Source organism: Mustela nigripes, chromosome 1, assembly GCF_022355385.1.
Source record: "Mustela nigripes isolate SB6536 chromosome 1, MUSNIG.SB6536, whole genome shotgun sequence".
Classification (NCBI taxonomy): domain Eukaryota; kingdom Metazoa; phylum Chordata; class Mammalia; order Carnivora; family Mustelidae; genus Mustela; species Mustela nigripes.
Window position 1 is genome coordinate 86,907,521 of NC_081557.1, and position 142,902 is coordinate 87,050,422.

The 142,902-nt window shown below is 46.0% G+C and overlaps 2 protein-coding genes, 2 long non-coding RNA genes and 1 other non-coding gene across 5 annotated transcripts; 4 read left to right on the forward strand and 1 right to left on the reverse strand.

The window, feature by feature from the left end:
- Positions 1-4,934: 4,934 nt before the first annotated feature.
- On the forward strand, positions 4,935-103,872 carry CLMP (CXADR like membrane protein). Its single transcript, XM_059414952.1, has 7 exons — positions 4,935-5,024; positions 78,514-78,671; positions 96,834-97,035; positions 97,652-97,819; positions 98,326-98,448; positions 99,449-99,590; positions 100,634-103,872. The coding sequence occupies exons 1-7, from the start codon at positions 4,994-4,996 to the stop codon at positions 100,896-100,898; spliced, it is 1,089 nt and encodes a 362-aa protein (XP_059270935.1). The 5' UTR covers positions 4,935-4,993; the 3' UTR covers positions 100,899-103,872.
- Positions 87,536-89,560, forward strand: LOC132026746 (uncharacterized). The gene is made up of 3 exons (XR_009406983.1): positions 87,536-87,635; positions 87,980-88,060; positions 89,119-89,560. It is a non-coding gene; the product is annotated as an uncharacterized LOC132026746 (long non-coding RNA).
- Positions 97,044-97,645, reverse strand: LOC132026742 (uncharacterized). Its single transcript, XR_009406982.1, has 3 exons — positions 97,535-97,645; positions 97,247-97,345; positions 97,044-97,137 (listed from the first exon to the last, which is right to left on the reverse strand). It is a non-coding gene; the product is annotated as an uncharacterized LOC132026742 (long non-coding RNA).
- A 2,782-nt stretch (positions 103,873-106,654) lies between the features above and the next one.
- On the forward strand, positions 106,655-111,182 carry HSPA8 (heat shock protein family A (Hsp70) member 8). Its single transcript, XM_059414982.1, has 9 exons — positions 106,655-106,764; positions 107,510-107,719; positions 108,006-108,211; positions 108,403-108,555; positions 108,653-109,208; positions 109,420-109,622; positions 109,847-110,045; positions 110,220-110,452; positions 110,759-111,182. Exons 2-9 carry the CDS (start codon positions 107,515-107,517, stop codon positions 110,942-110,944), a joined length of 1,941 nt encoding a protein of 646 aa, XP_059270965.1. The 5' UTR covers positions 106,655-106,764; positions 107,510-107,514; the 3' UTR covers positions 110,945-111,182.
- LOC132009137 (small nucleolar RNA SNORD14) lies at positions 109,267-109,355 on the forward strand. The gene has a single exon (XR_009401801.1). It is a non-coding gene; the product is annotated as a small nucleolar RNA SNORD14 (small nucleolar RNA).
- Positions 111,183-142,902: the final 31,720 nt, after the last annotated feature.

The following is a 142,902-nucleotide window of genomic DNA, read 5'->3' on the forward strand; positions in this document are numbered from 1 at the left end:
AGGGGCTCCATCCCAGGACCCAGAGATCACGATTGGAACCAAAGGCAACCACTTAACCGACTGAGCCGCCCAGGTGGCCTCCTGAATTGATTAAGAGAAAAAATAGAAAAAACAAATGGATGAGTGGATAGGTAGATAGAGAAACGATGGTCTCCCACTCCTTAAAGTTACCAGGTCTCAAATGTATCTTTCCCTTCCTGACAAGTTAACTTAGTTAACTTACCTAGTTTGTTAGTAGTGCCATCAAAAGATAGTGAAGGGAGTACCTGGGTGGCTCAGAGAGTTCAGTGTCTGCCTTGGGGGCAGGTCATGATCTCAGGGTCCCGGGATGGAGCCTCACAGCTAGCTCCCTGCTCAGCAGGGAGTCTGCTTCTCTGCAGCTCCCCCTGCTTGTGCTCTCTCTCTCTCAAATAAATAATAAATAAAAATCTTTAAAAGCAAAAGATAGTGAGGCATAAGGGCTTTCAATCTCTGACTCCGACACTTACTAACCATGGAACAATAAGCAATTGATTTACTCTCCCTAAACCTCAGTTTCCTCATTGTAATGTGGTATCATGAGGCTTATTGATGATGTTTCTAAGCCCTGGAATATACTAGGAGGTCAATGAACAAATATTATTAATTTAGCATATATAGAAATATATGACATCACTTATAGTTATCTTTGGTGCGTCTTTTGTCTTCCACCTCCTCTCCTACCCGCAATGACCCGCAATGACCGTCAGCTATGAACTCTGCAATCTTTTCCCAGATATCTCCCATGTTCGTTTCACCGCCCTCACATCTTCTCCCCATGTGGTGCAACAGGTTCCAACCAGTTCCTCTGCTTCACGTTTTTTGTTTAATGTTTCCTGCACCCTGTGGTTGTTCTAAAAGTCCTATAAAAAGAGGTGTAGGGTGGCAATCTTGGCTCCCTATAGAGTGGGGGAGCTGGAGAAGGCACTTGCCTTAAAGCTGCACGTGCATATTATTTTAGAAAACATTGAGGGGCACCTGGGTGGCTCAGTCAGTTAAGCACCTGTCCTCAGCACAGGTCAGGATCCCAGGGTCCTGGGATGGAGCCCCGCTTCGGGCTCCCTGCTCAGTAGGGAGTCTGCTTTTTCCTCCTCACCCCCTCCTTGCTTGCTCGAGTGCACTCTCTTTCTCTCTCAAATAAATAAATAAAATCTAAAAAAAAAAAAAAAAGGAAAATATTGAGAGAATGTTAACTGTCATCATTAAAGGATGGGGGGAGGGAGTCTGATGGATATGAAAAGGGGTGCTAAAACCCTCCATCCTCGGATGGATATGAAAGGGGTGCTAAAACCGTCCATTCTTGGCCAAACATTGGGGTCATCTCTGGGCAAAAGCTGCCAAGTTATATCTCCTAAAATATGGTTCTCATCAAAGTCTCCTCTGCTAAAATTTTTTTCTAGGACTCTGGAGAAGCTGCAGAATAGTTTCCAGAATCTTCTATCTCACATTCAGGACTCCACCGTTTTTGCCTCAGGCTAACTATCCCAGGGCATTTTTCCCCAACACCAATTTTTCATTTCATTCAATGCCCCCTGAATACACCAAACTATCCCTACTTCTACGTCATTGTCCAGAAATGCCCACCAGGTCCTCTCACCTAATGAGATTCTATTCAGCCCCCGAGGCTGGACTGAAGCCTCGTCTCTCAAGGAAACGTCACAACCACCCAGCCTACAGTGCTCCCTCCTTCCTGAGAATTCACAGTGTTTCTTACTGTCAGGGTAATTTACTCAGGCACTTAACTACATAACTTTCTTGTATTGTTGTTGAAACATTTCGCATGTTGACGTTTTCTCTCCCACTGGACAGAGAGGTCCATTTAGGGTAAGGATTGCCGCATACCTCTTTGGATTCCCATGGCACCCAGCCCGGTCAGTGTGGGACATAGTGTAGGTAGGCAACGAGCTGCTGAGTTATGAGCCCTCCCGAGGCACTCTCCTCTTTGGGCCCACAGATGCAGGATAATAGAAAAGAGGCTTCAGAGAGAGGGACAGTCATCTTCAGGGATGCAAAGACCCTTTCCAAGGAACGCAGGCCAACTATCTACTGGTTCTAAGACTCTGGACCCAGGAAAACCAAGGGTGTATGACCTAATCTCAGCCTAGTCAACTCACTTCCTATGCTGATGACTAATGACTTGGAGTGAAGTCTTGTTACCTTCTGCTTGAGCAATTTGGTTTAAACACACGCCTGCTTACACCCACAGACATCTGCCCTCCTGTGCACACCAGCCCTCCAGCAATGAAGGGTGTCACGCAGTTCGGGAGAAAGGCCACAGTGCTTGGGAGATTAAAGATGGGGCTTTAAAACTTTTGCAAAACACCTCCTTTAGAAAGAAATAAAAAGGAGGTGCCTGGGCTAAGAACTCTTTGTACTCTTTTTGTAACTTTTCTGTGAGTCTGAAATTACTCAAAGTACTTAATAAAATTTTAGAGCAGAAATAAGAAAAAGTCACCTTCTCTATACATTTTCCCTCCCACCTTCCTTAGCCTTGAAGAAGAATAAACATTTTTTCAACACATTCACATACGAATTATAGTTGTGAATATTTCGATGTCTGTTATTACAGAAGTATAAAATGGAAAATGAAAATACTCAGAGCTTTAAAATCTTTTATAGTATAAAATAATATTTTAGAATATTAAATTAGAATGTTAATAGAAGAGAGGGTTTTTTTAAATTTTACTTATTTATTTGAGGGGGGGCAAGAGAGAAAGCACTAGCTGGTTGAGGGAGAGGGAGAAGCAGACTCCCCACAGAGCAGGGAGCCAGACTAGGGGCTCTATCCCAGGACCCTGGGATCATGACCTGACCTGAAAGCAGATGCTTAACCTACTGAGCCACAGGGGTGCCTTTCAAGGAGGGGGGGGGGTTACTATTTTGTGACCCGTGACAAGATACTAATTTCTTTAGATTATGGTTTCCTCATCTTTAAAATGGAATTAGAAATGCCTATATCTTAGCATTATTATAAGAGCAAAGATAAATGTTAAATAATTAATATAATTCCTAGTCTGTAGTTGGTGCCCCAACAAATTAGTTCCAAATTTCAAAAACATGTCAATAACCAAGCTCCATTCACTTTGTGTGTTCACCACCTAAAAACAAAACAAAACAAAACAAATCAACCATCTGGTTAAGAGTAGATACATAATGAATATGTATTAAAGAAGGGAGAATGGAATGAATAAATGTTAGAATTCTAAAACAACTTACAGCTGATCCCAAAGCTCCTACAAAAGCCCCTGCTTTTGCCATCCCTTCTGAGTGACCTTGTGAGTGTCCCATACCTCTGTTTTCCCCATCTATGAAATGGGTTGGTTTTCATTAAAACCAGAAAGACTAGAGAGGGCCATACAGCTCCTGGGATCTAACACCCTTAGAAAGAGGACCGGAAAAATTGGGGCAAATCTGTGATCCGGCAGCTGACCAGGCTTGTAGGGTTCCTCTCTCCTATAGCATCCCCACTTCTCAGAGCACTGGTCCCATCTGCCAACTGGTTATAGACGCAGGTGAGGCTGAAGGCGAGCCGTTCCTCCAGCCTCAGTGTGGCTGAAGGAAAAGCCACAGCGCCAGGGACATCCAGAGTCTGGGAACCAGAGAGCGCAGGCGACCAGCTTTTCTCAGATATGTGTGCCCCGCAGGAGCCCTGGGCAGTGGAGCCCTGCGCACGGTCACTACTGCTCAAGGGCTGACCCGAGAGTCCCAACCCAGAGTGCACGGAGCCCCCCCTTGCCTTGGCCTTAAGTCCCTGGAGGGCCTAGAGGCCAGGTCCCTGGAGCCCCAGAGCGTGGCCCTTCATGCAGAGGGAATTCCACGCCTTCTGCCTTTTCTCTCTGAAAGGGAGTGATGCATGTTTTGGCCAGCACCTCGCGCAGCGCAGCTCGCTCCAGGGCTTCCTAGCGGACGGGTTCCCCTGAGTTCCGGGCCCCCACTCCCGGGCGGGGGAGCGGGGGCGATGGTGGGGAAGGCTAGCTTAGCTCTGCCCGGGTCTGGATCCGAGGATGGGCTGCCGTAACTCCTGACAGCAGAAGGAGAAAGAGCGGGTGCGAAAGGCCAAGCGAAGGCCCGGCCCACGGTGGCCGGGATGCCAAAACGGGCAGGGAAGCCAGAAGAGCAACAAGCGCACGGCTGCTAGGCTGTCTCCGCTGTCCCTTCCACGCCTCATCGTCCTTCTGGTCAGCCTGTGGTTTCCTGTGACAAAACCAGACAGGGAGCGCAGAGGAGAGGAGAGAAGGAGCGAGGGAAGAAGGGAGAGGAGGGACGAGGTGAGAGAGGGGAGCCCAGAGAGTGTAAATGGGAGAGAAACGGGGAGAGAGAGGAGGGGGGCAGGAAGGAGGGCAGATCCCTGAGAGAAGGCGGGGGGGGGGGGGGGGGGGGGAAGGGGATGCGGGGGAGAAGGGGGGAGACGGACCAAGTGGGAACCGAGACGGAGAAGCCCGGCAAGGCCTCGGCCCTCCGCCCGTGGCCGCGGTGCCGCGGCTCCTCCGCTCTAGCCGGTGCGGCCCGGCCCCCCTGCCCTCCCGGCCCGCGGGCCCCGAGCTGCGAGGGCGGTCGCGGGCGCGGGCGGGGGCGCGGGGGGAGGGCGAGGGAGGGGCTGCGGGTGGGAGGCGACCATGTGGTTCCAGCTCACTCTCTTTTCCCCCCTCTCTCTTTCTTCACTTCTTTTTCTTTCCAAACAGGGAAAAGTGTTCCGCGAAGCGGTAGCGTCTTTCCGCCTGGCCCTTCCCTTCGCGACCCTGGTCCCCGCTCCCGTCCAGGCGAGCGCTGGAAGCCCCTCTGCGCCGGGGGGGTTGCGGGGACCGGGCGCGGGGACGGGGCGCGGGGCGGGCTCCCGCGCCGGCACATGGCCGCAGCCGCCCCGCGCGCACCCCGAGGCGCCGCGCCCAGCTCGTCCAAGGTCCGTCGGCTGCGCCCGGCCGCCCCGGAGCCCTGCAGCGCCTGAGCGGGGAAGCGCCCGCGCCCGGGCATCGGGATGAGCCTCCTCCGCGTCCTCCTCTGGCTAGGTGAGTGCTCGGCAGCGCGGGAGACCCGCGGGGCGGCCCCCGCGCACGCCAGCCCCGGGCTCCGAACGCCGGTCCCCGCAGCCCCCGGGGAGAGCGCGCGGCTCGGTGCCCGCTCGGCGCTCCGGAGGCGCACATCTGGCAGCGCAGGCCCGCCCAGTCGGCCATCGAAAATGCCTCACACATCTGGGCCCGGGAGCGGGCTGGGGCCGGGGGTGTTTCCTGGTGGAGTTTGGCCGTGAACCGTCCGATGTGGAGGGTTGGGGGGTGGGGGGCGGGCGGGCGGCTGGTGTTTAGTTTCGGGAGTCTTGCGTGGGGGGGGGGGGGGGGGGGGGGGGGGGGGAAGGTTTCTTCAGGAATTTTTGTGCCAGGTTCCTGGGGGTGGGGGGAGTTTTTTGTTTCAAACAGGCGCCTCGAGGGCTCAGATTAGAAACAGATGTGTTGGAGGGGAGGCGCGAGGGAATGGAGGAAGAGACGGAGGAGACGGAAAGGTGGAGGGGGAAAGGCCAGAGCGCAGGCAGGACCGGGAGCAGGGAACACTACCCAGGGAGGGCAAGAGGAGGGAGAAGCCGAAGGGGTTGGGAGCTCGGGAGAAAAGAGGAAAACGGGGGATATGAAGCAGAAGCGCAAGACTGAGGGAGATTGAGCAGCGGAGTGTCAGGAAGACAGAAGGAAAATGGGGTGGAATGGAAGGACAGAGAGAAGCAGGCTCGGGGCAAAGAGAAGAGCTCTCGGGATGTCCAGCTGGGTGTCACCCAGGGGGGACTCCTGAAAGCCCAGAGGCCCTGGGGCACATTCTCACTTGGGCTGGAAGCAGGCAGGTTTGCAGGACCGGGCAGGACAGTAGCATCAAGGATGTGTGTGGACAAGAGCAGGCAGGAAGACCGGTAGCGTCTGAGGGGGCAGGGGCAGAGAAGGCAGGCAGGAGAGTGGAAGAGAAGCCATGATATGCACCAGGGATGTGTGGGGAGCTCCCTGGGGACAGGATGAAAAGTTAGCCAGGGTTCAGAAGACCAAAGAGCCAGTTGGGTGTTGTAGGGTGAACAGGATGCAGGACATCAGACCTCCTGAGAACTAGTCCTGGTTTTGAGCTGACCAGCTGGGTGATCTTGGACAACTCACTACCGGAGGCTTTGGTTTCCTTAGCTCCAAAGCAAGCAAATTAAACGGTTCCTAAATCCCTTGTCGCTCTGACAGCCTGAAACACCAGGGGGTGTGGCTGGGCCTGATGTCTAGAAAACCCCCACACCAAAGTGAAGAAGCCACCCTGGTGTGGATTTCTAGAACGCGCTCGCTCTCTCTCTCATTTTTAAAAAAAGATTTTATTTATTTATTTGACAGACAGAGATCACAAGTAGGCAGAGAGGCAGGCAGAGAGAGGGAGGGGGAAGCAGGCTCCCCACTGAGCAGAGAGTCCGATGTGATGCGGGGTCTCCATCCCAGGACCCTGAGATCATGACCTGAGCGGAAGGCAGAGGCTTTAACCCACTGAGCCACCCAGGTGCCCCTCTCTCTCTCTCCTTTTTGTTTTTACACCTATAACCTGCCACAAGCATGTCCTTCTAGGCCAGCCTCAGGTCGGTCATCACCGAGGTAGAGAAGTAAAAAAGGTGCATTAGCCTATATGGTTGGCTCAGGTGAGGCAGGTGAGAGGCCAGTACCTTCCAGCTCCTTCAGATACTGGCCAAGTATTGGCAATCCTTCTCCTGTGCACAACTGGCACAATTGGATGGTACCATTGTCACCCTTACCAGCCTCTGGCCCTAAGCTGTGGATCACCAGATGTTCACTAGGCTCAAACATCAGATCCCCTTTATTTAAAACAGCTGGAATTCTTTAAGTACTTAGGCTGAGCCCTTGATATGAACTGTCTTGTTAACTCATTTACCCTTCACGCCAATCCTATGGGCTACACGCTGTTATTTTCTGTTTTACAGCTGAAGAAATAAGGTGTAAAGAGGTCAGATAACTTGCTCGAGGCTACCTCGTAATTAACAGAGATGGGATTTGAATGTAGGTTGTTTGCCTTGAGAGAGTGCTCGCTAAACCGCCCTGTCTATACAGCCTTCTGTCACTAAAGAAGGGCTTACCAAAGTTGTTCTTTGCTGTGAAATCCGGTTTAGCCCTCTTCCTGAAGGGTGAGATGTCAGGGTGAACCTGACCTCAAGGAGGGGTTTGGGGGAGGAAGGGTGTGCGGAAGGGATGGAAGACTAAGCTAAGTGTGTTCGAACCCCGGGTCTGTACCAGCCCCAACAGGGCACAGTTGATAGTGGAAAGTGAAAAGTGACATTCGTCCTGCACAGTCATTTGCAATCAAGTGACTGGCCTTGATCACAGTCCTCCTCTTAGTTCATGAGAAAGAGGAACTGACAAGACAGGCATCAAAAGATGTTACTGATTCATGGTCCCTTCTTTACCAAGCGCCGATGATGTGTGACCATTCTTTTGGTGAGAAAACAATCTGTTGGGCCGATTGTCTCTTTATCATAGAGGCGGCCTCTCATGATTCCTTTGTTGGTTCTGTCCTTATAAAATTAGTGCCAACAGAAGGCCGTGTGAAGGAGAAAAAGTAGACTCCAGACTTCATGTTCTACACAACTGGATGTTTGCCATTCACACCTACTGTTCAGCTTTTGCCACGTTTGTGTTCTTTGTCAGACATACTCAGACTCCTGACATCCCAGTGCAGGTAGAAAGTCAGAGTTGATGAGCTGAAGGGTCCAGACAAGGGACAAGGCAGGAGACCTGATGTGATGCTGGTGATCCAGAGATCCGGCCCTGAGGGGGACCCCTCTATGCCTGAAATTCTTTTGTGGCCAAGAAGCCCCTTAGGGAGTCACTCTGTGGGCTGGATGAACTTTATTTGCTAAGGGCTTTTGAGCCACATATGCCTGCCCTCTAGCAAAGCTAGAAAGAAAACCCTCAGAGTTGCCTGAATCCTAAAATTGTCTACTGGTCCCTTAAAGGAATACCTCCAGGACTGCTTAAGATCACTGCTGGCACGATTTCTGGCCTCTTTTTTTTTTTCTAGAGAATACGTAGTATTGAAGGGGAGTTGGGAGGGCTAAGAATTCGTAATCCGAGCAAGGGTGGACCAGTGGACTTGATGTTTTCTGGACCTGCCACACCTCTCTAATGTGAATGTACAAGTAATGTTCCGAGCTCCATGGAGGAGAGAGAAGGGATACTTCATGGGCTCCCCCAGCTCCAGCCTCTCCTCTGACCATCCCTCCACCGCCATGCTCAGGTCCTCATTATTCCGCCTTAAATTCTCACTTGGACTCCCATAATGGCTGCCATATTGGTCTCCTGCCTGAGCTCTCTTCTCCAGCCTCCACACTGGTGGAGGCAGCATGACCTGGTGAGGCAGCTGGTATTAATGCAAACAATTGGGACTTAGGAAACAGGCAAACTTTCTGGGTTCTTGTTCTGACTCTCTTGTCCCTAAAGCAGAGGTAAGGAGATCTTTAATTAAAAAAATTCTATAATTCTATGATGTTAGTCCCTTCTTTCAAAAACCTTTGGAAATCTCCATTGCTTATAACACTGAGTACAAATACTTCATTCTCAGGTTAAAGATGTTACACGCGGTGTCAATCACAACTCCTTTCCTCCCACCCCAGGTGGCTCTGCAGGGAATCCGGCTGCTTTCCTGTGCCCTAAACAAGCCCCATGCTTCTTTCTGTTTCTATGCTTTTGTTTATGATAATCCCTCCACCAAAGATGTACTTGTGCTCTCTGCTCCTGCAGATCAAAATTCTGTTCCCCCTCCAGATCTCCTCTCAAAGACCACTTCCTTCATGGACCCATCCACGATTTCCCCCAACCAAGATAGGCTTTCCTTCTTTAGAATCACAGTAGCCTTTCTGTTACATGCTTTTTGCATGATGGTGATCTAAATGCTCATCTCAGGCTCTAGTGAGAGCCTAAGCTCTATGCAGACTGGGTGCTGTCCCATTCAACTATGTTCCCCTTTTGGTACCTTGCAGAGACTCAAAGCTGGGGACCATTTGTTAAGATAATCGGGTTTTTGAAACATCTGGAACACTTAAGTTCAAGAGAGGTGAAAAATAGAGAGGATTATTACTCTGTGGAATGACACAATTGTGTCTTTTTTTTTTTTAAGATTAATTTTTTTATTTGAGAGAGAGCACAAGTGGGAAGGAGAGGGAACCAAAAGCAGACTCTGTGCTGAGCATGGAGCCCGATGCAAGGTTCAATCTCATGACCCTGAGATGTCAACCTGAGCCCAAACCAAGGACTGGAGGCTTAACTGACTGTGCCACTCAGATGCCCCGTGAGGAGTCCAGTTTCAACTGAACTTGCTTTTGGGTTTTCTTGCCCATTAATGCAAATAGGACCAGTACCATTAAAAAAGTTATGCACAGAACATTACATGGACAGGGGCCAGAAAATGTGTTTGTTACACAAACTTATTTTGTTATTCACAATAAACTTCTTCATTGAAATTTCTGCCAGGGTGGGGAAGGAACTTTATTTCCAAGAAAATGAGTTTGAGGAAGGCTTGATTGCACAGTCCATTGGTCTGTAGTTCAGTGACAGGTCTCAGTAGGATTCCATGCCTTGCCTTCATCTTCCCACATTAATGATGATGGTCATAATAATGATACATTCCCAGTAGGCTCATGTCTTGTCTCATCCTATTTTTGTCTTATACTTAGCTGAGCAGTGTACACATGAGTGGAGTGTATTTCATGAATGTACCTAATGGTAATGAACTAGACAGACATTTTTTAAAAGATGGAGTCAAAGATTGTCAGAACTAGGGCAAAGCTAAGAGACTATCTAAAAATCAAAGGTTCTTAAAATTTAGAATCGCAGACCCCACTGAGAATCTAATGAAAACCACGAAACCACTTCTCAGAAAAAGACACAGATACATTGAACTTTGTCTAGAACTTCTAGGAATTCATTGATCTCCTGATGCCCTTCCTACGCAAGTAATCCTTCATCTAAATGTACTCCCCTTTTTTCCTATCCCCTTTTTTATGATGAAGAAGGAACCAAAGTTCAGAGGGACTTGGCTTAAGTTAAATAGCTAGCTTCGTAGAAAGGCCACGACTAGAACCCGAATTCCATAATCTGTCCTTTCACACATTCTTGAAATAGAAAAGGTCTCTCCTTTCTTCTCAGCTCATGTAGTTGAGCTCTAAGATCACAACTGCTCTTCAGATGCACCAGTTAAATGAGCTAAACACTGAATAATTGGCAGTGGTTTTTACATTGAGAAATTGTCCGAAAAATAGGGCAGATGTCTTAACATTTCAATTGAGCCATCCAAAGTGGAAATTTTGGAAACATCTACTGTGCCTTGTAGAATGTTTGGTATATTCAAGAAGAGGGGATTATGCTCAAAGTTTCAAAGAGGGGTGTGTGTGTGTGTGTGTGTGCGTGTGCGTAAGGGATAGAATGGTAAACTAGTAGCTCTAGCGCCTTCATAACTTTGCTAGGTTATTCTGGGAAAGTCGTACCCCTCTGAGCCTCAATTTCCTTCTCTGCAAAATGAGATTATTAGACTAAGGTTATCTCTATGTTTCCTGATACCACTAATATTTTCTGATTTTTTTTTTTTTTTTAATGCCAGCTGATGGAGATGTGGTTGTGTTTAGGAACACATGGGTGTGGCCATGACTATCCAATTTTTTTTTCAGGCACTGTCCACTCATGGCAACTGGTTGCATATGATTATAAATTTAGAAGGGTCAGCCCCCTAATGTGAAGAGAGCAGTAGTGGAAGTATTGTTTGCAGCACTGTTAGCCAGGGAGCATCCATTGTTGAAGGTCAGGGTAGGATGATCAGATACCTATGCCCTGGAAGGACAGCAACTGAAATATTCACCCAGAGGACATTATCCTAAGCAGTTACCTACATAACAGGCCCAAACATCGACGCCTGGGTAGATCTCTGTATAAGGGGCCCAATGTGTGAAACTGTTTGTAAGCAAAATTCACCATTTGCTTTTCATTTCCCAGGAGGGACACAGTTCTGAAATCAAGACTTCTGTGTTACCAAGAAGCAGAGTCTTCGTTTATAGGGGGCCAAACGATAAATCCCACAGTGGAAAACTCAGTGAGAACATTTATCCCCTACCCCTTTCCCTTTACCCCATTCAAATGGTTAATCCGATTTGTTTGGGTTAATGACTATTGTTTGCGATTTAGAATTACTTCATCTATCTTAGAGGGATTACTAGCTCTTCTGGTTAATCAGAAGACTCTTATAGTACTCAAAGTTATTGTGGAGACCTTCCCTTCTGTGGGGTCAGATTCATGAGCTGTTCTTCTTAGCACACAGTCCTGAGATCATGGGTGGTGAAGGTGTCCTATATGTTGCTTTTCTAGTTAAATTCCTTTTTCCACCAGTTTTCACTTCTTTGCCTCCCACCTCTCCCCCCAACAAAAAAGAATGCAGACTATATATATATATTTTTAAAATCTAGTTATCTGAACTTCCTAACTGTCTGGATTCTGGAAAAATACAAGTTTATTTCCTTTGGCACCATATAGACCAAAGTGGGAAGGAATGCTGATATCAAACAACCTTTTATTTTGCTAGTGACAGGCAGCTGGATCGCTGTGTGACTAGCATCAGCCAGAGTCTGGTGGCGATAAGATTGAAGGCTGCTTCGTTTCAGTGGAAAGCCCAGGAGAAAGCCATTTCCTTCCTGGGAAGAGCGGAAGGGGCGACAGCCATCTTTGGAATGGTTCCCCAGTCAGTGGGGAATATGGCGGGCTTTTCTGCAGTGAGACAGCAAGGGGGGAGTTCAGGTCAGAAAGGTGACAAGGGAGGAAAAAGGAGAGGAGAAGGAGGAAGAGAAAGACATAGAAGTAGAAAAGGCAGAAAAAAAGCTAAGCTAAGCTGCTGGGTTCTTGGTGTTCCCAGAGGAGCTTCTCTGAGCTCATGCGTCTTCACGGATGGTGGCACTGCTCCTCAGTCTCCCTTATCCGTGTGCACAATTTCTACTTCATCCACAAACTCTCACAGAAGAGCTGTAGAAGGGGAGCGCCTTGTCTGGTTCAGGCTCCATCCTAGGCTCCGAAACCCGCGAAGGGCACGGTTTCCACCATCTGAGAACCCAGGCCTCTGGGGGCAACGTAGGCCTGACCAGGGAATTACAGATATATGAAAGTGCTCCTAGCATCGAGGAAAGTACCAAGATTTCTAGGCGTCCCAAGGAGGAAGGAACTTAATTATGAGCTGTCTTGTGGAAATAGGGTATTTCTTCTCTGTAGGTCTCCAGGGACCGGGCCTGATGTTTCTCTGTCCCTCACAGCACTTTCACGTCTTGAGGTTGGTGCTAAAGAAACAGCGGGTGGGTTGATAGATCACCCCACCTCATCATCAGAAAGGATATTTAAGCAGTGTGTGTCCTTGGCCTTCAGCCAGGTGCTTCCTAGAGGGATTGAACCTCCCAATGTCCTTGCCTTTTGAGAATTATGGTCTCATTCTTCATCACAACCTGCCAGCTATGCAGCTACCTCGACTCCCACATCCCTCAGGGGATGTTAAGAAAAGAAAAAGAGAAAGAAATATATCTATGAATTTGGATCTCTTAATTAAGAATGGTAGTCTGCTCATTCAGGGTTGGAACTGGTGTTTGTTTGCATGGAAAGCAAATGAGATCAAGCCAAGAAGGACTTTTCTGTTCCAGAAGGAATCCGTTGTATCTAACAGAGACTCAGCCCCTGCCATAGTCTTCCTTTTCTTGGTGGCAGGGCAGGGAAATCAAATCTCAGAGGGGGAAATTGCTTTGTGACTTCATTGTTTAAATTTAGGCTTGGGTCTGTCGGGATGGTTCAGACTTGGAGCAATGAGCCTCTATAACCCAGCCTCTGTCACTTCTCATTACTTCCAGTGACAGTTCTATTATTTCCAATCACTCTTCAAGGGAAGAACAGGGGGAGGCAGAGAAGGCTTCCATGTAGACCAACAGGGCGGCAACTTCTCGAAGAGCCGGGCCCTGGGGTCCTCGGAACCCCCACTTCGGGATCGCGTGACCTTCACCTTCTGGCCCCTGCTTGTCTCCCCAGTCCCTGCCTCTAATAACGACGTCTTGGGTTTGTCGTGACAGTTAAGTGAGATGACACACGTAAGGAATCTCAGCACCCTGCTTCGTCCAGAGTGAATAAACGGCTGTGGTCGTGACCGTGAGTGTCCTTGCTGGGAGAGGGTCAGCCTATGGGGGTGGGGACGACGTGGGCATATTCTGCCTGGAGTCAGCGAATGCCGGGTCAGCCAGGCCAGCCTTTCGAGCTTCAGCCACGGCTGCTCCTCCAGCCCGCAGACAAGTTCCTAGATGTCCTTTGGGGAAACGCCGCCAAGCTCTGGGACCCCAGCTGACTGCCTGCAGCTGCTCTGGGAGAGGACTGTTTTGTGTCACTTAGCCCTGGGCAAGAGGTGCCCTTCCACACCCCACGGGGCAGGGTGTCTGTGGGCTGCTGCTGGGATGGCATCTCGCCGTGAGCCCTTCTGCCAGGCTCTGCCCTTGCTGTTGCACACTCCCCATTGGCTGTGCCTACTCCGGCTGCCCCGGCTGGGCCGACACCGTGGGCCACATTTCTCCTTTTGGCGTCAGATCATGTTTTACTGAGCATCTGCTATGTCCTTGGCATTGTACGAGGGATTTTCGTACAAGTGATTTCTTGTATCCTCACCACAGCCTGCGAGGCAGGAATTATCCCCATTTTACAGGTCAGAAAGGTGAGACGTAAGAGGTTAGGTGTTCTGTTGTACGTTCCCTCTGCCTCCTGCTTCAGCACTGGTCTGGGGAAGACGGGGGTGAAGAGACAGACCGGTAGCATCCGTGTCGCAACACACAGACGGGAGGTCGCCTGGGGACCAAGGTGTGCCCACTCTTTGAGGATGTGGCCTGAGAAGGAGGCGTAAGTCCCTGCATTCAGCCCCTTTCAGGCAGTCATTTGTCCCGACCAAAATTAGACCGCAGTGCTCCCAACACCCACAGTCAAGACGTGTTGAGTTATATTTCCTTTTTAAATTTGGGAGGACAGGAAAACCTCAAGGTGAGAAGGAAAATGTCTGTTTTTTCCACTGACCTGAACAGCAGAGACTGTGACATCCCTCTTCATTAAACAGGGCGAAGCCGAGTGTCCCAGATTTCTGCAGACCTAGAATTCCCACTCAGAATGATCCCTGGGCCAGGCAGGTAGAGTCTGGGTTTCCAGCGGAGGCCTGCTCTCCATCTGCTTCCCTCTGATGGAGTTCCATCCCCAGGGCTCCTCCAGCCAATGGCCAAGTGCAGCCGGCTCCCCCCTTCCCCTCTCTGCCCTGCAAAGGAGGAGAGGCAGAAACGGGGCCACCTCTCCACAGCCATCCTCTCTGCTCCACTGCCTCTCACTCCCTGTTCCTGGAGACCCGCAGCTTGCCAAGCCCCGAGGAATCCAGCGACAGCCCCTCACATGCCCGCCACCTTAGCCTGACCTTCCCCTCGCTCTTTCCCTCTCTCTTTGGGCCCAGTATGTCCTGCTCTCGGATCTGGCACTTAAGGACAGAGAGACATGGAGAGAGAGACATGCAGACAGAGACAGAGACACCTATAGAGAGATGAGACTGAGGGAGAGACAGATACAGAGACACACACACACTGAGACGGAGAGACGCTGAGAGAAGAACAGAAGGAAAGAGAAACAGAGATACAGAGAGAAAGGTAGAGACAAAAAGAAGACAGAGAACAGATAGAAGACAGAAGAGAGAAACACACAGAGAGAGGGCAAGACAGAGACAAACAGGAAGATACAGAGAAGAAGACAGCACAAGTGTGAACTTTGTAAAGCTTATCTTTGGTGTGCACCTCTTTTCCTTTCTGTCCCCCATCCCCCATCTCCCATTTCACACCGACACCCTCTGCCAAGAAGCCCTCCTAAAAGGTTCTGCTCTCGAAGGATCTAAGCTGTTGTGGGCCGCGCCCCGGGCTCATCAGCACCTCCATGCTGTGGGCCACAAATTTCCCTTTGCCCGGCTGCCTCTTCACCCTTCCCCCACCCCGATCAGCGCCCACCTCGCCTTCAAGACCACAGGCTCCACCGCCGTCTGCCCCGCGAAGGCTCTCCTGACTGTCCCAGGCCGGGAGCTCGGCTCGCCTGTCTGCACTCCCACGGCAGCCCCGTACTCCCACTGCAGTAGCTGCGCACGTTGTGCGGGCGTCTGGGGTTCTCCGTCGATGCTGTGGGATTGCGAGCGGGGACAGGAGTGTACTGTCTGCGATTCCAAGCCCAGTGGCTGACACTCAGCCGATACTTGCAAAGTGGATGAATGAGTGAGCAAACTTAAGGATGAGAAAGTTAATGAATGTAAAATATAAGCTTATAAAAAATAAAAGTGACCTCTTCCTAGGGTTTCTTTAATGAGGATTCTTTTTCATCAAAAAGACCCCAGCAAGGAAAGGGTCATCTGAGGCATGGAACAGAAGATGGTGAGCAATTTGCAGGGCGAGTGGCCTGCCCAGCATACCTCCCACCTCTGGCGGGCGACCACACTTAGCTGCTCCCTGAAGGGACTACACCCTCTCCTTGTAAGGAGAGGTCAGGTGGTCCCAGCTCTGTGGTGAGCAGGTCTGTGAGTGGGAGGTGGTGAGACAGCTGGTGGGGGGGCCTGAGGTCATTCAGGCCTTTTACACTTTGGTGATTTATTTTCCATGTACTGTAATAATTTGGAGAACATGTAGCTTTTCCTTCCAGCATCCTCTGAACTTTTAGCTTCATTAGCGGGGAAGGCCAACCCAGCCATGCTGACCGACTCATTCCCTGGCCCTTTGCAGGCCCTCTGGGGATGAAAGGCTCCTTCCCTCGAACATAGAGTTAAAAGTCTTTGTCTTTCCTTTCTCCTCTGTCTTGGCGGATCGCTACCTAGGGCTCTGTCACTGAGGCAGGAAACACAGAAGAGACACCTGTCAGTAAAGCATTGGTGAGATTTAAAGGTATTTTTCATTTTATTTTATTTTATTTCCAGGCTTAGTGCTTATGAGTATGTTAGATATATGACAGCATCATGAGGCAGGTATTGTCAGCCTCTCTTTTATAGAAAAGGATCAGAGCAGGGCACCTGGGTGGCTCAGTTGGTTAAGGGTCTGCCTTCAGCTCAGGTCATAATTCGGGGCTCCTGGGATCGAGTCTTTCCTTGGGCTCCCTGCTCAGTGGGGAGCCTGCTTCTCCCTCTGCCTGCTGCTCCCCTTGCTGTGCTCTCTCTCTGATGAATAAGTAAAATCTTAAAAAAAAAAAAAAAAAAAAGGATCAGAGATGAGGAAATTTTCCCCAGTTAGTAGCAGAACCAGAACAAGAAGCCAGTTCTCCTGGCCCCCAATTCATTGCTCATCCCACTCCTCTGCAGGACCAGGAGCTCCCTCGTGAGTGGCCGCAGCATCCCACGGCACTCAGCGGACCCTTCACTGCCCCCATGTGAAGTCCTCTGTGGCCCCATGGCCACCGCCACTCCCTGAGCGTGTGTGCGTTCCATGAAAGATTGTTGCCAGCTATGGCTGCTCTCTACTCTGGGAAGCCTTGAGATCTAAGAGGTACAGTGACTGACCATCCTGATTTGCCCAGGACTGAGGGGTTTCTCAGCCACAGAACACTGGATTTTCAGTGCGGAAGCCATGATGGTCCCAAGAAGACTGTTCTGCTGGTCAGCCGTCTTGCTACCTAGAGTGTAGCCCTCAGACAAGTGGCTGTGTCCTCCCAGGGAGCTGGCTGAGACAGGCAGAATCTCAGGCCCCACCCCAGGCCCACTGAACCAGACCGTATGACCTATACAGGATCCCCACAGAACGTAAAAACCTCTAAGGAGCTACAGAGCAGGACCCAAGTTGCCTTTGACAGGAATTGAGGAAATGGAAGAGTCCTACCTCAACTATCTGCCCTGGGAAAAGCATGGCCGTAACCTCCCATGATGTGCGTTCACACACACAACTTTGGCTTTATAGCCTGAGGAAGAAAGGAGTCTGGGGTCCCACATGTGGCACAACTGGGTTGAAAGGTTGGAGCGTGTCTTGACTCCCTCATGTATGGGCATGACGGGATTCATGCTCAAACTTTTCTTCTTCTTCTTCTTCTTTTTAAAGATTTTATTTATTTATTTGACAGAGATCACAAGTAGGCAGAGAGGCAGGCAGAGAGAGAGAGAGAGAAGGAAGCCGACTCCCCGCTGAGCAGAGAGCCCAATGCAGGGCTCAATCCCAGGACCCTGAGATCATGACCTGAGCCCAGGGCAGAGGCTTAATCCACTGAGCCACCCAGGCGCCCCTGCTTAAGCTCTTCTGTCCATGAGATGATGATGTTCTTATAAAGGCTGTGAAGGTCCCTGGCTTCGCCTTCCCTCGGACTGGGGAGAGGCCGGCACTGTCAGGAGCAGACAGCACACGCACACGCCGCACAGACGGCAACAGGCTCTGCTCCTGGGGCTGGGGACTCCGATACGGGAAATAAAGCACAGGGTCACAGCCTAGAACAGGTATGGCAAACAGCAGGCTCTTGGAACTTAGTTACTGAGGGAATAAGGAGGCTGCAAAAGCTGTATTTGGAACTTGCATTGTTATTTGCCTGTTGGGTGCCTGGCTCTTCCTCGCCAGAGTGGAGCCCAGCTTTGCCAACAAGAGCCCATTGAGTCTGTGTTCCGGGAGAGGAGTCTGCCCCCTCCCGCTGTGTCCCAACAGCTTCGCTAGACCTTGGCTTTTCTCAAAGTAAACCTCAGTCCGAGCTACGGTTTAAGTCTGTTGCATGATGGTGGTGGCGTGTTATCTTCTGGGATCTTTTGTGCTTTTGAACATGACCATCAACTGATAAAATCCCAGGCACTGGGCAAGGGAGGAAAAGACATTCGTCTTTCTGGGCTGGCAGAGCAACCTCACACTCAAAGAAGCATAACCCACATTTGTCAACTTTCTCTCTATTCCAAGTCACACGCCCAGTAGAGGCTCTGAAATAAGGGCAGCCCCGGACGGAGTGACAGCAAGGCCTGGAGATGAATGCGTGCGGTCGTTCAATTAGAGCTGTTCCCGACAAAGCTGATTTCTTTCACAATATCAATCCCACCGTGAGGCCAGGAAAGCAAACCATTGCTTCTCTTCTAAGAGGGAGAGATGTCTCTGAGCCGGGGTGGTTGGTTGTGTAACAATTCATTCTTTGTGTGTTGTTTTCCCTGGGATTTCGAAGGGCTTGGTTGTGGGTGGATTTTAAAGAAGATACAGATTTCCATGATGGAGCAATCCTTGTGTGCTTGGTTCCGTGGGCGGAGATGGATCCGTATGTGACCCAAGACCCGGCTCATCAAGGTCTGTGATGGGGGGCGGCAGACTGACAGAGGACAAGAATGTGTACAATGTGAGGTGAATACACCGCGACTTGAAGGCTTTGCTTCTGGGGTCCTTGGGGAGGGAGTTTTGGGGAGGGGGCTGGAGGGCAACAGGCAGAGCCTGGGCAGAGGAGGATGGAGCGGGGAAGGACACGTGATGGGGGGGCAGAGACCCACATAAAATAATTGTTCTGTCTGACTCTGGAAATAACACACATTCTTAGTTTACAGTCCAGTTTGTGGGGCCTTCCTTGGGTGGTGCTGAGAAGTAAGTAACCTTGAGCAGCCTGCCCTCTGGGCCTCGGTTCTCACCCTGCAAGGGGGGAGGTTTCTGGGTCCTTCCTGCTCTGCAGATGGAGGTCTCTGTGGCATTCCTATGTGGGAGGCTGAAGCCCCAAGTGATTCCTGGTGTTCTCACCTGCATCCTTCAGCCCTGAAACCCCCAGGCTCCCTGCTGCTGCTCTGGCTGGGCCCCTGCTGCTTTCCCTTGCACTAGAATGGACCCCACACATCTGACCCTGCCCAGGCCTCCGTCCCCAAGCTGCCAAAGTTGCTGCAGGCTCAAGGTCTTTGCATTTGTTCTTCCCTCCCCCAGATATGCACTTTCCCCTGATTTTGGCAAGGCTGGCTCCTTGCCTTCCAGGTTTCAGGGCAAATACTACCTCAGTGAGGCCTTTCCTGAGCCCCACCCACTTTCCCTGTTCTAAACTGAGCTCTGCTGCTCACTCCCACATTACCCTGTTGTATTTTCTCCCTCATGTTCATCACAGTCCAATATACCCTTTTCACCTCCATTCATGCACTTGCCTTTTGTTCATTTCTGCAAAAGTCTGGGCTTTGCCTTTGTTGTTAACTTCTGTATCCTCCGTGCTGAGAGCAGAGCTAGATGCTCAGTACCGGTGTGACAAACAGACATGTGTGCCCTTTCCTGTACAGCATGCCTAGCAATGGAGAAAGTTTATAGATGCCAGAAGTCATTTATCAGCTCCCATTATGTGCAAAGATCATCGTATACGTTAGTGCATTTAATCCTCGCAGCCACTCCACTGACTAGGTACCATCCGATCACATTTTTTTTTTTTTAAGATTTTATTTATTTATTTGACAGAGAGAGATCACAAGTAGGCAGAGAGGCAGACAGAGAGAGAGGAGTAAGCAGGCTCCCTGCCGAGGAGAGACCAGTGTGGAGCTCCACCCCAGGACCCTGGGATCATGACCTGAGCCGAAAGCAGAGGTTTAACCCAATGAGCCACCCAGGGGCCCCCATCAGGATCCCACTTTACAGAGGAGAACATGGGACCCTACAGGGGTTAATTAATCTGCTGGACTAAGGAGCCTTGAAGTTAGGATCTGGCCCCCGGCAGTTTGACTATAATGCTGATGCCATAAATTAAGTATTATTCAAGTCCTCCAAGCCAGTGTTTCTTGGACTTCCAGGTGCTTATGAATCACTTGGGGATCTTGTTAAAATGCAGCTTTGCTTTAGTAGATCTGGTGATGGGGCGGGGGGAGTGGTGGGCTCAGATTCTATTTCCTGGTTTCCAGCCAGCGCTGCTGGTCCATGGAAAATACTGCTCAGGAAGGAAGGGAGAGATGGAGGGAGAGAAACGGAGGCTTACAGAGGTTAGGCGGCTCTCCTTAGATCATATGGGTAGTTGATAGCAGAGCTAGGACTCGAGCCCAGTGTCCCCGCTGCTAGCCCCAGGCTCGTCCAGCAGCTCACCAGCCGCAGGGATCTGGAAGCGTGTCCACATCTTCAAAGACTGGTTTTCAGGAATAGAGCCGCCTGAGTTAGAGATCGCAGAGAGCATGCATGACGCTGGCCGCTGCCCCAGTGATCGCGGCCAGCTTAGTTGCTGCTGGCCTTCCCGTGACAGACCGTGACGGCTCTTGCTTTGAGAGACCACAGTGGCTCCCCCAGAATCTCCAAACCGCCTCCTAACACACTCAGCCTTGAGGTGTGAGCTGCAGCACACCCACGACCCCTCACTCTGCCCCACGGGGAAAGAGTGCCCTTCGCGCCCGTTTACTGTATTTCCTCCGGCTGCTACAGGGTTTGCCACAAGAGTCACTTTTAGAAGGAACATCAGCTCCTTTGTGTGGCCTCCCTTCCTCCCTCCTTTCCTCCTGACGCACAGGATTCCATGAAAACCTGTTGAAAACTTTTATATCTGTCTGCTCCAGCTTCCACCCAACAGAAATTCCTTTCTGGAAAATGAGCCACTGTCCTTCACCGGAGCAAACACCACGAAGCTTGGTATGTAGAAATGCTTCCACTCTGAGATCGCACTTAGCAGGGGGAAGGACTTTCTCCTCTGAGCTGGAGGCAGCCTTCCTGGAAACTGCCCCCAACCGAGGCTACAGAGATTAACAACGGCCACAATGGCCTTGAAGTCAGGGGCCCTTCACTTTGTAAAGTGATGCTATAAAAGCGTTCATCTGCGATGGGCACGGTGCTGGACATTTTCCTATACGTGTCACCTCACGCACGACGCACAACCACACCCTGAAGTACGTAGTAGCAACCCCCACTTTATAAATACAGAAACTGTGGGAAAGCCTGGATGACTCAGTGGGTTCAGCGTCTGCCTTCGGCTCAGATCACCATCCCGGAGTCCTGGGATCGAGTCCCGCCTCGGGCTCCTTGCTCAGTGGGGAGGCTGCTTCTCTCCCTCCCTCTGCCTGTCTTTCCCCTTGCTTGTGCTCCCTCTCTCTCTTTCTGTCAAATAAATAAGTAAAATTAAAAAAAAAAAAAAACCCAAAAACCCAAAACCAAATACAGAAACTGCAGCTCAGAGGAAGAGGTTTAAGTGACTGTCCCAAGACACACAGCCAATAAGCCGCAGAGGCAGTTTCCTTTCTCCTGCATCACAGCCATACATCTTCCTCCTACCCCAAAGCCCTGTGTGCAGCGGAAGACGGTCTTTTCATATATGCTTGCCCCTGCTCTGGTCTTCCTGAAACAAACCCTCCAGTCTCCTTGAACTGTTCCCCCTAGTTATCATAATAGCAGGGCTAACCATCATTAATGGAAGTCGTGACACATGCCAGGAACCCAATATGTAGACTGAATTAATCTCCATAAGAGCTCTAAGATCTCTCCATTTTATTGATGTATGAGATGATGAAATCGGAGAAGTGATTTGTTCAATGTCACTCAATTACTAAGTGACAGCCAGCTAGGATTGGAGCCTGGGTCTCCTCGGCTGTGAAAATGATGGAGGAAAAAGGCTGGGGTGAAGGGAAGGAATGAGGACAGTGGGAATCCGAGTAGGAAATGACGCGAATTTGGCTGTTCTCCCATCGTAGCTATCTGTATTGTACTGGCACGCTTAGCCTCCCCTACAGACTAAGCATTAAACAGCACCCTTCAGGGAAGCTCTATCTGGCCAGAGAGTAGGGTCTGGAGTTACTGAGGGCGTTGTTCTAGGGAGGGTTTGTTTTTTTTTTTTTTAAGATTTTATTGATTTTTTTGAGAGGGAAAGAGAGAACAGGGAGGGACAGAGGGAGAGGGAGAGGGAGAATCTCAAGCAGACTCCACGCTGAGTTCAGAGCCTGACACGGGCCTTGATCCCACAACCCTGAGATCATGACCCAAGCCAAAATCAAGAGTCAGACACTCAACCGACTGAGCCACCCAGGCAACCCCTCTGCGGAGGTCACTTGACACGAACTCTAAGTACTTAAAAAACCCCAACCTCAATTATTGAGATACACTGAACGTACAATAAATGGCTCATATTTACAGTCTATAGTTTGTTACATCTTGGCGTATGTATATGCCCATGAAACCATCACCGTAATCAAGATATTTTAAATATATGGTATAAATCCAAAAGGATGGCAGCCCTAGGAATGAATTTTTGAGGTTCTGATCTTCATGGGATGGGGCAGTAGATGAAAGCCATTTCAGACATCCTAGAGCAAGCCTCTGTCTTTGCATTCAGAGCCCTTCCCTGGAAATCACTCCTTTGGGGGTGTTTTACTCCCTTCGATGCAGTGTGTATTGGGGGTGGGTGTTCAGGGGGCAAGGACAAGATGAAAACCCATCTGCAATCCCTGGACCCAGCTGGTCCAGACCCTTCAGCCTCTTAGACCTCCATGCCACCTTGTAGTTTTCTGGTTTATCTTTGATCCAGAGCCCATATTTCCAACCCTGTTTGGCTTCTCTAGATTCCCGTGAACCTTCCATTTGGGTTCAAGCAAAAATTCACCATGAAGTTCTTGAGGCTGAAAAATTTATTAAAATGAAACCGGTGGCTCAGGCCTTACATTTCAGGGTTCTCAATTCAGCAGAAATGAGATGACCCACCAGAACCTCCAAGATGAGACCTAGAAGACAGGAGCCGCAGGGTCATGGTCCACCTCCCATCTTCCCTGCCCTTGTCCTTGCCTCCTGAACCATCATCCCCAATTCACACTGCATCAAAGGAGCAAATCCCCCAAAGTTGTGAGGATTTCCAGGGAGGGGTTCTGGAGGCCAAGACAGAGAATGGCTGAAATGGCTTGAATACTATCTGTACCCCAAGATTGTCCTTATTCCCCCCAGTTGAAGTAATCTCTGTCTGCTCTAGACTGCCATGAACTTTCCATTTTGTCAGTAAGCACCTTCTACCCTTTGTTTTTTTTTTTTTAAAGATTTTATTTATTTATTTGACAGAGAGAAATCACAAGAAGAGGGGGAGAGGCAGGAGAGAGAGAGAGAGAGAGAGAGAGAGAGAGAGGGAAGCAGGCTCCCTGCCGAGCAGAGAGCCTGATGCGGGACTCAATCCCAGGACCCTGAGATCATGACCTGAGCCGAAGGCAGCGGCTTAACCCACTGAGCCACCCAGGCGCCCCAACACCTTCTACCCTTTGAAATATAGTTGTTCACACACGTCTTCTTTCACTGTAAGATCTCTGAAGGCACAATCCTGGTTTGTGCCATCTTTGTGTCCCCTGCTGTGTCTCACCTATGGTACACAGCCCTACTTCTCAAACAAATGATTCACCTGTCCTTAACTCTGGGCACAGCTGTGTGTATGTTATACTAGATGTCACACGTGAAATAGTACACGAAATTTTGGTGATTCTCACTTGTGCAATATAAATAGGGCCACGGAGGTACGTGCACTGTCTTCTTTACATGCTCTGTTAATTCTAAGCAAAGGTAATGCTTGGCTTGATGGGCTTGGCTTATAGAGAGAAAGTATTTGCTGTCACTGGGGAGGTAATCTCTCAAGGGAGACATAGGTCCTGCCTCCAGTGGTTCCAGCAGGTGCAAATGAGTCAGAGGAACAGGTAGTAGGAGGGAAGGCAGTAGTTTGGAGCAATGGGATATAGGTCTCAGCAGCTGGGGTCCCATTTGCTCAATCTCAATTCTACAGAGCTGTGGAGCTCATGGGTCACCAGTCTAACTCCTTGTCCAGAGATATCCATCCCTTGTAGACAGATGTGGAAAGGGGTTAAGTGTCCTTCATGCCACTTGAAAAGGAATTCATTGGTAGGTAGGAAAAAACGTGATTTGAAAGTATAGACATGCCTAAATCAGTGTTTCTTGGACTTTTAGATTTCAGGGACCAAAATAAATTTGAGCATGACATCGGGGTCCCCTTTTCAAATAGGGCTGACTACAGATATGAAACAAAAATACGAAACATCCTTTTAAAAATTGTTCCTAAAAAGAAATGGCATTTCAACAACAACAACAAGAAAAACAGAAAGACAAAATGACAGCCATACAAGAACGACTCTGTCTACAACTAACGTGCCCCGAGTGCTAACTATATGCTGGGTGCCATTCTAAGTATTTTGCTGTTATTTTCGTCTTACACCATACATATTGCATCATTTATATTTTTTCTTCCCTATGAAGCCCTGAACATTTCATCAGGGGCCCATGGTACTTGTTTATACCCTAGATTTAAAAAAAAAAAAAAAAATCACCAGAAGAGGGGCTTCCAGCTGGCTCAGTCAGAGCTGTGTACGACTCTTGATCTCAGAGTCGCGGTTCAAGCCCCACATTGGGTACAGAGATTACTTAAATAAATTAATTTTTTTTTAAAAAGGAAAACAGCTGAGAAAACTTCTTGAGACAACTCAACAGTCATAGGAGTCAAAACTGTGAACTTGAAAGTTTGTGCCTGATGCAGAGGCTGGAACAGGGGTCCTTCAGAGCTACTCTTGAAGAAGGATCCAGATGAGAAACACCTTGCTCTGAAGTTTCTTTGCTATGTGGGACCCATTGAGTTCTGGTTCCTTTTGCCACGGAGGCTCACAAGCTTTCAGCCTTTATCAACAAATGCAACGGCCCAAGTAAATCACGGTTCAGCCAAAGCTAAAGTGCTTCCAGCTACATTTGTGGGTCATGAAAGATGGAGGAAATGCTACCACTTTTGCAAGATAGAGCCTCTCCCCTCACCCCCCCCCTTTTCCTGCCTGAACTTTCAAAATCTTAATATCCCACTATAATGTTTCACAACGAACACAAACCAGATGGCTTAGGCCAGGGGAAGGAATGCTGGATTGAGTAACAGGGTATGAATTAAATAACCCTGAACAACGATTAAAAAAAGAAGAAGAAAAAGAAAAGAAACCAACCCTAAGTGCTTTCCTAATTTCTAGATTAAAGGAAAGCCTGAAACAGAAGAAGAATATAAACCATGTTAGGATTCCGCCCCTAGACAGAACGGCCTTCTTCAGAAAATGAATAGACCAGCGAGGTCATCCACAGCCAGAGACCGAACACATGTCCACAAGAAGGAAGCAGATGGGAGACTCTGGTATTTATTTTTCCAAAGCTTGATAGATCAGCTCCAGGAGATCTAGTGTCAGGCCTAGAGGAGAAATAGTACATTTCATAGCCCCTTAGTATCCAGGTGGGAGAAATGCCAGATTCCGGATAGAATGGGATTTAAGTCCGGATGAACTTTGCTTGTGCTGCCCGTTTCTCTGGACCATCTTGTTTCCCTCAATAGGAAAGGAGACCATAGTTGGAACTCCCTATTACACGTGGAAAAAATGTTCAAACTCCTTCCTATTCCCAAAGAGCTGGATTTGGAGGGCCGTATGAGGAAGCATTGAAAGTAGGTATAAGAAGAGCTTCCTCTGGAGGTAAGGCCTGGTCTCTCCATCTGGTAGACAGCTTAAGACTCCTAGAGCTTTAGACTCTAGAGCTGGAATTTTAAAAATCAGTGCGGAGTTGGGAGGCCTTTGGAGAACTCCATTTTTCTATCGACTGTGTCACTTATCGGGGCCCAATGAGGACACAACTCCCATCTCACGGAGGAGGAAGGCAGGGCTCTCAGAGACAGAGAAACTTGGCCAAAGTCACAACCCTGTGTATATCTTGTTGCAAAGCCTGTGCTCTTTTCCCTAACCACACCAGCTCTGGAGATGAGCTCATATACATTAAAATGTTTGTAGCGAGCCAGGCCCTGTGCAGTCATTCCCTTGTGGGTAGTAGGCCCAGACTTCCATCTGGTGTGCACAGAGATGTGCCAGCTCACATCTGCATGTGTCCCTGGATATATTCATGTAAGACTGCTTTACGAACGTAAGCAAGTCTGTGGTCTGACTAGCATAAGAACACTTCAGCAATAACAGGACAGAACCAGGGAGTCTCCCAGAAATCCAGGCTATGCCATGGCTGCAGCCATAGAAAAAGCCGTCCTTTCCAGGGACAGTTGCTTGTGCTCTGACTCACGCCAGCGCCGATCTTTCGAGCATGGGTGACACGTGGCTCGCTTTGGAACAATCCTGCACCTGCCATCCTAGCCCAGAAGTGAGTTCTTTCTAAGAGGTTCCGGCAAACCGTATCTGCTTTTACTGATCAACTCTGGGGAATCCGGGAAAAGGGAGTGTTGGCTTGGAGGAAATGAGAAAGAGGAGAGAGGGGCTTCAGGTCTGTGCCCAGGGATTCAAGGGGTCACATGTTCTGCCCCCTGGAAAGGTGACATCAAAATGATGAAGAGGAAGACTGTGGCCCTTTTGGTTTGTCCCTCGGGAAGGCTCATCCGCGATTAGCGGAGGCTCGATCAGCACAAACCATTTTTTTTTTTAAAGATTTTATTTATTTAACAGACAGAGATCACAGGTAGGCAGAGAGGCAAGCAGAGAGAGAGGAGGAAGCGGGCTCCCTGCCCAGCAGAGAGCCCGATGTAGGGCTCGATCCCAGGACCCTGGGATCACGACCAGAGCCGAAGGCAGAGGCTTTAACCCACTGAGCCACCCAGGCGCCCAGCACAAACCATTTTAAAGAATAGTTTAGAGGGGCGCCTGGGTGGCTCCATTGGTTAAGGATCAGACTCTGGATTTCAGCTCAGGTCATGGTCTCAGGATCGTGAGTGAGATCATCCTATCAGGCTCTGCCCTGGGCCTGGAGCCTGCTTGAGATTCTCTTTCTCCCTCTGCACATGCACTCTCTCCCCATCTCTCTCTAATAAAAGAACAGTTAAGAAGTCTGCTTCAGGAATTAAAAACACTCACAGCCTTGGTCCAATAATGCCATCACTGGGAACCTGTGCTAAAGAGATAATCAGAATGTACAACGTTTATGTATGAAAATGTTTACTACAGGGGTGCCTGAGTGGCTCAGTTGGTCAAGCATCTGCCTTTGGTTCAGGTCGTGATTTTAGTTCGGGCTCCCTGTTTAGTGGGGAGCCTGCTTCTCCTTCTCCCTCTGCTGCTTTCCCTGCTTGTGCTCTCTCTCTCTCTCTCTCTCTTTCTCTCTGTCAAATAAATAAATAACATCTTCTAAAAAAAATTTTAGAAAGAAATTATTTAAAATGTTTACTGCAGTAGAAACACAGACACACACTAAATGTCCCCAACTAGGATAATGGCTAAGTGAATTATGCTTCATGAATCTGTACAGTTGAATATAACGCTGTTAGCAAAACATAACAGAGTTTTCACAACTTAAATAACGCTGAGGAAAGTGCTACAGAAATGTACATACGGTAGGATGACGACTTTGGGTGCATGTAAATGCCCAGAAAACGCACTGGAAGGAAATTTTACTGGTGGTAGTTCTTTTCTTCATTATTTTTTGTCCTTATTTCCCAGGTTTGGTATAATAAGTAGGCATAAGATTTATGTATTTATTATTTTCTTTGAAACAATTGGCCACATTGTTTTTTAAAAGATTTTCTTATTTTTTAGAGCAAGCGAGCAAGAGAGAGAGAGAGAGAGCGAGATCACGAGCAGGGGTAGAGGCAGCGGGAGAAGCAGGCTCCCCACTTAGCAGGGAGCCCAATGCAGGACGCGCTTGATCCCAGGACCCTGGGATCACAACCTGAGCTAAAGGCAGATGCTTAATCGACTGAGTCACACAGGTGCCCCAATAGGTATCAGTTTTATTTTTTAAATGTTACTTTAAACATGGCTTAAAGAAGTGCCACCCCTCCTTAAATGGTTTTCTCTTTGGGCTGAATGAGCAGCAGAGCAGACTCCCGGCCGCCCTCCCTTCTCTCATCCCACCCCCTTCCCAGCCCAGCCTGAACTGTCTCCAGGGCTCCCCTCTGGGACTCGAAGCTGACCAGGGTTAATACCCCGGCTTAACCCGGGCTTCAGCAGCCTGCTGTCTCTAGACTGGATGATAGGGTTCCAAGTCCTTCCTGTGGTTTGCTGCTCCCCAGGGGGCAGGCCCCTTCAGATCTTCTGGTCCACATGCTCAGCCTTCCCTCTGCTTAGAACGCCCTTGGCCTTCCTTTCTCACCCTGGGAATGGCTTCCTTGGCCTTGGTGGCCAGGCTCAGAGGTGAGCGTGTTGCTTTTGGCTCTGCTCCCAAAGACTTTGTCCATAGCTCCCTTCCGGCAAATATCACTTGTTGTAATAAATGTATCTTTCTGTCTCTTGCTCCCTCCCCCTGCCTCTCTCCCCACGTAAGACCATAGGATTGTGAGAATGGAGAGCCTCCTGGGATGCTTGCTGCCTGGCACAGAGTAGGTGCCCAGGGATGAACGGATAAAGAAACTGGTGGCTGAGCCGGGACAGAGGAGGCCTCGGGGAGTTCTCAGGCCAGGGAGGTAGTCTGTAAGATGGCTGTGGACTGACCTTCCTAGAAGCAGCAAGAAAAAGCAGGCTTCCTTGCAGTGAAACAGATTTTAGTTAGCCAAAGGGGGGAACTCGCACAGGTTGTTATTACTGGAATGGGTGAGGGTGGGGGAAAGGGGAGAGGTGAGGCCTTCAGAATAGGGCAACAACCTCCCCTGCCTGAGAGGACTTGGGCACGGCCCTTCTTGGAGCCTGGAAGGTAGACAAGCTGACTGCAGCCACCCCTGGGTTTCAGGGCATTGTCCAAGAAAAGAGGGTCAGGAGCTCCGCTTTCTCCCAGAGCCCACTGTGATTCTGCTATAGGCCTGGGCAGGTTTCCATGTCAGCTGTACTTCCAAACGCAGATCTGCAATTTGAACCTAAGGCCCTGCAGACAAAGCAGACTGTGTTCAGAGCAGGGCCAATTGCTCCCCAAACCCAGCGGGGCTCTTGGCTACACAGTACTCATTAGCATAAATATATATGAGGCCTGTGGGTTCCCCTGGGAGTCCCGGAGGCCCTCACAGGCAAAGCGTCATCTCTCCCTCTTTGCGCCTCCTCCTGGACCTTCTGAGCCCAGCTGTCTCCGGGGAGCCCAGTGCCATGAGATGATTCCCCAGCAGGGGCCCGACAGCTCGTTTTCAGGGTGCAAAAATAGATACTTGGTCCTTTGGGGGACCAGCTCTGTTCTGCCCCTCCCCTCCTTACGGAGCGCTAAGGTCTCTGAAGAGCAGGGATTTCCCCACTGCCCTCTCATGTGCCCCGATCCTGGAGACTCGGGGGCAGAGGGAACCCGCTACATGAATGCAGTGTAGCCCTTGCAAAGCCCAGACTGGACGCTGCAAAACTCAGAACTGAGGGAGATGAGGAGACTCGGCTTTTTGGTCCTAAAGTCCTCCTAATCTAATGGGATACACAAAATAGAGAAGAAAAAACTAAAAGTAGAACCCTGAGACAGCACCAACCTCAGAGAAATATAAATGAGAACGTAAGTAGCAGCCTATGAACCCTGTAAATTCCACAGAGGGGGTGGGACCGGAAGGCAGTGCTGCTGGATCAAATCTCAGAGGGCTTCTGGGAGGAGGTGAATTTTGATCGGGAAAGGGTGGCGTTAGGAAGGGTACTGACAGCTGGGCAGGGACAGTTGCGTGGCTGCCCTGGCCCTCTCCCAGAGGTATTGTAGCACAGTTGAAATGTCAGGGAGGAAAACGGCCCCAGGGATCCTCACACTCCCAACAGCAGCCCTATCCTATGAACTAGCCCACTACCACAGTTGTTTCCAAGACTAGACGGAAAGGACTTTTAGAGAAAAGCCACAAAACGAAACCAGTTGAATCCCGATGTATGGGGAGAGCCTGGTGTGGGTGGCTGTCCTTTGGTGTTTCTGGCTGAAGCTGGAACACCCCAGTCTCAGCTTTGGGGTGCGATGCCCCAGCACTGCCTTGGGCAGATATATGACCCTCCCATGCAGATTCATTGTGGGAGGGGGGGGAGCCCATGTGTCACTTAGAGGACATGAGGAGGGCGGTGGCTGACATGGAAAGAGGAATTGATGGTAGTAGATTTCCAAGTGCTGAGAACATGTTCACCTCAGGTTGTTTGGGAGAAGTTTCTCCAGCCCCACGTCCTTTGCCCATATTGGCAGGCTGATGTCCTCAGTCGGCTGAAGATCAGGCATTCTGCTGTGAAGCGTCCTTCACCCCAGATGGTCTGTCATACCTGGGACCTGATAAGAAAGCCCAGGCTCTTCATTTGCTTCTTGAGGAACATCATCCTCCTCCCCGATCTGCCATGGGGATGGAGGTAGATTTCCCAGCCAGGGAAGAGCTCCCCTTCTCCCTGAGTTGGCACTTCCAAGTCACAGCAGGTTATATGAGGAGAATCCTTAGAGATCACTGATGCCAACTAATACTACAAGCCCAGAAGGGGAGGGAGGTGCTTAATCAGAGCTAGGACTGTCATCCTGGGTAAGACTGATGCAGAATGATCTCTGTGACCAAACCAGCCCAGCTCCACACTCCCATCTTTCGGGCTCCATGGCCATGAAACCTTGAATAAGTCTTTGAACTCCTCTGAGAGCCTGTTTCTGCAGCTGCCAATGGCAAAAGAGAAAGAAAGAAAAGCAGATATTTCTTCATAGGAGGCTCTTGAAGATCTAGAAGATTATTGATAACAATAGCTATCACTTATTGAGTACTGACTGTGTGCCCAGGGCCATGGGAGATGCTAGGGCACGTCGTCTGTGGTTATTACTACGTGCAGACCCAGGGATTTGATACTGTTCGTGGACATGTCTCACCTTTGGCTGCAGACTTCTGAGATGATAAAACTCCCGTGGCCCCGGTTTCTAGAAGTCAGGAAGACCTAACGGTGGGGAAGGAGTCCACGTCCAGGCTGAGCAGTGACGTGCTGACCTGTGCTCCAGCACTGAGGAAGGTCACCAGCCTTCTCTTCCAAATGCAGCATGCTCTCTCTTGTTTACACAAGGCCAAGGAGGCAGACAGGCAGCCCTTGGTTGGGGAGGAAGAAACAAGGGCTGTTTGGGATTCCATGGAGACTCCGGGCTATTGAAGCTGTCAGGCTGATACACAAGCTCTGTCAGGCTTATAGCTCTTGGCATTCTGGCTGCTTCCCCTGATGACCATTTATAGTCAATTCCTCTGAAGAGGGTGTAGCCCTGGGGTTGACAAAAGTGATGAAGTTGGAGGAGAGGCACCTGGCCTCAGGGAGGCTGGCAGTAACTACTAGAAACGTCCATACCTTCAAACACTACAGATGTCCCAGAGCTTGGGCTCAATGGCTCCCCCTTCAGGCTTGCATGGTAAGAACAAGACAGGACCAAAGGGAGGTTGGAAGGTGGAATAAATGGAAAGATCAGGACCTCAAATCAAGAGTTTTTAGAGGAGTTTAAAGACAAGCCCGTATGGCTTTGTGATAGGGATTTCCATCCCTGCGCCCCTGAATTTTTCTTTTATTTCCCCTTAAGATCTAATTTAAGACCATTTTCTGCAAATTGGAAGCAGCAGACCTTTAACAGAGCTTGAAAAAGGGAAACATGGCTTGACAGCATCCACAGTCCAGTCTGGTCTGTTGACCTCAGCCAAGTTCTACCCTTGGCATCATTGTGATTTCCTTGGTCTTTGCGTAGGGAGAGGTCACTAGATTCCACGGGTCCTAGGTAGACCTTAAGCTCTCTTAGTGCCTAGGAGGAGGAAAGACTAAAGGAGGGTCTCGGGGTGCCTGGGTAGCTAAGTGGGTTAAGCCTCTGCCTTCGGCGCAGGTCATGATATCAGGGTCCTGGGATCGAGCCCCGCATCGGGCTCCCTGCTCTGTGGGAGCCTGCTTCCCCCTCTCTCTCTGCCTACTTCTGATCTGTCTCTCTGTCAAATAAATAAATAAAATCTTAAAAATAAATAAATACATAAAGGAGGGTCTGGACTCATCCTGCTGACTTGGGGTTGGGTAAAAAGAACACTGCCCCCCCCCAAGTCAGCTGGAGGAATTGCTAGGAAGGCAGGATCTGCAAATAAGGAGCTGAAGGAAGGCTCCCTGAGACCACAGGAAAATGGTACTTTGAGGTGGTCACGTGGGCCTGCATACACCCACAGGAATACAGAATAATAATATGTCCCTGTTAACCGTGAGAGGGATATCTGGTAGGCACGGGGAGGTACAGGATGGACAGAGGCACGGATGGACAGAAGCATGGATGGTATTGTATTAGGTTCTAGACACTGGATTAGGAGCTTTCTACACACTATCTTGGTTTTTAATGTTCATAAGCTTGGGAGGTTAGTTTCATTCTTGTTTTTTGAAGAATCTGAAGCCCATGGAAGCCAAGTAAATTGCCTGAGGTTTCAGGCTTAGTGGTGGCTGGGATTCAAACTTCTTTCTACTTTGTGAGACTGTTTTTAGCGACTTGTATCAAGATCAGTTTCTTGTTTAGGCCCCTCCCATGGGGGCAGGGCCCGTTGTGTGTCCTCAGGAGGCCAGATTCCAGACCAGAGGGCATCAGAGTAGACTTAAAGATTCTTCTAGCAGGCTGGTATAACAGGAGAAGCCATCTCCAGCTGGAAGAGGTGTCTGTTTTCATCAGAAAAAAGTCTGTTCCCCTCACAGAGTGGAATGACGCTGTCAAAACCTCATGTTTCTGTTTCGTTTTCCTAGAACTTTGTGGAGCTCACCCCTCTTCAGTTACTACTACACCCTTTCTTCCTTGGCCAAATGAAACAATACTTGATTATATTACACAATTATTTGGTTTTAATCCCCTTTTACTAACTTCAGGAGTTTATGACTCCATTTTAAAAACCTTTTAGTGCAAACTACAGGCTCATTTTGTTCGTCCAAATTTATTGAGCACTTAAATATATGCCTGATGGTGGGTTCACTTCTGGGAACAGGAGAATGATGAAACTTGTCTCTTCCTAGAGGAGCCAGATGCATAAACAAATACAATGTAATATGAACCCAAACAACACAATATCTAAAACCCCATATGGATCGTTACTCTCACGCTATTGGTTTTTCATTCATTAAAACCAAAACAACACCACCACACGAGTTTATTGTAAGGCCCAATATTAAGTACTGGGAAAACTCTGAAGGGTCTATTGGGGAAGATAGCTAGACTATATGGTATAAACGAGATAAAAATTAGCAAAAAGTAAAGACAGGTGTTTGGTAGGCATGATTACCGATTTTCAGGTAAGTAAATTATTTAGTACTTTACCTGGAACAGAGCAAGCCCTCGGTAAATGGTAATCTATGTTGTTAGTATCATCCCTATGATTATTGTAGGCAAACGTGGTGGATCAATTTGATTTTATTTTTCCTATACAACTTTTAAAATCTGGGCGATACTCTCATTTTTCCATTTTTCAGAGAAAATTATACATAATATGATTTAAGTGGCTAACCCAGATGATTCAGATTTGGAGTAAAGATATGAAAATGAGCTCGAATACTCTGGCTCCCAACGTATCCCTCTTGCTCCGGGCCCCTGAGCCCACAAATGGGCCATCAGTCTGGTCTTTTCTACCTCAACATAAACTTATTCTAACTCTATCCCCAACCCCTTATGATCTAATCCTCAAAACATCTGACGCTATCCTAGAATCTCCTTTCGGTGCTCCCCACCTTCAGCAAGCTTCCAGGTCCAAGGAACCAATGCTTCTCTAACTTACTGTATACAGATCTCCCCAGTTCTTGTTAAAATGCAGATTCTGACTCTTGAGGGGAGTATTGGGGGGGGGGTGCTCAGGTCCTGATTTCTGATAAGCTCCCAGGTGCCACTGCTGCTGGTCCCAGGACCATACTTTGAGTAGCAAGCTGTCCGTCATAACTCCAAAGCCTCTCTTTCAACTACCTCCCTTCCTTTTGCTCCCCCCTGCCCACCGCCCCCAGCTTGGGCCACCCCTACTCCTCTGCAGATGAGCCCCGAGCTCCCGAGTGGTCTTCCTGCCTCTACTCCCTGCTTCCACCTCATCCTACATGCTTCTGCTTAATTCCGTTTCCTTCACGTTTCTCTCCTGCGGTAACTCCCTCAGTGACTTCCACTGACCAACAAACTGCACACAAATTTCTCGGAGTGAAGTTAAGACCGTCTAAGATGGGGCACCTGGGTGTCTCCGTCGGTTAAGCATCTTCTTTCAGCTCGGGTCCTGACTGTAGGGTCCTGGGATCCAGCCCCTTGTTGGGCTCCCTGCTCGGCAAGGGAGCCTGCTTCTCCTGTTCCTCCCTGCTCATGCCCTCGCTCTCTCTAAGATTTAGCCTTGCTTTTTTGGTATGAAAAATCTCACGATTCCCACTGATTTATCCTACCTGTAATCGCCATTACTACCTGCCTTGGGGACTTTGTGGATATTCTTCCTTCCACTGAAGCTCCTTCCCGCTCCCAGCTGTGGCCCTCATCCCAGCACCCAAGCCTTCTCCTTCCTTCAAGCCCTGGGCACCCTCTTCCACAGCTGGAGACCATCTCACACCTGCATAGCTCTTTGCCCAAATATGGTTATCTGTGCGTATATTCCCATGTGCGCCGCTTCCCTCATCTCTGCACAAGCCCATAGCTTCTCCTGCAGGGCCTTGCTCCTAGCTAGCTCTCCATTCATTCAGCCGGGTGCCTCTCTTTCCTAGTTCTTTTAATGGGACTCTATTCTATTTGCATTATTCATGTTCCCATGTTAGATGTGTTTTAACATCATAAATGACCTCAAATCCTTTTTGGAAATCAGTGAGTTATAAATCATAAATAATCAGCCACAAGATTAGACACTCAGGAAACATTTATTAAAGGAACAAATGGATGCTTTCTTCAGTGCTGAGTTAAGAGCAGGTTACTGCCTGCCCTTCTCACTCTTTCCTGCCTCTGGCCCTTTTGCTCCTCTGTCCCCTGAAAGGTCCTCCTGCAGCTCTTGGGGTCCTGCTCAACTTCAGGATGCAGGGTGGGCTCCAGACTTCCCACCACTGACAAGCAAGTTTTCCGCTTCAAGCAGCATTCACTGCTCTTGTCATCCACTAGACTGTGAACCCCTTTCTGTCCTGGGTCTCTGCCCCCCTGCATCCCTCATGCTGCAGCTGCACAATAGCCCCCAGGCCTGGCTTCACGTATTTCTCCCTGGGAAGCTTTGGAACATTTTAGGAGCCCAAACACACCTGTCCCACCCCGGGCCTATTGAATCAGGTGGTTCTCAAACTTGAGCATGGGTGCAAGTCATAAGCACCAGAGAGCTTGTTAAAACAGAGAGCACTGGCCCACCCCAGAGACTGTGGGGATGGGACTAAGATTTTGCATTTGTAACAGGTTCCCAGATGATGTTGTTTGAAAAAGGCTCTTGGAGGACCATTGCCTTAGAAGTAAGGTCCAGCGGTTCTGTATGTAAGGAAGACAAATCACAGAGTGCTCAGGCATGGTAGAGGCTTGATAAATACTTAATAGATTAAATTACTTGCTTCATCTATCTTAGCTCTACCTCCCCAAATGGATTATAAGTAACTTGCAGTTAGAGACCAAGTCTTAGATGACTTCTCTGCCAAATTCCATCTGGCAGAACCCAGGGCTGGGCATTGAGTTGGCACACAGTTCATCCCTTTGGCTGAGTAACAGCTTTTCTTACCTCTTTTCAGTGTCGCTGTGAGAGGAATGCTAAGGAGACCTAAAATTACCGGTTTCTATCAAAAAGTGGCAAGGCAGGTTCTGTCAAGTTCATTGAAACATTCGTGCCTGAGAGGTTCATGGGGGAGGAGGCCCAAGCCATTCATTCTGTACATCTCAGGAAATCAGTAAATTGAAGACCTGTCTCTCACCCAGAACATCCCAAAATTTCAGCATAAATCAGCCCCTGGTCCCTAGGTTCTTGTGTTGAGTATCTGTTGTGGTCTCCAGATTTCTTCAACAGTCAATGCGCACATGAGCCAGCATTTAGGACGTTTTTAAAACACGCAGGGAAGGGGGGCCCTGGGTGTTTCAGTTAAGCATCTGCCTTCAGCTCAGGTCATGATCCTGGGGTCCTGGGATCCAGCCCCACGTTAGGCTCCCTGCTCAGCAAGAAGCCTGCTTCTCCCTCTCCTTCTCCCCCTGCTTGTGTCCCCTCTCTCACTGTGACTCTCTTCCTCTCTCAAATAAAAAAATAAAATCTTTAAAAAAAAAAAACTTATTTTTTAAAAAAATGAAACATGCAGAGAAGCCATACAGCTATCCATGCTCCCAAGGACCATTCTTCCCCAAATGTATTTATTAACCTTCTCAGGAAAAAAAAAAAAAATTACGTTTATGAGGGTATACCTGGATTATTGCAATAAATCCTTTTTACCGGGGTTTGTTTAGTGCTTTGCAGAATGTTTAATAGCTTATTAGAAAAATAAGATCAGGGGCGTCTGGGTGGCTCAGTGGGTTAAAGCCTCTGCCTTCGGCTCAGGTCATGATCCCAGGGTCCTGGGATCGAGCCCCTCATTGGGCTCTCTGCTCAGCGGGGAGCCTGCTTCCTCCTCCCTCTCTTTGCCTGCCTCTCTGCCTGCTTGTGATCTCTGTCTGTCAAATAAATAAATGAAATCTTAAAAAAAAAGAAAAAGAAAAAGATGATTTCCATCATCATTAGGCAGGAGGTCTTAATAACAAACATGGTAGATATAATACGAAAATGGATGAATTCCTCTTTTTTTTTTTTTTTGGTGCGAGTGTGCACCTGAGTGGGGGTGAGGGGTGCAGAAGGAGGGTGAGTGAGAATCTCCAGTGGACTCCCTGCTGAGCATGGACCCTGATTTGGGGCTCGATCCCACAACCCTGAGATCATGACCTGAGCCGAAACCAAGAGTTGGATGCTTAAAAGACTGGGCCAGCCAGGTCCCCCAAAAAGAATTTTTTAAAGCAACAATTATTAATCAACTGAAAGTCCTTCTGGAGAATTCTGGAAAACACTTACTCATTCTTGTAGACTCAGGGCATCCCCGTCATCCTGTGGGTGTTCCCACACCTCAGCCCGGCCCAGGCTGCTGCCTACCCACGCCCCGGCCCCCACCCACCCCAGCAAAGCGCCTCCAACATAACAGTACTTAACCTCACTGCCTTCCAATAGTCCGTTGACCATTTCCTATTTTGTTAAGCATGAAGTCGTTAATATTGAAGCAGTAAGGCTAATATAAATTATAACCAGCGCAGCACACAGATTTTCAACCTTTGTTGGCTCCATCCAGCAAGCTGTGTGTCCTCATGCTCTCTCCTTCCCGTGTTGGACACGCTCCGATGATTCCCACACCTGCTGGGAGGGCCTCACTGTAGCCCGCAGCAGGGGGAGCCCAGACAGACACTAGGAGCCTCTCAGCCTCCGGGTCTGTTTCTCCCTCCCTCTTCCCCTCCTGCCCAGGCTCGCCCAGGGTGGGGCCGGCAGCTGCGTCCTCACAGTGGCCTGCAGGTAATCATGCAGGAGCTTGTTCTGGAAGGTTCATAGCCCGATATTTATCTTCTCACTCTAAGCAGCTATTAAATAGCTCCCAGGAGACACTGGGTTTTTGCTGAGCTTTCCAGACACTGTCTTAATCATTTTCAAAAATAACACACACACACCCATAGTGAAGTCCATTTGTGTCTTTAATGCTTTGACAGACCTTTGGTCTTTCCCACATTTTCTAAAGGTCTTCGAACCAAACCCGATGGGAACTACTTCACGAACTTCTTGAGAAAGCTGTCTTTTATATTTGAAACCCCCACGGCCCAGCACAATGCCTGGCACGTAAAGGGAGAGGAAGAATTAGATGCAGGAGGGGCCCCTGGGTGGCTCAGTTGGTTATTAAGCATCTGACCCTTGATTTCAGCTCAGGTCATGATCTCAGGGTCTCCAGATCAAGCCCCACAGTGGGCTCCATGTTCAGCGGGGAGTCTGCTTGGGATTCTCCCCTCTTCCTCTGCCCCTCCCCCCAATAAATAAATAAATCTAGAATTAGATACAGGATCCCAACAGTCATGGCTAATACTCACTGAACATTTTCTCTGGGCCATACTGAGAAGCCCTTTATGGGACCATCTTATTTAATCCTCATAACGACCTGTGACCCAGGTACTAGTCAGCACCATACTTGGTAAATGAAAACAACCCAGGGCTCAGAGGGGTGAAGTAACTTGCCCAAGCCCATCAGCCAGAAGCAATAAGGCTGACTTTAAGTCCAGGTCTGTCTGGTTCCAGATCTTCTGTATTTTCACAACACGCAATGGAAGGTTAACAGTTGAATAAACCTTGATCTTAGGGACCATAAATATTTGGGTAGTCTCCTGGCTTTGTGATTTATTGCAAAACTAACATAATATACCCAAACAGCACAACACATGGAGAAATAACGAGCAGTATTTTTTAATGAGGGAGACGGTGGGTTCATGGGCCCACCCAAAGCCAGCAGACCGTGGCGGCACTGTCCCTAGAGTCCCCCAGTCTGATTTCTAGCAATGGGGACTGGCGCTCAAGCCTTCCACAGTGCCTCAATTCTCTACTGTTTTCTTGCTCTTAAATAGCTCTCTCCAGGACAGAGGCATTTTATCAAGATTACAGCAGTATGTTATCTGGGTGAGCTGAGAGTTAGCTAGCTAACTCATTAGAAGGGATTGCTCACTGTGATAGATGGGATGGCAGGCTATAATTGGAAGGGCACTTTGAGGCTGAGCAGCAGCACGTGACTTGCCTAAGATCCCAAGGTAGGTCGGAGGCAGATGGTTTTAGAACCCCAGTCCCCCCAACCATACCATCCAGGGTGCTTCCGCTTACCCCATCTTCCTACCCTGACGAAGGCTGGCTGGCCGTCAGAGTTTAAGCAAAGCAGCACAGAGTATTTCTCCGGGGCTGGGGGTGGTGGTAAGTGATCTGTGTGACCAAACCTGAGTGTTTTGTGCAGAGGGGACCACAAAAGAAGGAGCAGGAAAAAAATTCAGGTAATGATTGCAGAAAGGGGCATGGTCTGTGCTGAGTCCCTCCCTAAGTCTGGTGCCTTAGGAGAAGGCAGTGGTTCCCCACTCTCCTCTGGACGGTACTCTGGAGGCAATTAGAACAAACTGTACTTGAACTCGGAAGGCCAGAGCTCCTCCTGTTCCCGCTGCGTCCTTTACCTGCACCTTGCTAACCCTTGGCCAAGACACTGAGCCTCTGCGTCTTCATTTCATCTTTAAGTGGAAAAAAAAAAAAAAAAAGAGTTGTCCTGGTGATTTCTAAGATATTCTAGCTCTGACATTCTGAAGTTCTCCTGAACTGGGATTAATTAAGGTTAGACCCGATGTCCTAAACCCACCTAAAACATTCCGCAACTGTGACCAGCACCTCTCCAAGTTCTTCTGCCTTTTGTTTTGGAATGCAGACCCAGCTGATCAGCTGGTCCCAGCTATTTTACCTCCACGATTCCTCCGTTCTCCCAGGACTACATGTATCCCTCAGCTCTTAAGGGGCACTGAGTGGCTCAGTTGGTTAAGCATCTGCCTTTGGCTCGGGTCACGATTCTAGGGTCCAAGGATGGAGCCTTGCATGGGGTGCCCTGCTCAGTGGGGAGTCTGCTTCTCTCTCTCCCTCTGCCCCTCCCCCTGCTTATGCTCTCTCTCAAGTAAATGAATAAAATCTAAAATAAATAAATAAATAACTTAAACTCCGGGATAAAATATCCACCTTGGCAAGGCCCCAGCTGCATGGATAGCACAAATGCGTAAGATGCTTGGGCTTTCAAATAGAGGCTGGTGAGGAACGCAGAACAGTGGCTTCCTCGGAGGACTGTCCCACTAGCCGATATGCCTCCTAAGTTCTCGACCTATTTCGTCAGGGTTTTAGGATAGGGACCTAGCTCTGTGTCTTCAAGTTTGCTGGCCTGTACCCCAATTACAAAGAGGAACTAGCTTCTCGTTGACGAGTAGAGGTCAGGATAGGGGGCAAGGAGATCATCTTTGACACTACCTGTGTAGGGCAGGGGGGCGTCAGAGGGCGTGGTTGAGCCCATGCTCTGTCTGGCCACAGAGGAGAGCTGAGAAGTGTGATATTCATCCCTGGGAACGCCATCAACCCACTTTTTGAAGGAAGAAAAGCCAAAGAATTACAAATTTACTCAGCCTAGAGATGGAAAGAAGAGTGTCTGTGAGCAAGTTAAGTGGACCAATTGTTTAAAAAACAAAGGCTTTGTAAATGTTGTTAGATGTTAAGTCGCGTCTGCCTTTGTTGCTCCTTTCCCTGTTAGTCCATAGTCAATTTTCTTTTCAGTGTTCCAGCCTGCCTCTGCTTTATTAAAGCGCATGAAAACGGGTTTCGTGTTTTCCATAGTTGGGCTAAAAGTCTTAAGTGGGGGAGGTGAATCTCTGGGGATTTCTGTGATCTAAGCAAAAGGACTCAAAGGAGAAGCTGGCAGGAGAAAAAAGAAACTTCAGAGAGAAAGATCAGATAAAAGTTTTGAGTTGCTCCTTCCTCCACAAAGAGAAAGTAGCTGAAACTCTTATTTGCTCAAGCCCCGGAGGCTGCTCTGTGCCTGCAGAGAGGAGGAGAGCTCAGTGTTCCAGACGATGGGCAAGCTTGAATGTCAGTGCTTAGTGCACCCCACACCCTGAAGCCCGGGAGCGCCATCAACAGAAGTCCAGGGAGATGCTCTAATGTCAATTACATTTAATGTCATGGCTCTGTACTCTCTTGGCCAGATGTGTTTCGTGGCAAGAGATTTTATTTCCTAGAGAAAAACATTTCAAAAAAAGAACAAATGTCCTCAGCGAGCTTCCTTTGAGGGCAGTCTGAAGGAGCCCACTGGCTGAAACACTTTTCCAACATGCTTTGCCTCCGGGCATCTCTTACACAACCCCTGTGCTCAGCCCCTTTTGGGGCCCTACTGCGGACGTGTGATAGGCGTCATGGCCCCGAGTTTTAGTAATTTACGGCTGGCTTGTGCTGTAGGGTACACCACGTGAAAAGACATGGGGGAAATACAGAGGCAAATGAGAAAAAAATGACAAGGGACTGGGCAAGTATTTTCCCAAGTGGAGCTTTGGAGAAGATCAAAAGTGGCTGCCTTTCTGGGTGATTGTAGTCTGCTGAGGGCCTTCCATAAGAAAGTACCACAGATTGAGTGACTTCTTGAAACAACAGAAACAAACTTTCTCACGGTTCTGGAAGTTAGAATTCCAAGATCAAGGAAGGTGTCAGCCGGGGCGTGGATGGTTGTCTTCTCCAGGTGTCTTCCCACAGTCTTCCTTCTACACCTGTTTGTGCCTTAATCTCCTCTGTAAAGACATCAAGCAGATTGGATTAGGACCCATCTTAATGGTCTCGTTGTAACTCAATTCCTCTTTAAAGACTATCTCCAAAGACCTTTACCTTCAGAGGTACTCAGGGTTAGGATTTCAGCATCTGTGTTTGGGCAGGGCGGGCGGGGGGTGGTGGTGGTGGTGGTGGACATAATTCAGGGGTGTTGAGAGGAGAAAACAATTCACAGCCGTCGAGAAGCTCTGTAACCTTTCCTTAAGGCTGAGGCCCCACCTGCCTGGTCTGCGGTACCATGGGAAGGAGCTCAGGAGAGGGAGAAATTACCATGAGCCAGTGTGGTTAGAAGAAGTCTGTCCTGAGGAGGAGAAATAGAACTAGCTAAAGAGGAAAAGAAGGTAAGATTTGGAAGAGGGTAGAGCATGGGTGAACAGCAGGGGAGGAGAGCACATCCGGGCAGAAGGGATAGCCTGGAAGATGGAGCAGATGGGGTACTAAGGAGACAGACTCAGGGGATGTGGACTAGACCAATCTGGTAAGACTGCAGCACTCATTTTGGAGGCCAAGAGGAGAGCCGGAAACAGCCGGCAGCAAGTGGGGAGTGGGAATGGGCTGCAGATCGATTTTCTCTCCCGGCCAGCGCCTTGAAGCCAGCTACTAAAATGGTAACGAAAATCACATGCATGTCGCTGCTTACGATCTTTAAGATTTTTTCATGAACATTATCCCATTTCTTTGCTACAAATACATAACGAAATCAGCAGGACATCGCCATAACCATTCTATAAATTTCGGGATCCAGGTGGAGGGAGTTCAGCTGCTTGGCCAGCAGGTGTAAGGGCCGTGATCAGAATTCACTCCAGGTGAATTAATCCGACAAGCCAGTGAGGAGCAGGGGGCCGGGAGTTATTAGGAAGAAGAAAAGAAGTGCAGGGGTGAAAGCCTGAATTAGAGGAGTGGTACTAGAACTGGAACATTTTAGGGGCGCCTGGGTGGCTCCGTTGGTTAAGCGTCTGCCTTTGGCTCAGGTCATGATCTCAAGGTCCTGGGATCGAGCCCCGCATTGGGCTTCCTGCTCTGCTGGGCAATCAGCTTCTCCCTTTGCCTCCCGCCCCGCCCCCCACCGCCCCCAGCTTGTGCGCACGCGTGCTCTCTCTCTCTCAAATGAAAAAAATCTTAAAAAAAAAAAAAAAAACTGGAATAGTTTAAGCACACTTACCATATTGGTTTTGATCAATAAACATGCAAAAAATGAAGATGCCAGGAAATAAGCAAAAATGCTTCTCAGAAGGGTACCGCACTTGGTTCCCATCAGACTCCCCTATCTCAGCATGAAGTAATTTATCAGATTCTTTCCTGGCTTTGGAAGTAGGAATAGGGAGGACGTAAGTACAGCCATGTTTCCTTATGCCTTTGACAAGCGCTCAGTAGATTGCACTGGAACTGTGCATGTGTGTATCTGTCTCCCCCTGCCCCAGACTATGAGGTCCCCCAGGAAAGTGACAGTCTTTTCTTCATCTCTGTTTTGCCAAAACCTAGTAAAATTCTTCAGTGGTCAATAAGCATCTTTTGAATGAATGAGAGAGAGAGAGTGAACAAGTTAGGACACCAGCGCCTGGGAAGAAAAGAGCATAAAAAGTAGAGGTGAGGGCGCCTGGGTGGCTCAGTGGGTTAAGCCGCTGCCTTCGGCTCAGGTCATGATCTCAGGGTCCTGGGATCGAGTCCCGCATCAGGCTCTCTGTTCAGCAGGGAGCCCGCTTCCTTCTCTCTCTGCCTGCCTCTCTGCCTACTTGTGATCTCTCTCTCTCTCTCTCTGTCAAATAAATAAATAAATAAATAAAATCTTAAAAAAAAAAAAAAAGCAGAGGTGAAGAACTTTGAGGATAAGGGTTGGAGACGTCACAGGTGTCCCCAGGACAGCCTCATAGGCAGTCAGGTAAATCCAACCTAAATGAGAGCTCTAGAAGGCCAAAGAAAGTTCACATAAGTGGCTTTGACTATCAGGTCCCTGCAGGCAGCTGTGGACTTCATTATGCAGAATTAATAAACTCTATTAAGAAGAATTATATAGCACACTTTATAAAGCTTATGGGCTTTATCATACAAAATTGCTGGGGAAATGACATTGATGACATAAAGTAACTTATTCCATAGAATAAGTTTCTAGGCAGAAATGAGTGGTTTCTTCTCTGTGGCCTTACCTGTTCATGCTCCAGAGGTCCTTTCCCCAAGCTCCTGGATACTCTCCCATCCTACGTCCCACTGCCATCTCCACACTGCATCTCTGCCTGGCACATGAAAGGGCTCGCTCTTGAACGGACAAGTCTGGCCATAGAAGAAAGATGTTGAGATAAGATGGAAGGACCCAAATACATAAGAGCAACTTGTTCTCTTCTCACCATGTTGATCAAGAAGCCTACATGGGCTAGGGATCACTTGATCTGCTGTCTTTTTGTTATCCTGGGATATAACTGTACTCGGTGGCTCCGAATTCAGTTTGTTTCAATAAGCATGTTTTGTGAAAAACACCAAGGTGGGTACCAGACAGCCCCCGCCTTCCAGGAATTTATTCTGTCCATGGAAGAGCAATGTCTTCCTCATTAGTGTTGAATTTCTCCCATACCCATTCTCATGCGTGCTGTGGAAGCACTAAGATTTCCAGAAGTTCAAAAACACCTTCTCCCCACAGCTCAGTGGGCTCTTCAGAGCCACGCGCTGTGGCATATCCTTTCCAGCCATCTCTTCTGGTCATATCTAGAACATGCCCTGGTATCTGACCCATCCCTCACCGTCTCTTAACCCATTTCCCCTTGCTTGAGTGAATGCTTTGATTAGACAGGATATCAAGCATAACCCTTGCCTGGAAAAGCAGTGAACAAATGCTCTTTGGGGGTACAGCCATGATAGGGCAGAAGTAGCCCTTAATGTGACTGATGTTTCAGGGAGAAGCCAAGACGTCAAGCAGACACCCTAGATCTCAGCCTTATGGAACAGGACAGTGATAGCAGATCAGTGAAGGAGAAGTCTTCTGCTAATTAAAAAAAACTTTAGTATTAACCGGAACCGGGGCCATGCATCTGGTTGGCTCTCTTCCCACTGAGGATGAGGGCAGAAGGTTGGGGGGCGGGGGTTGGCATTCAGACTTTCTTCAATGCGTGATCTGTGTTGTCTCTTAGAAGGTCTTAATTCTGGGGGTAAGGATCCCCACTGTCCAAGGAAACAAGTCCGAGGCATCAAAATCCTTCCCACTCACAAGCCAGTGTGTCTGTTATGTGACTAGTAGGAATTAGAACAGGAACCAATGTATTTTATGAACATGTAAATTTAGGGTGATCCTGCGATGGGGCTAAATTTTTCTCCCCTTTCTCTTGCTACTGACAGGCACATCCTTGCATGCAAAGCTTCAGGCTGCCAGAAATTCAGACCACTGATACTCTGTCTCTCTTTCTTTTTATTTTTCCTGGGTTTCTTTCTTTTATCAACCAGAATCATGCTGTATGAATTGTTTTTTGATATTGGCTTGTTGGAGATGTTCTCAGCCTAGCACACTCCTTTTATCCATTATATATATTCTACCAAATTACTGTCACTGTTTGGGTTGCTTCATTTATGCTCTTATAATTATGCCCACTTTTGTGCACAAACTTGAACACAGCAGCTGAAATTTGCAGGAAAGAGTGCCAGTTTGAGCCCTTGGCAATCTGTGGTGAAGGTGTGATGGCTTGGCACTGAGCAGGTGGCAAATCGTGCATGATGACTTGGGCAGAGGGGTGGCTGGACCATGAATTTGGGACCCACAGGCCAATGGCATCGTGTGTGACAGGGAGGTGGCTGGCTTTCTTTTAACTTTTGTTTTTCTGGGAAACTCTATCTCTCCTTCTATTTTAAATAAAAGCCTTGCTGGATAGATTATTCTTGGCTATAGATTTTTTTCCTTTTAGCAGTTGGAATTTATCATGCCGCTCCCTTCTGGCCTGCAAAGTTTCTGCTGAAAAACCCACCGGTAGCCGTATGGGGTTTCCCTTGTATGTCGCTGCTTTCCTTTCTCTTGCTGCTTTTAAAATTCTCCATTGCTATTTTTGACCATCTTATTTACTTAATGTCTTGGTGCAGAACTCTTTGGGTTGGTTTTCTTGGGGGCTCTCTGTGCATCCTGGATCTGGATTTTTCTTTCCTTCCCCAGATTCCAGAAGTTTTTAGCTATGATTTCTTCAGACAGTTCTTCTGCCCCCTTTTCTCGCTCTTCCCCTTCTGGGATCCCTATCAGGTGACTATTATGCTTGACAGTGTCACTGAGTTCTCTGGGTCTATTTCCTCCCTCATCTGCTCAGCTTGATTACTCCTCATTACTCTGTCCTCCAGGTGGCTAATCCGTTTTTCTACTTCCTCTTGTTTGCTATTAATCCAGGTGGTCTATTCTTATTTCCACTTAGTGAGTCCAGTGTCTCTAATTGGCTCTTTTTTATGTCTCCTGTCTCTTGGTGGAGGGTCTCATGGATGTCCTGTACTCTTCTTAATTCTAGCGAGGATATTTATAAGCATTGCTTTAAATTCACTATCAGACATATTATCTCCATTTTGTTTAGGTCTCTTGCTCTGATTTTGTTCTACTCTTTGATTTGAGACGTATTCCTCTGTCTCCTCATTTTGTCCATTATTCTGTCTATTTCCCTGTGTTAGGAAAGTCAGCTATGCCTCCTGCACTTGAAAATAATGGCTTTATGAAGAAGAGTTCCTGTGGTGCCGTGCCTCCTTTTCACCAGAAAATGGTGCTTCAGGGGTATCTTCTCTGTTGCTACAGGGGCATCCTGCCATTGTGGTGGAGCTGTGTTTGCCTTCAGTCCAGCCTGTGATGGCTCTCTGCCCACTGTGGGCAGAGTCTGATGCCTGTGCTGTTAGTGGGCAGGTCCAGATCTGCTTTTGGCTTGAGTTGAGTAAGACCAGGCATTTACCAGAGAGGAAGTAGCACCAAACTGCAGGGCACTGTTCCTGTGTTGTCCCTGTGAAGATTTATTGGTAGGCAGGGCCTGCAGTTAGCCAGCTGCCTGCCCTCAGCCCACTGCTAGGCTCATAGTCAGACTGGTGTGTGGTTCTCTTCCCCTTCCCCAGAGCAGGACTGACTCTGAAGTGGTGCTGGCCCTTGACTGGGCTGCTTGTACACTGGGCTTGTGGCACTGTTTTGATGGGATTTTGCCAAGAGCGATTGGAGGAGTTGGATCTGCCTCTCTGTGGCCTCTTGCCTACTTGGGGCTGCCGAGAGTCTTCTGTCAATTTCGGGAGGCTTTCTAGGTTATTTATGCCAATGTGGGTGTTCTCCAGGTGGCCACGTGGCAAGAGGTGAGCCCAGGGTCTTCCTACTCTGCCATCTTCCCTTCCATTCGTTTTTTTAACAAACATTTCCTGAACACCTTCTGTGTACCAGCACTGCACAAGGTGCTGAAGCTACAGTGAGGAAGGATATGGCCTTAACCCTCAGGCACTGACAATCCAGTAGGTGAGATGTCGTAACACAGAGCACTAGGGTGGAGGTGTGCAGGCAGTGCTAGGGGAATGGGAAAGAGGCTGCTGAAGGAGGAGACCCCTAAGTCTCAAGGGACCGGTGGCAGGTAGACCAGGGGCCATAGATAAGACAAAAGGTTAGGGATAGGGAAGGGTGCTCTACGTACAGGAAGCCATGCGTGCAAAGACGGAGGTATAGCAAACAGCTCGTGTGCAGAGTAAGAAGCAGTTCAATGTAGCATGGGAGTGGAACACTTACAAGGAATGAGATTAGTGGACCAAGAGAAGTCAGATCTCCAAGGGTCTTTCTACCATGCAGCATTTGAAATTGAACCTGAAAAAATGGCATTTAATTTAACTTAATTTCATTTAAGAGTTTTAAAGATTTTATTTATTAATTTGAGAGAGAATGAGAGAGGATGGGGGGGTGCAAAAGGAGAGGGAGCAGCAGACTCCCCGAGCTGAGCAGGGAGCCCCATGCAGGGCTTGATCCCAGGATCCTGTGTTTGTGACCTGAGCTGAAGGCAGATGCTTCACAGACTGAACCAGTCCAAAAATGCCCCCCAAAATGGCATTTTAGAAAGTAGGAAGTGAGCAAATCAACGTATAAAACTAAAAGGTTGGAGTCCATTTTACAGATGACACAGTGAAGATTCATATGTCAGACCCATATTGTGGGAACGTATCATGAGTACCATGTACCTTGCAGAGCAGCAGGATGGAGAGGGGTCGGAGTCACAGGCATTTGGGAGGCAGAACCCACAGGACAGGGGTGGGCTGAATATAAACCCAAAGAGTAGACAGGGACCCGGTGTGACTCTGGTTTTGGCTGAGGAGGTAGGGGATGTCTCTTTTCCATCAGATAAGGAACCTAGGAGGCATGATTTTGAGTTGGGGTCCCCCTGAATTTGAGGTACCTGTGATACATCCAAGGAGACCTACTTTTGCTGGATCTGCTGGATTTAGGGGTAGAGGTCTAGGTAGTAGAGCTAGATTAGGAGATTATCAGCTCTTAGGTGCTTGAAAGCCTTGAGGTTGATTAAAAGATTAGGGGTCTGGAGGGCAATAAAAGGGAAGCTGGGGTGGCACCAGTATTCACAGAACATACCTGTGAGAAAGTAGAACCAATGTTTGGGGTGGAAAGGAGGAAATGCTAGAGAAGGGGTGTCACACAAGCTAAGGGCAGTTTTAAGAATGCGGACACATCACAGAGCCAAGGGGGTGGGCCTAGTTCTTCTTGTCTACACGTCTAACTCCCCACCAGATGGTCTCCTGAGAGCAGGGTTGTGCCTGATTCAGCTCTGTCCTCCCCCAACAGCAGGCACGTCATACAAGAGGATTAAGGAAATAATAAGAACCAGCATTTATTGAGTGTACACTCGGGCCCCTAAACATTTTGCATGGAGGATCTCATTTAATCCTTACAAACACACTTTTAGGAATGATCCTTTTTAAAAAATGGAATATTATTCAGCCTTAAAAAGAAAGGACGTTCTGCTATATGGGACAGATGGATGAACCTCAAGGACATTATACTAAGTGAAGTAAGCCAGCCACAGACGGACAAACACTGCGTGATTCTACTTACGTGAGCCATCTAAAACAGTCACATTCATAGAATCTGAGCAGAATGGTGGTTACCAGGGGCTAGGAGAGGGGGAAATGGGAGCTGTGGGTCAACAGGCATAATTTCAAAATTAAATTTTTTAAACTGAATCATCCAGGGGAGCACCTGGGTGACTCAGTTGGTTAAGCATCCAACTCTCGATTTTGGCTCAGCTGATGATTTTAGGATTGTGAGATTAAGCCCCGAGTTGGGCTCTGCACTGGGCATGGAAACTGCTTAGGATTTTCTCTCTGTCTCTCTGTCTTTTTCTGTCTCCCCCATCTAAATAGATAGGTAGATAGATAGATAGATAAGGGGCTGTTGGCTGGTTTCATCGGTAGAGCATCTGATTCTTGATCTCAGGGTTGTGAGCTCCAGCCCCATGTTGGGAACAGAGATTACTTAAAAACAAAACAAAACAAAATGCATAATTTCAGATAAGCAAGATGAATAAATTCTGGAGAACCATTGTACAACATTATATCTAGAGTTAACAATACAGTATTATACTCTTGAACATTTTTTAAAGAAAATACATAATCTTCTTATCTGCATTTACAGATGAGGGAAGTGAGGCACAGAGAAGTTAAGCACCATGCTCAAAATCACACAGCTATTGAGTAGTATGGGCTGCAAGCTCAGGAAGTCTAATGTTATTCTACAGCAAAACTGTTCAATAGAAATTATAGAAATATAATTTAATAGAATGCAAGCCCACTTGTAATTTAAAATTTTCTAGCCATCAAAAAAAAGCAAAGAGAGAAAGGTGAGATTAATTCTTATAATATATTTTACTTAACCCTAAATACACAAAATATTTTCAACTCGAAAAAATGGTTTACAAGACATTTTACATTTTTATGGCACTATCTTCAAAATCAGGGTGTATTTTATGGCACTATCTTCAAAATCAGGGTGCATCTCGGTTTCCATTGGTCACATTTCAAGTTTTCAAGTGACACTGGTGGCTTAGTACAGAGCCCAGTTCTAGAGCCTTGTAATCTAAGGGGCAATAGGCATGGTCAGGCCCCTGCACACAAGCAGTGGAATGGGAACAGACCCCACACAGTCAGAGAGATGGGCTAGGAAGGGATTCATTAGCTGGTAACCTATTTTCATGAGCAATCTGCCCGTAAATATTCAAGGTGAAGGGCTCCCCTGCACTTTTTAAAAAACCCACGATCTTTTGCCTTTTTGCTATGTCATGTCACAGTCTTTTCTGTCACAATGCTCACCTTTATGGCCATTTTAACCTCATTTTACCAAGAATATCACCATCCACCAACAGTTATTGTGAGTACGATCTGCCTGACTGTGGGCTGGGTGCTGGACTGATATCGCCTTGGGATTATGTGGTGCACTGTGGGTTACAAAGCCCTTCACACACAAACCAAAGGGGCAGGTGTATTAATTATCTCTTGCTATGTTAACACATGACCACAAATTTAGCAGCTTAAAAGAACACACATTTATTACCATAATTTCTGTGGGCCAAGAGTCCAGACTTGGTTTATCTAGATCCTCTGCTTAGAGTCTCTTAAGACTACAAACAAGGTGTCAGCTGGGGCTGGGTTCTCATCTGGAGGCTCAACTGAGGAAGGTTGAGCCTTTCACATGGTTGTGGGCAGCATTCAGTTTTTTGCGATGGTAGTGCAAAGAGTTTCTGTGTTTTGCTAGCTATCTAATAGCTACCCATAGTTCCCTGTCATGTAGCAGACATCATGGCAGACAACATGGCAACATGCTTCTTCAAGGCCAGCGGGAGTGCTGGTTGTTGTTGTTGTTGTTGTTGTTCTTCTTCTTCTTCTTCTTCTTCTTCTTTTTTAAAGGTTTATGTATTTGGGGACATCTGGGTGGCTCAGTCGGTTAAGCATCTGCCTTCGGCTCAGGTCATGATCCCAGGGTCCTGGGATCAAGTTCCACATTGGTTTCCCTGCTCATCGGGGAGTCTGCATCTCCCTCTGCCTCTGCCCCTTTCCCTGCTTGTGTCCTTTCACCCTCTGTCAAAATAAATAAATAAAATCTTTTAAAAATAGATTTATTTGAGAGACAGAGAACATACATGGGGTGGAGCGTGGTGGGTAAGGGCATAGAGAGAAAGAGAGAGAGAAACTCGAGCAGACTCTGAGTTGAGTGCTGACCACGGAACCCAACATGGGGTTCGAGCCGACGACCCTGAGATCATGATCCAAGCCAAAACCAGGAGTCAGATGCCCCACCAGCTATGCCACCCAGGTGCCTCTAGTAGGAGTGCTTCTAACTCCAGTCTACTAGGTAGGACTTTTATGTAATTTGATGTCATCATGAGAGTGGCAGCCCATCTCCTTCGCTATGTTCTACTGCTTAGAAGCAAGCCACAGGTCCCACTCACATTCAAGGGCCAGTGATAACACAAAAGCATGAATACCAGGGGGTGGGGATCATGGGGCCTCCCCTTAGAGTCTATCCACCACAGTGAACTTATCCCTGTTTAACAGAAGTTGGGGGGAAGCACCTGGGTGGTTCAGTTAGTTAAGCATCTGCCTTCAGCTCAGGTTATGATCCTAGGGTCCTGAGCTCCACATCAGGCTCCCTGCTTAATACAAATTCTCCCTCTCCCTGCTTCTCCCTCTCCCTTTGCTGTTCTCTCTCTCTCACTCTCTTGTTCTCAAATGAATAAATAAAATCTTTAAAGTACACACCCACCCACCCACCCACACACACACACAGAAACAGAGGTGGGCAGTGAGGTTCAGGGAAACTGATCAGTGATAGTCACTCAGGGAACTAAGGTCCATGGGTTCTGATTCCATTGGCCAGTGTTCCTTCTACCACATAAGGACAATGAGACATGGATCCTTCCCTTAGGCAGCTTGCTAAAAAACTGGGGGGTAGGACGAGAAATAAGATGACCTAGAATTTTGGGGTGCCACCACACAGAAGAGGCTTGGCCCAGGAAATAGGTTGTCAGAAGCCTCCACTGGGTTCTTGTTGTGTTCCTTCCTGGACCTACACAAGAGACTCTAGAGATGAGATGTGGGACTTTGGCTTGGAGAAAATAAATTGTGGGCTCTTGGCCAGCAGCAGACTGCCTATTTTAAGAAATCCTATCCAGCCAGAAATCTCAACCACAACTTTTTAGGTGATTTTACAACAGAAAACCCATAAACCCCATGTACCCCTTCTCCCACTTAGTGCTTTGACTGTGGGGATCAGAGGTCAGAGCCACTTACTATAGGTTCCTCTGTCCCCTCTGCTGGGTCCTATGGAAACTTCCCTAAAGAGTTGTTCTTTGGGACGCCTGGGTGGCTCTGTTTGTTAAGTGTCTGCCTTTGGTTTGGGTCATGATCTCAGGGTCCTGGGATTGAGACCTGCATCAGGCTCCTTGCTCAGTGGAGCAAGGTGCTCTCTCTCTCTCTGCCTGTTGCCCCACTACTTGTGCTCTGTCTCTCTCTTTCTCTAAAAAAAAAAAAAAAAAAAAAAAGAAAAAAAGAAGAGTTGTTCTTTAATTTTAGGGTCACATTTCAACTTTTAAGATGATAGGAGTACCCCTAAGGGGAGTACCTAGACAATCAGATCTTCCTTATCCCACCCCTGGCACCCAGGTCCAAGGTCCAACCTGAAGAACTTTGACTAGATCAACTTAATTCTCTCTTTCTGGCTCTACCAAAGATAGTAGCCCAGTAGCCCATCTTCTGGGCCACAACAAAGAGGAGGAAATTTGTGTGAATAAGTACTACCATTGAACTCTTTGTGTGCACTCATGCAAAATCAAAGAAGTGATACAACACAGTCCCCATCTTAAAAACAACATTTACTATGCTTTGGGGGAGGGGTGAGATCTATACACTGCAAATGATGAATATGAGACAATATGAGCCACCTCATGAAAAATTATTTAAATTAACTCAGTAATTAATTTTGTATGCCTAAGTGATGAATGACAATACAGGGTAAATTCCTCAGCAGTGCACAGATGGAGGAGGCCATTGTGAGCCAGAATCTGGTTACCTTGAGCCAGGCTTAGAAGGAGCCCCTGGAGGATGGTGGTTCTCAGATGGGGGAACCATCTGGCAGTGTCTCTGAAGACACTGCTGATTGTTGCAACCTGAGGGGGGAGAGGGGTTATGGAGTGGGTACCACTAGCATATAGTGCTCAGAGGCCAGGGATCCTGCTGTACATCCTATAAGGTCCAGGACAGCTCCTACAACAGAGAATTATCTGGCCCTAATATCAACTGTTCTGAAAAGTTGAAAAAACTTGAAACCAAACCAAAGTTGAAAAACTCTGACCTCAAGTGGTCAGAGAGGAAGCCTTTTAGCAAAGGTTGGGTGAGGTGGGATGGCAGTGTAGCAAAGCAGAGGATGGTGGAATCCTAGAGACACCAAGCCACCCCCCATACCCTAATCCTGAGGGTTCTCTCTCCCAACTCATGATGACCCATCTTCTGACTTACGGCTGACAAGCCACAACAAATGTAGGAAACTTACCAAGTTAAAATCTTAAAAAATGTTACCATGGAAACGGTGCTTTGAGACCCAGGGTAACCCCTCAGGATTCCAGATATGGACGCTGGGCCATAAAAAGAGGGAACTGAGGTCCTGCACCAGCTCTGGAACCCAGACCCCATAGCGCACAGCCCAGTTCTCTTTCTTGTGTTTTATTTCTGATGTCTAGGAATCCAGCTTTGAACATCTCTCATCCAAGGTGGATGAGCTGAAAACTGCTGTGCGGCTAGAGGTTTGCCCTTGTATTTCTGCAGAGGATCAGACAGTAAATGGTTTAGGTTTGGTAGGCCATGCGATTTCTGCCGCAGATAGTCAGTTCTGCTGCTGTTGTGTGCAATCAGCCGTGGGCGATACGAACCCGAGTGAGTGTAGCTCTGTGTTCCAATAAAATTGATTTATGGACACTGAATTTAAATTTCATGTAATTCTCATGGGACAAATCACATTATTCTTTTATTGTGTTTCCACCACTTAAAGTGTAAAAACCATTCTTAATATATAATTCTCAGCCGTAAGGAAGGGGCAGGGTAGGGGGGCCCCCGGCAGGGACAGGAAAAGTGTTGCTAGGTTTGGCCCATAGGTCAAAACTGCTGATAAGCGACTATTAGCTAATCCCTCTATCTTGCTTTTTTTTCTTCACCTTTTAAAATTGTAAATCCTATTTGGGAACTGAAGGTAGCTCTTTGTATTCCAGCATGGAAAACTTCCAAAACCTAGCGAAAATAAATTGAAAACCATACATACCTAAATTGAAAACCATACATGCCGTAGAATCCAACTCTGTTCAAGGTAAAACAAAAGTTTTCTGGATCTATATGAACACATACACGTACATATGACACAGAAAATTTTAGAATATTCAAGTAATCTGTACTAGGAATTATGTGGGGGAAGGGTAGAAGATTGAGAATGGGTCAAGGGAGCCCTTAAATTCTTCCCATGTTTTTTTAATGATTTTATCTATTTATTTGACAGAGATCACAAGTAGGCAGAGAGGTAGGCAGAGAGAGGGGGGAAGCAGGCTCCCCACTGAGCATGGAGCCCGATGCAGGGCTCGATCCCAGGACCCTGAGACCATGACCTGAGCCGAAGGCAGAGGCCCGCTATTTATTTTTTTAATAAGGAGAGTGTATTTATGTATTTGTCCTGTGATTCTTTAAAGTTTTAAATTTCAAAAAGTTTTATCTGTCTCTTACACTAGGGTTAATGTGTATTTTACACTGATTTGATAAATTGCCCCCTGACCTCCCCCCCAAATCCAGCCCTTCCTGCTTGTTTTACCTGAGGGAGTTGGGGACCCTCCCACAGGTAGAGAGAGGTCCTAGCCCTTGGGATTTCTGGTCATTTTCTGCTATTTTGGGGTGGGGAGTGAGGAGTGCTCTTACGCTAAATTAAGTAGGGGGGTTGGGGGAACAAAAGAAGTAAAACAGCTGTGGTAGTGCTCTTTCTGCAGCGACACAGCCAGTCCAGGGTCCTTGGAGGATCTGAATTTGGAAGCCAGAGGGAGAAGGGAGCTGGAAGAGGCTGCACAGCCTGGGCCCCGGGGGGTCTAGGGGGTCTTGCCGGTCTCTCTCTGTCTCTGTCCTCTCTCTCTGCAGCCCGTCAGCCCATGTGGTTTCAATCACTAAGCCAGGCCCTTCCGCCCGGCAGAAGCTCCGCAGCCTGGGCGGCCCTGTGACTTCTTTGTTAGCCAGGAGCTGGACCCTGTGGGGGTGGTGGCGGCCTTCCCCTTTCTATGAAATTCCAGAAATCATGGGGCAGCCCCAGGCGACGGCTGCGGGCCCGCAGGCAGCGTGCTCCGGGAGCAGGGGCTGCCTGGGGCCGCTCCGGGTCCCTGGGGAGAAGTAACACTGAGACCTCCGGGCCAGCTCTGGCCAAAGCAAACAGTAAGCACACGTCCCCAGTGCAGCCTCTAGTGAGGCTGTTCATTCTTCGGGCGATGGCCATCTCTCCCCTGGGGCCCCGCAGGCAGCACCAGCCCTTTCTCTTCTCACTCCTTCTGGCCCTCCCTGCCTCTGAACTAGTTGTCTCTGAACGTGATACCATAGTTGCTGACTTTCCCAATGGGGTTTGAAGGGAAAAGTCAACATTCCCAACCTGGAAGGTGAATTTTATTTTCTGGTAAAGAAGGGTTGCATGGAAACTTCTAGGGGACTCTGGGAACTGGACAGGGGAGGTCTACTTCCCCAGTTTGGAAGGTGGACAAATGCTGTTGGTTGGTGTGGGCAGCTCACCACTCGTAAAGCCCAGGGGAGTTACTCCCCACCCCACCCCGCCCCGTAAGTAAGATTCCACTTAGGGGAAGTCATTATTAAAGTTACACTCTGGGCCCCACATTTCTCAAGTATTGCTTCTAAGGAACAGTCTTGGTTCTGGCCACGAAATGTTGCACAGGATATGCAAGTCTGTGGGCAATCTTCTTACTTCAGGCAACCCAATACTCGTGGAAAATATCTCTGACAGACACCACATTCGGGATTTTTCCCCACCATTCTGTCAGCTTGCGGTGTGACTGTCTCTCCTTGGCTTGACCATTCATACCTATCGCTTGTGGACCGTGCAAATCGGGGTTGCCATTTTCACAGAACTGCTTTTTCAGACCATCAGCATGAACATCACAACGTTGCCTGACAACATTCTTGAGTATTTTGCTATTTGACTTATTTTTTTTTAAGGCTCTTACAGAGAGAGAGATTGAGTATAGCTGGAAGAGCAGCAGAGGGAGGAGGAGAAGCAGACTCTCGGAGCAGGGAGCCTGATGTGGGGCTCAATCCCAGGACCCTGGGATCATGACCCGAGCCAAAGGCAGACACTCCTCGACCCATTTTTTTTTTTTTTTTTTTTAAGTAGTCTCCATGCCCCATGTGGGGCTTGAACTCAGGACTCTGAAATCAAGAGTCCTGGGCTCCACCAGCCGAGCCAGCCAGGGGCCCCCTAATTTGTTATTCTTGGGGTGAGTAAGGAAAAGGGAGAATTTCACAGCATCAAAATGGTTCCTGTATTTATTGGTGCTCTCAGGTTTATCGCAGCTGGCTCCCGCCATCCAAGCTGCTCCTCGCAGGTCAGTGGTCGAACACTGCGGACAGCGCTGTCTGCTAGTGCGGCTGGGAACACAAAACACCCTCGCTCACAGACTCCTCGGGCTTCCTGTTGCCATGCAGCAAGGTTACATTCTGATCTCCTTAAGTGTCACGCACGCTTGTCCTGGTCTGTCCCTACCCCACTTTTCCAGCTCATATCCAGTCCTTAGGTCCTGTCGCTTCTCCACTCAAGTCCCTGGAAATGTTTCATCTTTCCCTGAACATTTCCCCAGGTCACCCCAACAACTCTGGAATGCCTTCCTGTGCGATTATAATGTCCTAGCACAGAGAAATAGGAACGCTGTGGTAATATCTATTTAGGAAATTGATTTCTCCACACCTACCCTCCAAACAGCTTCCCCTGTTCCACATGTAAGTGGGATCATACAGTAATTGTCTTTGACAGTTACCCGAAGTAATCATTCGTTTTCTCAGTCCCTATAGAAGGGCCGCTGCTGGCTTCCCAGCCTGTGTCCCGTCTAGGTCTGAATCAGCCCAGAGGAAGATATAAATCCTGTTTTTCTGAGTTTACTCAGTAAGGCACTATTTGGGCCAGCAGAGGCCCTGGCCCCATGTTTACGGTTAGCTCTGCTCCTTGCTCCTTCCTGAAGAGGTTTCTGGTATACACGTCCTCCTTCTTGCTGGGATTATGTGCCTGCCTTCCCCTGTGGTACTCCTCATTGTAGCAGCACGCTTTAAAAAAGCCTTCCTGTGATCCTTACAATAGCCCTTTGAAATCGGGACCGTTATTAGGCAATTTACGGATAATTAAACCAGGTTTGGTCAAGTTAAGGATCTTACTGAGGCCATATAAAATGGCAGCACAAGAACTCCATTCTGACCCAAGCCATTCTGGTGACCATTCTCCACACTGTTTTTAAATCTACTATTTTAAGAGTTTGAGGGAGTACGTTTGAGGCTTATGTTGTTGTTATTGTCTGTTTGTTTTGTTTTGTTTTGACTCCTAATCTTAAGCACATAAAGTTAAGCTAATAGGAGTTAAAAATTCCCTCCAAGACTCAAAATGTTCTTTTCCATATTTGTTGTCTAACCTCTGTGGCTACCAGAAAATAATTCTTTCCTTTTTCTTTTTTTTTAAATTTTATTCATTTATTTGAGAGAGAGAGAGAACAGAAGGGGAAGAAGTAGGGAGCCCAGTGGACCCTGGGATCATGACCAGATCCAAATGCAGCGCCTTAACCAGAGCCACCCAGGCACCCCACCGGAAATTATTTCTTAATGCAACTGACAGGGCAAGTGAAATTTCTATACCTTTTATATCAGAGGGAGGAGAACAAAGAACTAGAACTGAATGGTTGAACTGTTTTCGTGGAGGAAAAACAATCATTTAGATCCTATTTTGGAAGGACGTATATTATTTTTGATACCCCTTTGAGGGAGAAAAACAAAGATTTTGGAGGTCTTAGCACGTTTTTTTCACCTGGATAGGAGTATCCTATGCACCTGGATACCGTGATGGTGTTTTAGAAGCAACCTTTTTTTAAAAAATATTTTATTATTTATTTGAGAGAGGGAGAGAGAGAGAGAGAGCGCATGACAGGGGAGGACAGAGGAAGAGGGACAAGCAGACTCCCCACTGAGCCCAGCTATGACTATGACTCCGTGGGGCTCGATCCCAGGACCCTGATATCATGACCTGAGCCAAAAGCAGCCACTTAACCAACGGAGCCCCCTGGGCGACCCTAGAAGCAACTTGCAACCAAGTTTTAGATTTGTGGACTGTTTTCTGACCCGTGAACTACTTTTCTTTCCCCCCAGATTTTCCATAGCTCAAACCCCCTCACTCAGAATGCTTGCTCTCTGATTCTCTGCTCTTGCGGAGGACACGGGAATGATGCCGGTCACGGGTCACAGTGGGTGCCTGCCAGGGAAGGTGGGCTCGCTTCTGTCTGGCTGAGAGCATCACTAGAGCCCTCCACCCGGTGTAGAAGGAAGTGTGCTGGCCAGGTTCTTCTCCCTCCTGATCTGGCAGACACCATCCAGCCGCACCATTTTTCTTCTTAATGCTCTCTTCTACTACTGCAAGGAAGCTTTTCTTTCAGAAGACAGGACCAAGCTCCCTGGAGCTGGCGGCCCTGGGGCCACTTTCCCCTGGGGCTGTTCCGAGGGATGCTGGTGGTTGGGAACTGATGATCTTTGTCCCAAAAGGGCCTCCTGGGGGCCACTTACCCGCTTCGGGGTCCCCTGTTCAGGCCCCAGAGTTTCACGTTTCTGGAAGGTGGTGTTCTCTGCCCCCACCTCTAACTTCCCATGCTTCCCTGTTGAATCCTTGTGCTTTCTCACCGTCTGCATTCCTAGGAAGGGAGTGTCCCACCCTGTCCCGCCTCGGCTCGCTCTTTTCTGAGTGTGGGCAGTGTCCTCTCCTCTCTGTGGCTTCGTGGTTTCCAATGCGAAACAGAGGGGAAGATGAAATTCAATCCTTGGCTTTCTAAATTATATTTCTTTCTCTAGTATTTTGGGCCTGGAGCTACCATGGGGGGAAAAATGTGTGTTTTGGTAAAAAGGAAGGGGTGGGAGGATTAGATGTAAAAGTGACACATAGGTTCTGGGAAAAAACAGTGCCCCTGGCGTCAGAAGGCCTGAGTTCCTGTCCCAGTTTCGCCATTAACTTGCTTCCGTGTGACTTGACACTCAGTTGCCGGAGTCAGGTAACCGGGCTTGATGAGAAGTCGTGCGGACAGTGAGGACCACAAGTCCTTCCGTCTTTAGCACTGCCTGTGCCATTTACTCGTATTTCCTTCAGCATGTGTTTTCCTGAGGCTTGGTTTCTCCAAGCCTCAATTTAATCATCTGTAAAATTGGAATAAAAATTGTACCTATTTTATAGGGTGGTTGTAAGGATTAGAAAGAGATAATGTGGGCGCCTGGGTGGCTCAGTGGTTAAGGTCTGCCTTTGTCTCAGGTCATGATCCCACAGTTCTGGGATCAAACCCCACATCAGGCTCTCTGCTCGGCTGGAGGCCTGCTTCTCTCTCTCGCACTCCCCCTGTTCGTGCTCCTTCTCTCGCTGTCTTTGTTGAATAAATAAAACCTTAAAAACAAAAAAAGATAATGTTCACAGAGCCCTTTGCCAGGGCTCAATAAAGTTAGCAATTGGCATAGTAGTTCCACAGGGTTCTTCCCACATCTATACTTTATATGACTCAGTTTTTGAAAAGGTCATTGATGATTACGTTTTTAGTTATTTTTCACTTAATTTATTTATGTATTTGACAGATGGAGATACAAGTGGGCAGAGAGGCAGGCAGGGGGGAAGCAGGCTCCCCACTGGGCAGAGAGCCCGATGTGGGGTTCAATCCCAGGACCCTGAGACCATGACCCGAGCTGAAGGCAGAGGCTTTAACCCAGTGAGCCACCCAGGTGCCCCTAAGATTTTAGTTTTAAGTAATCTCTACACCAACGTGGGGCTTGAACATACAACCAACCCCAAGGTGAGGAGTCTCACAGTCCACTGCCAGAGCCAGCGGGGGGCTCCTATCTCTGGTTTTTAAATGTGGAAGAGACAGTCTCCTCAAACCCCAATTCCCTGCCCAAGGAGTCTATGGAGAAGAAGACATTCTCTCAAAAGATGGAGAATCTATCAATACAGTTCAGAAAGGGCTTGAACTTAGTAAGTTAAGGAAAAGTTTAAAAGGGAAGAATTTTACTGTAATCAAACTATATAACTGCCTAGGATTTTAAGAAATCAAATATATTTAATGATGGAATTATATGTTTATAGCTTCCCATACTTTTCCTTTATAACATCACATTTATAGATTTGAGGTGATTATTTAATCATATTAATTTATCCCATTAAATATAAAAATATTTACAATTAAGTATTTTTCTTGTATTCTTGTGAGTCTGCTTCACACAATCGTAAGCTTCATTAGAGGAGAGACTCATTCTGTTTTCCTCACTATGATCTTCATAAACCTGGCTCAGTAATAGAAAGCTGGTAAATAATGAATGCATAGCTAATGAATAAACTCATTAATGCTTTCCCACGAGCTTTCCAGAGAATTTGTATGTCTTTCTGAAAAACTAATTAGTTCAGCTCATGTTCACTGAAGGTCTGTTGGGTGACAAGCCTTGTATAACTACAAAGATGGAGCGAAACATGCCCCCGCATGGGGAACTTAATGTCCAGGGGGGGAAGAAGATGAACATGTCCGTAGGCACGAGACAACAGGAAAACTATAATGAAAGTGTCTACTGAGTCCTATGGGACACGGAGAGAAGGAATCCACGCTGCACAGCAAAAGTGACATACTTGGGCTGGCTCCTAGAAAGAGAGAGAGGGATTGTCCAGGCAGAAAAGGTGAGACGGGAAAGAACATGAACAAGGCAATTCCCGCAATTCTTGAGGACAGGAATGTGTTCCGTCCTGTATAGCTCCTCCCACACCCCCCAGCCCAGAGCCTGATGCGCTCAGTATGTGCTCAGGAATTGTCTGGTGAGGGCATGCCCACTCTTGCTGTAGCAGAGGGTGTAGGAAGCAGGGCAAAGTGGCCCAGGACCACATCCTGCAGAACCCTGAGTGCTTCCAAAGGAGTTTCCACTTGATCCTGTAAGCCAAGGTGAGGCCACTGGAGGCAGTTAATTTGGGGCAGTGCTTTGCCCTCCAACTTTCCCTCCAAGCGTACCTAAGGGCAGGGGAGCATGCCCCTGTGTCTCTGGGGACTTGGAAACACAGCCCAGAACAACCTGCCACAAGGGCATTTCTTTGAAGTCTTGCTTTAGCTTAAAACTATGGATGAGGGATGCCTGGGTGGCTCAGTGGGTTAAGCGTCTGCCTTTGGCTCAGGTCATGATCCCAGGGTCCTGGGATCAAGTCCTGCCTCAGGCTCTGTGCCCAGCAGGGAGTCTGCTTCTCTCTCCTCCTCCTTGCCACCTCTCACATAAATAAACAAATAATCTTAAAAAAAATAATAAATACATAAAAAGTGATATGGACAGATGGCTGTTAGATTATTTGAGAGACACAACCCGAGCATATTGGCCCGTTAGGCCCCTGCTGCTGCACAGGCCCATGTGCTGAATGAAACAGAGCCATGTCCCTTCCTGTCTCTGTTCTCTCACCTGGGACACTGCAGCCCAGCAAAAGCATGGAGGTTTAAGAAAGGTTAGGAGCCGGGGTGACAAAAATAAGTGTCTACCTGCCTCTGAATGAATTTCACAGAATGGCTAACCAGCGAGCTGGGAAGATGGTACATAAGAACAAAGACAGGGGGCGCCTGGGTGGCTCAGTGGGTTAAAGCCTCTGCCTTCAGCTCAGGTCATGATCCCAGAGTCCTGGGATCGAGCCCCGCATCGGGCTCAGCTGCTCAGCAGGGAGCCTGCTTCCCCCTCTCTCTCTGCCTGCCTCTCTGCCTACTTGTGGTCTCTGTCAAATAAACAAATAAAGTCATTGTAAAAAAGAAAAAAAAGAGCAGGGACAGTTGTTAAACTAAAAATAACAATAACAACAACAACAAAACTGGAGCTCTTCTCTAGGGGCCAGTTCACATAGTATTTTTCTAGAAGCTTCCCTGTCATCATTCTCACCTCAGATGACTCACGCCTTCCTCTCTGCTCCTCTCTTCTTTCCCTTGCAGTCCACCCCTGAGCGGTGAATTCACTCCTGCTCGGACATCTAGCCCTCATGCCTGCCTCTCTGGCTTGGCCAAGTTCTGCTCACCCTGTCACCCATCCCACCTACGGAAATGCTGTGACCCCTCAGACTGGCAGTCTGATTTCCTGCCCTGGTTGTCATCACGCATGGGTTGCCATCTCCTCAGAGCTCCCGTGGCTTTTGAGGTGGCCAATTTTGTGCCGTCTTATAATAGCCTTTGATTCTTTCATAGACCTTAGCACAGTACTGGGTGCTCCCGAGGGCAGAAACCAGGGCTCCCGTGTTAATACTACCCTCAGGTCTTCCCCAGCGCTCCTGTGCACGGCTGGGACGTGGGACACGCTCACATGGCTGAACCAGGAGTGAGCTGTCGTGGAAGTCTGCCTGCTTGTCCCATGTGTCTCACGCAGCTCCTCACGGGCTCACCACCAACTTCTCACTCACAAGGATCTTCAGATCTCTGCTGGAGTTCTGTAGAGTTTGTGCCCCCAGAAAGGTCACAGCAGGAGGCCAATGCGACATGCCCAGAAAAGCTGATTCCAGAACTAAAAACCACAGTGGCTTTTAAAGACCACAGAGAAAACAAAAGATTTCAACAAATATTTTTCCTAAGAAGGCCTCGGTCTCTGGTGGGGTTTCCAAGTTGCAAACACAGCAAAAGCGATGAGGGTAGAGGGAGGAACTCTGCTGGGCAGAACGGGACTCCATTTAGGCCAGACAGGCAGGATGGCATTGTCCCCAGGATTTCTGTACTTCTTTAGTGTGTTCTGAGAACCTTTATTCGTTGTTCCCCAATCTGACCAAAATAGCTTAAATACGACAAGCCTGGTGAACAGAGGAGGGAGGGGAGTGAGGGAAGGAGCGAGAAGAGGGCAGGTAGGCAGGCAAGACATCAACAAAATCCCCACACACGTTTTCTTTGTGGGTTTCCTTTGTCAACATTAGCAAAATGGCGGACAGTTTCTCATTCCAGATGAGACTTGCTTTCCCATTTTTCTGTACCCTGCTCTCAGGTAAGGTCCTGTGGAGAACAGTCAGAATCTGCTGGGAAACAGCAGCTTCTGCGTCTCTTTTCTATTATGCTGCCCAAAGGCTTTTACAGCAGAAATGCCTTCTGGCAGGACGGTGACCACCGTGTCCTAATGCACATCCCAAGTACAAGGAGAAGCAGTTCTGTTCCAGAAACCCCGTCCCAGTGGGCACAGAGCTAGACAGCGGGGTCACCGCAGAGGGACAGCACCCTGCAAAGATGATTATCTGTTGAACAGAGGAAAGGGAGGAAAAAAAAAAACTACAGATATCATCAAGTCTTTATTCTCCAAAAAATGGTGTAGAGAAAATGTCTACAGCATCAAAGAAATTACCTGCTCCCACCCAAATCACTTCCTGCGGTTTTAGGTAATGTGGTAGATTGAACACTGGTGTTTTTCTCTGTTTGCTCCCCAAACCCCATTAAGATGAGAGTAAAGGAATAAAATGGATGGCCGTCCACAAGGACAGGAGGACGGGGGAGGAAATAAACGTGAAACAAATGTTGGCCAATATTTGGATGAAAGGAAGCAGATGGAGGGAGAGACTACGGACTTACCAAATTCTCTGGGACCTTTCCAGTTGAAAATATGCAAAGAAAGTCTTTTTTTTTTTTTTTTTGAGGAAAGAAAACCTTTTGATGACAATTCATGGATGTTAGCTTTGGGCCACGTTCTGAAAGCCAACTGCCTAAATTTGTTGTGTTTTTCTTCTTTTTTTCCTTAAGACTTTTTTTTAACATTTAAAAATGTTTTTAATTTATTTGACAGAGATCACAAGCAGGAGGGAGGGAAGCAGAAAGAGCTGGGGGGCGGGGTGGGAAGCAGGCTCTTTGCTGAGCAGAGAGCAGGATTCGAGGCTCCACCCCAGGACCCTGGGATCATGACCTGAGCCAAAGGCAGAGGCTTTAACCCACTGAGCCACCCAGGTGCCCAACAATTATTTTAATGTGATCTCTACACCTGGGATGTCTGGGTAGCCCAGTCGGTTAAGCCTCTCTGCCTTCAGCTCAGATTCCAGAGACCTGAGATAGAGCCCCAGGTAGGGCTCCCTGCTCAGCGGGGAGTCTGCTTCTCCCTCTCCTCCATCTGCTGCTCTGTCAAAAAAATAAATAAAATCTTAAAAAAAAAAAAAAAAAAAAAAGCAACCTCTATGCCTAACGCCTAATGTAGGACTTTCTGTATTTGTTTCATTGTTTATTCTCTTTTTCTCATGGTGCCCATGCAATTCCACTGTCTCCTTGCATAACGTGGGGCATCTGTGACTTGAACTATGAGCAGTTCTCAACCCCAGAACAGTCGGGAGCTGTGGCTGTGTGCGCATGCTCATTGTGTGCTGGCGAGCCTAGCAGAAAGTCGGGGTTGGGGGGTATATTTAACTAGCTGCTGTGTATTGTCTGCTTTTTTCAAGGTGAAGCCTCAAGAGTGACCTTGTTCTTGTATCTCGTCTCAAAAAAATGAATTTTTTTTTCCCCCAAAGGGTGATCTATACCAGGTTAAGGACAGAGTATTATAAATCTAGTAAAGGTGAGACCCTGTTGCTTACGGAAGGTGAGCCAGTTCACGGGAAGTCCTAAGAACTAGAAGCTATAGAGAAACAGCAGAATGTGGAGCTAAGGCATGTTCTTAAAGCCGGGGGGGTTGGGGGAGTGGGGAGTCAGGTGAAAATATCTTTTAAAAAGATCTAAGTTTCTGGACACCTGGGTGGCTTAGTGGGTTGAGGGTCCAGCTCTTGACTTCGGCTTAGGTCGTGATCTCAGAGTTCTTGGATCAAGCCTTGCCTCCGGCTCCTTGCTCAGCAGGGAGTCTGCTGGAGATTCCCTCCCTCTGCTCCTCTCCTCCTCCCTCACCCCCCTCCCCCATTCTCTCTCTCAAATAAATAACTCTTAAAAAAATCTAAGTTTCAGGCTGCCAGGCTGGCTCAGTCTGAAGAACATATGATCTCAGGGTTGTGGGTTTGAGCCCCATGTTGTGTGTAGAGATTACTTTAACAAATAAATAAATAAACAGACTTTATTTTAAAAAGAACTAAGTTTTGGGGTGCCTGGGTGGCTCAGTCATCAAGCATCCAACTCTTGGTTTCGGCTCAGGTCATGATCTCAGGGTCGTGAGATTGAGCCTCATAGTGGGCTCTGCGCTCAGCTCAGTCTGCTTGTCCCTCTCCCTCTGCTCCTCCCCCTGTTCTCTCTCTCTCTCTTATAAATACATAAAATTCTTTAAAAAAAAAAAAAACTACATTTCTCTTTCTATACCTTCCATAGAAAGCCCTGGCCTCTCCCCTATCCCATAGGAGAAGGGAGTTTGAGAGAAGCCCATTCAGAGACCCCAGACACAACAAGGAGCAAAGGGCCAACTGTAAACCCAGGGACTCCCCAAATTAGTGTCTCTCTCTGAAACTGTTGGATTTGCATCTCAGATTGGACTCGCAGCTCAGTGATCCTTGGCAGCCCCTGCCCACCTCCCACTGACAGATGGGTGATTTAAGAATTCTTCTCTGGAGAAATAGAACAGCTTCAGAGAAAAAGCCTACAGACACTGACATTTGGGAAGTCCACAGTGAAGAGGGGAAAAAAAAAGCCTATAGTGAAATCTGCGGTGCAAAAAAAAAAAATGTGCTCCCTCACAGCCCTTACAAATGGCTATTAGATATCTCTCTCTCCAACATGAGCCACTTGTGAAAAGTAAGAGGAAGACGAATAGAAACAGACTATGCAATTATGATTAATCTCCACAGAGACATCAGGGAAGAAATGGTAAAATGTTTTGCAAAAGGAACATGTTACTAGCAATAATAGCAGTATCGACTGGACCAAGCATATATGAAAACTAACAATCCCTTAATCTGAATTTAAAGCCTGTGGGTATGATGATTTCCCCCCAGTTTATACATGAGACAACCGAGGCACAGGCAAGGTAAGGAAATTATCAAAGATTATACAACTAGAAAGGAGTGTCTCCCAAATCCGTTGAATCTCTCTCATTTTAACAACTACCTTATAATGCTCCCCCGCAAGAGAGCCTTTGAAAAAAATGCTTGGAATCACTCAATCGAAAAACATGAGGAAAAAAAAAGAAAGAAAAGAAAGAAAAACATGATAAAAAGATAAGAAAATTAGAGATCAGGGGCACCTAGGTGGCTCAGTGGGTTAAAGCCTCTGCCGTCAGCTCGGGTCATGATCCCAGAGTCCTGGGATCCAGCCGGCACATCGGGCTTTCTGCTAAGCAGGGAGCCTGCTTCCCTCTTTTCTCTCTGCCTACCTGTGATTTCTGTCAAATGGATAAATAAGAAATCTAAAAAAAGAGAGAGAGAGAGAGAGAAAGAAAGAAAATTAGAGATCAGTCCAGGAGGCCAACATCTGACACACATATATATACAAACAAGAAGAAGAGGAAATGGAAGAAATTATTTTTAAGTAGTATAACAACATTTCCTGACACTGAAATGAAATAGGAGTTCAGACTGACTAGCCAACAATTAAGTGAATAGAAAAAGAGACTTACAAACAAAAGCCCATGGTTTTTGTTAGCAAACTATTACAACTCTGGGAATGAAGATAAGACCCTAAAAACTTCCAGAGAGAAAAGAAGAGGTCACTTTACAAAAGACTGGAATTAAAAAATGGCATCCGATTTATCACCAGTAACTCTGGAAACTAAGTCTGTCCAACCTAACATTCTATACCCAGCGGAACCAGGAGTCAAGTGCGAGACACAGATTACACATGAACTGTAGGAGGGAAACTGAGGGCCGGGTGTGGGCCAGAAACTTTGTTTGCCCTGATTGCCCTCTTGTTCTGTTTGTTTACCTTGTTTATCTAACATTCTTCAGATAATTTTTTTAAAGCTCTTTAAGTGATGCTAATAATTAACTGGGTTTGGGAGCCACCCGTCTTAAATTAGAAAGCACTTGGGTGCTGTCTTGCTCTGCCTTAGTCCTCCCCGGCAAGCCCTAGTACACCTGGTGTGGGGGCAGGAAGAAAGGGAGGGAGCTCAACCGGAACCAGTTTGTGTGGCTGATGCAGAGATCATCTGGAAGACAGTCCTCGGGCAGGCCAAAGCCAAAACTCATCATTAGGCCATTTGAATAAACACATGAGTGAATGAATGAATAAATGAGCATGAAGCAGCCATTTGAGTCATCTGGGTGTGGGTGAGTAACAGGAAGAGAGCAAAGTTAGGGGAAATTACTTGGCATTACGAATTCTCCCTTGCAGAGACCTGACACGTTCTCCAGGGATATATCCTGAGTGTAGGAAGCCAAATTGCAATTCTGGATCTATTCTTGCCACCTTAATGTGAGAAGCTGAAGTCTGCTTTGGCTGATTTATCTGCATACCATCATTAAGTAGCATACAAATCAAGGTCCACATTTTTAATTGCCATTATCTGTCTCAAGAAGAGAAACCCCGAGATGCTTCCGGCGAAGCATGCACAGGCCTGATTATAATTCTGCTCACGCCCTTGATGTAAGAAGCATATTAAAGCTCCTGCAGTCCTTAAGAGCTTATCTAATACCCTAGTTATTTTTAAGCCCTTTAAAAAGGGTTGGTGTTAAGTGAACAATATGATGAGTATGGTGAACTTTCTATTACGAACATGTTAGTAAGAATATATTCCAAGCACTTGACCTGAATGATCACCGGTTGGTAGCATGGGCCTCTTGGAGAAAGACTGTGATAGTCTATAAGGTTGGTTACAAGCACTGTATGGGGAATTACTGTTTTTCACATTCTACCTCCCATAATCTAGAAGACAATTCCTTCCTCCACGCAAACACCAAGATCTGGATGACACAGCTTTTATAAAAATTTCCCCATAACATATTCCAGGAAGATGTATTATCAGAGTGATAATGAGGATTATAGTTTACCTTCTTTGTAGAGCACAGGAGGTCTGATGTCAGAGTCTTTGAGTTGAAATTTTGGTTGTATGAATTATTAGCTCTGAAATCTTAGCAAATTATTAGGTTTTACTCTATAAAATGAGGCAAAACCCTACCTTATCAGGTTAAATGATTAAGTGAATGTATACACATTCATTATATATATATACATATATATTCTGCTGTAGCATACAGTAATTGGCATATAGGGGGTTTTTTAAAAGATTTTTTAAAAAAGATATTTATTTATTTGACAGACAGAGATCACAAGTAGGCAGAGAGGCAGGCAGAGAAAGAGTAGGAAGCAGGCACCCTCTGAGCAGAGAGCCTGATGCGAGGCTCAATCCCAGGACCCTGGGATCATGACCTGAGCTGAAGGCAGAGGCTTTAATCCACTGAGCCACCCAGGCACCCCAAAGATTGTTTAAGAGAGAGAGAAAGAGCTTGTGCAAGTTGGGGGAGGGACAGAAGGAGAGAATCTTTAAGCAGACTCCCTGCTGAGCTTGGAGCCTGACATAGGGCTTGATCCCACAACCCATGAGAACACAATCTGAGCCAAAACCGAGACTTGAACTCTTTCTTGACTTACTGAGCCACCCAGGTGCCCGCCCATGACTGTCATATAGTAAGCACTCAATAAATGCTAGCTATTAATATTATAAAATATTTTTATAATTTTCAGAGTACTTTCAGATAAACTAATGCTAAACTATAATTCCCACTTATTCTGCATAACAAAACTCAAAATACAGATGGGAAAGAATGGTGAAATCTGAAAAGTGTTATGCAAATATAAAAGCGATAATATCAAGCTTAAAATAGAATGAAAAATTCATGCCATCAACCTACTCTTGAGGGGTGTTGTGATTACCAAAAAATTAGTGAATTGTTAAAGCATTTTTAAATCTATATGACAGTGATTATCACTGTGAGTGGAAAAGCAGAGGAAGTTATTGTGTAATTTTTAAAGCTTTTTAAAAATGGGATAGGCAGCCTGAGATTGTCCTTAATGATTCCTCCTTGTAGACCCCTCTCCATGAATGTGGGCTGGAATTACGTGATTGCTTATAACAAATAGAATATGGCAACAGATGTCTCCTCTGAGTTTCCATTTTAGGCACATTCTTATGCTCCCTCTTGCTTCACTCACCCTGAGGGAAGCCAGTTTTCCTGTGATGATGCATCCCTGTGTAGAGGACCATGTGGTGACTGAGACATGCTAACAACCACTTTGTAAACTCACAAGTGGATTCTTTGTACCTCAGTTGAGACTTCAGATCAGACCACAGCCCCATTCAACAGTTTAATTCCACCTTCTGAGAGACCCTGTGCCAGAGCTACCCAGCTGAGCTGTGCTTGGACTCCTGACTCATAGAAACTCTGAGATAAGCTATTTGGTGGTTTTGAGCTCCTAAGTTTTTGGAACAGTTTGTTATGCACCAATAGATAATTAGTAAAAAAAAAAAAAAAAAAAAATATATATATATATATATATATATATATATATATATAAAGTACACAATCGCAAGTGTACAGCTTGATGAATTTCACAAAATGAACATGTCCAAACAGGCACCCAAATCAAGATATAAAACATAGCCAGCATGTTAGAAGCCTCCCCATGTTCCCTTCTACTCGTTTTCTCTTCCTCTGAGAGTAACCACTCTCTGGAATTCCAAAAACATAGATTAATTTTTTTTTGTTTTTGTAACTTATATAAATAGAATCATATAGTGTGTACTCTTTTGTGTACCTTCTTTTGATCAGCATTATATTCACATGTAGGTTTTTTAAAAGCATGCTCAAAAATGCCATTGCTCGGGGCACCTGGGTGGCTCAGTGGGTTGGGCCTCTGCCTTCAGCTCAGGTCATGATCTCAGAGTCCTGGGATGGAGCCCCACATCAGGCTGTCTACTCCGGAGGGAGCCTGCTTCCTCCTCTCTCTCTGCCTGCCTCCCTGCCTACTTGTGATCTCTCTGTCAAATAAATAAATAAAATCTTTATAAAAAATGTAATTGCTCAGTCATAGTATTTAGTATGTTCCAAATAAGAAGAGTGTGAGTTTATTTATATGCAAAAAATGGGAGCATAAGTAAAGAAAGATTGAGAAGCATTTCTATATATGACCAAGAGTAGAGAAGCTCTGAGGGAAATTACAAGAATCCTAGCATAACACTAGATCAATGAAATTTCTGTTAAATATATGTACTGGGATACAGTATGATATGCCATTAAGGATATGGATGTTAGAGTTGAAATGCCTAGATTTGAACCGTGGCACCACTCCTTACTAATTTGGTGATCTTGGGCAAATTAATTTCTTTGTGTCTCAGTGTCTTATCTGTAGAAAGAGGGTTATAATAGTGCTTACTTTACAGGATTGTTGAGAAGATTAAAAATGGAAATCAATATGGGGGCACCCGGTGGCCCAGCAGTCAGTTAAGTGTGCAAGCTTTTTTTGTTTTTTTGGTCAAAGAGTGAGATAGAAAGATAGAAAGAGAGAGCACAAGCAGGGGGAGTGTTGGGCAGAGGGAGAAGTAGACTCTCCGCCAAGCAAGGAGCCCGATCCCAGGGCCCTGGGATCATGATCTGCGCCAAAGGTAGACGTTAACTGACTGAGCCACCCAGGCATCCCAAGCATGCAACTCTTGATCTCAGCTCAGGTCTTGATCTCAGAGTTGTGAGTTCAAGCCCTGGGTTGGGCTCCATGCTAAGTGTGGAGCCTACTTTTAAAAAGGCCAGGGTGGGGGGGGGGGGCGGAATGAATATAAATGAAGTACCACAATACTTTGCACATAACAGGCATTCAGAAATTGTTAGCTATTGTCAATAAATGGTTCCATAGAGGAGTTCTAAAATATATTGGATGGCAAATGTGTATTATCTATCATTTTTCTCATATAGGAAGTGATTTCCCTGTGAATAGAAGATACAGCTTCCTTGATTCTTTTTGTTTTGTGACGTGTAAAAATAAAATGGCCAGGGTGTGCCTGGGTGGCTCAGTCATTACATGTCTGCCTTTGGCAAGACATCAGGTCATGATCCCAGGGTCCCGGGATTGAGCCCCACATCAGGCTCCCTGCTCAGAGGAGAGTCTACTTTCTCCCTCTGCCTCTGTTCCTCTCCCCTTCTTGTGTGTGTGCTCTCTCTCAAATAAAGAAAACCTTTAAAAAATAAAATAACCATTTAGTTTATCAGCACAATGTGTTTATTCAGGAATAGCAGAGGAATCACAATTTGGGACATGCAAACCATGTCAAACCACAGATATGTCCACAGACCAAGGTGAGGAGTGTTCATTTATAGAGGAAAGAAGGGAGTTAGGAGGTGCTGTTTGAAAGGAAAGTCCCACACAAGAGCAAGCATTCCAGGTCGCAGCGACTTCCCATTGGCTGAGTTGCGGTGATTCTCATTGGCTGGGTTGTTGCTGGGCCAAGAGAAAAACTTCCTTCTTCCTGTTGGGGTAGGTAAAATAAGCTTCGAGGAGTGGTAAGTGTGTAAGCATGTCCACTAGAACTTCTCAAATCCATTTTTTTTTTAAAAAGATTTTATTTATTTGTTTGTCAGAGAGAAAGAAGGCACAAGCAGGAGGAACAGCAGGCAGAGGGTGAAGCAGGCTCCCCACCGAGCAAGGAACCCAATGTAGTACTCGACCCCAGGACCCTGGGATCATGACCTGAGCAGAAGGCAGACGCTTAACAGACTGAGCCACCCAGGTGTCCCCCCAACTCCATTTTGAATGAAATTTTTACTTTATTCATTTTCGAGGTATTATGGCTCGGCTCTCTTATGCCGTCAACCTACTCTTAGAGATGTTGTGATTACCAAAAAATTAGGGAATTGTTAAAGCATTTTTAAATCTATATGACAGTTGTAAGTAGAGGAAGTGATGGAGAGAGAAAGAGATCTTCTATTTGAAGGTCAACTTCTCTTTGTTCCTAGTTTTATAGGAAGGTAGATGGGATAGGTAAAGCCTGAACTGGTGCTTTAATTCATCAGTGGGTTTTTATCAGCATGATCTCAGTTCTCCATTGCCATGAATCCCTAAAAACTGACCATTGCACTTTCAGTAGTAAGTCTGTGTCTATTTTTAATTTCCTCACTCTGTTCAAATCTCCCTGCCAAAGGTAATAAAACATTTAGATTTAGAAAGAGACTTAGCATTTGGAATGAGACAGAGGCTATATATAGACATGTCAATGAAATAGGTTAGTGAGGGAACTGGTTCTCAGCGCCTCGGAATCAAAGGCACACATTCTTGTCTGATTTGTGTCTGGACACTGGCATGCTCGTAGGTTCTCTGCACAGGTATGTGTGTGTTTTCCTGCCTACGTGAACATGAACACATGTATGAAAAATGAGCCTGCACATTCCTGAGAACAGAAATCTGCGGGATAACTGGTGTATTTCTGAGTAGCGGGGTGATTAATCCCTCTGGACCACATCAGTATCCTCTCCCTGACAATTATTACTGGAGATATCAGGGTAAAACATTACTGTTACATAGTCAGCTCCCGGACTGTAGGGCTGTGACACAGCTTGCATCCGTTCATGTCACATTACTGACCATTCTTTGGGAACTTGTCAAGACCAAGGGTCCAAGGTGATGTTCCAATCTGTCAAGTACTAAAGTCTGTCTAGAAACTTGTTTCCTAAGCAGTCAGGCTGCCATTTCTAATCTTTGGAGTTCCACCCCCTCATTTATCACTGCTCAAATTCCAATCTGTTTTTCAAGGCCCTGGTGACATACTTCCTCTTCTAGGAAGCCATTCCTGACCACCTTGGTGATCTTCCTCTTCTGAATTCCCTTAAGGCTCCCTGACCCTCACATTGATCTTGATCGCATGCTGCCTTAAACTGGGCTTGTTGAATGCTATTTGTTTCTCTGTTACTGTGATCTCTTCATAGACAAACGACAATGTTATTGATCATTGTTTCCAGCAGCTCCTAGTATGGTAGCAGGAATGCCCCTCATACTCATTGAACAAAAGAGCACTCCTAGTTACTCCCCTGTGAGTGCAAACGATTTTGTCACTGTTCCTTTTTGTGGCACCCAGAATCTGAAGTATTGAAGACAGGTGTTTGATTAAAGACATTCTATGGAAGACCATATCCCTGATTATCCTGTGATACAGAAGTTGGTATCCCTAAATATCTCATGATATAAAATAATACAATATTTGATACTAGCAGAAGTCTAAATATCTTGGAACAGCATTGCTGTGATTTCAGATTCTCAATGATAAAAGAGAATAGGAACTATTTGATATGTTTCAGCAGATGAGTTTTAAATATGAAACTGTTCAAAAGGCAAGACAAGGACCTTCTATAGGCTTTCCCAAGCTTGAGATTGTGATTGTAGATATAACCGGAACATCCCAGGATTTTGTAATTCTGTAAGTGACTGGCCTAGAACCAAGACTAAATGTCAAGACTGAAAGGACCTGGAAGGTTCTTGTGCTGATTCCTCAGTCCTTCTAAGCCATCTGTGATGGATTTTTGTTCCTTCCCTTTGTCTTTCTTACTGACTGCCTACTAAAACAAGTCTTCACAGCACTTAATTGCTTTGTTTCATAAAAAATTCTGCAATTAAGATAAGGTTTTTGGCCACAGAGTAAACATCCATTTCAGTTGGACAAAGTGAAAACAGTGAACTGAAGCTATTAAAATAGTGTATATTTCTGTTGCCTTGGTAAAAAGTTCCTCTCAAGTATGTGTTTTCCTGATTTCTGTTGCCCTTGAAAATTAAATGTGGGTTGTTTGAAATTTAGTATATAATCACAAATGGCAACAAAGTGCTTATCAAGCTTAAATCCAAGGTCATCTATAATTCTTTGTCAATAATAATCCTTACTAATAGAACTGCATTAAAGATGAGGCACAGCTAATCCTCTCTAAGTAAATTCTGCCCCCTTGTGGATTAAAACATCCATAGATAAGAAAGAAGTTCAGTAATAGCTTGGGTCAGTTCCCTTCACTTCTTTTAAAAAACACTCCAACAGGATGCCTGGGTGGCTCAGTGGGTTAAGCCTCTGCCTTCGCTTGGGTCGTGGTCTTGGGGTCCTGGGATCAAGTCCCACATTAGGTTCTTTGCTCAGCGGAGAGCCTGCATCCCCCTCTCTCTCTGCCTACTTGTGATTTCTCTCTCAGTGTGTCAAATAAATAAATAAAATCTTTTAAAAAGAAAAATAAATAGAATAAAAAATGAAAAAAAAACACTTCAACAATCTTTAAAAACAATGTTAACAATGAAACAGAATGAGATCGTTTATATCAACTGTGTAAGAGCTGATTGATGGTGACAAAACACATTGACAGGTAATAGTATACATTTGTGTCTTTTTTTTTTTTTTTTAAGATTTCGTCTATTTGCTTGACAGACAGAGATCACAAGTAGGCAGAGAGACAGAGGGAAGCAGGCTCCCCACCAAGCAAAGAGCCCAACATGGGGCTCGACCCCAGAACTCTGGGACCATGACCTGAGCCGAAGGCAGAGGCTTTAACCCACTGAGCCACCAGGTGCCCCAGTATACATTTGTGTCTTATATTTTGCATCCCATTCAACGAGGACAGTGCCTTGAATATTAATATTATCAGTTAATATTTCATACAATATTATAATTAGAAAGAACTTTAAATATTGATTCATCATCCACATGTAAGAATGGCTTTTACAGCTCCTGACATATCCCATGCCTGAATGACTCCAGTAATGGAAAGTTCACTAACTGTTCCTGCTCATTCTCCTATCAGGCAGGACTGTTAGAAAGGCTAACAACAGGGACACCTGGGTGTCTCAGTTGGTTCAGCATCTGCCTTCAGCTCAGGTCATGATCCCAGGGTTTGGGGATCAAGCCCTGCATTGAGCTCCCTGCTCAGTGGGGAGTCTGCTACTCCTTCTCCGGCTCCCCCTGTCTATGCTCTCCCTCTCTCTGTATCCAATTAATAAATAAAATCTTAAAAAATAAATTTAAAAATAAAATCTTTTAAAAATAAATAAATAAAATGTACTAGTCTCTTCTCAATGGCTTCATCTTCTAATTATGTCTTACTTCCCTCAGTTACATAAAAAGTATACATAATGAAAACCAAAAAGTTACCCCTGCCCATCCCTTTAAAAGTCTTACAGGCTCATGAAAATCTTTAATAAATGTAAATGTCTTTTAGAGAACAAAATCTTGAACTCATCTTAGCCGAATCTAGGCAGCCATCATCTGAGAAAATAAAATGACCCTTCTTGTAGTAGAGAAAAGCAGAGAGAGGGTACTGACATTTTAGCAGGGAAACTCCTATGTACTGGCACTGTGCTGGGTGCCTTAGTGTTTCCTTCAATTCCCATTTTGCAGATGAGAATGGTAAAGCTCAGGGAGGGTAATTCTCCCAAGCTTAGGCTCCCAAAGGGCCTGTGTTAAGTGCCCGAGTTGTATTAGAAGCCTTCCCTTAGGGAAAGCTGGAGGCTTCCAGGACTAAATCTTACATGAGCACACAGAGAATGTTTGTACCACTGGTACCTCCCAGCGCCTCCCCCGCCACCGTCAAGTGCAGGACGCATCCTAGACACCCAGGGGAGACCCTTGAATTGTGTGGATGCACTTACATGTGGATTACTTACAGTACAGTACTGTACATGTGTACTGTACATGTGTCTTCCCTATGATTTTTTTAATATTTTCTTTTCTCTAGCTGAGTTTATTGTAAGAATACAGTACACAGTGCGCATAGCATACGGAATATGTGTTAATTGCCTGTTTATGTTATTAGTAAAGTTTCCTGTCCACAGTAGGCTCCTAGTCAAGTTTTGGAGTCAAAAGTTATATGTGGATTTTGGACTGCAGGGGGCGCCAGTGCCCAACCCCTGCATTGTTTGAGGATCGGCTCTATTTCCCTATTTGCAGTTCTGTTTAACATTTCAATTCTCTGGGCTGTAGTTTCCTCCTAAGTTAAATTCTGATGATCTCTTACAGTCTTTCTTAATAAAGATGAACTCTTCAATGCCTGGGAGCCTTGAGCTAGCTCTTCCCACTCACCCACCAGGCAGTGGAGATATGTGCTTATCCACTGCCAAACCCGAGAATTCTTTTTTTTTTTAAGATTTTATTTATTCAGGGGCGCCTGGGTAGCTCAGTGGGTTAAACCTCTGCCTTCAGCTCAGGTCATGAACTCAGGGTCCTGGAATTGGGCCCCCCATCGGGCTCTCTGCTCAGGAGGGAGCCTGCTTCCCCCCTCTCTCTGCCTGCCTCTCTGCCTACTTGTGATCTCTGTCTGTCAAATAAATAAATAAAATCTTTTTTAAAAAAGATTTAATTTATTCATTTGTTAGAGAGAGGGAGAGCACAGAAGGGGGAGCGGCGGGCAGAGGGAGAAGCAGGGTCCCCACTGAGCGAGGAGTCAAATGTGGACTCAATCCCTGAACTCTGGATTCCTGACCTGAGCCAAAGGCAGACTCAACCAACTGAGCCGCCCAGGCTTCCCCAGGCCTGAGAATTCCATACAGAGCCCAACCCCCGTCTGCTTAGGCTACAGAACACAGGTGTGTGTGTGTGTCGGGGGGAATGCACAAAAGAAAAAATTTGAGAAATTCACAGGGATCCCAGTGAGCCCCCCCCCCCCGCCCCGAAGTCTGGGCCGCTGAAGTTCAGGGAAGACTAGAGATGCATGCCCTCTGATCTTGAGTTTCCCTGCCGTGGTAGAGTCATTTGTATTCCCTGGGCAGCCCCCTCCCTGCAGGGCTGTATTTAGTTCTGGCTGTGGTATAAATAGAACTCCAAAGACTGGCAAAGCACGCCACCCCCCCACCGCGTTCCTTTCCTTTTGGGACATCAACCAAACCTGAGCCTTTGATTCCCTCTAGTGGCTCAAATTGGCAACTTTCATAGCTGTTTCTTCGCATTTATTTATTTATTTATTTAAGGTATAGTGCCTACTATATGCACTAAATTGGTCCTTGGTTCTCCAGCTTCACCAGGGGCATGGGATGTTGGTTTCATTTGATCATTGTATCCAGGGCCAAGTGGGCAGGGGTAGAAGCCAGAGCTCCTTCTTCCACATTTAGCTTAGTGTGATGCACACTGGCTAATCTCCTTGCCGTTCTATAGCTGCTTAATGGGGCCTCAGGGAGGATAGGTTTTATATGGGTTATGCCTTAAAGGAGCTGTAGGACTTCAGGGCAACTCCTTGACCTCTGGGCCTCAGTCTGCTCCCAGGTGAGATGAGTCCATGGGTTGAATTCAAGTCAATCCAACAATTGTTTATTGAGCACCTGCAGAGTGAGGGGTCCTGAGCTGAGCGCTTTGGGAAGGTTGTGGTCAGTTGGTACCTGATCTCAAGGAGCTTGCAGGCTAATGGGAGAACCACGTGTCCAGGAAGCCACCTAACACATAGGCCAAGCACGGCTGTTGCAGTAGGAGCTTTGCAGTGAGACACATCTGGGCTTGAGCCCCTGATCTGTCCTTTCCTAGCTGCGTGATCTTGAACAAATTGCTAAACTCTTCTTCGTGCTTCATCTGTAGATTTGGAAAATCACACTTTCTTCATCAGGTTGAGTCATTGGTGTACAACCAAACCACACAACTACTCCCTAACTGGCCACTCCCCTTGCAGTTTCAAGTTTTAAGCAGAAATAGCAGAAACCTTATTAGGAATGTCAGGAAAACCCTATGAGGGGCTTATCCTGTTGGTTCTGAAGGCCGTTTCTTAGGCCCCATAGATTTCTGTGGTCTCCTTTCTCTGCCCTGGAGCTTGGGAATCCGCCTGCTGCTTCTGCTGGCGGGGCGGGCGGGTGCCTCTGAGGGCCCAGCCCTGCCATAGCAACCCAGTCTGCCTACTGGGTAGAGGGAGCTACGGCCCCTGCTTCCTTCTTCCTCCGTTCAGGCCCTTTTCCTTCCCACAGATTGATCGCTGATATCTTGGGCAATGAACAGGGCATAAGAAAGGTAGCTTATGTGCTTCTATGAGCCTCGATTCTTGATCTTCAGTGCTCCCAAGAGGCAGAATGAGTGCTCCCCAGGAGAGGGGACTTCACCAGAAACCCTGGCACCTGGGGCTGTCCCAGCTTGGAGGTGATTCTGTGACCTTGTGAACCTCGCATAGGAGCATTGTGAATGGGTTTCACGCTGAGCTCCTTTGTTGTGTGCAAGGAGGCAAAGGAGGATCTTGGAGCTCGCCTTCATGCCCGACACGTGATACCTAGCATCCCGGTGACGTTCTCTAACACTGTGGATTTAAGAGTCCACAGGGTCTGAAATGAACAGGAAGGAGAGAAGGTGAGCAAACTTAGAGCCTAGAGTTGCTGGCGGACACTATTCCTGGAACAGGATGAAAATTAGGGGTAAAGAAAGCCAAAAGTGGAACAGAAATCCTGTTGGCCAAGGGGATACTGGATGCATGGAGGGACAGGATCCCAATGTGGTAACTTGGGATTTCACTTTGGACAGGAAGGGTTCCTTTGTATTTTGAAGCCACCTGGGATGAGACTATAGAGACTGGAAGATAGAACTTGGAGGGGCAGAGAATGAGGTCTCTAACGGAAGCAGGAACTGCCTATAAGATTCCACTCATGGGGTGCCTGGGTGCTCTGTGGGTGAAGCCTCTGCCTTCAGCTTAGGTCATGATATCAGGGTCCTGGGATCAAGCCCTGCATCGGGCTCTCTGCTCAGCAGGGAGCCTGCTTCCCCCTCTCTCTCTGCCTGCTGCTCTGCCTACTTGTGATCTCTCTCTGTGTCGAATAAATAAATAAAATCTTTAAAAAAATAAAAAATAAAAAAAGATTCCACTCGTTTTCTGAGGCCTGCTGCACTTACCTGTCGGCCTGTGGGGGCAGCCTGTCTCTAACGGTGGCTCAAGGGGCCCAGTGATATCTGGAGCCTGTTCTGGGAAGGTTGCCAACCCCTGCCTTTCCTTTGGTTTCTACCCTTTTGCAAGCCTCTGCTGGTAAAGGAGAGAAAGTTCAAAAACAAAGTTGTTGACCTGAGTGATTTATTTCATCATTCATAAAAACCAAGAAGGTAGGAAAGAGGACGAGTACGGATCGCTAAGAGTATAATGCAGGAGAATCCAGAAGCTAATGATGAATTCAGTTAAAGGAGGAGCCAGTGGGAGATTGCGGGACTTCTGGTACCTCTAGTCCGGGATTCTTCCCACACCTTGATTTGGCCCTTGCCCACAGGAACACTCCATAATTATTAGTTGTAATATTTGCTTCCCACACATTGCTATGCATTTCTGCATGACTCATTGGACGCTCTCCTCTTCCAGTTTCCTCCTATGTTGGAACCTTGGGGACTCACACTGAGATCAAGCGAGTGGCAGAAGAGAAGGTCACTTTGCCCTGTCACCATCAGCTGGGGCTTCCAGAAAAAGACACCCTGGATATCGAATGGCTGCTCACCGACAATGAAGGGAACCAAAAAGTGGTAAGGGTACAGTTGGCCAGAGGGCCCCCCATCCCCGTGCCCACTCATCCTCCCACAGCTGTCTTTCCTCAGTCCTCTGGTTTTCTGTTGGAGGAAAGGGCTAGAATAGCTCTTTCATCTGGCTTATCATTGGAAGACTCTAGAGATAAAAATTATCAATAAGGAAAGGTACTTGGGTCTTAAAGATAAGAAGTTCTGGGTTCTTGAGGCAAGCAAGCAAGCCACCTATCATTTGCCCAGGGAAGGAATCTCCACTGTCAGTGTCTTTTCCTAAGAAGGGAGCTAAGATGCATTAGCTGGGTTCCCTAGTCTAGTGGCCAGACCCCAGATCTATACTAGGAAGCCTGCTCCCCTTTCTCCTCTGAAACTATTACCACCTGCCTATGTTGAAGTTCTGCACAAAGTCATGACTTTCAAGCTCTGAGATTATGTAATGTAACAAACAACATACAATGCAGGGCATGACTGAAAATGTTTAACACATATGCGATCGGTCAGCAAAAGAATTGATACTGGTTCTGGAGTTGGAAAATGAAGGGGCTGGCCCTGGGTCTTGTGTGCTCAGGATGGGGAGGTCCTTTGGTGCCTATGAGCTTTCGGGCGGTGTGAACAGAACTTGTAGCCCTTTGCTCCCAATGATCCACGGGACTGGTCTCTGTTGAGAGAGAGAAGTGAGTAACTACTGTATTATCCTGTCTGCCTTGGCTGTATTCAGCCTTCCTCAAGCAGGGTTTTCTAGCATAACTCTTCTCATTCCATTTACCCAACTGAGTTACTTTTTAAAAAGCTTTTGGTTGAGGGGTGTCTGGCTGGTTTAGCTGGTGGAGCATGCAACTCTTGACCTCAGGGTTATGAGTTCAAGCCCCACGTTGGGTGTAGAGATTGCTTAAAAAAAAAAAAAATCTAAAAAGAAAACCAACTTTAGGGGGGCGCCTGGGTGGCTCAGTGGGTTAAGCCTCTGCCTTCGGCTCAAGTCATGAACTCAGGATCCTGGGATCAGGCCCCGTATCAGGCTCTCTGCTCAGCAGGGAGCCTGCTTCCTCCTCTCTCTCTGCCTGCCCCTCTGCCTACTTGTGATCTCTGTCTGCCAAATAAATAAATAAAATCTTTAAAAAAAAAAAAAAGAAAAAAGAAAAAAGGAAAACAAAAATTTAGGTGGAAAGTTTTGCGATTTTTAAAAAAATCACATAAAATAAGCCAGGGAAACTGACTTTAGACTTTCCTTCCTTTTCAGAACTTTACCTCTCACCCTACTAAAAAGTGAAAGATTGTCCTTTCTTCTCTGTCTATACCTCTGATTTCAAATGATGGCTTGTGCTGGAAGAAGTTTAAAGTTTTCACTAAAATAAAATCCAGGATCATTGTTGGATTTCAGCTCCAACATCACTTTGTCATTTTGATACTGGTGTCATCTAGTTCTCAGTACATCATCCTAAGACTCTGTTCTCTGTAGGGCAAGGTCACCTTAAACTGAGCGTTTTTATTCCAGCAGATTCTCAGTCAATTGTAGATATGATACTCTCTGTTCTGAATCAAGTAAATAAGAGCTATGTTCCTCTTACAGAAATTTAAGAAGAATGCCTCCACTCGTCTAACTTTGACCCAAGTGCTTTCATTTAAACTAAAGGAAAAAGAGAGTTGCTGTTTTGTGTAGCCAGGTAAATATAAGGCTTAGAAGTTCATTGCTGATTAAAGCAGGCCACTGATATGGCTTTAAGCAGCCACAGTTCCCTACTTGTCTCCAATTAATGCTCCAAAGTAAGGATCGGGATTTATTTGGTCATTCAGAGCACGTGGATTTATTTAGCAAATAATATACACCGAGCTAGGCACTGGGACACAATAGTGGAAAAGATGGCAAAGTCCCCCTCTCCCTGGAGCTTACAGTGCCAAGCCATTCAGTAATTAAAAAAAAAAAGAAAGAACGAAAGAAAAAGAAAAAAACACCAAAAAAAATTTTTTTAAGTAGAGAGCCCTTAAACATTAAGCTATGCTCTGGGTTGCAGTCTATTTAGCACATAGTAGTATCTCATTTAACTTAACCCAGGAGGATGAATAACTAGGATTAGTGGTCTCATTTTATAAATAAGGAACCCCATACAGCGTGTGCCCAGACACAACACACAAAGTGAGAAAAGGACTTAAGGTCACTCATTGTGCCATTAGAAATGAGGCACTGTTGTTATCAGCACCTGGGCTGTTAACTGCCAGCTGTGCTACCTTCATAAATAATTTGAAATTAGAGTCTGTGTTATGTAGGAGATAAGGAGAATGTGGGAAGAAAACTATTCCAGACAGAATCAGTTGTGCCAAGGCCCCATTGCTGGAAGAAGCTTGGTACTATTGCAAGTTCTAAAAGAGTGAAAATCAATTTTTTTTTAATTTGGTGGGGGTTTTTTTGTAAGGATTTTATTTATTTATTAATTTGTCAGAGAGAGTGAGAGAGCACAAGCAGGGGGAGCGGCAGGCAGCAGGAGAAGCAGGCTCCCCGCTGAGCAGGGAGCCCGAAGTGAGGCTGGATCCTAGGACCTTGGGATCACGACCCGAGCCGAAGGCAGATGCTTGACCAACTGAGCCACCCACGTTCCCCTCAAAATAAATTTAGGTTAAACAGAGTAAATACTAGATTCCCACTATCCACATGAAGGAGGTAGTTGTGTGAAGGCATAACTTGAGAACTAAGTGACAGAGATAATGATAGAAATAGGCAGAGTGCTCTAGCTGAATATGAAGGAGGCAAGAGTAGTTGGTGGGGGGAGTCAAGGGCAGCTCCTGTAAAGAAGTCGCAGCTGATCTGAGCACTGATAGAATTTCCTGATTGCACTGAGGAATCACAAGAGTCTAGACACAAAGGCTGGAAAGTTCTGGGAAATCATGAGCAGCTAGCATACGTGGAGTACAAAATGTGAGCTCACAGAGGTTGCAGGATGAGAACACAAAAGGTCTTGTGGAACAGGTTAGGAAGCTCCGATACTTTCTTACATTGTCGTGGAGTTCTTGAAGGATTTTAGGAGCCACAGGGACATAGATGTGCCTAATGCGATCAACCTGGCCCTGTGTGGAAGCACACTGATTTTTATTAAAAGAGACTTGAGTAGAAGCAAGATCAGTTGAACAATTTCCGACTCTACAGTAGAGGCTTCCACTATAGTCATGGGTAGCTGGGATATCAAGGTGTAACATACCAATGTAGTGGGTAAATTTGCCACCATTTTTGGAATGAGTGAGGGTGAGAGAGAAAATACAGGAGGGGCTGGACCAGACGTGGTGCCTAAGGTAGGCTAGCCAATAACCTAGACCCCAAGGTTAACCTTGCATTTCAATCTGAGCAGAATTGGCTCCCTCCTTTTTGTCTAGGAGACTGAGAAATGCAGAGACCATTTGGGAGCGGGTAAGCAGTTTGGCGAATATTTGAATTTCAGCCTAGGTAGATAGCGCAGCCTCTAGAACTCCGGAGCTCTCCTCCTGGTTCTAGGGATGGAAACACAGTTACTTTCCATCTCCCCCAGGGTCAGTTATGAACACACAGCAGAGACCTTTCCCCTCTATTTTTTGGGTGGAGAAATTAGGGCAGAGATGTTCTCATTTATGTGCCAAATCCCTCCGGCCACCTCCTTTTCTCCTTTCCCCCTAGTCCTTGATCTTCAGCAAGAAAACTCCTGATCAAGGGCTTGAGCTTCTGGCTCTCGATTTTGGCTCAGGTCATGATCTCAGGATTCCTGGGTTGGAGCCCACCCCCAGGACCACCATGCTCCATGCTGAGAGTCTGCTGGAGAGCCTCTATGTCCTTCTCCCTCTCACATTATCCCTGCTCCTGTTCCCTCCCTCAATGCCTCTCTCTCTGAAAAATAAATAAATAAAATCTTTTAAAAACAAAAAAACAAAAAAAATGCATCTGTAACAGGTCCACCAGGCGTGTCACAAGACACCCAACCCCACAACAGCTGAATTTCATGGACTTCATTTTTTGTTTGTTTGCAAAAGGATTAAATTTATATTCACTGTTCTCCCATCACTCCCCTCCCCCACCGCACCCCAGGGCAAGGGCTTAGTCTCAGCTCTGCATTTCCTAGAATTAAAACCACAGCTAGGACAAAGGGACACACTTGTACCTGATATTCAATATGTGTCTGAAAAAAAATGAGCCAAACTGGAAGGCTGGAACTGAGCCCCAACCTGAGTCCTAAATGCGTGTGAAATGCTCACATTGGGCAATGGTTATTTAATTATAGTAAGATTATTTTGGAGTTGTACAAGGTCTGCTTTCCAAAGATGTTACATACTTACCTTAGGTGTCTCCCCCAGCCCCTTTTTCCCCCATTAAATAATGGGACAGGATTTGGAGGGAAGGGGAGAAAAGCACCCGGGAGTCAGCCCTACCTGGATATACCAGGTGCTGTGGTGGGGCCAAGTCCAAAGGGCTGAGGCTCACAGGAGGAAGTGATTCTACAAAGGGATCTAATACACAGGCTAATACACAGACGGTGGCCTTTGAGCTTGATCTTGAGGCCTGTGTAGGTGTTGTTGAAGCAAAAATAAAAAAGAGGCATTTCAAAAGGAGAGAAGACTGCATGATCCAAGACAAAGACATATCAGAGGGTGTTGTTCAGAATCAAGGGACCTCAAGCTTGGGGACAAGGCTATTCAGAGATGCGAGGACAGGAACCAAAGACGAGGGGCAACCCAGGCTGCCCTGGCCTTAGGTGCCAACTTCAGGGGGCTGAGCTTTAGTCCAGTGTGTGCACAAGTGTGGGAAACGGAGGCTTTCAGCTACAGGGCTTTGCTCTACAAATGCATGGAATGACTTATGTTCTCTGGGTACTGGGTGGGACAATTTTGGAAACCTCAGCGACTTCCCTGAACCAGCCTAATAAAAGCGATTGTGAGGGCTTACTAGCAAAAACCCAATGATGTCGCTTACCCTCGTTTTATTTTTTTTAAGATTTTATTTATTTATTTGACAGAGAGAAATCACAAGTAGATGGAGAGGCAGGCAGAGAGAGAGAGAGGGAAGTGGGCTCCCTGCTGAGCAGAGAGACCAATGCGGGACTCGATTCCAGGACCCTGAGATCACGACCCGAGCCGAAGGCAGCGGCCCAACCCACTGAGCCACCCAGGCACCCCGCTTACCCCTGTTTTACAACTGAGGAACTTAAGGTTCAGGAAGGTAAATTAACCGACCAAAGTGCAGAGCTGTAAGTGGAGGGGCTCCTGCTTAAATGTCAACCCAGTGACTTCCCTGCTTGCTCACTCTTCGTCAGTGTGCCCTGGTGCAGTGTTTTTTCCAGTCGGGACTCAGTAGTGGATTCTAAGCGAGCAGACTGGGTTGTTTGTTTGTTTGTTTGTTTAACACAGACTGGAAAATATCAGTGTATTGCACATACACTACTTCCTGAAACTTACACTTCAGTTGTCTAGTGCGCTCCATGTGCGTGCTGGGTCACGGATGTAAGTTTCTTGGTGTAAGTCTGTTCAAAGCTGGAAAGCTCCTATTCTATAGGAGACTTAAAGCAGCCAGAGTCTCCTGTGGACCGCACCTTACTCAGTCTCTCCGAAGTCAAATGTGACTTTCAAAAATAGGAAATATTCATCCAAATAGTAACATGAATAAGAAAGAAATCCCCTAGAGCAAAAAGGTTTACCCACTTCTCAAATCCCACAAACCCCCCAAATTCCTAAAAATTACCCAGCTCTTGGGGTACCCGGTTGGTTCAGTTGGTAGAATGTGAGACTCTTTTTCAAAGATTTTATTTATTTAATAGACAGAGATCACAAGCAGGCAGAGAGGCAGGCAGAGAGAGAAGGGGGAAGCAGGCTCCCCGCTGAGCAGAGAGCCCTATGCAGGGCTCGATCCCAGGACCCTGAGATCAAGACCTAAGCTGAAGGCAGGGGCTTAACCCACTGAGCCACCCAAGTGCCCCAGAACGTGAAACTCTTGATCTCTGGGGTCGTGAGTTCAAGCCCCGTATGTGGCACAGAGTTTACTTAAGATAAAAATTAATCAAATTAAAAAACCAATTCCGAGCTCTTTACTTATTTCTGGTTTAGAATCTCTTCATTCTTCCTAGGAAGCACAGACTCACTTCCTCATAATGATTATGCAGCTATGAGGTAACATGAAAAAGTCAGAAAATAACATTCATTGAGTACCTGCGAGGCATTCCCACCTCACTTGTCCTACTTCCAAATATCAGCCCCTCCCCTTTCAGTCTTAAGAGGAGGTAAACTCTAAAGCTTCCAGTTTGCTTCCTGTTGCTAATATATTTCCTCCTCTCCCTATTGTCCCAGTGAGTTGGCATTTCTACGGCAGCTGCTTCCACCGCCCCAAGAAACTGATCCTTTTACCCAGTACAACAGGATGTGGGGCCAAGAACACCATGCAAACATGTAAAACAAACAAATACGGTATCAGAAGGGCTGCGACCTGGCTTTTCCTGGTCTGAGACTCCTCTAGCGGGGAGCTTTCAGGGATGCTGGGAGCCCTGTCAAATTATTTGCAAAATAATAATGTACTTTTTTTCCCCTGGGTCAGAGTTCATAGGTTTTATTGGAGAAAAACAGAAAGCAGTGAGGTAGGACAAGGAAATTCCTCAGACATGGTGACAGGCTGATGTCTGCAGCAAGTGGTTAAGAAAGAATTCTTGGGGCTCTGTGTTATGCTGGGAGCCTACTTTTAAAAAAAGAGAGAGAATTCTTAGGATGTTTTTGGTGCCAAAAGGTGGTTTTTATCAAAACACAGGGACTGGGTGCACTTGGGTGGCTCAGTCGTTGGGTGTCTGCCTTCAGCTCAGGTTCCAGGATGGGATCCAGCCCCAAATGGGGCTCCCTACTCAGCAGGAGACCGGCTTCTCCTTCTGCCTCTCCCACTCCCCGGGCTTGTGTTCCTTCTCTCTCCCTGTGTTTCTCTGTCAAATAAATAAATAAATAAAATCTTTAAAAAGGGGGGGGGTGCACAGGGACTGGACCCAGGGGCAGAAAGAGCTAACTTGGAACACCTGCCTGGCTCAGTCGGCTTCAGCGAGGGTCATGACCCCATGGTCAGGGGATCGAGCCCTGTACTCTGCTCCCTGCTCAGCAGCGGAGAGCCTGCTTCTCCCTCTCCCTGTGCCTACTGCTTGCCCTGTTGTGCTCTCTCTCCCTGTCTCAAATAAATAAATAAAATCTTTTACAAAACATTCTGAAAAAGAAAGAATGAGCTGCCTCAGGATTGTAAGGAGCGATTGCCCGTATACTTTTACATTGGGAGGGCAGAGGGAAAGCAAGTTTCCAAAAGGAATTTTCATATGTTAACGAACAGAACCAGGATCCTGGAGGTCTGGCTGTGGTGGAGCTAGGGCTGCCTTTTGCCTCTAGCAAGACCTTATTACCCTTAAGATGGCTGGGAGTTCCAGGAGGAAGGTTGTACTCTGCATTCCTTAAATATTTGTCAACGCCCTGCAAGTTGTTAAGAAGGTTTAATTTTATCTACGTTTCTTTTGCCTTTGTGCTCCCGATCCCTGACCACACCGGGGAACAGGAGGCTGGTTGCACTTTGAGGGATAAGAATAGGAGAGAAACCTTTCCCAGGCCCGAAGACTCCTTTCTGGGATGTCTAGTCTCCATGGGAAATGCCGTTGAGTCTGTGAACCCCGGAGGTTGGAAAAGAACGCCCCCAGTCAAGCAGGATAAACTGTTGCCGATCCAGTTTCAGATTAGGATATATGTTCCCACCTCACACAAGGCCCTCTCTAAAGAATGTATCAAACCAAACCGCCACCTGGGTGGCTCAGTCCTTATGTGGCTGCCTTTGGCTCAGGTCATGATCTGATCCGGCTCTGTGCTCAGCAGGAAGCCTGCTTCCCTTTCCCGCTCGCCCTGCTTGTGTTCTCTCTCTTTCTGTGTGTGTGTGTGCGTCCGTCTGTCTCTCTCTCTCTCTGCCAAATTAATTAATTAATTAATTTTAAAAAAAGAATATCAAACAAAAGAATGCCCTCAAGTCTAAGCTGGGGACACTCACTTCCTTAATCTCCTTGATCTTGCTATGAACTTTTCACTGACGTGGGTTTTTTTTTCTCTTTAATGCAAGGGGCTAATACTTATAAAGCATTTAGAACAGTGCCTCACATAAAATAAATAACACATATGTGTTTGTTAAATAAAAACAGAACTCTCCAACTGGAAGTATTGCATTGTGTTGGTGGATTTTCATTTCTGGGCCTAATGCATATTTTCCTATGTCCAGGGCCAAGGGCTGTGCTTGGCCCAGAATAGTCACGAGATGGTCAGCGAGCAAAGGAATGACGTCCTTTCACAGATTTCCGCTCTTACAGTTCTTACTAGGAGCCTGTGAGGTCGGTAGCTAAGAATTGTTGTCCTCATTTTCTTTTAATATGTGAGGATAAATGAGACCTTAAACTTGGCTGCAGAAAACCTGAGCTCTATGCCTTTGAGATTCTGAAGTCCGTTGCCCAAGACAGATTTCAGAGCTAGCATCTCAGCTCCAAATTCCTAAAACTAAATCCCTTTCTTTCCCTCTGCCCCCTCCCGCAGAATTTACAGCTTCTCTCGAAAAGAATGCAGAAATTCAAGACAGAACTTTTGTCTAGGATTAAGCACTGGACCTTTGACTGAAATCGTGCATTTCCTGTACTTTCCAGAATATTCCTCTGCATAAAGATGAAGCTTGGGAGGGACCTCCCTATTGTGTATGTGTTGGGAGTGCAAATGTTCAGGTTGGGGTAGGGAGAGATCCTCATTAATGTAGGATAATGAGTAATCAGACCTCTTCAAGGTTGCTTCCCTGACCCCCCATCCCCCTACTGTCTCCTCCCTCAGCGGGTGGTTTCAAGGTGCACTTCAGAGTCTTTATGAAAGAGAGGGTAGGAGGAAGAGGAGTTGTCATCCAGGAGTAAAGCAGGAAATGTGAGCAAAGGCTGGACTTGAAGAGTCCGCTAAAGAGACGACAGTCAACAGTTTTACTCTGAGGTTGGTGGTATTTTTTTTTTAAGATTTTATTTATTTATTTGACAGAGAAAGATCACAAGCAGGCAGAGGGGGAGGGGGAAGCAGGCCTCATGCAGGGCTTGATCCCAGGACGCCGAGATCATGACCTGAGCCCAAGGCAGAGGCTTAACCCACTGAGCCACCCAGGCGTCCCTGTCGGTGGTATTTTGATGAGCTCTATCTTTGTTTAGACAGCTACTCTCTGGAGAGTCTTATTTAATCCTCCTTTTCTTAATCTCTATATTCGTGCCATCGGGGAATCTTATCTAGTCTCAGGCCTTTAAATACCATCCACAAGCTTAGAATTCTCAAACCCGTATTTCCAGGCCTCCCTCTTGAATATCCAACACATGTATATGCACGTGCTTTACCCCATGCCTCTGGCTGTTGGACAGGTAGTCTCACAGGTAAGAAGCCCAGAACTAAGCTCCTAACCAGCCTCACCCTGCACACTTCCTCCGACTTCAGGCCTCCTCGGCTCTGTCTTCTCTCCGGGTTGGTAGCTCCTTTCTCTTCTCATAGGCTCCCACCCCAACATGAGAGTGGCCCTGGACTCTTCTCTTTCTCTCATACCACAAATACACAATTGTCTAAAAGACATTATTTATTTGACAGAGAACAAGCAGCGGGAGGGGCGAGGGGGAAGCAGGGTCCCTGCTGAGCAGGGAGCCCAGCTCAGAGCTCACTTCCAGGACGTGGGGATCATAACCTGGGTCGAAGGCAGACGCCTAACAACTGAGCCACCCAGGGGCCCTGACTCCAACAGCCTCTTGACTGGTTTTCCTGTTTCCATTTTTGGTCTCCTACAGCCTATTCCCAAAACAAATCATATCATGACACTCTTCTGCTCAAAATCCTCTAAAATAGCCCCCACTTCCCGCAGAGTGAAAACCATCATCTTCACAATGGCCCGGAGGCCCAGCAGGATCTGGCCCCCCTGCCTGACCTCATTTGCTATCCGCCTGGCTTACTCCAGCACCCAGGCCTCTCTGACGTTCCTCAAACACGCTAAGGCATGCTTCTACCTTAAGGGCTTCTGCTTTGCCTCTTTTCTTTGCTTAGAACTCTCTTTCCCCGGGTGCCTGGGTGGCTCAGTGGGTTAAAGTTTCTGCCTTCAGTTAGGGTCATGATCTCCGGGTTCTAGGATCAAGCCCTGCATTGGGCTCTCTGCTTGTCAGGGAGCCTGCTTCCCCTGCCCCTCTGCCTGGCTCTTTGCCTGCTTGTGATCTCTGTCTGTCAAATAAATAAATAAAATCTAAAAAAAAGAACTCTCTTTCCCCAAGGCTAGTTTGGCGTCTTTAAGACACGCCCTCCTGTCTCCTTCCAGCCAGGTCTACTTTGACCACCTTATTGAAACTGCAGTCTGTCCCCCTGGTGACTACCACCCCCTTCCCTGCTCTGTTATTTTCGTAGTATTGTCAAATGTACCATACAGTGGTCTTCCATGTCTGTTTCCTGCCACCAGAATGCATCCTCCCCAGGGACTGGGATTTTCAACTGCTGTGTTCACGGATCTTCCTCGGCACCTGTAACAGAGGCTGGCAAATTGTGGAGGCTCAAAATTTGTTGAATAAATGACTGCGCTCTTGGGTCTTTTTAGCTTACCATTCAAATCCAGCCTTTGTCCGCATTTCTACTTCCGGGTGGAGGTGGATGGATCACTCCTCTTCTTCCGACCGTCTCTTCTCGTTCTAAACATTCTGTAACTGGTCAGGCTTGCCAATTTGCTGCGAAATGTCTTTGAAGAATTATCTGAGCCTTCAAGAGCAGCCGATGGTGCTGCCCCAGTGAAGCTAGCTCCCGTTTCCCTGGCAGCCCTCATTCCAGTCCGAAGGAAGGAAACGAATGCTCTTCTTGGTACTCCAGCAGGAATTCTCATTTACAGACCCAGAGAGCTGAACTGTGAAACCACCTGCCGAGGGGGAGGGCAGTAGGGGAGTGGGGGGCAGAGGGGAGCAGCCTTCAAGGAATCTAGTTCCCCTTACTGTCATACCAATAGAGGATCTCTTCCTACCAAAGGCTGAACACTTGCCTCCATCCCCCCATACAGTATACCACAGGAAGGTCCCTCCCAAACATCGTCTTCATGCTCAGACTCCAAATTTCCAGATAAATTACGATCTAACTTTCCTCACATGTTAATCTCCACAGAAATAGAAATTAACTTGTGGAATGCCCATAGCGATGGCCCTGTTTCCGTATCTACAGCATGGCAGTGGGTCCTGTGTATAGAGATGCAAAGGAATTTTGTCCAACGGAGACTACAAGTCTTTGTCTGATTCTTATTTGAACCTGTTGTAAAAATCTTTCTGGTTCCATCATTTATTAATGAGTTAAATAAAATCTTTGACACATACTTATTTTCTTTGTATATGAGAATCATAATTTTACCCTTTTTTTTTTTAAGTTTTCCTTTAAAACTGTAGGTGGGGGGGGTATCTTTTCCCCTTTCCCCTCCTAGGTTTTCTAGCTGGGGCACTGTAAATTAGACGAATAAAAGACAGATTTTTGTTAGTTGGTTTGTTTTCTCTCTTTAAAAATTTTATAAAAATTTTTTACGGAGATATATTTGACATAGAACAATTATATTAGTTTCAGGTATACAACCAAGGGAAGAGTTAATAGGAGGAAAACAAACAGAAGTCTATTAACTTCTGTGTACCATGTAGGTAACGTGTGAGAATAAGTACCCACAGATGAGTAACTCCAAGGGGTGGCTAGAATTTGGACTACATACCTAACTTAGTCGGGGAAAGGGAAGAGGAGAAAGGACACTTTGGGAAAAACAAACGACTTTTGAGGAAGATAAACGGGCCCTTAGAAGAACGAACCCGAGATATGCTAGAGATGCTAGAATGCCAGAGATATGCTCGCTGGTGATCTTGTCTGTCTGGGTGTGGTGCTGATTTCTGGTCTCCTAGAAGAGAAGATTAGAGTTGTTCTCAGGAGGGGATTTATTACACTTAAATTCTTAGAGGAGGCTCTGCTTTGAAGTCAAGCAGCTTCAAGAACTCAAATGCCTTTAGCATTTGAAATTCTTACGCACATGCAAAGTGGCTTATTCTGGGTGGCACATCCTGGCCCTCAACACTTTCATAAAACAATTTTTTCTTTTTTTAATTTTATTTATTTATCTGACAGACAGAGATCACAAGTAGGCGGGAAAGGCAGGCAGAGAAAGGAGGAAGGGGGCTCCCCCAGCGGGGAGCCCGATGTGGGGCTCCATCCTAGGACCCTGGGACCATGACCTGAGCCAAAGGCAGAGGCTTGAACCCACTGAGCCACCCCGGGGCCCCAAAACAATTTTCTTTGTTTTGATATCATCTCTAGCACAGTGCTAAGCACGGAGTATGTTTTCAGTAAATGTGTATTCAATAAAGGCTTGCAGAATTGCATTCTAGCCTCGCCAAAGACGATTAATGGCAACAGACATATATATAACCAGAATGTCCCAAGGGTCTCCTGGTCCACACTCAGCATGATAGGAAGGGGATCTAACAATCTATGTGCCCAAGTCTTTCACCATTTCTCCTCTCATGAAAATGCTGCAAAGATGCAAAGAGTTGGGAGGGGGGAGGGAAGAGGCCATTAGTCTGAGTGTCATAACCCGGAAGGTGTCGTAAGAGGTTAACATTGATTTGGGACTTAGAAGAATGAAAGGAAAAATTTTTTTTTTGAAGATTTATTTATTTATTTGAGAGGGAGATGGAGAGAGAGAGAGAGAGAGAGAGAGAAGGAGTCGGGAGAGGGGCAGAGGGAGAGAATCCTAAGCAAACTCCCTGCTGAGCATGGAACCCAACATGGGGCTCGATATCATGACCCCGAGATCATGACCTGAGCTGAAATCAAGAATTGGACACTTGGGCGCCTGGGTGGCTCAGTGGGTTAAGCCATTGCCTTCGGCTCAGGTCATGATCTCAGAGTCCTGGGATCGAGTCCCGCATCGGGCTCTCTGCTCAGCAGGGAGCCTGCTTCCCTCTCTCTCTCTCTGCCTGCCTCTCCATCTACTTGTGATTTCTCTCTGTCAAATAAATAAATAAAATCTTTAAAAAAAAAAAAAAAAAGAATTAGACACTTAACTGACTGAGCCACCCAGGCACCCAGAAAGAATGAATAGTTCTTCATGTCAAGAGATGGAGAAAAAGGAGTTTCTCTTTGGAAAAATGCAGTGGGCAAAGGCATTGAGTACAAGAGGGCATGAATCATATTAAAGAAAGGGAGGCAGTGTTATCTGACGGTGCCCAGGGAGGTGGACAAAAGAGGAAATGGGACTGGGAAGGTAACACAGAAGTCAATGCCGAGAACCATAGACTGAACCCTGTCCTTATTCAGAGATAGCGGGGAACCACTGAAGAGTTCTGAGCTGGAAAAGAGCTGATGTGAGTTTTAGGTTACTGTTAACTTGGCATCCACTTAGATTGTGATGTAAGGTAGATCGGAGTGAGCAGAAATACACAACTGCCAGACAGCTGGAAGTGGTAAACCGAGTTCAAAACGGAGTCAGGTTAGCGATAAGGATATGAGAATTATCACAGCAGCAGTGCTGGTTGAAGGGAGTGGGCCAAGCTGGATACGGAAAATGTCTTAAGTTGATTATCAGCTACAGTGTCTACCTTTACTTTTCTCCTACTTTCTTCTCCCCCACCTCACCTTCCCCCTCCCCCCCTGAAGACTGTGAGGTCCGCAGGGTAAGAGCTGGGTCTTATCCCTGCTTGTTTTCTAGCACCTGGCACAGTACTCTGGCCTGTGAGCTCAATAAATAATTTGCCAATGAAAAAGAGCATGGAGAGAAAGGAAAAAACACATTTGTCAGAAAGATGGTGAGGGTGGGGCACCTGGGTGGCTCAGTGGGTTACACCTCTGCCTTCAGCTCAGGTCATGATCTCAGGGTCCTGGGATCGACCCCACATCGGGTTCTCTGCTCAATTAGGCTCAATTAGGGAGCCTAATTCCTCCTCTCTCCCTGCCTGCCTCTATGCCTACTTGTGATCTCCCTTGGTCAAATAAATAAATAAAATCTTTAAAAAGAAAGAAAAAAAGAAAGATAGTGAAGGCAAAATGGATGATACAGAAGAATTTTGATATAATTGAGAGAGATCTGATGGACATTATATTGGCTGGGTTCAAATCTTTTCAGGAAAGCATCTGATGTGAGGCAGGGCGCCATGTGATTGAGGATGGGGTTAAGGACTTGAGCAGAGGGAAACAATTTGAACAGCTGCAGCCAGAAATGTGCTTGGGAGATTCCCGAATGCTTGTGTGCCTGTTTTTAGTGTCCTTCTGTGTATCTGGAATGCTCCCCGCAGCCTTCTCCCTGACTTTATCATCTCTCATTTAGTCTGCTTGTCTTGCAAAGCCTAACTCAAATGCCTCCAACTTTTCTGGGACATTCTCTCCGATACTATTTCAAATTAATTAATCCGTTTTCTATGTTTATACTTCTCTCCTTGCTAATCCCATGAGATTATAAATTACTTGAAGACAGGAAGAGGGTTTTACTCATCTGAATAGCTTCCCTGTGACTTGATGGGAAGCAGTCGTCCCATAAATGTTTGCTGACATTTAAAATCAAATGAGTTTAAGAATATGCTGAGTGGCAGAAAGGCCAAAGCTGAAGTTACATAGCTTGAAGTCTTGGTGGACCAGAACAGCACAGTTTTTGTGACTAATAGGAGTGAGTGATGGACACACAGAACCAGGGAAGATTCCAGAACTATGTAGTCTAGAGCACCTGAGTGACTCAGTTGGTTAAGCATCTGCCTTCAGCGCAGGTCATGATCCCAGGGTCCTCGTCAGTGGGGAGTCTGCTTCTCCCTCTGCCCCTCACCCTACTCACACTTGCTCAATCTGTCACTCTGAAAAAATTAATTTAAAAATCTAAAAAAAAATCTCCAAGCCTATAGGCTATGAGGCAGGCAGATGAAATTTCACTAATACTCAAGATTATTATTATTACTTTTTAAGTAGGCTCCATTCCCAATGTGGGTCTTGAACACACAATCCCAAGATCAAGACTGGCGTCCTGTACCCTTTGAGCCAGCCAAGCGCTCCAGGATTTGGTTGTTGTCGTTGTTGTTAGAGTAATCTAAACTTTGGTGTCCCTGCCTGGGAAAACAAAAACATGATCGCATATGTATTTTATGGTAGGAAGGGATATAATTTTTTCCCAACTGACTTCCTCTTTTTTTTTTTAAGACTTTTATTTATTTGTCAGAGACAGAGGGAAAGAGAGTGAGCATGCACAGGCAGGCAGAGGCAGAGGGAGAAGCAGGTTCCCTGCCTAGCAAGGAGCCTGATGTGGGACTCGATCCCAGGACCCTGGGATCATGACCTGAGCCGAAGGCAGCTGCTTAACCAACTGAGCCACCCAGGCGTCCTTGACTTCCTCTTTCTAACCAGCGGTGAAGTCTACGGCCATACCACCCTGAATGCGCCCGATCTCATCTAATCAGTGGTGAAGCCCCCCAAAAGGAAAGCCAAACAATGAAGTCCTCGGTATCAGACCTGAATTTTAAGCATTGACTTCTACTCTTTAACTCTTCCAGTCCCTTTGACTGGACTTCACGCTTTTGTAAGAACAAAACAGATTGGGGTGCCTGGGTAGCTCAATGGGTTAAGCCTCTGCCTTCGGCTCAGGTCATGATCTCAGAGTCCTGGGATTGAGCCCCACATCAGGCTCTCTGCTCAGCAGGGAGCCTGCTTCCTCCTCTCTCTCTGCCCGCCTCTCTGCCTACTTGTGATCTCTCTCTGTCAATAAATAAATAGAATCTTAAAAAAAAAAAATAATAAGAGAACTGTAAAGTTTTTCCGGCGAGATAAACACAACACCAGGCAAAGTGGGTGCAAGCCAAGATTTATTGAAAACACTCTCCGGGGAGGTTTCAGGGCTCAGGAGAAGGGGAGCCAGGAAAGTTGCACCGGGAGGAGGTGGGCACCCTCGGGCAAGGTTCCCCGACTCTGGAAAGCAGAGTGGCGGAAGTCGTGCCCAAGGCAGGGAGAAAGGGGCTTTTAAGGGGCCTCGAGGGGAGTTCAGAGGTCTTTTGGCAAGTTTCCCTTATTTGGATATTTCGCAGGCTTGTCGGGGTCCCATTGGTCCACTGGAGCCTGGGGCGGGAGGGTTTTCAGATTCCTGCTTGGGTCTTTGTTCTCCTGTCTGTGCTCAGGTTTTGTGGCGCCCCCAAAATAGATTGATTTTATAGTGTCACTTTTCCGCCTTCATTTCTAAACTTTCTGGAAGAGGACTTAATGAGCCGTATAATGAATGCCGATGGCCACAGGAAGTGGGAGTTAATTGGTATACCAAGACCATAAATGGCCTTAGATGGTTATTTTCAAATCCCGGTTCTGCTACTTGTCTGTGAAATGGGGATAATGCCTACAGTATTACCCTCTTATCTGTGCGGGATATGTTCCAAAATCCCCCCCTGGATGCCTGAAACCATGAATAGTACCAAACCCTATATATACTATGTTTCTTTTATACGTATATACCTATGGTACTGTTTAATTTATAAATTAGGCACAGGGGCGCCTGGGTGGCTCAGTGGGTTAAAGCCTCTGCCTTCGGCTCAGATCATGGTCCCAGGGTCCTGGGATGGAGCCCCGCATCAGGCTTTCTGGTTGGTGGGGAGCCTGCTTCCCCTTTCTCTCTGCCTGCCTCTCTGCCTACTTATGATCTCTGTCTGTCAAGTAAATAAAATCTTTTAAAAAATAAATAAATTAATTAAGCACAGTAAGAAATTAAGAATAATTAATAAAATAATTTTAAAATTATGAGCATGTGGTTTTTCTCTCCCTCCTTCAAAATCTTATCGTACTATACCCACCCTTTGCCTTGTGATGTGAGATGATACAGTGCCTCTGTGATGAGACAGAGCGTGGGGAGACGACACAGGCATTGTGCACGGTGTTATCACACAGCTGCCTTCTGACAATATGACAGAAGGAGGATCATCTGCTTCTGGACCTTGGGTACTGAAACCATGGGAAGTGAAACCACAGAGAAGGGGAGAAACTACTTAACTTGCAAAAACACTATGTGAAAAATAAACCAGGTGTAAAATTGCTGAGCAAAAGGAGTGTAGCGTATTTTGAATAGCTCACATGCAGGTGGTAGGGAATTAAAAAGTCAGAAAGGGTATGCAGGGGAGGGACACCTGGGTGGCTCCGTCTGTTGAGCTTCTGACTCTTGATTCCGGCTGAGGTCATGATCTCAAGGTGGTGGGATCAAGCTCTGTGTTGGGCTCTGCACTGGGCTGGGTGTAGAGCGTGCATGCTCACTCTCTCAAAAAGAAAAAAAGGGGGGGGGTTTGCAGGGGGAAGGTAGACCTCCTCTCCATCCTTTTCTGCCAAATCTCCTCACAGTCAACTCTTGATACTTTTATTTTTTAAAGATTTATTTATTTATTTCACACACAGAGAGAGATTACAAGTAGGCGGCGTGGGGGGTGGGGACCTGGCTTCCCGCCGAGCAGGGAACCCGATGGGGCTTGATCCCAGGACCCTGAGATCATGACCTGAGCCAAAGGCAGAGGCTTAACCCGCTGAGCCACCGAAGCACCCCCAAGTCTTGATACTCTTATATGCATTTATGATACATTCCCTTCCTCCCTTGACTTAGCTGTGAGAACTTCACTGAACATGTAATTCAAATGCAAAAATCCCTTACCTATTAAATGAAATGGCTCTGAGCATTTAATGAAACAATTACTACTTTGTAATTAAAATGCTACACACACAAAAAGAGGTATTATCTTGGGAAGGAGAAGGAGGCCTAGACAAACATGTCGTACTTTTAAAATCTTTTTTTTTTTTAAGATTTTATTTATTTATTTGACAGACAGAGATCACAAATAGGCAGAGAGGCAGGCAAAGAGAGAGAGAGAGGAGGAAGGAGGCTCCTTGCTAAGCAGAGATGCCAACTCGGGGCTCAATCCCAGGACCCTGGGATCATGACCTGAGCCGAAAGTAGAGGCTTTAACCCACTGAGCCACCCAGGCGCCCCAACGTGTGGTACTTCTAACTTCATTGAGAACAAAGGGTCTCTTGACCCTTAGAAATCAGCTTTGGGCGTGACTGCTTTCTTCCATTAGGAGTGTTCCCTTTCCTCATCTTGGCATCAGCAAAAGATGAAGGCCGAGATCCACACTGCTTGACGCCCGGCCTTGGTCTGTCCCCCAGGTGATCACCTACTCCAGCCGTCATGTCTACAGTAACCTGACGGAGGAGCAGAAGGGCCGAGTGGCCTTTGCTTCCAATTTCCTGGCAGGAGACGCCTCCCTGCAGATTGAGCCTCTGAAGCCCAGTGATGAGGGCCGGTACAGCTGCAAGGTGAAGAATTCAGGGCGCTACGTGTGGAGTCATGTCGTCTTGAAAGTCTTAGGTAAGCTAGAGTGCCAAGGTAAACCCCTCCATCTCAATAATGCGGTCTCTGTGAGGAACAGCCAAATGCCCCAGAGTCGAGTTTCCTGGGAAGAAGTACGTTCTATATTTTAGACATAATAAAAGAAGAAAGAATAATCACAATTTTCCATGGGAGCCCACTTACAAAGTTTAAATATCCTCTCGTGTTTAAATGGCATTCTTATATTTACCTTACATCTCTCCGATCCGAATCAACTCCATTTCTGGTTTCTGGCAGCAGAAGCTACTAAGCTCTATTTAATTGCATCCAAGTGAATGGGTTTCTGTCCCTGTTTCAGTATTAATAAAATCACACTCAACTTTGAAAAGTGTCTTGAGAGGGGATGAGGGAGTTTCTGGGACAGCCTCTGAAAATTACAGTGGCACCAGCCTCTGAAAATTACAGTGGGATTGGGTGTATGTGTGTAGGGGGTGGAGGAGGGTGCATTTTGGGGGTGCTGTAAAGCATGGTTACGTACCAAAAGACCCACTCCGCAGTGGACCTTAAGAGACAGCTAGAGAAACAGCTCAACGGGACACGGTTTTTCCACTGAATCGGGTGTTTGGCGATCTTTGAAGCTTTTTTCTTTTTCCAGTGAGACCATCAAAGCCCAAATGCGAGTTGGAAGGAGAGCTGACAGAAGGAAGTGACGTGACTCTGCAGTGTGAGTCAGCCTCTGGCACAAAGCCCATCGTGTATTACTGGCAGCGACTCCGGGAAAAGGAGGGAGAGGATGAGCGTCTCCCCCCCAAGTCCAGGATTGGTAAGTCATCTCTCCACCAGTCTGCTGAGACAACAGAATGGTATACTCTAGCCGTGAACTCGGAGTCTTGTTTGGTCAGCAACTCACCATGTGACCTTGAACGCTCTGCTGAACCTCTGAGCTTCTATGTTGCATCCGTCAACCTGGACAGAAAACAAACAAACAAACAAAAACAAAAACAAAAACAAACAAAAAACCCCACCCATCTTTTCTTTCCTCAAATGGCACGTAAAAGTGGCAGAAGAAGCGAGGGAGAGATGTATTGGGTATCCATGATAGCTAATTACGATGCTTACTGTCCCTCCCACATTCCCAGTCTTTTGTTAAGTCTGGAGGATGTGCAGTTTCAAAGAATGTTCACCTTCCTTTCCACATTCAAAAAAAATCGATCATCTCATCCTTCCACACTGTATTAGAGAATCTTAGGTCAATGACGCAGTAAGGTGAGCAGTAGACAGAGATCCTGTGACTAAGAGGATTACAGTTATCCTTCTGCTTGTGTGTAGACTACAGTAACCCTGGACGAGTTCTGCTGCACAATCTTACCATGTCGTCCTCTGGACTCTACCAGTGCACGGCCGGCAACGAGGCTGGGAAGGAAAGCTGTGTGGTGCGAGTCACTGTACGGTGTAAGTATCCAACGGGCTCGCTCCTGCTTTCCCATTGGTTCCGTGTAAAACACTTAATCACAAGGAAGAGGAAAGTCAAGGTCAAGACCTTTATTTCCAGAAGGACATGGCTAGCGCTAAAATAAATCTAGTAGTTGCACTGAGGTATCTAATTCTCTGTTTAGGAACATGGGCAAATTTGTCAGCTCCCTGAAGAAATTCATTATGTCCAGGAGGGGACTAAGTGGAGATTTTCTTTATAAATGTAAATTTCCCTTATAAAAGGGTAACTTGTACTCTGTTTCCAGAACTTCTCCTCTGTGTCTGCTGTTTCTTAGAGATAATCAGCTTAAGCGGGGCACCTGGCTGACTTAGCCAGTAGTGGACAGACTCTTGATCACGACTCTTGATCTCAGAGTCGTGAGTTCAAGCCCCAGTTTGGGTATGGAGCCTATCTCAAAAAAAAAAAAAAAAAAAAAAAAACCAGCTTAAAATAGTCCTAATGTCAAAGAGGCCTATTCTGGGGTGGCGTGATCTGCTACCTTTTGGTATTGAGGGGGTTGGTCATACAGCAAGGGTAAGAAGATAGAAACATCTGGAAATACCCTGTCTGGGGCTTGTGTTTCTGTTTAAGTAAATGCTATTCCCAATGTGGGGCTCAAACTCATAACCTCAAAATCAAGAGTCCTTGAGATTAAGAGTCGCATGCTTCACCCACTAAACCAGACAGGTGTCCCAGGCCTTATGCTTTTTAAATTCATATCTTTTTTTTTTTTTTAAGATTTTATTTATTTACTTGACAGAGAGAGACACAGGGAGAGAGGGAACACAAGCAGTGGGAGAGGGAAAAGCAGGCTTCCTACTGAGCAGGGAACCTAATGCGGGGCTCGATCCCAGGATTCTGGGATCATGACCTGAGCTGAAGGCAGATACTTAAAGACTGAGACACCCAGGTCCCCGAGTGCATGTATTTCTTGGCTCATGTTTCGTTTTACCTCTGCTTTTGTTTCTGAGAAAACAGATGTACAGAGCATCGGCATGATAGCAGGAGCAGTGACGGGCATGGTGGCTGGAGCTCTGCTGATTTTCCTCTTGGTGTGGCTGCTGATCCGAAGGAAAGACAAAGAGAGATACGAGGAAGAAGAGAGACCTAATGAAATTCGGTAAACCTCCCTTCAACATCCCTTCTACTAGACTTCCTTTCCAGAGCTAGGTCTATAGTGAACAGCCAACATAAATGTCCCATTTCCTCATATTTTTTAAAGCTTTTTTATTTATTTGAGAGGGACGCAGCAGTGGGGGTGGGAGTGACAGGGCAGAGGCAGAGGGATAGGCAGACGCCCTGCTCAGCCGGGCGTCCAATTTGGGGCTTAATCCCAGGCCCCTGATATCATGACCTGAGCTGAAGCAGACCCTTAACCTTAACCAACTGAGCCAGCCAGGCGCCCCTCCCATTTCCTCTTAACTATGAATCTGTTAAAATGATTATTCTGATTAGGTAAGGAGTTCCAGCCTAAGGACAGAAGGTCTGGTTTATCTTGCCTTTACTGTGAAGCTCTCTATTCTCAGCTGAGAATTAAAAGATCAACTTGATGTTACTTCTGATTCACTTCCATTTATACATTGCTTATGATAAAGAATGGGCATAATCTCTGGGCCACTGAAAGGGTTTATGTAGGGATGCCTGGGTGGGCACAGTCAGTTACTTTTGATCTCAGGGTTGTGAGTTCAAGTCCCGCGTTGGGCTCCACACAGGGTCTGAAGCTGACTTAAAAAAATAAAAAATAAAAAAATAAAAGGGTTGGGCAACTCCCTGGGGTCCTCTCCCTCCTTGGGAGCTTCCTACTATCACTTTGCAGTCCTTAGTAAACCTTGCTTTGCTGCCCACCAAAAAATAAACAAACTAATAAATAAATAAGGGGTTTTGTAGACAAACCCCAACTCAGTTTCAGCGGTAAGTGCCTACTCTCCCAGAGTAACAGAGTTGACTTCAGGGCTAAGAAAACATCCATTTGTGTAAGTCAGCCATGAAGTCTCGGGGACAGGGGACGTCCCCATTCCTCTAAATGGCTGCCTTCCAGTGGCATCATGTGAAGTTTACGGCTTGAGGAATTTATTGGGAAACCTCAGAAGGAAGCAACCATAGTGGAAGCTATCGCGGTCTTGTCAGGATTAAAGTTGACCTCTGCTGTTTTCTTCTCTTCAGGGAAGATGCGGAAGCCCCCAAAGCCCGCCTCGTGAAACCTAGTTCCTCTTCCTCAGGCTCTCAGAGCTCGCGCTCGGGTTCCTCCTCCACGCGCTCCACAGCAAATAGTGCCTCACGCAGCCAGAGGACACTGTCCACCGAAGCAGCGCCCCAGCCGGGGCTGGCCACCCACACATACAGCCTAGTGGGGCCAGAAGGGAGGGGTTCTGAACCAAAGAAAGTCCACCATGCTACCCTGACCAAAGCAGAACCGCACCCAGCATGATCCCCAGCCAGAGCAGAGCCTTCTGAACCGTCTGAGTTAAGAGTGGACTTGACTCCCACGCTTTCCTCGGAGTCAGGATCTTAGGATGCTTCTAGTCGTTGAAGCTCAGTCACCAGCCACACAACCCCCTCCAACCAGATGAAAGGCCATTTCAGTAGCAGTGAGCATTGCATGAAACCCACTCAAATGAGCACTTTCTTTATAGGACACCGGACAGGAAAAAGGATGTAAACTGATCCTCTCCAAAAAGGCATCTCGTGGTGCCTGGAGACCAGAGTGGGGAAGAGCGGGGGTCCAAATTTGTGTTATCTGTTGACCAGGACCTGGGGTGGAAAAGGTTGGGGAAAGGGGAACTGAACACACTTAAAACTTCTCCCCTGAGATGTTTTGTATCAATACTTCGACTCACCATTGTCAAGAAGAAATGAGATGTTGTTCATAAATTTTCTATGCATTTCTGCAAACCTACTGGATTATTGTGATTATTCAAAGTCAAGTGGAACCCACAGCCTTATATTTCACCTAGCTGCACCATGTACGGGGCACATTGCTTCTGAGAAATTTTAAAAAGGAAATACATTTTTTCTGACCTGACTTCATTTACCATAAGGCTTGGATATTAATTTCACAAGGAGTTGAACTAGTGGGAGGTGAAGAATGATTGGAGTTTCTCCCCCTCTATCCACTACTAACCTCCCACTTCTATTGAACTATAAAGAAACTGAGAAGGAATTCAAAATGTGTGATAGGGGACTGTGAAAAACTTTCTGTCTTAATGATGTTCAGAGGGTTACTGACAGATATCAGAAATATACATGCTGGAACAATTGTGGACTGTCCTTCAAATAAGACGTCTCTGAGGACCTTCCTGCTGGATCTCTGGAGCAAAAAAAAACATTCACTGTGTGTCATTTGATGATGTTCTTAGAAGTCATTTAGAAAAAGATCTTTCAGAGTTGCTAAAAGGTCATCTGACATATCATTACATTCTTTTCTGAGAACTTAGGAAATCAGCATTTTAAGACTGATTAAACTAGAAAGGGAGCTTAGATCAGTTTTCTCTTAATATGTTGAGGAATGGTATAAGGCAGTTTACTATTACATCAAACTTGGAGCTTCCTCCATTTCTTTCATTTTAGGAGAAGGATGCGAACCTGGAACTTTTGATAATTCTAGGCCTTAAATTATCAAAAAGATCAGGGATCGTCAACGTTTCCTAATGGCATTATAAGTATGTCATAGTCATTCCCTCCTGAGAGACAGAGAAATTCAGTAATTTCCCAGCATCTGAGGAAGTCCAGGTCTGGAAGGAAAGGAAATTGTATTTAGGGAAGGGATGGTGAGGATAACTCCTGGGTGGCAGGACAGGGCTGGATTAGTGACTGCTAACGTTCAAATTGTCACCAACTTGGAAACAATGAACAAAAGTGATTCACCAGGATTACCATCAAAGAGTTGATTCATAGAAGAAAGGTGTGTGAGAAATAAAAAAGAAAAGCAGCAGCTTCCAATACAAGAACTTGCCTTTTTAATAATGGTGAATATTCTGTGAGTCAAATTCATCCTATGACAAGAACGTAGATCTGAAATAGCCCTGCAAGGGCCTTAGGGCAAATGTCAACAGATCACCATTGGTAGTGCAAGTATTTATGATTAAAAGGGCAGCAAGTTACAGAAAAGAGAAAGCCATGCTGAATCTGGAGACAAAACCTTTTTTTTTAAAAAGTGGAATCAGATGCTTGAACGGAAAAGGGAGATCTGGGATTTGGCCCCACTTCTCTGGTTTTTCATTTCTCCATTTAATTCTCACTAAACAGTCCTCATATAGTGCAAATGTATTTCCTTCTAAGGTTCTTTAAGAAATGGGGGCTTATGCTTGGGTGAAAATTGTAAACTGAGGTTTGTCTTCCTCTTAAAAAAAAAAAAAAAGCTGGGAAATAAGAGACATTGAGGAAATGATGTAAGGAATGTCTGCTATTAATTTAAGAAGGCTGGCGTATTTGGAATGCTTCTTATACTAACACTGCCTCATTGTAAGATAGAAACCCCTTCCATACTCTTTTTTATTTTTCTAGTAGTGTGGTAACCTATCACCTCTGCTATGTAACTCTGAGAATTCTCATTTCTAGAGTACCTGAGCCAAACAAGTACACTATGGAGGCTGGGGCTGTACCATCACAAGCAATTTGCTCTTATCATTATTTACTACCATTGAACCCAAGGTTTCCTGTATATGCCTTTGAAAGCAGGAATCAGTCCCCTTTGCATGATATGGAGATTTAGGTTATTTAAACATGTTAGTTATTAAAAGGCTAGAATACCAGTTGAATATCCAGATTTTGGACATCTATTCACACTGGAAATCTACAGAAAAATTCACAAAGCAGATAACTACCTAAAATCTGAGAAATTCTAAGGAATTGAAAATTCTGACTGATAAGGTGCTGAAGTTTTAGCAATGACAGTGCACTTCTCTTAGAGTCAGGTTTTGGGGTTCAGATACGGCAAGCTCTGGGCTTAAGATAAAGTTTTGAGACACTACTGGCTTCAAACCATATTCTATTAACTTTAAGTCAAATAAATTTGATCCTTTAATATGAAACAAACAAAAAAAGGTAAGTTAGCTAAAAAGTAGAAGGAAGAAATGTTTGTGGGAAGAAGATACTGATGGAATGATGTGAATATTTGGAGAATAACTGTTTCAATAAAATATATAAACCAAACTTAAATTTGGAAAATAATGAAGTCGACGCCCTTGTTGTTAACACTGTATAAAAAGAGCTTCAGAGTTGCTGTTGCAAAAAGACATAGAATTTTGCTTCATTTCTGGTGTTAAGCTGTTTATATTTTATCTTCTAAGTTGCCTTGTAATTGAGACTGTATTTGATCACAAAAACCAAATATTTATTACAGATGTATCTGTATCAGCAATTAAAAAATAAATAAGGTGATACCGTAGGGGAAGCTCAAGGTCATATAACGTGCCCTGAAAATTTGTTCATTAGCTTGCTGCCAAAAGAACAACAGAACTCAGTCTGAATATGATCTACTACTTATTTATTTTGGTGACAAATATACCAAGTACTATTTCTCACAAAGCAAGGTGCTCAGCAGGATCTTACGACAGAGATCCTGCTCTTAAGGACTTTATCAAAATATTTACGAAGCAAATATTTTACACCAAGGTGAAGTGCTAACAGAAGTACACATTAAGGGGTTCAAACAATCTCAAAAGTAAACACTGAGAGATTCAAATAAATCTGGGGGGAAAAAAACTTCACAAGATTAAATGAGGTAATACATGTAAAGCACTTACAACAGTGCTTGGTATGTGACAGGGACTCAGATATGTTCATCCTGACCCTGTCCCTCAGTCAGAAACCCTAGGCTTCGGACTTTTTTTTTTTTGCTTCATACTTCTTTACTGCAGCCCCTATGCACCCCCAAACTTTAATTTTCCATCCTGAATGTGTCTGAAACCTTGTGTATTTGAAGAGGTGGAGACAGGACACTTATCTTATTGAGCTTTAAATACATAAAGTCTGAATCATTCTATTTAATAAGAGCATAGTCCATGTTCTACAATGTATGTTGAGTGAATGGACACAGGTTACCTACTCTCCTTTCTTTATTCACTCCCAGCCACTGAATTTGGGCCCTTGTTTTACTTTCCAGTGGTTCAATAATTAAAATGTTGTAGGTAGTCCCGACGTTAAAAGGGGCAAAATGCAGGGTACAGTTTAGAGACTGCACTTGGTAGGCTGAGTACGAAAAGGAAGATTGTAGATACCAAAGAAAATTGAAAGGAGCCTCCCACAGCACACATCTTACTTCTTGAGTTGTGTAGTTACATGTGTTTCTAGAAAGGAAATTATACTATAATGTAACAAAAAACTGACCAAGGATTCTGAATCAAAAGCACTAGCTTCCGTTCTAGCTCAGCCAGCTGTAAATTCTACAAATAACATCTCTGAACTTCATTTTTCTCTTAATACCGGGACATATAATAACAGATCTCAGAAAAATATTTTGATGATTGCGTGATACAACAAATGAAAGCACTCTGTACGTTGTAAAAGCATCATATAAAATTAATTTCTTGGGACATGAGTAGAAATTTTAAATTTATATCTCCACGTGTTCAAGCCAACATTGCCCCCGCCCCCCCCCCCCGCCCCTGAAAAGGCAAATGTGAAAAGAAAATTCTTCTTTCTTAGGTTTAATCTGTCTCTAGGCCTCACTGGCTTTGACAAGGACAAGGTGTCCTCACAAATTTTGGAGGCACTGTCTGGAAGGCCTTTCTTATTCCAGCCACACCACTGTTAGATAGTTTCAAAATAATCTTTTTCATTTATCTGCCCATTTATTTATTAAACAAGTCAGCAGCAGCCCTGCCTGTTTCCAAGAACACCCTGGGAAACATTTCAAGGAACTGTAAAAGGCTGTTTGAATGACAAGGCCCATACACCTGCCACCAAGCACCACAATTTAAAAGTACTATTGTTTTGCTTGCGGACTCGATTACTAATGTTCTCAAGATGCCCCTGAACGATCTGTCGTTTAGGTTTTTTTTTTAAGTCAAGGAAGGAAAAATACATCATGTTTCTAAAAATACGAGAGGTTCTAGAAGGTCTAAATCAAGGACACGGGGTTACCGGAACCCAGTTTCCTAATGCCCGATTCTCCTACACGGGGAAAACTCGGGTTTTCTTTTCTTTAACAAACAACTGAGAAGCACGGGATTTGGGTGAGGGGAGAGAGACAGTCGAGAAGCCGAACCTGTTTTGGGCGGGAGGTGGGCAGTGGCGGACTTGTTTGGACTCGGGGAAGCAGGTTTGGCCCTTTATTTCGCTGGGGCTTCCGGCACAGGATCCGGCCCAGGCGGTTCTGAGAGGCCGGACCCCCTCCAACTTCTGCCTTGAGGGCTGCCGGCCTCTTCAGCAACATCGTGCCTGAGAATTCTGGGGGTCGGCCCGGCTAACATTTCCTACCCCGCTTGGGCGCGGTTCCCTCCAGCACCGCATCTGCGTACCCCGCCCCCCTCCGCCAACAAGTCACCCTGGCAGTGCCCAGGGGTCGGTACCTTGGGCTCTGACCTAGCCCAAAGCCACACTGGACAGAAGCGTCGGAACAAGGAATCCGGGAGGGCCTAGAGGACCCCATACAACGCCGAAGTGGGGGTTGGGGGAAACAGAATGAGGACTTGGGGGGGGATGGGCAAAACAACCTTCGCGGCCATTTTGTCCTCGCTCTACTTCCGTCTTCCCTCCCGGGCTGCCGGCTCCGGACCCCCCCCTTCAGTCCCCGCGCTCGTCCTCTCCCGGTTCCGCGTCGATCCAGATCTCGGCCAATGCTGCTGTCATTGGCTGGTTCCAAATTTGCCCACCCCTCTTCCTCCTCCTCCTTCCGTCCCCTCCTACCCGCGCTGACTGAGAGCGCTTGCGCAGAAGCGGACGTTCCTTTGCCCCCCCGCCACTCCCCGCCTGGGGTGACTGAGGACTCCCGCGCGCGGGCTCTCTCGGCTCCACCCTCCCTTTCCCCGGGGCCGTTCGGAGAGCGGGGGCGAGAATGAAAGTTCCAGAACGCTGCGGTGAGTGCGTCATCGAGAGGTGGGGAGGGATGGGGGCGGGAGTGGGCGAGGCCCGAGGAGTAGAGCCGGCTTAGTCATTGGGCCTCGTAGAGGTGGCGGCGCGCCCATTGGCTGAAGAAGTCATGATGGGCAGGTGATAGGGGTGGACCCCTTCTGGAAGGTTCTGAGGCAGGGTATAAGAGACAGGGTGGCGGGCGGAAACCGTTCTCATTGAACGCGGGGCTAGATCTTTGGATTGCTGTCTTCTTCTCAACCCGAGCCAGGCCTACACGCAAGGTAAGGACCCTGTTCTGTGACCTCGTGGTGACTCCCTAGAAATGGGCGCCCCGTGCCCGTATTAAGAGTTTGCGGCGCTTTGGCGGTTTCTGAGCGTTCACGTTGGCCGGGGGCCCTGAGTCCCCTGCCCAGATGCGGCTCTGTTCTCCCCGAGAGGCGGTGGACCCTGGGTTGCGGCCGATCGGGAAACTCGGGGTGGGAGCTACAGGCCGTGAGGGCCGCCGCGGGGTCAGGGCGGCACCCGCAAGGAGGGCTGGGCAAGGGCCGCATCCGCGGTCGGCGGGGGGGTGGTCGGAAGTCCGGCGCCCTGGAGCGGGCCTTCCCTAGATTCTCAGCAGGAAGCGGCCGCTGGCGCGCACCCAACGCGGAGCGGGGGGGGGGCACTAGAGCACGGAATCGTATTGTGTTGTTTCTTGGAGCGCGGCGGGTGGGGGTGGGGGAAAAGGTCGAGCTCTGGGCTCGAGACCACGTGCTCGGTACTGTCGCAGACCCTCGGGGCAGGTGCTTTCTTCAGTCTGGGCTGAGCCCAGCTGCGGTTGGCACGGCAACCACGACTGCAGTATTTCTTGGTCTGGCCGTTACCGCGTGGTTTTCACACAAGGGCAGTGTTTCTGGGGGAGGTGCCGAGAGAGACGGAGGCCGAAGTATCTCGTATCTGATGGCCTGCGTTCCACGATAAACGTTCTAAGCGTCTGCTCGCTTTATCAAACCGGGCTTTTTTTTTTTTTCCCCTAACCTTCCTCAGCAACCATGTCTAAGGGACCTGCAGTTGGCATTGATCTTGGCACCACCTACTCCTGCGTGGGTGTTTTCCAGCACGGGAAAGTGGAAATAATTGCCAATGATCAGGGAAACCGGACCACCCCAAGTTATGTCGCCTTCACGGACACCGAACGATTGATCGGTGATGCTGCCAAGAACCAAGTTGCGATGAACCCCACCAACACAGTTTTTGGTAAGTCGTTAATTAAGGCACTAGGGCGTGAGTTCAAGTGGTTTAGACTGCGTGTAATTTGAGTCCAAAGTTTCTGGAACATAAGGCAGCCAGGGAAGTTTTTATAACATGTTGAAAAAAATACAGGTAATTCTAAAGTGGGAAGTCTGAATAACTCAGAACATAAATCCATTTATTATTCTGGAGTTTGGTTGCTAGGCCTCTTGGTGTTTGAGTAGTGGTAGATTACGATTCTTACTGGATAGATGGCAGTGTTAAAACATTTGCATTTGATGACCTTTAACAGATGCCAAACGCCTGATTGGACGGAGATTTGATGATGCTGTTGTCCAGTCTGATATGAAGCATTGGCCTTTCATGGTGGTGAATGATGCTGGCAGGCCCAAGGTCCAAGTAGAATACAAGGGAGAGACAAAAAGCTTTTATCCAGAGGAGGTGTCTTCTATGGTTTTGACAAAAATGAAGGAAATCGCAGAGGCTTATCTTGGGAAGGTGAGTAGTGTGCAACCCTAAATGGAGGTAGCTGGAGGTTGGAACATTATGCACCAGATTTCCTATAAATGGAATTCATGGGGTTTTGACTGAGGTGTTTTGTCTTTTTTTTTAATGGTCAATGTCAAGTGCATGCAGAGGCAGACAATGTAATTACGGGACTGACATGGCGACAATTTTTTTTTTTCTAGACTGTTACCAATGCAGTTGTCACAGTACCTGCATACTTCAATGATTCTCAGCGTCAGGCTACCAAAGATGCTGGAACTATTGCTGGTCTCAATGTACTTAGAATCATCAATGAACCAACTGCTGCTGCTATTGCTTATGGCTTAGACAAAAAAGTATGTACCAATTGTAAAACGTAGGATTCATTTTACCGTACGTTGGAGCCATTGGAAATTTTGGACGAGGAGTACTTACTTTGTATTTTAATTGCAGGTTGGAGCTGAAAGGAATGTGCTGATCTTTGACTTAGGAGGTGGCACTTTTGATGTGTCAATCCTTACTATTGAAGATGGGATCTTTGAGGTTAAGTCCACAGCTGGAGACACCCACTTAGGTGGAGAAGACTTTGACAACCGAATGGTCAACCATTTTATTGCAGAGTTCAAGCGCAAACATAAGAAAGATATCAGTGAAAACAAGAGGGCAGTTCGTCGTCTCCGTACTGCTTGTGAACGTGCTAAGCGTACACTTTCTTCCAGCACCCAGGCCAGTATTGAGATTGATTCTCTGTATGAAGGAATCGACTTCTATACCTCTATCACTCGTGCCCGGTTTGAAGAATTAAATGCTGACCTGTTCCGTGGCACCCTGGACCCTGTAGAGAAAGCTCTTCGGGATGCCAAGTTAGACAAGTCTCAGATCCATGATATTGTTCTGGTGGGTGGTTCTACCCGTATCCCCAAGATTCAGAAACTTCTCCAAGATTTCTTCAATGGAAAAGAACTGAATAAGAGCATCAACCCTGATGAAGCTGTTGCTTATGGTGCAGGTAATAATTCTTTACCGTAAACAGTTGTAACATATGGCCTGTCAGGCCCCATGTTAACTCGCTGTGATGATTGATTTTTTTAAACATTCGTAGTTTCCACCAAAAGCTTAGCTGATGATGGCACAACTTCCTTGGATGTCTGAGCGACTGAAATTTGTTCGATAATGAGGTGGTTGGGATTTCTTTTCTTAACTAATATTTTTTATTTTAGCTGTCCAGGCAGCCATCCTTTCTGGAGACAAATCTGAAAATGTTCAAGATTTGCTGCTGTTGGATGTCACTCCACTTTCTCTTGGTATTGAAACTGCTGGAGGAGTCATGACTGTTCTTATCAAGCGTAATACTACCATTCCTACCAAACAGACACAGACCTTCACTACCTACTCCGACAACCAGCCTGGTGTGCTTATTCAGGTATGTTCTGTATTGTATTGGTACTTTTTCCTATGAAACTTAGGGAAGACGGCCCGCTATGATGATTTGACTTAAACCATTCGTAGTTTCCACCAGAAGTCTTGTGTTGGCCAATTCCTTCCTTGGATGTCTGAGCGCAGCCTTTCCTATTTGACCTTACACCAAGTTAGGAGCTTGGGGCAGTAATCTTTGCAGCTTCTTAGTAATTTTTATTTGCTACCAAGGTGTATGAAGGTGAGCGTGCCATGACCAAGGACAACAATCTACTTGGAAAGTTTGAACTCACAGGCATACCTCCTGCTCCTCGTGGTGTCCCTCAGATTGAGGTCACTTTCGATATTGATGCTAATGGTATCCTCAATGTCTCTGCCGTGGATAAGAGCACAGGAAAAGAGAACAAGATTACCATCACTAATGATAAGGGTAAGTTAAGAGCACAACTTTAGAGTTAGATAAGGATCATTTTTCAAATACTTAAACTGCCCAAGGATACTTGGGCCAAGGAATCCCTTTCTGGAATTGGCTGCTTCAGTGGGTTACAGTCATTGCAGGGTAACTCAGTTCAGTTTCAACAAAAAGACCGGTTAATTTTCACAGGCCGCTTGAGCAAGGAAGATATTGAGCGCATGGTCCAGGAAGCTGAAAAGTACAAAGCTGAAGATGAGAAACAGCGGGACAAGGTGTCTTCCAAGAATTCACTGGAGTCTTATGCATTCAACATGAAAGCAACTGTTGAAGATGAAAAACTTCAGGGCAAGATAAATGATGAAGACAAACAGAAGATTCTTGACAAGTGCAATGAAATCATCAACTGGCTTGATAAGAACCAGGTTTGTAATTTAAATTAAGAGTGAATGGGGGTGGGGGTGGTTATAGGGTTTCAGCAAAAGATGAGATGGGTTTTATACACAGGTCACAATGATGAATGGTCCAAACATTCGCGGTTTCCACCAGAAATCCAGATGTTGGCAACTAGCTTCCTTCCTTGGATGTCTGAGTGACCCAGGATTCCATGGGTGGGGGAAGAATTGAATGATAAGCTTTTGTCTAGTCTTCACAACTGATTGATTGCACCAGACATTGTGAAGTTTCTTTTATTTGAGGAACCTGCAGTAAAAAGTTTATTTTCTTTTCAGACTGCAGAGAAGGAAGAATTTGAACACCAGCAGAAAGAGTTGGAGAAAGTCTGCAACCCCATCATCACCAAGCTGTACCAGAGTGCAGGGGGCATGCCAGGAGGAATGCCTGGAGGCTTCCCTGGTGGTGGAGCTCCTCCCTCTGGTGGTGCCTCCTCTGGGCCCACCATTGAAGAGGTTGACTAAACCAATCTGAGAATAAATAGGTTGAGCATTGTTCCACATACAATATTCAAAGGACCCAAATTTGTAGCAAATTCCATGGCAGTTATAATGTTGAGCTGCTATAGCAAAAAAACTGGGCATTCTTGATACTTGAATATGGAATATGTGCACAGGGAAAGGAAATAAACATTGCACTTTATAAGCACTGTATTGTTAAGTGGAAAATGCAATGTCTTAAATAAAACTGTATTTAAAATTGGCACCATACAATTGTCTGACTCCGTGTTTATACAAGGGCAGCAGGCAGCATTAGATTTGGGGGGCTGGATACTCTTCTGGCCTAGTGGTGAATCACCCAAAAACAGTATTTGGATGGTCACATAGAACAGTTCAAACCAGTAACTCAAAGAGTCAGTATAAAAAGTGGATTGGGTTCATGATAAGCTAGATTTCATGATCACTATAGATACTAAGCAGTAAAATAGTGAACTGCATAGAGGCTTTCCAGTGCTTGGGGAGCTGTTGGGGTGGAGGAGAAACCGACTGGAAAAAAGGAATCACAAGTGTTAATGCCTTGCTGAACAGACTATCCTTTTGTGAGTGAAATTCGAGGGTAGGCAACTGAATACTGGAATAACCAGACAGAAGCATGGAAGCAGTTTATTGAGCATGTGGAACTGACCCAAGTACAGGGCAGCATATTCTAAAGCATCCATGTTCTCAGCAGGGGGTAGGGGTGCATTCTGTTTTTTTCTCAACTTAAGGGCTGGTTGGTAGAGAACTGGCTGTGAGAAGGAAAGGCCAGAAATGGCTAAATCTCAAAAGACTTGAAAGCTAAGCTGATTTGAGTACAGTTCTGTTTGATAAATACTGGATTGCCTTTAGGTAAGTGGTTTCAGAGCAAATCTCTACATGCTTTTTTTTTGTTATGGTGGGTGTATTAGTTAAACAGGTTGAATTTGGCTTTGACAGTAAATGTTTGGTGTTGTACTATGTACCAAAAGTACTTGGCCTTGGAGTTTGACTCCCATAAAAGTCGTGTGTGTGTCATTTGGTGGCTGATGGGCCTCAGTCCTCAAGCCTAGAGCAAGGAAACCAGGGAGGTGATAAATACATGGACAAAGTTGACAAGGGTTGGTTGTGCCACGTTTGCCATCTGGTGGCAGAAATGAATCCTATCCTGTGCTAAGATTTTAACTGCAAAAATCCCCAAACCTTGATCCCTACTCAACTTTCCTGTCTTAGGAACTGTTGGTTCCTGGGTGACCTGGTATTACACGTGTTTGGATTTTGTATGATGATTTTGCAGTAACTGCAACATTGAAGAGCGTTATGCAAGGTCTGTAAGAAATAGCTAAAACCTCATTCATACAGAGGTCATTATCTAAGTGGTTGGTAATAACATAATGGTTGATAATACACTCCTGTGATTTAGGAGTGTATCCACGTAATGCTTAATCTCCAGAAATTTATGGTACCATACATGATTTATGTTTGCTTTCCTTTATCTTTTCAAAGGTCACAAGTTTTTTAAAAAAGCAATACATGATTCTTGGGAAAAGCCCAGGCCTCTTGTATATAACTTGCATGTTTTCCCCCCACCTTTTTAGTTTATCTGCCCTGGGTTTTACTTATTTTTGTTAATATGTCCTTTATGAACTGAAGCAAACAATTTGAGAGTACTCTGCTCAAAAGAAATGTAATTTTTTTGTTGTTCTTTGAAATCATGGGGTCTTGGTAAAATTGTGGGGGTCAAATGTGATTAGTGAAAAACAAGACAAAGCCCAACCAAAGTTGTTAAGTTCTTGTTACTGTTAAAAAAGAACTTCAGTTAAAGTTCTGTCCATGAGTTCCATTAGTGAAACAAATTGGGTTTTGATAAATGGTGGTTTCCTGTATACAAATGGAAGAATTTTGGCATGTATACTAGGAAATACTGAGGCTTTGGGAAGAAGGTGGAAATTAGCTATTTGTTAGATTTCTTAAATAACTAATCTGAACAAGGTTATGTTTGCAGTTGACACAGGTTCAGAGTTGAGTTGATCTCAGATGCTGCAGGGGAGGGATCCAGATTCAAATTCTAGCAGGCTTTACTCCAGAACCTGTATTTTTGCTCCATTATATCTGAATTAAACACTAGCTCAGCACAGCATCTGGGATTCACACATACTGGAATATCTTTTTAAAAAAGATTTTGAGAGGGGCGCCTGAGTGGCTCAGTGGGTTAAAGCACCTGCCTTCAGCTCAGGTCATGGTCCCAGGGTCCTGGGATTGAGGCCCACATCGGGCTCTCTGCTCAGCAGGGAGTCTGCTTCCTCCTCTCTCTCTGCCTGCCTCTCTGCCTGCTTGTGATCTCTGTCAAATAAAAAAAGTAAAAAAAGATTTTGAGAGCACAAGCATGGGGAGCAGCAGAGGGGGAGGGAGGAGCAGGCTCCTGCTGAGGAGGGGCTCAATCCCAGGACCCTGGTCTCATGACCTGAGCTAAAGGCAGATACTTAAGTGACCCTGGTGTCCTTGGAAGGAATATTTTCTTAAAGGGAGTTTTGTATCTTGCTCCTCAACACATGCAATCATGTACTTAGTAAACTTCATGTCTGTACTCATCTGGTAGTTCTTTGTGTTCATGGCCAGTGATTTATTTTTGCCTTTTGCAAGTAGCAGTCTATGCAACCACGGGCATTGAAGGAGCTCAGTGACTCAAGCCAACTTAATTTTGTGTTTAATGAGGTTCCTGCTGTGAGATAAACCTGGTTTATGGGGGTAGATTAAGAAGCTGGTAAAAATGTGTTCTGGCCTATATATGTAGAGTAACAGGGGAGGCTGACCCACACAAGACCAACTGGTAACCATGAAATGCTTTTACAAAGTATAAAATGGCATGCTTGGTGCGAAGACTCTAGAAGTACCAGAAGTTGTTAGAGCACCCTTAGAAGAAGATGCAGAGAAGTGGTCCTAGAGGATGGCAGTATTTAACACTTACAGTTCTGTTTAGAGTTAATAGATGGCTTCCACTTCTCTTGATTCTTTTATTTTTAAAAAGATTTTGTTTATTTGACAGATCCTAAGTAGGCAGAGGGAAGCGGGGAGAGAGTGAGGAAGAAGGCCCCCCTGCTGAGCAGAGACCCCCCCCCCCCCAATGCTTGATCCCAGGACCCTGAGATCATGACCTGAGCCAAAGGCAGAGGCTGAACCCACTGAGCCACCCAGGTGCCCCTCTTGATTCTTTTAACGACCTTCCTCAGGAAGGAAGGTTGGATGGTCAAATGGTCCCAGCTATGCACGTGTAAATATATGTGGGGTGGCAAAGGCAGTTTTTAATTATGGCGAATTTTTAAGGAGGTTGTGGTTATAAGCAGAAATGTGGTGCTTGATTGCTGGCTCATAATTTTGCACAGGGCTCCACTGGATTGGGCAGAGGGAGCAAAAAAAGCGAAGTACCTCCGTGTGCAGCTTTTTAAGAGTTTCAGGTACTGTATTTAGCAATACCTTGAGTTTAATCCACAGTAATTGTTGCACTTGTTAAACTAGTAAGGGAGTAGTTTTTATCTGCAAAGCCACAGCAATACTTTACTCCCAACAATATTACTATATATTTACTTAAATTGTAATACAAAGAAATGGAATGATAGTACCTGCAAACAATCCTTTGCTCAAACAGTATTTATGGAGTACCTATAGTTTTCCAGGTATCCTATACTTTCATAGGAAAAACAGCCTTTTGAATTCTGGTAAGGTAGAAGAGAGTGATTGGTGGAACATAAATAGGGAAAAGTTGAGAATTTTCATTTTCGGGGTCTGCGTTTGGATGTAAGGACCTCTTTTTCCACTAGATGGCAGTAGCTATTTAGAAAACAACTCCAAACGCAGCTGAGAAAAACTCCTGAAACTTGATCCCTAAAGTCTGTGCTTTCGTTTGTTTCACAAATTGCCTAACCTGGAAGCAAGTGCGGAGGAAGGAAGTCCACACTGAAGACTCACATTCATGTTCCAGGTAAAGCATTCCCAGTAGGCGGTAGAGCAAGTGCTCTGGTTGGGGTTATGGCTTTGGGTAGGGATCTCAGGGTATGTGGGGCATGGGGATGGTGGGGAGATACAGAGCCTTGAAACATGGAGGGGGAAAGAAGGTAAATCTCAATTTCCTAATACAGTCTAATTTGAGCCCCTATGTTATTTTGCTCATCACCTTTGAACTTCGGAGATTCAACCATATTTATATGAAATGCTGGAATTTCTCCCCCCTCAAACTCAAACCCAAGAATGCAAGAGTATTCACACACTCCTGTATTTCCAGTGTCTGGCACATGATAAGTATATAATTTATCAAGTGTTAGAATAAAAAGGAGTGAAGCAGGCACCCAAGAGATTAGTGGTAGAATGTACTCTCTTTGTAAGGGTCTGGTTATGGTCACGGTTATGGAGTGGTGAGAGGTTGGCTGGCCGAGCTCAGGACCCTCCACAGGCCTTTGCTATAGTTGCTCCTTGCAGAATTGGGGAGCCAAGATTAAAGCTGCATGAGAGGAGGAAATGATCAAACCCGGAATAACTCTAGCCAAATAAAGTTGACAGTGGCAACTGTCAAAACCTTTTGCCTAATGGACTTTGATGTCTTTAGACTGCCTCCAAAATCTGGGCAGTATGTGGAATGAATGGGGTGAGCAAAGGCAGTGCAGCTAGTCTTTGCAGTTGGAGAGGACAGCCAGACAGCCTGGCTTGGGGAGAATGGAGCCTGTCCTCAGAAGCTGCACCTCAGTTGGGTGTTCAGAGGATGCAGTCAGGCCCAGAACAATAAGAAAAAAGGCTGCAAATCTTCTTGACTTGGATTAGGCAAGGGTTTCTTAGATATGATGTCAAAAGCATAAGCAACAAAAGAAAAAGACATATTGGGTTTCCTGAAAATTAAGAACTTAGGTAAAGGATGCCATCAAGGAAGTGAAGAAAGACAACACACAGAATTGGAGAAACCATTGCAAACCATGTATCTAATAAAGGACTGGTATCCAGAATATCTTAAAAATATCTTAAATTATCTTAATTTAAAATATCTTAAATATCTTAATATTTAAAAATATTAATAAAATATCTTAAATATCTTAAAAATACATTTTTTAAAGATTTTATTTATTTATTTGACAAAGATCACAAGTAGGCAGAAGGGCAGGCAGAGAAAGAGGGAGGGAAGCAGGCTCCCTGCTTCACAGAGAGCCCAATTCGGGGCTTGATCCCAGGACCCCGGGATCATGACCTGAGCAGAAGGCAGAGGCTTTAACCCACTGAGCCACCCAGGTGCGCCTCCTAAAAATACATTTTAAAAATATTTCTACAGTGGACAAAATATCTGAAAAGCCATTTCTCCAAAGAAGATGTACAAATAGCCAATAAGCACATGGAAAGATCCTTAGCCATCAATGAAATTCAGCTCAAAACCACAATGAGACAGAACTTTATTCCCCGCAAGGATGTTGGCCATTAAAAAAAAAAAAAAAAACTTGGCAAGGATGTGGAGGAACTGGAACCCTCCTACAATCCTGGTGTGATGATAAAACAGTACAGCCACTGTGGAAAACAGTTCTCAAAGAGCTAAGCAGAATTGCCATTACAACCTAGGCATTCTACTTCTAGCTATGTGTCCAAGAGTGATTACAGTATACATACACATAAAACTTGTACACAGGTGTTCACAGCAGTATCAATCATAAGAGCCAAGAAGTGTCAATCACCCCAATACCATTACCTGATGAATGGGTAAATGGTACACAGTTGCAGTGGGATATTATTCAAATATAAAAAGGAATGAGGTCCTAATACATGTTAATGTATCCCTGAAAAGGGGGGCAGCCACAAAAGACCACATATTATACAATTACGTGAAATGTTCGGGATAGACCAATCTTTTGGGACAGAAAGTAGATTGGTTCCCTGAAGCGGAGGGAAAGGAGGGTCTGGAAGAAATGCAGTTACTCTAAATAGGTAATAGGGCTTTGTCTGAGGATGATGAAATCATAATGAATTATAATGGTTAAACGCAATTTTGCAAATATATGAAAAATACTGAATTGTATACTTTAAGGGATGAATTGTGTGGTAAGTCCCCATAAAGCAGTTTTATGATTTTTTTTTTTAATTCCGAAAAGGGGAGGGAAAGAGGCTAGAAAGCTGGCTTCCCCAGTGAATGGGTAGGAGGGGAGAGACAGAGTGTGTGTCCCCTGCCGTGCCAAATGGGAAGATGGATGAAGAGAAATAATAGGTAACATTCTTACTTTCAAGGAAGCAAGCAATCATGGCTATTCAGCAATTTTCCTTTCATTCCCCACCCCAGCTTTATTGCCATACTTGATGTACACTCTGGTGCAACATTAGGGTGCGTAACATGTTGGTTTGATACACTTAGGAACGCCCCGTCCCCTGACATTAATCACCACTTCCTTTTCCTGGTGAGGATACTTGAGATTTGCTCTCTTAGCAACTTTCCAGAATCTATGTACTCACCATGCTCTCCATGAGACGCTCAAGACTTCTTTATCCTGTGAGCTGGAAGTTTGTACCCTTGGACAAACCTGTCTCCCTCCGTGCTGTTGTTTTCAAACGTCTGCACTTCTGCTGGAGACACAGTAGACTCTTAATCCAAGTAGATACAGGTTCCACACCAGGGGTTGAGAAAATTAGATTGGTCTGGAAAGAAAGCAGGCGGCAAGTAATCATCTGAAAACTGGAAATAGTGACTAGGAACCTTTTTATTTGCTTGTTGATTGTTTGTCATGTTTCTGTCTGAGACTTGCTCTGCCGTTGACTAGGTGTGTGAGCTTAAGCAAACTCTTATCTCTTAAAACGGAGTCTCTCCTGAAACAGGGATTGTAACAGTCAGCTATTAGGTTCGTTATGCAGATTCAATGAGCCACTAAATATGGAGCTCTCTGCCTGGCTCCTAGAATAAGTGCTCAGTAAGAGCTATTATTACTGACCGCTGGTTAAACAGCAGCCATAATTACTAACATTTCCTAAGGCTGCCATAAAAAGGGACCAAAACCTGTATGGCTTAAGCCAGAAATGCGTAGTTTCACAGTTCTGGAGGCCAGTGGTCTGAAGTCAAGGTGTTGGCAGGCCACATTCTCTGAATGCACCAGCGAAGGAACTGTTCTGGGCCACTCTCTTAGCTTCCAGGGGCCTCCCATGTTCCTGGGCTTGTAGAGCACCATTGCAGTCACGTGACTGTCTTCTCCCTGCCTATGTCCACTTCGACCTCCCTCTGTGCACATCTGTTTATGTCCAAATTTCTGCTTTCCACTAGGACGCCAGTCATACTGGAGTAGAACCCTCCCTAATGACCTCATTTTGATTCAGTCACCTCTGTAAAGACCTTATTTCCAAATAAGGTCACGTTCTGAGGGCATTAGGATCCGCTAGCCTTAAAAATAAAGCTGTTGCTGATTTTACCAGCAAAACGGGTTTATTTGGGAGTAACAGAATGGCAATGTAGGACAAGCAAGCTCAGGCAAAACCATAGGCAAGTCCCACAAACAAAGGGCAGGAACTTTATTTTACAGGGAAGGAGGAGGAAGTTGGGGGGAGTTGTTTTGAATGAAAGTCCACTGGAGAAAAGCACGAAGGGGGTGGGGGTGGGGGAGGAGTTCTCCCTGGCTGAGTTGCATGGACCCACCATCTCTCCTAGGAGACACAGTATACCTCCTTCCCTGCTGGGGCCTGTAACTGATCCTTTTTTCCTGTGGACTTTTCCTCTGGTGGGGTCTGGAACTGATCATTCTTCTTGCAATTGACAGTGAATGGTCCAGGCTCCCCCTTCCAGCCTCCCTTTCTGGCATCACGTTCATTTCATTGAGATTTCCCTTTATTACTTTCCATAGACTTCTCTAGATTGGGGGGGGGCAGGGAACACAATTCAACCTGTAGCAGTCACATTCCCTGTTACCAAAGAGAAGGAAACTTCTTTCCCGCTTTTGCCTAAAAAGAGCAAACGCTCCACAAAAATCCAAATACCTGTTCATTCATGGGATCAACAAAAAGGCATTTTCATGAGTCTCCTTCTCTGAAGCAGGTCCCACCGTAGGTCACTAGCTGTGGGCAGAATTCCCTTTACTGGCCCATCATCCCTCCAGATTCCCAAACAATGCCTAATTCTGTTATCGCCGGTGATTTCCCCGTGGGCAGCAGTTTATTTCTGTCATCAAGTCTCTGATGAAATCTTTAGCCATGAAATGTTTAGTCCAATCCCAACAAATCGTGTGTAGTGTTAACGGCACAGGCAGCCGGTGGCCTGCATTACGTGGTAATTTGGAAGCGAGAGAAGTGATAATATAGGGCCGGGCTTCTTTTGTGAGCTCGCATTAATGCTGGAGCTGGTGATGTCAATTGACAGCCCATTGATTTGGGCTAATAGTGCCTGGAGGGGGCAGAATTGGGGCGAGGTAGGGAATAAAGGATATCGACGGTCAGCCGCCAGGATCCGGGCAGCTTTTAATCTATGACTGCCCTCTTTTAATGCAACTTCTGTGTCAGCTGTATTTATTTCCTCCAGCTCTGCCTGCTGGGCTGAACTGCGAAGCCGGTGGGACACCCCCCCCCAGAGTGGTCCAAAGTTCCCCAGTATTGATTCTCTGATGCTCTGGGGTGAGAATTATAATTATTTCATTAAGCCCTTTAATGGGTATCAACTATGAACCTTCCCCAGCCCAGGCTGGGGTGTCCAGGGTGAGGTCCACATCATTAATCTGTGTTCATCTTGTTGCCACCAATTGTCGTCCGCTCCACCCTTTTTTTCCCCTCCTATTATTGCGTCTATGGTTTTAGTGGGAAGCAGGTCGATCTACTCTCAGAGAGGAGCTGGGAAGGAGAGTTGGCTGATTTGGGAAGGCCGGAGGGGATGCCACAGTGGAGGACATGGCCGTGTTGGCTATTCACACGGAAGGACTAGCTACTCATGCTGTCAGATCTGCGCTGCCCACTTCTAGTTTGCAGGCACAGGAAGGCAATGAACAATACCCCGGGACAAAGTAAGAGATCTTGCAGCTGCTTTCTGTGTGGCTTTGAGTCCTGTCATAGCTCAGGAATATAACACACCCTCACTTAAAGTCCATTATCAGCCTTACTAGGGTGCAGTGGATACAGAGGTGGACAAAATCCTGCCTTGGGCCCTCCTGGAGCTTCAACTCCAGTAAAGGATCTAGCAGAGGGATCAAAAAGCAAACAGACAGCAAGGCGCTAATGAGTGTTGAGAAAGGGCAGAGTATAGGGAGTTATGGCACCCCAGTGAAGAGGCCTTGACCCTGGCTTGGGGGTCAAGGAGGGCTTCCTGGAGGAGCAGATGGTACACTGAACCTGAAGAATGAATAGGATAGTCCTAGGAAGGCGGAAGGTCATACCAATCAGTGGGAACAGCATGTTTAAGAGGCCTGAAGTGGGGGTGCCTGGGTGGTTCAGTGGGTTAAAGCCTCTGCCTTCGGCTCAGGTCATGATCCCAGCATCCTGGGATTGAGCCCCGCATCGGACTCTCTGCTCAGCAGGGAGCCTGCTTCCTCCTCTCTCTATCCCTGCCTCTCTGCCTGCTTGTGATCTCTGTCTGTCAAATAAATAAATAAACTATTTTTTTAAAAAAGAAAAAAAAAAAAAACAGGCCTGAAGTGGAAGAGAGAAGGCACATGAAATTTTGGCTTCTTGTCTTTACCAACCTGCCATTGCTGATTAATCTTATCAGGAGCCTAAGGAAAACTCGGCAGTCCCAAGTGGCATTTCCCATCATTTTATCAGAGGCTATCTTGTTTCTACCATACTTTTCTTTAGGCCAAAAGTGAGTCTTATTTCAGGTTCTTCACTTGTCTGGTTTGTATGGTGGTTTCAAAACATGTCTGCAATTTTGGGGGGGGCATTCCTAGCATGAGGGTAGGGCGTCTAATTCCTCTTCCCTTGAGTATGGGCTGGCTTTGATTGACTTCCGAAAGATAGAATGAAGGGAAGGCACCTCTGGGTAATCTCCAAGTCTGGATTGTTAAATCCATGCTGCTTTCTTTCTTTCTTTTTTTTTTTTTTTTTAAGATTTTATTTATTTATTTGACAGAGAGAGATTACAAGCAGGCAGAGAGGCAGGCAGAGAGAGAGAGAGAGAGAGAGAGGGGGAAGCAGGGTCTCTGCTGAGCAGAGAGCCTGATGCGGGGCTCTATCCTAGGACCCTGAGATCATGACTTGAGCCAAAGGCAGAGGTTTAACCCACTGAGTCATTCAGGCGCCCCTCCATGCTGCTTTCACCTGATTCTCTGGACATTCGCTATAGGCATCTTTGGCTACCCTGCCCCTATGAGGCCCATAAGTGGAAATGCCACATAGAAAGAGGAGCCCTAGCTGTTGTGCATTCTTAGTCTGTGCCCCAAACATGGGAGTGACAAAGGTTGAAGGTGATCTAGTCCCAGCCCTCAACGGACTGTATCTTCATTCAGAGAGACTTGGTGAGAATCAGTCAGCTGGGTCCAGTCCATCCGTCCCCGGGGCGATGACCAAAGTAAATGAGTGTCATTATCAAGCCACAGTTTCAGGGTGAGTGGTTACACAGCAATAGATAACTGGAACAGTTAGATTTTATTAAGTTTGTCTTGGGGTAAGTTTGATTACTATAGCTTTATAGTTAGTCTTAAAATCAGGTTATGACTCCCCCAACTCTGTTCTTTTTTCTTTTTTTTTTTTTTTTAAAGATTTTATTTATTTATTTGATAGACGGAGATCACAAGTAGGCAGAGAAGCAGGCGGAGAGAGAGGAGGAAGCAGGCTCCCAGCTTAGCAGAGAGCCCAATGCAGGCCTCGATCCCAGGACACTGGGATCATGACCTGAGCCGAAGGCAGAGGCTTTAACCCACTGAGCCACCCAGGCACCCCCCAACTCTGTTCTTTTTCAAGTTTGTTTAGACTCTTCTAGATCTTTTCCCTTTCTGTGTACATTTTAAAAATCAACTCAGCTTCTAACATAAATAAAACCTGCTCGAATTGTAATTGGGATTTTAATGACTCTATAGATTAAATTGGGTAAACTTGACATCTTAATATTGAGCACCATTCCAAGAATACAGTATAGATCTCCATTTCTTTATTTCTTTCTCTTTCTTTCCTTCTTTTTTAAGATTTTATTTATTTATTTGACAGAGACACACAGAATGACACAGCGAGAAAGGGACCACAAGCAGGGGGACTGGGAGAGGGAGAAGCAAACTTCCTGCCAAGCAGGGAGCCTGATGTGAGGCTTGAAGTGGGGCTCGATCCCTGAACCCCGGAATCATGACCTGAGCCAAAGGCAGTCACTTAACAACTGGGCCACCCAGGCAGCCTCTTTTCTTTTATTTTTTCTTCTTTTCTTTTCCTTTCTTTCTTTTTTTCTTTCTCCACACCCAGTGCAGAACCCAGTGAGCATCTTGAACTCACAACTGTAAGACTGAGACCTGAGCTGAGTTCAAGAGTCAGAAGCTTAACTGAGCTACCCAGGTGCCCCTATTTAAGTCTTTTAAAATTTCTCTCAGCAATGTTTTATAGTTTAGAAGGAAGAAACCTTCCATCTTTTGTTAAATTTTCCTAATTATATTTTTTATGCTATTGTAATAGAACTGCTCTAAAATTTCATTTCCCAGCTAATTGCTCCTACTTTGTAGGAAAATAACTGAACTGAAATATTAACCAAGTTTTGTGAGATCTTGCTGGATTCAGTTATTAATTCTATGATGGTTTGGTGGAGTTCTTTAACATTTTTCCCAGAAACAATCCTGTTATCTATGAGGAAAGATGGTTTATTTCTTCCTTTCCAGTCTGTATACATTTTACTTCTTTTTCTTTCCTTATTGCTTTGGCTAAGACTCCAGGAAAATAGTGAGTAGAATGACATTGAGAGTGGACATTCTTGCCTTGTTTCTGATCTTAGGAAGAAAGCATTCAACATTTCACCATTAAGTGTGATGTTAAATTTGGATTTTTCAAAAATATTTTTAATCAACTGGATTTGGTATTATGCTTATATGAAGGGTAAATTTGTTGAGCATGGTGATCTGTCCATGACAAAGCTGCCGTCAGAGAGCAGTGTGGACAAAGAGGGCTAATGCAAGTGGAAAGAATGGAGAAAGGTAGAATCACGACAGAATAATATCCTCAGGACAGGGCTTGTGGGCTTAGAATGGCTTCTTTCTTCCGCTCTACTTGGTGATGCCTCCCTCCCTACCTCCTTTTTTTCTCCCTTCCTTTTCTTTCCTTCTTTCCTTCTTTTCGATTTTACTCATTAGAGAGAGAGCACACCAGCAGGGGGAAGGGGCAGAAGGAGAGGGAGAAGCACACTCCCTGCCAAGCAGGGAGCCCAATGCAGAGCTTGATCCCAGGACTCTGGGATCACGTCCTGAGCCAAAAGCAGACACTTAACCAACTGAGCCACCAGGCGCCCTATTCATTTTTTAAAAGCGAGCTGAAATATTCCCTTTCTGGAGTTCTCCTAAACAAGTTTGGTGACTTCTCCATTCAACATTCCTTCTATGTTTGCACCTTTAGTATAGTCTTTTTCACGCATGATATTTACATGCCTGGTTGTCTTCTCTATGGACAGGGAGATCCTCTGAGGTGGGGACTGTGGCTTCTTCATTTTCATATATCCCCTTCTTGTAGGCCCTGCCTCTCTGGGAATCATGGGACAGAGCCTGAGCTCTGGGGTTTGCATACCATATTTCCCCACCTGTGAAAACCTCAAGCAAGTGTCCCTCTGAAAATACTTTTCTTTAAAATATAATTCCCTTCTAAGAACTTGCACCAAGATTAAAACTTCTTAGACACTCGGTTTTCTCATCTATAAAAAAGGGAGTAATAATACCTGTCTCAGAGGTAGGTACTACCTGTTCTTTTAGTAGTTGTGGATATTTGTTGACTGAAGGTACACAGTTTTGTATTGCAACAGAGGTGTGGCCCAGAGATGAACCAAGGGACAATCTTGCATGATCCCCAGTTTGAATGGGAACCTGATTGATTAAATCCTGCCAACCATTAGAAAGTGTATTCTGTAATGCAGTGGGGTTCCCAACTTGCTCAGACCTCTTTTTTTATAAGAAATATTTTAGAATATCCTCTTTCCTATCACAGAGTGAAATTCATAGATAACCAAAATATTCCATTTGTAATTATAAATCTGAAGGAGAAGTAAAGAAAAACAACCTGCAATAAAATACCGTGATTCGGTAGATAAATGCTCAAGTTCAGATAATCAGAAGACACAAAGAACTAAGTGAGGTGATCACTCCTGCAGAAACTTTGCGAAAGCCAGGTACTAATTCGGACTGATTCAGGCCAATACTTTGGTGGCTCCAATGTGAGTGACATTGCCACCAAGACATGCTTTTCTGAAATGGTAAGCAAATCTTTGTATCGTCCCAGCGAAAACAAAGGGCATTCATCTCTATCTCTCTCTCTCTTTTTTTTTTTTTTAGATTATTTATTTATTTGACAGACAGAGATCACAAGTAGGCAGAGAGGCAGGCAGAGAGAGAGGAAGGGAATCAGGCTCCCCACTGAGCAGAGAGCGCGATGTGGGGCTCCATCCCAGGACCCTGAGCCGAAGGCAGAGGCTTAACCCACTGAGCCACCCAGGCACCCCTCATCTCTCATTTTATATGATATTTACACTTAGGGAAAATTCAGTATATTTTAAAACTGTAAGAAATATTTCATGTTATTGTACAACATAGTTAATTATGAAAAGCTTTTTCACCTATAGGAATATTTGGAAGATACTCAGAAATCACTTGGGATGTAGAAATTTCCTCGATATACGGGACTGACCTGAACATTGCAGAATACCAGGCATCCCTCTCTCCTGCCTGCTAAAGGCCCGAGGTGCCCCCAATTGGACCAACAACCAAAAACGTTCCCACAAATTTCCTAAGTGACCTTCAGGGGGCAGTGTCACCCCGAGCCCTGATTCTTAGGTTCAAGAACCCTGGCACTGTCTCTTTTGGCAATGTGGCCACTTGACTTTCAGTTTCTTCATGTATAAAAGGGATGTGTGTGATGTCCAGTTCCAAGGTGTGTAAAGGTGTAAATGACAGGGTAATAAATTACATTTGGTGTAGGTTACACTTGGTGTAGGTGTAGGTGTAGTACCTAGCCCTCAGAAGTAGCTAAGTCATCGAGCATTTATTATTTGTCATGAATAGCAACAATCCATTTGTAACTGTACTTTTCATCTGGGTAAGTGAGGCCCGAGTTACTTGCCCAAGGTCACGTAGAAAGTGACATGGGCAGAAATTTGAACACAGGCAGTCTGACCCTGAACCTGTCTGGTTACTCTCCACCCTATACTGACCTTGTCGTGAATGGTACTAGCAACACTAACCCTGTAGCTTGCCCAGGGTTAACCTCTCCTGACAGCCCACTGCTTTTACAAAGGATCTCCACGGGCTGATGCTCTAGAATGCTGAAGAGGAAAGACCAGCTATCCAAGAGCAAGGGAAAGGTGCAGAGGGCACGCAAACTATCCCCCTAGTCCCTTTCTCTCAACCCAGTCTGTTGAGAAGGTCCCCCACTTAATAGGGAGCCCAATGTGGGGCTCGATCCCAGGACCCCAGGATCACCACCCAAGCCAATGGCGGATGTTCAACCAACTGAGCCACCCAGGTGTCCCTGATTCATCAGTCTTATATAATACCCAGTGCTCATTATATCACATGCCCTTCTTAATGTCCATCACCCAGTTACTCCAACCCTCCACTCCTCTCCTCTCCAACAGCCCTCAGTTTGCCATCGTAACCATTTTTATTTTCTCATTAATTTTTTAAGATTTTATTTGTGAGAGAGAGAGCGTACACAAGCACGGAGAGGAGGAGGGGGAGCCGTAGAGGCAGAGAGAGAGGCAGGCTGTCTGCTGAGCACAGACCCTGATGCAGGACTCCATCCCAGAACCCTGGGATCATGACCTGAACTGAAGTCAGGATCTTAACCAACTGAGCCATCCAGGCATCCCTTGAATAGTTTTAAGTGTACAATATAAAGTATATTTATATTGTTATGCCACAAATCCCCAGAACAAAATTGACATTCTGTATCCATGAAACAAACACTCCCCATTCCCCCCACTTTGTCACCCCATCGCCCCCCCACAGCCCCTGGCAACTTACCATTCTACTTGTGGTTTCTGGGATTTTGACTACTCTAGATACCTTATATAATAAACCTTTTCATAATAAGCCAATTTTATACTCTTAATATTATTTGATTGCAACGATTTGTTTTTTCAAAGATTTTATTTATTTACTTGACAGAGAGAGCGAGAGAGCACAAGCAGGCATGGTGTCCCACAGAGGGAAAGGCAGGCTCCCCACTGAGCAGAGAACCCGGTGTGGGGCTCAATCCCAGGACCCTGGGATCATGACCTGAGCCGAAGGCAGACATTTTACTGATGGAGCCACCCAGGCACCCCTTCAACAATATTTTTTTTAAGTAATCTCTATACCTATCATGGAACTCGAACTCACCATCCCCAGATCAAGAGTCGCATGCCTGAGCATGCACACTGAGCCAGCCAGGTGCCTATGATTACAAAAATAGTCATAAGGAGGCAGGTCAGAGTCTCCTAAAGGCCTACCTAGACCATTTCCATTTTTTTAGGCTCTCCAAATACAATGAAATATCAATTTGCTTTACAACATTGAATGAATAAATGCTTTAAAAAATGCAGTGCCTGGGCACCTGAGTGGCTCAGTGGGTTAAGCCTCTGCCTTCGGCTCATGTCATGATCTCAGGGTCCTGGAATCAAGTCCCGCATCAGGCTCTCTACTTGGCAGGGAGCCTGCTTCCTCCTCTCCCTCTGCCTGCCTCTCTGCCTACTTGTGATCTCTGCCTGTCAAAAAAAAAAAAAAAAAAAATTAAAAAACAAAAAGAAAGCAATGCCATGTACTTGTCCCAGAAAAAAATTCACGTTAAAAATTCCTTAGAACATACTGTGGGTATGGCCCAAAAGGGTTACATAAGTTTCAAACTGGATGGTGGGGATGCCTGGGTGGCTCAGTCAGGTAAGCATCTGCCTTCAGCTCAGGTCATCATCCTGAGGTCCTGGGATCGAGCCCACATTGGGCTCCCAGCTCAGCGAGGAGCCTGCTTCTCCCTCTCCCTCTGCCCTTACCCCCGACTTATGTTCTCTTTTGTTCACTCTCTCAAATAAATAAATAAAATCTTAAAAAAAAAAAAAGGTGAATATTTCCTTCCAATCCTGTATTTCTCTGTGGCTGAACATATATTCATTCTGAGATAATGTCAAGATCTAATGTGAGGCCCTTCGTTAATGTGAGGTTCAGGTAAAATGCCCATTTTTCCCTCTCCACCAGCTCTTCCACTTAAGAAAGGGTAGACATCATCCCCATTTTTACAAACCAGAAGAATCTCCACAAATATTATTCCTAGCTGAAGACACAACAGCAAATTGGGGGGGGGGGCAGGGTGTCAAGATTTGAACTCAGGTGCTTGGCAGAAAGCCTAACAGTCCAAGCACCAAGCCCAGCCGTCCATCTCTCAGCTCACCGCTGCCACAAAGAAGGATGTGAGCATGGCAGCAGTAGAGGAGGTCTCCGGGCTCTCCTGAGGCCACTGAGATGGGCTGCCTTGCAGGTAGTGAGATCCCAGGCTCTGGGAGCAGTCAAGAAGAAATCTGACTGACACCATTTGCGTTTGCTGCAGAGGAGATTCAGGAGTGGGGAGTGGGAGGGGCATTTGATGATTTCCCACTTCCCTGCAGACGCCCAGCACAGACTCAGCACATCTGAGTGCTCTGGGGAGAGGCAGCCTGGGCCTTGCATTCAGTTCCCCACCTTTTCATTAGCAGCAGCCTGCCTCCGGTTGTCGGGCAGCCTCGGCTTAATTTGAACAATTGGGCTCCGGGTTCCCAGGAAAACAGTCCGGGCGCCTCAGCCATCCATCAGTATTCTCTTCAGTCCCCCGACAGCTGCTCACGGCGGGCTGGCTCAACCTGCACTGACCTCATCTTCTCACATAGAGCAGAGGAGGATTTGGAAAAAATTAGTTATATTAGTGACTCCCCGAAACACTCCGTTTACTTGTGATATGACAAATATTTCAGCCATTAGGATCTCTCTGTCTCTTATCATCTTAAATGCACTCACTTACATTCCAAATCACTACTTAATTTAAAAGCCTATTTGTTGAGATTGTGACAGACCCAGGGAAAAGGAGAGACAGACACTCACTCAGCTCAGGCTGGAATAGAATCAGACTTGGAACTTTGATTGAATCTTTCTCCACCAGACTTATGCTCAGTCAGGTACAATCAAAGCACGTAGGAAGCAGGAAACTTAAAGGGAAACCCATTCGGAGGTTTACGAGCTCTGCCTTCAAGTGGCAGGTGGCAGGGTGACCTTGGGCAAATGACTTTATTGCTGGGTGTCCTCCCGTTCCCTGAGCCCTGGATACAGTGACTCATTCCGTGAACGTTTATTGAACCCCTAATATATGTTAGGCAGCACAACAGATTCTGAGGGTACAATGATGAATGAGCCGTACCTCTGTGCTCTAAGCCACTCTCAGTTTGTTATTCACAATAAAGACTTATTGGGGTGCTGCATGGCTCAGTCAGTTAAGCGTGTGCCTTAGGCTCAGGTCATGATCCTGGGGTCCTGGGATCGGGCTGTGCTGGGCTCCCTACTCAGGGGGAAGCCTGTTTCCACCTCTCCCTCTGCCTGCAGCTCCCCCGCCCCCTGTGTACTCTCTCTCTCAAATAAATAAAATATTTTTAAAAAATTGTTTCTGCTTGCTAAAATTTTTGCAGGGTATCTGTCTATATATCTACTGTATATTGACATACAACAACATTTAATCTCGCAGCAACCCAGTGAGGCGGTGGGTTGGTATCATTACTCCTCCTGATAAAGATGAGAAAACGGCCAATTAGAGAGGTCAAGTAATTTACCCAGGGTTGCACAGATAATATGTGGCTGAGATCAGGCTGGCTGATTAGGCCCTGTGGAGTCTCTATGGATCTATTTCCAGGAGTGAAACTGGGAGCTCCTGTGTTTTGCTCTTAATAGCGGATCAGTGGGTGGATTCACGTCTCTGACACAGGGCTGTTTCGGGAGGTTCTGTCGCGCCGTGGCCCGGGAGCGGAGGGGAGACTGTGCTTGTAAAGAAGAGGACGGTACCCCGTGTGTCACCTAGCAGCGCCCAGCCCACTGGGACATTTTGAATCTCAATGGTGGAGGACCACGGTGAGAGACCTGCAACCTATTTAATTCTGTTAGAGAATCAGTGAGGTGCTTGACGAAGCCATTAACTGGGGTTCGTGTCTCCATTCTACTTATAAGACTCCAGGAGGGCAAATGCTGATGGAAATTTATTGATTTCTTTTTCTGCCTTTACCGAATGGGTCAAAAACATGGTATAACACTGCTGGTTCCAATTAAAATCACCTGTTAGCTTACAAAGGTTTGGCCCTTTCCACCCTCCCCCTTTCCCCCCCATTTAAAAAGGGTTTAAAAGATTTTCATTTAATTGATTTGCTGTAAAATGCCCTTTACAATTACCCAGATAAACTAGGCGTCACCTGTGGAGTAAGAGCCAATTTGAGCTGTTTATCAAGACTTTGCCTCTGGCCACTTCTCACCCTGGGATCTTGAGTCTCTGTATTGATAGCTTGCATCTGTCAACATTGGATATTTTTAGTGGGCTGCAGAAAGCTTTTAGGGAGATGGGGATGGTGGGGCTGCATCTTTGAGCAGGTGAAGAAAGCGTGATGGGGTTTTTTGTTGTTGTTGTTGTTTGAAATGAGAATGCTTTATTGTGCTGAAAACAAGTTCAGAAAAGCAGCCTTGGCCCCTATGCCTAAAAATAATCAGAGTTGGTCCATTTTAAAAACGAGGCAGTGGACCTCAAGGAAATGGGAACGTGGGCAGTGGATAAAACCAAGTAGCAACACTTGCCCACTTTCTCTTGGTTTGGGCTTCCGGTCAAGCTGTGTTTAATGTTAGCGGGCAGAAGCTGGGGCATCTCTGCAAAAGTTGTCTGTGAAATGACACTTACGTTCTCTGTGCTTGTGATGCTGGTGGGGGCGGGGGCGTTCCAGAGGGTAGGAAACAAAGAAAGGAGGACACAGGTATTTAATCTAGGTCTTGTGTATTTCTGAAACAGTAGAGTTGAATCCACTTAGTCATGGAAACAGGGTCAGTCCTGGCTAAAGAACTACGAAAAAAATTGGCACCAGAAAGCGAAACACAGACAGATATGGAAGTGGAGAGGTAAATTCTGGAAGGTATAGACCAATAATCTTGAAGGCGATCACAGCAAAGTTCTAGAATAAATTATGGGAAAAAAAAATTTTTGTGAGCCTTTGAAAGAAGATGGGTGTCAAACAGGAAATGCTCTAGACACAGGAAGTCTAGTAGGGTGTTGCACAGGAAGTAAGGTGGTCAAGGGGACTAAATGACAGATTGTTTATGGAAGCTTTTGGTACGAGGTGGATGCAGGGTTAACTATAGGTTTTCGTTATCTCCACCATAGCCAAACTACTTCATCTGCTTCACTCCTGACTCTGATGAGACCCACACCTATCCCCCGACACTGCTTTCTCCCTATTACCAGTGACCATCCAGTCACTACATTCAACGGATACTCCCAGTCCTTATTCTGCTTGAACTCTTTGGAGAATTTTGACGTTGCTAACTTCACCCCTTTCTCCAAAACCTTTTTTTCCCTTGAATTCTCTAACGACACACTCTCTCTTGGATTTGTGCTATTCTATCCACCCATTTCCCAAACTCTTTGGCCTAACAGCATTTCTCAACAACTACTACTGGTTGCCTATGGTTCTTTCCTAGAGCCCATTCCCCACTCTTCTTGTAAGCAATTTCAATATGTCTTCTACCAAAATTTCATTAAGGTGGACAACTTGAGCCATAGACAAAATAATGAATTAAGACCTCTACCACACACAATACACAAAAATTACCTCAAAATTGATCAAAGGCCTCAATGTAATTCTAAAACAGAACAAAACATAGGTGTAAATCTTTGTGACTTTGGATTTAGTGAATAGCTTCTTAGATGTAACACTAAAAACAAAAGCAGCAAGATAAAAGGTAAACAGGACATCATCAGGAGCCCCTGGGTGGCTCAGTGGGTTAAAACCTCTGCCTTCGGATCAGGTCATGATCTCAGGATCCTGGGATAAAGCCCTGCATCGTGCTCTCTGCTCAGTGGGGAGCCTGCTCTGCCTGCTTGTGATCTCTGTCTGTCAGATAAATAAATAAATAAAATCTTTAAAAACAAAACAAAGCAGGACATCATCAGAATGAAAGCCTTTGCATGGCAAAATAGGTTATCAAGATAGTGAAAGATAACCCAAAGATTGGGAGACAGATTTTGCAAACCATGTATATGGTAAGAGATTTGTATCAAGAATACATAAGGAACTCCTGCAATTTAACAATAAAAAGAATGATAACCCAAATTAAATAAGGGGAAATGATCTGAATAGACATTTCTTTAAAGAAGACATACAAATGGCCAAGAAGCACATGGAAAGATATCCAACACCACTAGGTATCAGAAAAATGCAGCTCCAAACCACAAGATACCATTTCATACTCAGTAGGATGTTGAAAAATTGGAACTCTCATACACCACTGGTGTTTACATGAAACGGTGCAGCCACTTTGGAAAACAGTCTGTCAGTTCTTCTAAAAGTTAAACCTGGGGAGGGGGGCGCCTGGGTTAAGCGTCTGCTCAGTTGGTGAAGTGTCTGCCTTCCGCTCAGGCCATGATCTCAGGGACCTGGATTGAGCCCCACATCCAGTGGGGAGCCTGCTTCTCCCTCTCCTCCTACCTGCTGCTCTGCCTGCTTGTGCTCTCTCTCTGACAAATAAGTAAGTAAGTAAATAAATAAATAAAATTTTAAAAAAAGTTATACATAGAGTTACCATATAATTTAGGAATTCCACTGCTACTTACATACTTGAGAGAAATGAAGGTAGATGTCTGCACAAAAACTTGTGCCTGAATGTTTCTAGTAGCATTATTCATAATAACTCCAAAGTGTCAACAACCCAAATGTCCATCAGCAGCTAAATGGTTAAATAAAATATGCTCTATTCACATGGTGGACTAGTCAGCCATTAAAAGGAACAAAATACTGGTCTGTGTTAAAACATAGATGAACCTTGGCCACATCGTCCTAAATAAAAGAAGTCAGTCACAACAGACCACGTTATTATGCGATTCCATTTAGATGAAATGTCTGGAATAGGCAAATCTATAGAGACAGAAAGCATACTGGTGGTGGCATAGAGTTGTAGGGAAAAGATTTGGGGAGAAACGTGGGGTGACGGCTGACAGGTACGGGGTTTGTTTCGAGGTGACAAAAATATTCTAAAATGGATTATGGTGGGGCACCTGGGTGGCTCAGTCCTTAAGTGTCTGCCTTTGGCTCAGGTATGATCCCGGGGTCCTGGGATCGAGCTCCACATGGGGCTCCCTGCTCAACAGGAAGCTTGCTTCTCCCTCTCCCACTCTCCCTGCTTGTGTTCCCTCTCTCACTTTCTCCCTGTCAAATAAATAAAATCTTTAAAAAATACATAAATAAAATAGATTGTGGTGATAGTCACCACCTATCTGTGAATATTCTAACAGTCATTGAATTGTATGCTTTAAAAGGGTGAATTGTATGTATGTGAATTATATCTCAGTAGAGATGTTAAAAAAAATTGACCTCTCATTGTGCTCATACCTTAGTGACAATCACTTGACCCAGCCTTCCAAATCGCTTCCAAATCTGTCCGCTTCTCCCTGTCCAGCCTGCCACCCTCCATTTGGGTCCCCAGGAAGGCCTCCTAACTGACCACCTTGTCTTCACTCTGCAGCTTTGAAGATCTTTCTAAAGGGCAGGTGGGTTGCCTCAGCTCTTGCCTCAATCTTGTCATGGCTCCCACCCCTGTGAAGATCAAGACCAAACTCCTTAAGTCAGTGTAAAGATCTGTGTGGGGGGCACCTGGGTGGCTCAGTGGGTTAAGCGGCTGCCTTCGGCTTGGGTTCCAGGGTTCTGGGATCAAGATCTTCATCAGGCTCCTTGCTCTCTCACTCTGCCTGCTTGTGTTCTCTCTGTCTGTCAAATAAGTAAATTAAATCTTAATAAATAAATAAATAATTAAAGGGCCCTGTGTGATCTAGCCCCTGCTTATCCCATCTCCTTAATCTGGTCTCTCACTGTCAGGGTTCACCCCTCAACACACCCACATCTTCTTTCAGTTTGTGAATGGTTTCACCTTATCTCATTTCTGGGCCTTTGCAAAGGTCAATTGCTCTGCTTTTTTGGGTCTCGCCTACATGTCCCTTGCTCTGGAACATTTTTTCTTAAATACTCCCCTTCTCCACACATTGAGGTTAGATGCTCCCCTACTTGTGTGTTCCTACTTATTTTATAATGCTTACGGTGTGCCAGGCATCCTTCTAAGTGCTTTATAAAATTAACTCATTTAGGGATGCCTGGGTGGTATCCTGGGATCCAGTCCGGCATTGGGATCCTTGCTCAGCGGGGAGCCTGCTTCTCCCTCTCCCTCTGCACCTCCCGCTGCTTGTGTTCCCTCTCTCACTGTCTCTTTATCTGACAAATAAATAATAAATAAAAATCTTTTAAAAATTTAAATTAACTCATTTAATTTTCACAGTAGCCACAGCATGTAGATACTGTTGCTATCATCTTCACTGTACAGATCAGCAAATGGAGACCAGAGAGGGTTCCTAACTTTCCCAAAGTCACACAGCTAGTGGTAGGGCCTGGAATGGGATTCACACAGTATAGCTCTAGGGTTTGTGTTATTGTATTGTGCTGCTTGCAATTGCTTAACACATCCCTGCATGTACTATATTACACTGTCATTGACTGTTTAGTTATATCTCTATGGAACCTTTGGTTCATTGAAAGTAAGGGTTAAAAAAAAAAAAAGAAAGTAAGGGTTATGTTGAGCCTACTTATTGTTGTGTTCCCAGTATGGGGCTTAGCCTACAGTCCTTTAATGAAAAAAAAAAATCAATGAATGAACAAAGCAATTCATTAAGATACAGATATGTGAGATATACATGAAAAGACGTTGTAAGATTTGCCAAAAAATTACAAAATTAGAACAGAGAATTCCTATACACTCTTTAACTAACTTCCCATAATGTTAACATATTTGTTGCATAATCACAATGCAATGATAAAATCAGGAAATTGCCATTGCTACTATACCGATAACCATCCCACTAATGTCCTGGTTTATGGTCCAGGGTCCTATCAGGGATTACACATTGTATTTATCTGCCGTGTGTCCTTAGTCTTCAAAACTGAGACACTGTCTGTTTTTCTTCATCTTTTATGACCTTGACACTTTTGAAGAGCATCGGTCAGTTGGATTGCAGACTCTCCCTCAGTTTTGGGTTTGCCTGAGTTTCCTCATCATTAAATTCAGTTATGCATTTTTGTTAAGGATATCACAGAAGTGATGCTGTGTCTTTCTTAGCATATCATATCAGGAGGCACATAATATCTATAGGTTTCCTTACAGGTGATAATAATTTTGTCCACTTGGTTAAGGAGATTATCTGCCACGTTTTTCCCCTGTGAAGTTATTACATTTCTCCCCAGTAATTAATAAGCATCTTGTGGAGTGATACCAGGAGATGATGTAAATATCCTGTTTCCAGTTGTATTTTCACCCACAAATTTTAGCATCCATTGATGATACTTTTTTGAAACAATTACTATGGTGGTGTTTGCAGTCAATGATTTTCTATTTTTATCATCATTTCTATGTTTTTGAATTAGAGTGTATAATAAGAAAGAATGTTCCCTTTTCTCTTCACTTATTATCTATCTATTTATTCAATCCACCATCTATCTGTAGCAATATAATCTCTTAAATCTTTTTTTTATTCTTTGGATCTTAATTTGTGGTTATCATTTCTTATTTTCTTGCCCAAATTGTCCCAGATTCAGGAGCCCCATCAAGGGAGATTGCATCATGTTACTATGTTCTCATCATGTTTTTGAACAATTCCTTATCTGCTGGTATGTTTCAAGCTTGCTCTGTACTTTCTCTGCCCTTGCTGTATAATCAGTCATCCCTTTAAGTATGCGTGGTTCCTTTTTATTGGAGGTTAATGTTGTTGTTTCTGTTTGTTTGTTTTTTGTTTTTTTGGTTAATGGTTTTTGGTTTTGTTTTTTAAGATTTATTCATTTATTTGCGAAAGAGTGAGGAAAAGAGAGAATGGGGAGACAGACCGAGGGAGAGAGAGAGAAAATTCTAAGGAGACTCACGCTGAGTGCAGAGCTGGAACTGGGGCTCAGTCTCACGAACCCAGGATCATGACCTGAGCCAAAACCAAGAGTTGGATGCTTAACCGACTGCACCACCCAGGTGCCCTGGAGAATAATGTTTAGAAACAAAGGTCTGGACACTAGATGTTCATTGCTACTGGAGTGTTATTGTTTCTTCACTCAGTGGGCAGAACTAGGAAATATATGTATGTGTGAAATACACACACATCTCTGCTTACTTCCGTATCCGTTTGTCTGTCTAGCTATCTATTAAAAACCATGACTTTACACTGATCCCTCCGATTCCATTACAATATTCTGGGTTGATTCTATCCTTTCCCTTTCTTATTTGTAATTCCTTTCTCTGACCGTAAAAACTATGCTATGTATTATTAACAATATATTTACTTATTTGCTTAACATAAAGCAGTGTCAAAATTGTTAACCTATAACCTATTTGAAAAACAGATTTATTAATTGGAGCACAATACTGTATACTCTTTAGTCTCAGTATATACAGTTTAAATTACTGCTCAAAGTACTTAGGTGAATTCTTTTTTTCCTCACACCCTTTTTTGTAATTGTTATTAATTTGTAATAAGGTCAATTCATGTTTTTAAAAATGAACAATAGTTGTAAATCTATTTTGAAGACCACCATGCATAGGGAAATGTTTCTTTCTTCCTTGCATAACCCAAAAGGTCTGGAGAGATGTTCTCAAGCTGGGTCCTCCAGAGCCTGTAGGGAGATTTGAATCCTATCTCTTCCCACCCTACTCCTTTCACCAGTACTTTTCTGCATGCCTGTATCACCTGTGTCTTCAGGGCTCTGGGAAGAAGTTCTTACAAGTGCTTTCAAAGTCCCGCATTTCAGTCTACCCATCTCCGCTGAACTTTCCACTGCTTTGGCCCCCAAGTAAAACCTAGTGATACCTGCAATACCACGTTTGTCGGTGGGGAGTTTTCTACACCAAGAATCTGTTCTACCCGAATCAAACACCTTCATTCAACCCCTTTTCCTTTTCCTTGGGCTGAAGGTGGCCACCAGGTGGCGCCTCAGAGTCAACGGCCATCCAAGTTTTTTTAAAAAAGTCTGCTTCTCCTGTGGTTAGGTTTGCTTCAGGAAGTCATTGCATTCCTGAGTAGGGAAGATAGAGTCTAGATGCATTTTTTTTTTTTTTTAAGTAGGCTCCAAGCCCAACGTGGAGGCCAACGTGGGGCTTGAACTAAAAACCCTGAGATTAAGACTTGAATGGAGATCCAGAGTCCAATCCTTAACCAACTGAGCCACACAGGCACCCCTCTGGTTGCACTCTTGAATTAGTGAAGAATTTTCTTGCTGTTTAGTTCTTCAGCTCAGCTTTCAGCAAAATGACAAAGGAAGGACAGTCTAGGCTGTGTCTTCTTTGCCTAGAAACCTTGCGCTCCTTGCCTTTTCCTTTCCTTAAAACCTGCTCCAAGGAAAAGCAAACATAGGTTTATGGATAGTCATGATGTGGTTATCTGTCAGAGGATACTTCACAGTAGATGTGACTGAGCTCCTTGGTCTGTCAGCCTCTCCGCAAAGGAAGCTCAGGCATGGCGTCAAGAAGCTGGAAGTTGGGGGCGCCTGGGTGGCCTGGGTGGCTCAGTGGGTTAAGCCTCTGCCTTCGCCCCAGGTCGCCTGGGATCCTGGGATGGAGCCCCACATCTGGCTCTCTGCTCAGCGGGGAGCCTGCTTCCCCCTCTCTCTCTGCCTGCTTCTCTGCCTGCTTGTGATCCCTGTCTGTCAAATAAATAAAATCTTAAAAAAAAATAAGAAGAAGAAGAAGAAGCTGGAAGTTGTGTGGAAACGCCACCACTATCAGGGTCTCCTTGAGTGGGTCGCTCAGCCTTTCTTGGACTTTGGTGTCCTCATGTAAATGAAGAAATTATTAAACTCCATGGTCTCAAACACAAATCCCTCAGAAGCTCAGGGGATAATGTCAATCTATGAAGAGGCTGAAGAGTGGTTTAAGACAACTGGAAGTTGGGTTGACTAAGGTAGACTTGGAAAATGCACACTCTGATGAAAGGCCTTCAACTTTAAACTTTTAAAAAACATCCAGTAGACCAAACAAGATATATCTGGGCATTGAATGTGTCCAGAACACTGTCAGTCTGCAGCTCATGGACTAGAGAATCTTTATTACTATGGTTTCTCCTAGACCCGAGGTTCTGTAAACACTCAGTAATTCCTTGGAATTATTAGCCATTACTGTCATTCCCCATCATGTCTGCATGTCTAAACCCTCATTCCTTCTTGTAAGACCCATTCAAATGCCACCTACTACAGGAAGTTTCCCTAGATTTTTCTCTCTAAATTGGAAAACGTTTTCTCTCCCCTTGAGTTCTTCTAGCATTCTAACTTTCTTCATGGCTCTTATTGTTTGTTCGTTTGTTTTTTCAAACTCTGTTATAGTTATTTATATGCTGGTCATCAATATTTATATAGAGAGAGCTCCTTGTGGGCAGAATCCATGTCTTATATTGAGTTTTTTTTTTATCTCCACCACTTGGAAAATCAGCTAATAAATATTTACTGAGGGCCTACTCTGTGCTAGACATGGTTTTAGATGCTACTCTTAGTATACGGTAGTAGGGACTCAATATTTGCTTACTAAATGAATGATATTAAATGGCCGGGCAGAATGATGAAAAAGAAAAAGGCAGATAATACCAAGTGTTAGGAAAGATGTAGAGCAACTCTCATACTCTGTTGGCCTCAACAGCCTTTGTGCTCTACTGTTTTCCCATCATTATCTTACGTTGCATGGTAAGAGGGATTTTGTAGATATAACTAAGGTTACTGACCAGCTGAACTTAAGATAGGGAGATTATCTGAGTGGGTCCAATTTAATCATATGAGTCCTTTTTAACTAATTAATTAATTAATATTTTTTAGAGAGAGAGTGTGCACAATTTGGGGGAGAGGCAAAGGGACCAGGGGAGACAGAGAATCTTAAGCAGGCTCCATGCCCAGTGCAGAGCCCAACATGGGCTCAATCTTATGACCCTGAGATCATTACCTGAACCAAAATCAAGTGGCAAACACTTAACTGACCAACCCTCTTGGGGGCCCCAATCATACACGTCCTTTAAAAGCAGAGCAGGGGCACCTGGGTGGTTCAGTGGGTTAAGCCTCTGCCTTCGGCTCAGGTCATGATCTCAGGGTCCTGGGATCCAGCCCCACATCGGGCTCTCTGCTCAGCGGGGTGCCTGCTTTCCCCTCTCTCTACCTGCCTCTCTGCCTACTTGTGATCTCTCTCTCTGTGTTAAATAAGGAAATAAAAAATCTTAAAAAAAAAATTCTAAAAGCAGAGCATTTTTCTCAGTTGGGGGCAGATGGGGGTATCAGATAGATTCAAAGCAGAAGAAGGACTGATTCATTATTATAACTTAGCTGGGCTTACAAGTGGCCTCTGGAAGCTGGATGCTGCCCTCAGCTGATAGCCAGCAAGCAAACGGGGAACTCAGCCCTAGAGGACTTCAAGAAGCAATTCTGCCAACGACCTGAGTAAGTTTGGAAGCAGATTCTCTCCCAGAGGTTCCAGAGAAGAGCCCAAACTCACTGGCACCTTGATTTTGGCCTTGTACGATCTTAAGCAAAGAACCCAGTGAGCCTGCTTGAACTTTTGGTTCCTGAATGGGGAGATAATAAATGGGTGCTGTTTTGAGTTAGTAAGTTTGTGGTCATTGGTTGTGCAGCAATAAAAACCTACTGTAGCCACTCACTGAGCACCTTGGTGGGGAGGAATGAAGGCCTCCATGTGGAAGCCAGTGCCGGTTACCAGTCCTGTGGGTGAACCCTGTTAGGAGCATGTCTGCCAGCCCCGGCCGAGCCTTCGGATGAGGGAGCCACAGTCAGTGTACCCACTGCAGCCTCGCAAGCGATCCTGAGCCGGAACCACCCAACCAAGCTGCTCCTACATTCCTGCCTCACAGAAACCATGAGAGACAAGAAATGAATTTCAGTGTTTTAAGCCAGTAAGTTTCAGGGTGGTTGGTTATGTCGCTACAGGTCACTTAGCTTATGCCCCGTGCAGAGCCCAACACAGGCTCTTAGTTAATACACTTAGTGTATTAGCACTTAGTAAATGTCCAGGGGCTGGAAGGCTATGCTAGGGCGTTAGAACCAAGCAGGGACACCCCAGACCCCGCTAGTCTTTAGCATCCCGGACTGCAGAGGCTCCAGGGCACATCCTCTGGGTCCCTTGTCCAGCTCCTCTGTCCTCCTCCAGTCCCAGTGCGGATTCTCAGGGCCTGTAGTTGCCCAAACTGCTCTGCTGAGCCCGCTGAAGGGCAAACTAAGCTTCCTTAGGAGGAAGATGAGAGAAAAACATGTTTTTTGTTTTTTTTTTAAGTGGGAAGAAACATATATACTTCCCAGGGGTATTGTTAATTAATTAATAATGGTTTGAAAACAAGATACGATATAGTCATTAAAAAGATGTATTTAAAAAAAAAAAAAAAAAAGCTCTTTCTATAGAGATGTGGAACACTGCCCAGAATAACAGAAACAGACAACATCTTTTTAAATGGGAAAGAGCGAGGTTCAGAACAATGAGTACATTTAACTATTACTCAGTTACAAAAAAGATATTTATAAATATATACTGTGTCGGAATAGCACATCTCTGGTAAAAGATCCCCTTTTGGGAAGAGAACTGCCTGACTGGGGGCAGGGGGGAAGGGGATCTCATTCTTTTCACTGATATCTTTTGTACCTTTCGAATCTATGTACATGTATTATCTATTAAAAATAAATTCCTTTCTTGGAAAGAGATAGGAGGCACTCACTGACAATTTCCTGCTTCCTTGCTCCCTTCCTTTAACACGCTCACACACAATGAGAACTCTCTGCCCCCACACACCTTCCTTCCCTATAAACACACAGCAAACATGCTCCCTCATCCCCCCCCCCCCCCCGGGAGCCCCAGCATGCGCACAAAGACAACCACACAGCTCCGTGCCCCGTGCACACACTCAAAAAGATGCCGTCCTGTGTATGGTTTGTGTGCCTATGCGTACTCGCATGTGCATACATGTATCTGTGTGTATATATTCATGTGTTATATACACGTGTGTCTGTGTGCATTTAAGTGCATTTGCATATGTGCTTTGACCTGACTCCTTTATTCTCCACTGCACCAGTGCCTGCTTCCTATGTGTGTACACCTGGATAGATGCCCCAATTACAAGGCGAAGTAGGTTAAAAGTATCCTATTCAGAAGCATTAAAGGGGCCTAATTGTAGGTAACTGTAAAACTCCAATTAGGGGAGGCCTCATTAGCCACGACTAGAGGAGGAGGAGGAGGGCACAGGACCTGAATGACAAAGGCAGCCTCCTCAGACAGGAGCCGAGGGGCTTAATTGCCCTTTGACAAAACTGGAACGGGGGAGACAGGAAGGAGGAGAAGCCACTCATCAAAGGAGGGGAGTCCCTCAGGCCGGCTTCTCCCTTGTGCAACCCCCACCCCCACCCCAACCCCAGCATCTGCCTGGAGGCTGTTCAGATGAAAGCAGTCACTTACCTTCGTGGCTGGCAGACAAGTAGCAGGAACTTGTGACATGATTCCTGCTGTCTCCTTGCTCCACAGGAATCCTGTCTCCTTGGTCCCTTCACAGGCACAGAAGCCCATTCTCTGGGGGCTGTGGGCAGGGCACATGTTCCCAATCTGCCTTGGCCCCTCCCTAGCCCTGTGACCTTTGTGAGTCACTTACACGGGGTTGGTTCCAACCCCACTCCTCAATTACAGAGGGGACGGATAACACCTGTCTTCCAGAGCTGTGAGCAAGCACAGAATGGTAGAGAAAGTGAATTGCATCGCTCCATAATTATGACCCGGCATGGACCAGGTCCCATGCTCCTGGAAGACAGGAGTGATGTCTCCGTCACATGTGCTCATGGCCTCCTGCTACATGGATCTAATGGAGTGGAGATGAAGAGTCATCCTCACGGAGGGTGAAGTGTGAGACTAGAACGCGTGGATTCTTTCTCTTGGCCTTGGTGTAAACCAAGGGACAAACCCTTCAGCAGTGGGATGCAGCTGTGGTGTCTTTACCATGAATTTTGGTATTTGTTGAGCATTTCCGGTGTGGCAGTACGCTCCAAAACGGTTTATGTGTATTTACTAACCGGATCCTCATGACGTCCTTAAGAGGGGTACATAATCAGCATCACCCACATGTTAAAGGGGAGGAAATCAAGTCCCAGCTTTAGAGACATCCCCTAAGCTGCACTGCTGGTAAGCGAGGGAGCAGGTTTGGAACCAAAGGAGTCTGCCTCTCAGCCCACAGTCTTAACCATGTGGAGTTGAGGCACCAGCAAGCTGGTGGTGAGTGACATTTGGGGCTTGTGGCCTTTTTGATGCACTTGAATTATAGCTAACATTTCTCAACTGCTTGTAATATACCAGGTACAATGGCTGTTAAGAATTTTGCATCTTATCTCCTTGAATCCTTCATACAACCCTATAAAATAAGGCCTCCTGTTTTTTCTTCCCATTTTGGAGGTGGAGAAACTGGGGTCTAGAGGTTTGGGTTTTTTTAAATTTTATTTATATATTTGAGAGAGAGAGAGAATGAGAGAGAGAGAACAAGCAGGGGGAGGGCAGAGGGAGAGGGAGAAGCAGATTCCCCGCTGCACAGGGAACCAGATGTGGGGCTCAATCCCAGGAGCTTGGGATCATGACCTGAGCCTAAGGCAGATGCTTAACTGACTGAGCCACCCAGGTACACTGCCCCCCACCTTTTAAAAAGATTTTATTTATTTGAGAGGGAGAAAGAGAGTGAGATGACTGTAGGGTTAACAATGGAATCTCATTAGTCTAACTCAGAGCCCATATCCTGAATAATATAATATTTTTCAGTTACTTTGCACAGAGAGCTGCCCCCTTTGTTGAAGCTGTAGGACTGGTCTATGGGGTCCAGCTAGCTGGTTCTACAAGAAGAGAGAGGTCCAGGCTGGGGGGCTGTGGGAGGGAGGACTGCCATGGAGGTAGAGGAGATGCTGGGCCAGTCCATGACAATGTGACAATGACAGTCGTATCTTACAGAAGCAAGATATTTTGCTAGTTGCTTTGGGGTAAAAACTGTTTGAGGTCTTCAAAGAGTTTGTGGCCTTCAGGTGGCACAAAACTAACCCTCCAATGATTATGCTATGAAATTACATGTTTGTTTGTTTTTTTCTTTTTAGTAGGCTTCTTGCCCAGTATGGAACCAAATACAGGGCTTGAACTCTTGACCCTGAGATCAAGACCTGAGCTGAGATCAAGAGTCGGGCACTTGACCAACTGCGTCACCCAGGCACCCCTGAAGCTTACAACTTGAAGAGAGGTGCAAGGAGATTTGAAGGTTCTTTGTGGGGAGACACGCATATGATGGATGGAATCTGAAAAAGTGTCATTGGTGAGGAGCCAAGGCTTTTGAAGGCAGGAGAGGGTGTCAGCAAACCTAGATAAAGGAGAAGGGCTTTCTGGGGGCTATGGTTGTGAGGCCTACACCTTTCCTTTGGCAATGGTCCCACAATTGAACAGTTTTGCCCATCAAAGTGAATTTATTAATACATTTTCCTATTTATAATTAAAGACAGTAAAACTGTCGATTAAAGTTCCTGATCATCACATATTAGCCAAAGTTAATTCACCAAGACA

Coding starts and splice junctions, on each gene's coding strand:
- CLMP (XM_059414952.1), top strand. CDS start 4,994: ATGAGCCTCCTCCGCGTCCTCCTCTGGCTAG. Junction 97,036..97,651: donor TGTCGTCTTGAAAGTCTTAG/GTAAGCTAGAGT, acceptor TTCTTTTTCCAG/TGAGACCATCAAAGCCCAAA. Junction 98,449..99,448: donor GGTGCGAGTCACTGTACGGT/GTAAGTATCCAA, acceptor CTGAGAAAACAG/ATGTACAGAGCATCGGCATG.
- HSPA8 (XM_059414982.1), top strand. CDS start 107,515: ATGTCTAAGGGACCTGCAGTTGGCATTGATCTTGGCACCACCTACTCC. Junction 108,556..108,652: donor CTTATGGCTTAGACAAAAAA/GTATGTACCAAT, acceptor TTTTAATTGCAG/GTTGGAGCTGAAAGGAATGT. Junction 109,623..109,846: donor AGCCTGGTGTGCTTATTCAG/GTATGTTCTGTA, acceptor TTTGCTACCAAG/GTGTATGAAGGTGAGCGTGC.